This window comes from Ammodytes marinus (genome assembly GCF_949987685.1).
Source record: "Ammodytes marinus genome assembly, chromosome: 20".
Lineage (NCBI taxonomy): Eukaryota > Metazoa > Chordata > Actinopteri > Uranoscopiformes > Ammodytidae > Ammodytes > Ammodytes marinus.
The window spans coordinates 6498687-6642865 of NC_137224.1; the positions used below are offsets into that span (position 1 = coordinate 6498687).

At 41.4% G+C, this 144179-nt stretch overlaps 6 protein-coding genes across 9 annotated transcripts; 2 read left to right on the forward strand and 4 right to left on the reverse strand.

Moving 5' to 3' along the window:
• The first annotated feature begins 3318 nt into the window (after positions 1–3318).
• On the forward strand, positions 3319–17583 carry ldb3b (LIM domain binding 3b). Of its 2 annotated transcripts, XM_080048793.1 has the most exons (10): positions 3319–3365; positions 3623–3968; positions 7395–7546; positions 7809–7881; positions 10622–10644; positions 12195–12392; positions 13273–13296; positions 14918–15087; positions 15177–15213; positions 16926–17583. In XM_080048793.1, the coding sequence occupies exons 2-10, from the start codon at positions 3873–3875 to the stop codon at positions 17020–17022; spliced, it is 870 nt and encodes a 289-aa protein (XP_079904919.1). In that variant the 5' UTR covers positions 3319–3365; positions 3623–3872; the 3' UTR covers positions 17023–17583. The 2 variants fall into 2 exon arrangements, with proteins under 2 accessions (XP_079904919.1, XP_079904920.1); XM_080048794.1 differs by lacking the exon at positions 13273–13296 and having other exon boundaries at positions 3321–3365.
• A 2854-nt stretch (positions 17584–20437) lies between these two features.
• sncgb (synuclein, gamma b (breast cancer-specific protein 1)) lies at positions 20438–31539 on the forward strand (the record flags this gene model as incomplete). Its single annotated transcript, XM_080049711.1, has 8 exons — positions 20438–20562; positions 24956–24981; positions 26071–26177; positions 27467–27484; positions 30566–30607; positions 31022–31032; positions 31273–31344; positions 31389–31539. 8 exons carry the CDS (start codon positions 20438–20440, stop codon positions 31537–31539), a joined length of 552 nt encoding a protein of 183 aa, XP_079905837.1.
• A 5221-nt stretch (positions 31540–36760) lies between these two features.
• Positions 36761–51631, reverse strand: glud1b (glutamate dehydrogenase 1b). Its single transcript, XM_080048721.1, has 13 exons — positions 51022–51631; positions 47331–47411; positions 46959–47014; positions 46208–46271; positions 45067–45161; positions 43662–43841; positions 41541–41678; positions 41159–41296; positions 40952–41032; positions 40201–40324; positions 38656–38747; positions 38413–38475; positions 36761–37857 (listed from the first exon to the last, which is right to left on the reverse strand). The coding sequence occupies exons 1-13, from the start codon at positions 51419–51421 to the stop codon at positions 37738–37740; spliced, it is 1632 nt and encodes a 543-aa protein (XP_079904847.1). The 5' UTR covers positions 51422–51631; the 3' UTR covers positions 36761–37737.
• Positions 51632–68395: 16764 nt separating this feature from the next.
• prkcea (protein kinase C, epsilon a) lies at positions 68396–101205 on the reverse strand. Of its 2 annotated transcripts, none has more exons than XM_080048491.1 (15): positions 100059–101205; positions 85057–85120; positions 80488–80653; positions 80132–80166; positions 78520–78608; positions 78017–78146; positions 77279–77421; positions 76902–77004; positions 75707–75903; positions 74391–74564; positions 73705–73859; positions 73159–73297; positions 72137–72325; positions 71008–71154; positions 68396–70484 (listed from the first exon to the last, which is right to left on the reverse strand). In XM_080048491.1, exons 1-15 carry the CDS (start codon positions 100401–100403, stop codon positions 70335–70337), a joined length of 2226 nt encoding a protein of 741 aa, XP_079904617.1. In that variant the 5' UTR covers positions 100404–101205; the 3' UTR covers positions 68396–70334. The 2 variants fall into 2 exon arrangements, with proteins under 2 accessions (XP_079904617.1, XP_079904616.1); XM_080048490.1 differs by having other exon boundaries at positions 80488–80656.
• A 4400-nt stretch (positions 101206–105605) lies between these two features.
• On the reverse strand, positions 105606–107140 carry six3b (SIX homeobox 3b; the record flags this gene model as incomplete). Its single annotated transcript, XM_080048502.1, has 2 exons — positions 105606–105744; positions 106443–107140. The coding sequence occupies 2 exons, from the start codon at positions 107138–107140 to the stop codon at positions 105606–105608; spliced, it is 837 nt and encodes a 278-aa protein (XP_079904628.1).
• Positions 107141–121333: 14193 nt separating this feature from the next.
• ppm1bb (protein phosphatase, Mg2+/Mn2+ dependent, 1Bb) lies at positions 121334–141119 on the reverse strand. Of its 2 annotated transcripts, none has more exons than XM_080048833.1 (6): positions 140745–141119; positions 131336–132181; positions 128587–128704; positions 128097–128208; positions 127525–127582; positions 121334–122522 (listed from the first exon to the last, which is right to left on the reverse strand). In XM_080048833.1, the coding sequence occupies exons 2-6, from the start codon at positions 132167–132169 to the stop codon at positions 122493–122495; spliced, it is 1152 nt and encodes a 383-aa protein (XP_079904959.1). In that variant the 5' UTR covers positions 132170–132181; positions 140745–141119; the 3' UTR covers positions 121334–122492. The 2 variants fall into 2 exon arrangements, with proteins under 2 accessions (XP_079904959.1, XP_079904958.1); XM_080048832.1 differs by lacking the exon at positions 121334–122522 and adding an exon at positions 123320–125733.
• Positions 141120–144179: the final 3060 nt, after the last annotated feature.

The following is a 144179-nucleotide window of genomic DNA, read 5'->3' on the forward strand; positions in this document are numbered from 1 at the left end:
CATGATCAAGGTTTTTTGATTATTGTGTCTGAACAATTATAGACACGTTTGAAAACATTTGACACATGTTTTAGTGCTTTGGTATGCTACACTTTGAGTCTATATAATTAGCACAATGTCAACCCTAAATTGCTGCATCATGCCTATTATCCAAAATTCTGGGGATGGGGTGATTTGTGCGCAAGGGCCTGGGTGAGTTATAAGTAAGTAAGTAAGTAAAATGTATTTATAAAAGCACATTTATGACAGTTTGCACTGTCCAAAGTGCTGTACATAGTGCATTCAGTAGGTAAACAATGAAGGTAAAATAACAATAACCAAAATAAAAGACGTAAAGCCCATACATCCACATAAACACAGATAGTAGTGCAGAGGTAAGTAAGTAGTGCAGAGGTTAATGGGGAGGAAACACCAGGGTGTACATATGGGTTTTGAGCCTTGATTTAAAGGCAGAAATGTAGGGAGAATCACATTTGTCAGGTGGCAGTTGGTTCCACAAGCACGGAGCAACTAGTGCAAAGTACATTTCTGAGAGTTGTGCCAGTGGCATGGCTGTATACGCTGGTCACCAAAAGAAAGTGATTGTCTACAGTAGCTCAGAAGAGAGTGACATCTCAATTCCACTTAACGACACCACTGATGAGAGTTCAGATGGCCAGAAAGATGATGTGGGGTGATTTGTGCGACAAGACAACTTTTTTTCCGAAAGCTATATTTCTTAAACAGTTTATTCCAGATCCAAAGTTTTTATTGCCAGGGATGCACAACATCCTGAAATATATGTACATATTTGAGTTGGAGACATAACTGTCAAGGCCTCACTTTAAAATCACTTTGAGTAAAAAGTTGCACAAATCACCCCACCTTCCCCTATAGTAAAAATCCCCACCGAAAAAACTGATGTACTGATTCATATAAATAAAGTCGCAAAACTGCAATATAAAAATATGACGTGTGTCAATGTGACAATTTTTGTAAAATGTACTACTAGTATCAAAAGTACTCATACTGCAGACATATTTCCCTTAACTGTGTGTTGTATTATTATTGTTATACAGCATTTTACATATCGTATAGTAACAACAGCTGTCAGATAAATGTAGTCTGGTAAAAAGTACAATATTTCCTAATGCAATGTTTTGTGCAGGAAAGGTATGAAGTAGTATGAAATGGATGGCACATGTACCCTGAATGGAGGAGGCAGGGTTGGTTTAATGCGCTGTTCCACTGGATTCACCTCAAGCTCCGAGATCATTTCAGCTTCCATGACAAATACATTTTTTACAAGTTATTTTTGCTCTTTCTCTTTCCTTCTCCGCCCTCTTCATCTCACAAAGCGTCCAATCTCTTAGAAACCTGTATGAGGTAATACTACATTAACAGGGCTGCAGGATCTTTATTGACCACATTTCAACGTGTGTGTGTGTGTGTGTGTGTGTGTGTGTTGTGTGTGTGTGTGTGTAGGTGTGTCCGTGTGTGCGCACGTGCAGTCGTGCCCTATACACAAGTGTGAAGAGGAGGTGAGCCAAAGGAGCATCAGTGACATGTGTGGTCATGCCTGTAATCTGTCGCCCCATTGCGGGGAAAGTAATTTACACTGTTATCACGAGTGTGCGTTTCATCCTGTGTGTGTGTGTGTGTGTGTGTGTGTGTGTGTGTGTGTGTGTGTGTGTGTGTGTGTGTGTGTGTGTGTGTGTGTGTGTGTGTGTGTGTGTGTGTGTGTGTGCGTGAGCGAGAGAGAGAGAGAGAGAGTAATTGCTGTCTAAATTTTAAGTATTAAATTAAGTATTGGAGGATGATCTTTGATTTTGGTGAGGAATATGAATTTGTCAGCCTGGCACCGCCCGCCTACAGTACTTCCGCTCAATTTTAATTTCCCTTCAGCAGTCAGTCTGGGTCTGCGGTATATTCGAAGAACAATGTAATATAACTTTATTTGAACAGGGACAATGTACAAAAGAAACATTAACCTTGTTTAGAGTGTCACAACCCAGCTCAAGGGAAGGACAAAGAGGAAACCACACAAGAGAATTAGTTTACCCAAATAATAATTTATTTAACCAAGTTTAAAGTAAATACTAATTAATGGTGCGTGAATGTCAGTAATCAGTAATGGGTGCGGTGTCTGTGAGTGAAGAGTGTATGGTATGTGTAAAACAGCACTAACTAAACCTAAACCTAAACCTAAACCTAAACCTAAACCTAAACCTAAACCTAAACCTAAACCTAAACCTAAACCTAAACCAAAGCAAAACAAACCATACATCACGGGAGGGAGGCCCAAGTGGCTGATTACTGCAGCTTTTATAGCTCAGGAGAGCAGCCAGCATGGGTGTTGTTGATAAGCAATCAGCTCCTGGAAGCCTGCCAATCAGGAGGTGCCAGGAGCTGTCACAAGAGCAAGGAGAGATGCTTTGTACCAGGTTTTTAGCAAACTGCTATTTTCCACCTGTAGTCCTTGTAGTCCTGTCAATGACAGTAGTCAGAAACCGGTGCATCACATGTGTCACGACCAAACGTTATGCGATTGGTTATGGCAGATCCAGAGTGACACTGGGCACAAAAAAAAACAATTTAACAGTAGATTTGCATGCAATCACAAGAGATTTCAACGGGAGTGTCTTCAATACACACCTCTCTTTAGGGTGTTGACAGGTGCTGTCAAGAATGATTGGCCATAGATGATAACTTTTTCAATATCTAATATCACACCAGTGCACACACGCCTCTCAATTTAAAGTTGTGCGCGCGTGACTAACACTCACGAAAACATCCGTACGTGGATTTTGAAAAGTCTTTCATCGCCTCACTTAACCCTAGCAGCTGTGACTGGCTGCTAATTTAATTGCTCCCTATCACACAAACACCCAAACACAGGAGTGGCACAGCTCAATCAGCTTGGTGCGGGCGTTTTATAGGGAATCCGCGCTGGGTAATTTGTTGTTTCCTTTTTCTGAATGAAAGAGTGCCAGACTGAGAAAAAAAACGGAACAACATCAGTGCACAGGGCCTGATTACTGATAATGAGGTGCGAGCGGCATGAACTGATAGCAGTAAGAGAGAAAGAACGAGAGAGAGATAGAGAGAGAGGGAGAGAGAGAGAGAGAGAGAGAGAGAGAATGTGTCGCAGTAAGAGGGGTCTATATTGGCGATGTGAATCGGCAGTGAAGCATTCTGGGGGGCTTCGTGTTACAGGCCTTATAAGGGCCAGGGCCCCTGTGTCTCTGCTCACCTCGGCTATTCTTAGGGTTGTCTGTCCCTCGTCCTCAGCAACTCTGGAGGCAAGTAACTCTTCTCCATTTAACCATTAGCTTTAAATCTGATTTGGGATAGTTCTTAAATTTGACAGTTTATCTTTTCCAAGGGTAAGAGGTCAAGGGTTGAATTTGTGACTACAGAAGTTTACGTTATTTTCTCTTCAGTGGCTACAGCTTACTGGTTGTGTTTTTATCTGTGTGTGTGTGTGTGTGTGTGTGTGTGTGTGTGTGTGTGTGTGTGTGTGTGTGTGTGTGTGTGTGTGTGTGTGTGTGTGTGTGTGTGTGTGTGTGTGTGTGTGTGTGTGTGTGTGTGTGTGTGTGTGTGTGTGTGTGTGTGTGTGTGTGTGTGTGTGTGTGTGTCACAGAGGTTCCACAGCACCTGACCCAACCCACCCACCAGCACCACCACCACCCTGGGTGTTTGTCCTGAGAGCTAGGAGCAGACGGGGAGAGACTGTAGTGAAAGCCAGGACTGAAGAGAAGAGAAGAGAAGCGACCCCCGCCAGGCCCATACGGATAGCAGGGCAGGACGCACAACAAGGGCACAGCAACAAGCCAACACAGCCGGCAGGAGTTGTAAGCAGGAGGAGAGAGTCGACGTTTAAATAACCCAAGATGACTTCATACACAGTGAATCTGAATGGCCCTGCTCCATGGGGCTTCAGACTACAGGGAGGAAAGGACTTCAACCTGCCACTCACCATCTCCAGGGTAAGACAACGAGTCCCAAGACCTCACAGGGCCTCGTGACATTTGTGTTGTGGCAAAAGCTGTACTCACCAATACAGTAAAAGTTTAAAGTATAAAGAGCTATGTGACTTTGACGCAAACAATAGCAAAACTGACAATGGGCCAAAAAAAAAACGATATGAAATGTTGATATAATGTGACAGAAATAGCTCAACACAAACACCGAATGACTTGGTACAAATTGATCCACTCAAAGACAATACAAATCAACATACACAATGGACAGTGATAATAATGTAAACACACAACTGGTCGATGGCCAGATCAAAGCGTTAACTTTAGAGTTCCTGCTTGAATCTCTGAGAAAACAACATTTTGGTGAAAAAAATTGGTGATTTAAAAAAAAGTTTGTTTACCCTTTTTATCTGAAAAAAAAATTACCTTTACACCTGGTTTGGTGATAAGTATCTGCATGTCAAGCTTGTTTCGGTGCATGTGCATTCTGTGTGAATGCGTGTGACATGTGTGCGCAGGTGTGATGAGAGAGAGAGAGAGAGAGATAGAGCGAGAGAGTGTGTGTGTGTGTGTGGTGTGTGTGTGTGTGTGTGCGTGCATGCGCGAGCAGTGGCCTGGGCAGCGGTTATGTAATGTTGCTGTACATGATGATGGCAGGGAGGCTCAGATGTAATCTCCAGAGAGATTTCTAGAATAGAGCAGCAGTGGAAAGACTGGAATAGTTTTACTGGAGTAGAGGTGGTGCTGCAATATTCAACTTTTCACATTGAACATTGCTCTTAAAACAAAACAGGTGTAACATGGGCGTGATTTTGAGGACACTGAGAGTGATTTGTCTATAAAAGACATTACATCAATAACAGCACAGCAGAGTTGAAGACACAAAAACAAGATGATTTTATAGCCATAAATACTGCTCCTTCTATATCAACCATCAGTTAAGATAACGTTTATTTGGCCAATACAAGTAAGAATTTAAAAGTTTGGAAAATAGTGTGCCACTCAATAATTTACATCAAATACATTTGCTTTAACCTCTGCAGAAGAGACTGGGTCTCTCTCTCTCTGTCTCTCTCTCTCTAATATATCTATGTCTCTCTCTCTCTCTGTCTGGCAGACTGACGGGTGTATTTACAGCATTTCCTTTATATAGCACTGGACGAGAGGTGGTGGAGATGGATGGAGAGGGCTGGGAATGGGAATGGGAACGGGTAAGAAGTGAACGGATAGCGAGGAAGCTAATGGCAGCTTGTGTTACCCTTTACTAAGCTTAAAATTGTGCGCCTATAGTCAGTTTCGGTTTCACCTTTAGGGGATGAAGCATTGGATGAATGGATGGATGGAGGATTTGATGGGTTCAGGAGATGAAAAAGAGAGAGAGAGAGAGAGAGAGAGAGAGAGAGAGAGAGAGAGAAAGAGAGAGAGAGGAAAGGTAGTGGAATTGGAGATAACTCCTACCTGAGCTGAACAGTGTAGAGACAATGATATTAACTCCCCCCCCCCCCCCCCTCCCACTTTAAGCTCCACATTCTGGTATATTTCTCAGCTCCAGACATCTGTTAGTTTATTGTCTCCTGATCCCCGGGTCTTAGGGGAACCTGCGGGCTGCTTTGATCTTGTTGAGTATATGTGACATGGTATCATTGGATTTGTGTTCATCCTGCTGTCACGTTGGGCTCTGTGACAGGCATATCATAAAACTTTGCAGCTCCGACATGACACCTCGAGGTGCCATTACAGTTTGACGCAACACCGCTATGGTTTGGATTTCGGTCGGCTCTGGCAAAGAACTAGGAAAAGATAGGTGGATTCCTCACGTCTTCTTAGTTGAGTTGAGGAACCTGGTCTTTATATACGTGATACACCAAACAGTTTTTACTGCTATTAAAGGGGCTTTCATATCTTAAAAATATGAATAAAAAAAATATCTTTAATTGCTGAATTGAGGTTAAATGAATGAGAACAGTCTCTGGCGGTTGGCTACTATATACTATATTAAGTATTTGGTCCAATACTGTAGAGACGAGATATTTAAAGGTGCTGCGAGGAACTTTCAGTTTGTGTTAATTCTGCCACCCCCTATGGACAAAGACGGTAGTGATTTTACTACGCCAGCTGTAGTTCCTGGGTGAGCGTACCCATGACAAAGGCAATAAGAAAAATTATATAAAAATAGCATTGTTTGCTGTTACAAAAATGAGACCGTTTTTAGAAATATTAAAAAGTTCCTCGTAGCACCTTTAAAGAAATCCAAGACATAGTTGCTCTTTCATCAATATCCAATTCAAGGAATCAGCCTCCATATCTAAGCCTGAAGTATTTGATGGGAATAAAAAAACACATTACAGAGTGGCCCGGGCCGTGCTATGTGTCTCCGCGTGTGTGCTTACAATGAGGAAGCCATGCAAATACTACTGTAACCTAGCTTTCACACACACACACACACACACACACACACACACACACACACACACACACACAAGCAAAAAGCTGGGAAAGGTTGACAGGAGGAACAAGGACATGAGTCCAAGAAAAAGTGGCAAAAGGTTTTGTACAATGTTGGCATAATGTTTGGATTGCAGATACTTAATCCTAACAACAAACAGACATAATCAATAAAGTCCTGTATGAATGTCAGTGGCAGGTGTGTGTATGTGTGTGTGTGTGTGTCTGTTTTGGGGGATGTGGAGGGTGCTCTGTAGGGTTAATCACTGTGAAGCCAGGCAGGCTCAACAGCATTGCTTATTTTTAACTCTTTAACGAGTTGACTGTAAGCTTAGACCGAGTACTGTAGGCCTATGCCCAGGGGCCTCAGTCTGGACTCACTTAAACCTCATTTCTGTGTAGCTTAAACGCTAAAGTCGGGCTTTGTTGCTGAGCCAACTGAACCATTTACAGTTGAAAATGTAATAAAAAAAAGGAAAATTATGCTTTGCTACTGGTATTTGTTTTATAATTGTAATTTACTTATGTAATTCTGTGTCAGACGGCTTTGTTTGTAGCTGTGGAGACTTAATAGACCCCTTAGTAAAAAATGTGGTTCTGTTCTGTAACGCTGACATATTTATCCTGCTCTTCATCTGCACAGCTGATGTGTTTCTTTATTTTGCATCATCTTTTTCTGGTCTCTACCTTAGAGGCTTATTTACTAAGCTGCTCCACACACAGCATAAGTAACGATAGCCAAGCGCTGTCAATTATGATGCTTTGTTTTGAACCCGGGGTTTAAAGCGGAAAAAGAACAGTCAAAAGAATGAATAAAGTTCTTATTATTTCACAACCACTGGGGAATTAATCCATCACTCTTAAAAATCCCTCCCTAAACTGTAATATGGCTGTGTAACTGTATATGTTTTTTTTCGACTCAGTGTTTCCTAAAGAATGTGTTTAAGTGATCCCAGTGTGACCCCCTATGTGTTGACTCGTCCATAGATAACTCCGGGCAGCAAGGCGGTGGGCAGTCAGCTGGCCCAGGGTGACATCATCTCAGCCATCAACGACTTCAGCACCGACGGCATGACGCACCTGGAGGCCCAAAACAAGATCAAGGCTGCAGCAAACAAACTGTCACTCACCATGCAGAAGTAAACAACCCCACACACTTACGTACAAACACACCCCTTCTCCCCTCAAAACAAATGTAAAGTAAATTATGCAGAAACTTATTTCAAGGTACTGACAAAAAGAACAGAAAAAAAGAGAGATCAGAGGGTGATATTATGGGGGTTTAGGAGAAATTCAAAGTGTTCACTTAAATTAACCTGCAGACTGTTTGTATATTATATCTTGTATTTTCTAATGAAAAGTGACAAATTGTGATGTAACTGTACTGTGCTTAATTCACAGATCAAAACGTCCTGTGCGAGTTGCAGGAATTCAAAGAATGGATTCCCCCATGCCAATCATCCCCCACCAGAAGGTATAAACACAACCACAGCAATAATTAACAAACAGACAAATCAACACAACAAATACCAGATTTACACAATTATATATAAAGACCTGTACACCTGTACATGTTGTTTGTATTTATGTTGTCTGTATGTGCTAGTACGTGCTTTGTATTTTTGTCCCAGTGAGATTAACGTCTTCACGATTCTTTATGGTGCAATCCAGCAGAGTCCTGCTGCCCTCTAGTGTCAGATATTTGCACTTCAACAGCAGGCAGCCCTCTGCACAGGTCAGAGGTTAGCAGACCAAAGGCACCAACCACTCGAAAGGAAAAATTACGACGAAAACAAAACAAGCTCAAAGCTGTCTTTTGTATCTCTCTATCTTCACCTCTTCCAAATCTTTCTAAGGACTTAGAAAAAGTGGGTCAGTACAATTCCCCAATCGGCCTTTACTCTCCTGAAACTCTCCGAGAAATGATGCAGATGCAAGGCAAGTTGGAAGAAGGCTTGGAGGCTTCCCGGAGAGTTTCGTCATTTGGGTAGGTTACCATTCGGACAAATAACTTCCAGTTATGTAGCAGTAACCAAAGGGGACTATTTAAACCCATCACGGATAACCCAAAAACCAACACACCCTCACCAGGCTGACGTAACACACCTTGGCAACAGTTCTGCTTTTCACTCTGGAGGAATGAAGCGAATGCGATCCACAGTTTCCCCCATCTAACCTCAGATTAATAAGACCCTGATCAGAAAATATACTCAGAGCTTTCCATCCCTATCCCAGCATCGGCTGCTCTCACACGTGGCCCTATTTCGGGAGCGTACACACAATCATGCCTGGACGGACTCCAGGTACTAGAGGAGAATTAGATCGGACTACAGGGCAATATGAGGATCTTTATCACTGGCAGGTCTGACCTCAGCGCCCGATCAAATTCCATCCAACAAACAGGTTACTTAAAATGAGACTGAGATTCAAGTGGACAGTGGTTACAACAGGATATGAATAAGATGGTGGTTTCCTAATGCTAAGACTTGTTCACTATGAAATAGAAATGAAAGCGGGGAGTTACAAAAAATACATCATCTTAGAATTTTGAGGCCTATTATTTTTAAGAAATGCATCTCTTTCCATCTTCTTGATGTGCTTGTGAGGCTTCTTTTTGGTCATTTTTTAAGTCCTGGTGAAGTCAACTTTGACTCAACTTCAGGCAAAAGCAAACTGGTGTTGTAGGACCCTTTTTCTCTTTTATTTATTGTGATAACCTAGGGGCTGCAATTAACCATGATTTCCTTGAATAACAGATACATATTTTTATGTCGACTAATGTCAACACATTCTGAAAGCATCGCACACACATTACCGCCAGTGTGTTGGTTTTTCATAGGATTTCATTCAAATAGAAAAACATATCACAAAAACAGTTATTATAATATTTCAGATTATTTTACACATTTGGGTGTGAAAAAGGCTTGTGTTATCTCTGCCGGGAGTATGGTGTTTATCCTTACTATACTGTATGTTGCAATGACTACTACAGTTCAGTTGGAATCATCCACCGATGAGTGACCTCTCCTCAGCGGGATGGAATGGGTTTGGGTAAAGGCTCAGTCATGGAATACTTGAAGTGGTTATTAAGGGCACAATGTACTTGGCCTCTGACATATCACATCCAGATATCAGTCTTCACTAATGTGTTTCCCTTCTGGAGCCGAATAGCTTTACAGCCATGGCAGACGGTAAGTCGTCAGGTGTCGGGGAACGTGCTTTGGGCCAATGGCAGGAGGATGCCGGCAGTATCATGCCAGCGGCCCCACCTCACTCAGTACATGGGGACTCTCATTTTGCTCTGGGACGCACACACAGGAGAGAGCAGCTGTTGTACACGGTGAGGGAATGTTCCGCTCTGGTTACACACCATCATCCTGAATCCCCTCGATGCCTCTTAGTCAAACCTGAGATAGCCACCCACCCATCCAGCCAGCCAGCCACCCCCTCTCTGCTATGGGGAAATGTCTCACATGTGAGGTGCTGCCGAGCCCGTTACACTTAACTTACTGTATCCTGAACACATCCATTTACTCTAAGGACGAATCACTGCAATGGCATTAACAGCTGAGATGTTTGGGTGAATCATGGCTGGCAATACTCCACAGGCCAACAAGCAGAAACGGCAAAATTCATAAGAAAACGTAGGTGCCCACTGCATCGGATGTGCTACAACTGTTTTAAGCAATCTGCCACATGTTATTAAGCCCCAAATGTAACAAAGTGTGATATGCCACGCCCCTCACACTTAACATACATCAGTGTTTTAAGCAAGCTTATGACTGAGGTTCCCTTTGCGGTAATGGTGGCCTGCCTGCTCCGGCCTACAGTTCAGATTGGTGTATGCTGTATGTGTGGCCTAATAGCTGCCGTCCTGACATAAGTGGATCAGGTGGTGGGCCTATGTGTCGTGTTTGTGTCGTGGCGTGTATTTGTGGCTGTTCTGTGCTAAATGTGTCCCCCGTCCTGCGCCATGTGATAGAGACGCTTCTGCTCTTGTCAGTCACTCCCGGTGATGCAGGGGAATAAGGGAAATATCCCAGCCATGACAAACGGCTGCTATTCTGACCTGTGCATGGGATTACGGCATAGCACTGTACCTGGATAGTTTCCTACAAATACATACGGTGCCATTGTTATCACCAAAATACCTTGGGTGATTCAATACATTCTTTCCCCTCTCTCTCTCTCTCTCTTTGTCCATTGTGTTCCAGGTTATCGCAAACACAGCTGGAAAGTCAGTACCAATATATTCCAGTATCTCATGTGCATGAAGTCAGTTATTCTAGAAATCTGTTACTGGTGATCTTGGTGTGAAGTGATGTTGTGTCCGACATGGATTGATTTGAACCGAGGCTTCAACATGACTTTAACTGCATATCCAGTGTGTGATATGTGTTTCTTCAGGCAACTGCAACAATAACCGCACAGGCTGAACATTCAAGATATGTTATTAACAGCATCTCTGGGCCCTAGATATGGAAAGTTAAGAATGATCTACTCAATTACTTTAGGACAGTATAGTTAAGGTAACGCTACTTTACTTGAGTATATTTTGTCGGAATTTTTTTACATTTTCTTCATTGGCCTACTTTGTGAATTATTAATTAAAAAAACTTTGAATTAAATGATTCCAGTATATGAAGTAGTTTGACTGTACCATTTAAAGTATAACTCATATTACCACTCTGTTTAAAATAAACAAAATAAGCACATTTATATTCTTTATAAATCTAAATCTTTTTTTTAATGTTGTTATTCTACCATGATCTCTTTACGTTTTTCATCTCTGCTGGCCCTCTTTGAATTTTAATTTTAATGTTGGTGAATAGGAATAGATTTAAAGTACATTACAGTATTTAAATGCATGAGCGATGGTGTTTTAGGCGTCCTTTATACAACCATGTATTTTTTGCTGCTGCGTGTATCAGTAAAACATCATCCGCTGAGTGTGTGTTTCACTGTGTGCCATTTGAAACCTGCAGGTAATGATCTGTCAGTTTGGCCTGGTGGTTGCTTTCAAAATGATTAGCATGTTTGGTTTATATTTGGACTGGTGTGTCAGGTTGAATTAATGTTTTAGTCTTTTTCCTTACATTTTTATTACATTTTTTGGTTTGAGTGTAGTCATTCAGCTCTCGGCCATACATGATGTACAAAGTCTTAGATTGAGTAGACATGCTGTGTCCCAATACTAGGAAATACTAATGCTATAAATACATCTTGTACTGTTATGCATATGGGTTTAATGGTTAGTTTCACAGGGAGAGAAAAGAGAAGGATTTTGAAGTTAACATACAAATGTACCCGAGAGTCATTTCCTGTTGGCATATAGATTCAGCCCTATTAGCTCTTTTTTTAACAAATATTATTTTTCTTGCATTCAGAAATAAATCTGCCATCTTGTGAATTTGTATTTTGATAAATTTAGTCAGCGGTCTGACTACTTTTGAGTTCCCTAAACATTTTGACACTCCATAGTGAAAACCATACATCCTGAAAAAAAACAGTGTGTATATGGCAGTGTTCTGGGACACAGATACCATAAAGAGTGAGCTGAGTGAAGTGTACATACATGAGGTCTCTCCAAAAAGCTAAAATTGAGCAGCTCAACAGCCCTTCTTGTCTGTCAGTTGCAGTACTGCACATTGACCCGGTTTTTCCTCCCTTACCTTTGGTGCTTATTCTGTCGTTTCTCCCCCGTCTGTTAACCTCTCCTCTTCACCCCTGCACCTGAACCCTCCCCTCCTTCCTCCTCCTCCACCCACTGACCCCTGGCCCTCACAGTGTGGAGTACACTCCCAGCTTCAACCCCATAGCTCTGAAAGACTCTGCCCTGTCCACCCACAAGCCCATCGAGGTGAAGGGTCCGGGCGGAAAGACCGCCATTGTTCATGCCCAGTACAACACACCCATCAGCATGTACTCACAGGACGCCATCATGGACGCCATCGCAGGGCAGTCGCAGGGCAAGGGACATGAAGGGTGAGGTCACACACACCCAACTAATCCCACTTTTTCCCCAGTCTTTAACGCGATCACCGCATTCACACACACACACACACACACACACACACACACGACAACACACTGATCCAACTGGCCTGCGTTGAGTTGACGAATAGAAGGGTCGGTTCACCCAAATTACAAACAAAGAAAAAACTCAGTTTCTAACCATTCAGATAGTAGAAGATAGGCATTGAGAGTTCCCACACGTTTTTTTTTAACAATACATTTTCAAACCTTTTCCATGACATTTGAACAATTTCCATAACCTTATTTAAGCCTGTTTCACAATCAATAACGAGGCTCTTACCTCGTTTCTCCTAACCATGTGTTATATTTGTCCGTCAAAAGCTGAGAATTATCAAATACGAACTTCCCAGGCATTCTTGTGGATAATCAAGCAAGCAGGAGTTTAACAATAAGGACTAAGGATAGCGTCAGACATGTTTTTTGACTTTTATGAAGTGAAAATGAGTGTAAATTCAAAACTTTGCCAAAACATTCAGTTAATTCATTTCCAGGCCTGGAAAACAGTCTTTTCAAAATTCCTTAACTAATATATGCTTTCTTGGTGATTTGGTTGAAACAACTCTTTAGGACACTTCTTCTGAAAAGCCCAAACTCAAATAGCAGCTGTTGAACCTTAACGCTATAGGCTGCTACAACTTGGACGTTTAGATCACAGTTTGCTTGGGCTTTTCCGTGTTGTCTTGTGTCCATGCCACGTACTCCTCTGGGCCGCTCACCCACTCTCCTCTGCTCATTCCATCCACAACCAAAAACAACCAACCAACCAAACCTGTGCCGTCCTCCACCCGTCCCTCCCCATCCTTCCTTCCTTCCTGGTTTGTGACCTCAGTGAAGAGGCGGGCTCCCCCCTGTCGTAAGTACAGCAGCGCTCCTTTCTCCATCCTGCCTCTCCTCACTCACGCGTCTCCGTTATCATAAAGAATTCATAACTGCTTGTGCATTGCTCTACGTTTCATACACTAATATCCCACTGAAAACATTTCTATAAACAAACTATCATGTGTCTGTATATTGTGTTTTGAATATGTGTTGTTGAGGTGGTGGTATGTGTCAAATTATGCCGTTTGATGGACAAGCTCACTAACCACAGACTCAGTTATGTGTTTGAAAGTACTTAGAAGTGCTTTGGCCATAGTCTGATAAGGGTTTCTGTTGAGACCTCCTCTTAAAAAAAGCCAGCGGCATTACAGCCACGGGAACCTGATGGGACTTTGTGGCATGGGAATGTTCTGAGTATCCAATCAAGGTTTTTTAAAACGTATACTACTTCACTCACTTTTCTAACACTTATTAAAAAGGTTGAAAGTTCCCTATCAAGTCATGTTTTTGTGTGAACTCACTCCAGTGTCTACTGTGCACTACGGTACAGGTGCCTTTAAAGTGGGACAACATAGAGAAAACAGCATTTATAAACGATGAACGAACAAGACTGTTTTAAGCAACACAAATCCAGTTACACAACAAAAAAAACATAACAGCATACAAAATGTGAGCGCTTTAAAATAATAGTTTTTTACGACGCCAGCTGTTGTTCTTGGGTGAGTGTACCCGGACAAAGGCATTGAGAGAAACTACAGTACATAAAAATAGCGTTCTTTGCTCGGATGGTCTCATTTGCTGTTACATTTCATTTATGATCATCATCGGAAAAGCGAGACTGTTTCAGAAATAATTAAAGGTTTCTCGTAGTTACTTTCAAGTGCCAAAAGGAAGAACAGTCATGCAGAATGGCTTATTTCAGAATAAATAATATTTGATAATTGGATTTTAATTATTGATGCATTTTTATATGCATCACTCCTGTTGAAGCAGGTAACTGCGGAGCTAATTTTAACTCCTAGCTCAATCTACAATAATACATCATAATTTATTAGCTGATTTATTGTTGTTGAATATCTTTTTTTCTATATCTGAATATATAAGAAGTAACGACAGCTGTCAGGGTAAAAAGTATTTCATTAAATTGAAATACACAACGTAAAAGTAATTAAAAAAAATTGTAAATTAAGTGAAAATTATTATAAACCAGATGAGAGTGAAGCCAATACACACTTAACAATGTCAAATTACCTTACACACCTTAAAGTTAGCTAATTGAAATTTAGAAAGCAGAAAACCCTTTTTACAGCATACATACATTGATGCGGAAATGTTATTCCATTAATGAATGCACTCAAAAATTATTGATAATTTCCCTGTGAACAAGTAAGAGGTAAGGAATATTTTTTGGATTCCCCTGTTAGAAGTAAACCATATTCCAGCTTTCAGGCCTTTTTTGCGTCTACTGCAACATTTTATCTCGCATTTAACAACCAAAATCATACTAAAAGTATTACAGTAATATAATGTAAACGTTACTACATGGTTGAAATTTAGTCTTTTGGGATTACAATATTTTTTTTTTTGGGGGGGGGGCTTTAAATACACTACAGCGCTACACTCTCAGAGCTCTAACAGTACTCTCTACCCTGCAGTGGAGCTCTTCCAGTCAAGGATCCCGTGGTAGACTGCGCGTCTCCCGTTTACCAAGCAGTGATCAGGCCAGGAGAAAACAACCAGGATATGGCTGAGTGGGCTCGTCGTGCTGCCAACCTGCAGTCCAAGAGCTTCAGGATGCTGGCCCACATCACTGGCACTGAATACAGTCAGTACACCCACTCTATTGTCCTTACCTTCTCTCTTTTTCTTCTCCATACTCTTCTCGGATGAACTCGTTAATTTCTCTCCCCGCAGTGCAAGACCCAGATGAGGAAGCCCTGGCGAAGTCAAGGTAAGATGGTGTAAGAAAAGTGAGAAGACTCTGAGGGAGGAGTAATCCATCTCCTCTGCATCAATTCAGCTCAGAGTGTAATTGATATTTATGCCCTTTAAATAAATAGTTGGGAAATATGCTCCCGGAATTACACAAGAACATTGATACAACTCTGGTGTCTGTACGTTAAATATGAAGCTAAAACCAGACTTGGCTTAGACTGGCAGTTAAAGTCAATAGCTAGTCTGTCTGTCCATCCATTCATCCATTTTCTGATTACTTATCCTTCTGGGTCGCGGTGACAAAGAGGCCAACAGAACAGCCTGGACGTCCCTTCCCCTAGCATCCTCTATTAGTTAGTTACAAGTCTTTACGCTAAACTTAAATAACCGCCCTCTGGCTATAGCTTCATTTTATTGTACAAATAAGAGAGTTGTATTAAAGGTCACATATTATGCTAAATGCACTTTTTAAATGTGTTCAAACATATCCATGGGTCCACGGTGTGCCTAGAGACTGCCAAAATATTTAAAAAAATAACAATCTCTCCTTTTCTCACTCTCCCCCTTTCTGAAACCCCCACCCCCCCCCCCCCCCCAATATACTCCAGTCAGAATTCTCCTTGTTTCTGACCTCACAAACTGGAAAGCCAGAAGCTTCCACTGTGCAGCCCACACCCCTATTTCTTATTGGTCCACGGCCCTGACAGACAGAGGGCGAGGCGTATCTGGCTTCGCTTCCGGACAGGGGGCGGGGGGAGCTCAAAGATTGTATATTTACGAGGGGAGCTGCAGCTCTTTTTAAAAAATAGGCCATTGTGAGATTAGCTGAACATCAGCATAGTACAATAAATTATCTGAAAGTTTTTTTCAGCAAACAATTAAAGAAAAACGTATTAGGGACCACTAAGACCATATAATATGGTGTATAATAGTACCGTAAAGTGTATAATATGGGAGCTTTAATTTTCAATCGATCATTGAATCCTCTGTAATTTAGCCAAAATAGCTCTTTTGAAGAAGGTTAAACTTGGAATACGGTGTCTGGGACAGTATTTTCTCGCCCTGTTAAAGTTAATTTTGATCATATTGGTTATTTACTGTACTTATATGTGTCTTACTGTACTTTCAAGGAATGCAAAACAATATACCAACATACATTTTTCTACTCTATACCACTCTCATATTCGTATTTAACTTATGTAGGAGCCGAGGGTTAGCTTCGCTTAGCATTTAGCCTACCCTGGAAAGCGGTGGGAATAGCCAGCCTGGCTTTCTGTAAAATGAACCAAATCGATCTACCAGCATATCTGAAGCTAATTAATACAATAGTAGTTAATAGTTTATTTAAATTAAAGTGTAAAAAAACACACCAGACAGTCAGTGGATACTCCACAAAGTTAGAGGTCATCGCCAAAAAACAACCCACAAGACCAGCAATCAAATTATCGTTTTTGTATTTTGGTTAACAGATTAAACAAATATATAGTTTTAATTGGTGAGCTTTTAAGGTGCCGGAAGGCAGATTTAGTTACATTTAGACAGAGCCCCTAGCTGTTTCCCCCTGTTTCCAGTCTTTGTGCTAAGCTAAGCTAACTGGCTACTGGGAGTAGCTTCATATTTACTGAACGTGATCATCAATCTCCTCATCTAACTTAATGTTCAACTATTCCTATTAAAATGCAAATAAGAGCTCATTTAACAGCCTTGTCTTGCCTTTCACACCACCAGAGAGAAGTTTGAGTCGGAGGTGAAAGGGCCCCGCTTTGCCAAGCTGAAGAACTGGCACCAAGGACTGTCTTCACAGATCCTCAATGTCCAGGAATAAAGGAGAGCTGCGGAGAACACGATAACATATGAGGGAGGACATGGACAAAAGCACAGGCGTTAACATGAAGAGGGGGATAAATAATGGAGGGATAAAAAGGAGCAGGAGGAGAAAGGAACTCCTTCAGGAATGTGAGATAGTGTTATAGCCCTAGATTAGTAGAATGTGAGATACTAACTGTTAGTGTGAGAATGCTATGTGTTCATAAGCTCGATTTTAACTGTCAAAACGTATCCGTCCGCTGCTAAGACCTGATCTCGCATTTGGGTTTTTCTTTCTTTTTTTGTTCCCAGATTGTTCGGGTTCTGTATCTCTTGTAATGAAAGGGGAAAATTGTACAAAAAAAATAATAAGTATTTAAGTGAAGTTTCTTTTATGCCCTAGTACATAAACCACATCCACAAATATATGAATTTTAACATTAAACGCATGCTTGTGAGAAGGCACACAAGAACAAACACACATAGAGATTTACCTACATGCACATTACACAATATGTAAAAAAGAAATGCACTCAAAAATGTACCGATATCAATGTGAATAAATGTTTTCTTAAAACCATACGGCTAAGTGAACTGTTTTAAGCTCACAGATGAAAAGACTTTTGTGGCCACTTGGGGGCACTACAACAAGATTTAAACACAACAGTGACATATTCCTGTGTTCCAATACCCAGACTTCAATACTATTTAGTGTGCCAGAAAAAGATTTAGGATGTCCCTATACATGCATCAAATACAGTATGCCTGAAATACCCAGATGCCCTAATATATCCAAACTCATTGTGTAGTAAACAAACCAGTATGATTTATTAACAAAAAGATACAAAAAAAAAAACGAATGCAGGAATTATTACATAGGCTACTATATTGTTACGGTAGAAATGTTAGCAAGCTAACACATCTAGCAGATAGACACATAGCAACATTAGCATTATTTTAGGGTCCATTTCTGGCCATCCAATACATGTTTCTCTTTAGCTCTGTTTAGGGCTCCACCATCTCTTTAGCCAGGTATTTCTATTTGACTCTAGTCATTAAGTTGGTCTGTCTGTGGTTTGGTGCCGGTGACTTGACATTTTCTGCTACCCGTCAGATTTTGCTCCCTAGTGGTTCTGCGCATGCGCATTCCGAAAATAACAATCCCGCGTGAGCAGCCGTCAGATTCTGCTACCTTTTCTTGCTACCGAGTATTTTCTTCAAAACATGTTTTTAACTGCGTAATTATGCTACACATATGTTTAAATTGTGCCTTTTGACCTGTGAGCATGTAGACACTGGCTTTGCTGCTGAATATAGAAATAAAATGATAGGCTTTTCTATGTGTTAACTTTACCAGACTCGGAGTGGAGAAAGTTTTCGCCGGTGGTGGTGGTGGGAGGGGGGTGTACATAGGTAGTGGTGTAAAATAACGTGATTCTGTAGCGGGAGCATTATTTGATAGAGACAATTGATCTCACATTATACCCTACTAAATCTATAATAACGTTATAAAGTAGCATAAAAATATACAGCTTTCAGTGTAGGCTACATGGGGTGAGTAGTGGTGTTGTAAGTAACGTGATTCTGTAGTGGATGCATCGTTTGATGAGGTACGCTACCATGACGTAGGGTAGCATTTTCTGATAGGTAGCAAAATCTGACGAGGGAGCAGAAAATGTCAGAACACCGGTTGGGTAGCGTGCAGTGAGTATTTTGGCTGCTAATAGAAGACTGTTGTGACGGCCGGGCCAGAAAAATCAAAAAATTAATTAACACTCAAAAAAACTATGTAGAGCTAAGGGAAACTGCACAGTTATAAATCACTCATAAACATAGAGGCCTCAGTCACATTACACATTGTCATTTTGCCGCCGCCAAAAATAAAACATTTTGAGACTAGATAAATTGTTTACTGTTGTGAAATGTTAGACTTGAAACCAAAACCATTTATGTAGCCTACTGAAAGGACTATAAAGGTAAGTGTTAAAATGCTGTTTATTTTATTTTGTTCCTTTTACTATTTGATTGTGAAGACTTCTGTCTACCGCAAGTAAGGATTTTACAGCCTGTAATTTTTCCAATGAATGCTTGAACAGTCTTATAAGATTAGGTTTAAGGAGAGCTATCAATCATCTATAATGCTGCGTCATGATGTCATATATTTTTTAGACCACCAGAGGGCAGTGGGATTCTGCAATCTGCACAGGCCATGGGTACAGGCAGAGTGAAAAGACGACATCCTCTCTGCAACAGCAAAATTGCTCCAAATTGATCACTTTACTCCGCTCGCCTTCCCTTTATCGGGTAAATGGACCCACTGCCGAAAAGAGAGTGTTGCAGCAATTTATTTTCTATCTGTGTAAGCGATTATTCCTCTCTGCTGTCCTCATTTTTGGTTCAAAATTGAAGAATTTTTTTTTACAAAAATTTAGCCGATCTTTATATTAAAACTATCCACAGAATTGTTGTGGTGCTGAGTCGGCATGTCTGGGAGAAATGGGAACAGGGGAAAGAGGACGAGGAGGCTGGGAGGCTAGGAGGGGCAGTGTGTGACTCATTCAGGTGCAGATGACAAAGCATTTTCTCCCCCCCCAACAATAAAAATAGGCATCTTTTTTTGTCTTTTAATGCAATTTAATTCATTTCATTGAGGCTTTACTGTCTTTACCTTTCGGTCAAAAATTTAAATACATAAAGAGAATGATACATAGAATAAATTCATGAATAAGTAATTAATAAATACATACATAGAATAATATATAATGCATTAATATATAATGCATTGAAAAATATAAAAAATCACAAATAGGATGAAGGAATCGTCATGTTGGGGAAAGCTGCCTGTGTAGTGTGATTACAGATTGCATGGCATAATCTAACAAGGCAAATGATGTGAGTGCTAAAGCTCTTCTGGTTATGCAACAGTGCTCACGAGTTAGCATCCAGAAAAGGTGTGTCCACTGTCCAGTGCAACATGCCAATCAAAATGTGCAAAAAAGGGCAACTGCCCGGAGGCTGAGCTGAGCAAGAGTGACAATCATCAGGAGAAAGGTGGATGATGGAGGGAAGGAGGGAGGGGCGGTTGAGGCGCGGAGTTGCAGCATGACTTGAAAATGCTGCAGCATCCGGTCGCATCCCCTCCTCCTCCTCTTCTCTCCATCCCGTGCATACCGGCTGTTTCCTCCCCCCTCTTTCTCTCAGTCTGCGTGCTGTAGCTCTGCTGTGCGGTCCTCTCACTCGTCTGTTGTGTATCACCAAAGGGAGGAGGAGCCACCAGCACACACACACTCACTCACTCACTCACATACGCATATTCACACACACACACACGCTCTGACATCTCACAGCATCTTTTTCTGCACGCTCACTGTAAGCACCAGCCAGGCCCGTTTGGAGCAAGGGGAGTCCAGTCTCGTCTCGTCTCGTCGCCCAAAATGGATGTTTTTATGAAGGGGTTCTCCATGGCCAAGGAGGGGGTGGTGGCCGCCGCAGAGAAGACCAAAGCTGGCATGGAGGAGGCAGCAGCCAAGACCAAGGAAGGGGTGATGTATGTAGGTACGTAACAACGTCTTGTCTGTGGACCTCCACTGAAATTCAGGTGGAGGGGGAAAAGAAGAAACCTTTGGGGATAGATGTGGGGTAGCATCGTGTGCATTTGAGGTGGGGTCCCATGGGTGTCAATATCTGGGACACTTGGCGTGCGGCGTGACAGAACCACAAGGAGGTGGAGGAGGAGGAGAAGGATGAAGAAGAGATAAAAAAGGAGGGGATGGTGAAAGCTTGTAGGATAGGCCTACTGCTGCAGGACTGGTGCAGGGCAGAGGGTGGGGGTCTGACACTAGGAAAGATGGACAGGGTGACGAGTGGGGAGTTAGTTTGAGAATAATGTGGGAAAAGTTGCAATTGGACAGCAGGGCAATAACTGGCGGAGAACTGATGTTCCTTGCGGAAAATAATGAATAAAACAGAAAGAGGAAAGGAGAGGGGGAAAGATGGATTCTGCAGGATCTCGTGATGGCGCCGCCTGGAGCTTTTAACACCTGTCTTGTTTTATTAACACAGTTAATTTCCGCACAGAAACAACGTATAGCAATCAAGCCTGCAGAGACTCCTTTATCTGCCTTTTTTTTTTGCAAATGTACAAAACAGAGTTGACCTACATTTGTTAGGCTACCGTACATTTCTTGAGGTACAACGACAGACATTTGAGGATAAATGTCATTAATTCACAATAAAAATGCACAAAGATCAACCTTTTTGAAACAGCAAACTGAACATGAATTTATATTATTTTCAGGATCCTTTAGATTGCACCCCGCCATACTGTCGCTTCGTGTACTTTTATATTAGCTGGAGTAGCTAATGCGTCACATCTCAAGGTTACCCCCAGTGCTAGGCTTTTTAGGCCGCGGGAGAGGAGAGGGGAGGGGGGAGGGTGTAAAAGTAGGAGGATGGGTGAGGGAGTTAGTGGAGTGGAAGGCTTGGTCGTCGTCATCGTCGTTGACGTCGTCTGCACTCCGACCAGCCGTCACGCAGCAGCTTCAAAAAATCATGAGGATTGAAATGAGTTGTAAAAAAAAAATGCAATGGTACGCAATGCCAGAGACAATGTCACAAGCTGAAAAAAGAAAGGGGGGAGGGAGGGGTGGGGGTGAGGGAGGTGAGGCAGACGGGGCAAGGATCACTTGAGCACTGCAGCAATTTGCTCTCCCATCAAGCCCCCCACCCAAACACACACACACACACACACACACTCAAACACACACACACACAATCCCACTCCGCCCTTCACCCTCTCTTGCAAGAACGTAAGAACGTGTGTGTGTGTGTGTGTGTGTGTGTGTGTGTGTGTGTGTGCCTGCCTGTGTGCATGCATGCATGCATGCATCTGTGGCGTTGCAGCAGCAGGATTTGCCTGTGAGTATATCTGCAGCTCTGATGACTAACCACCTTCCCCCCATCCACCACCACCCATCCCAGGGAAGGAAATATGATGGAGGATGGAGGGATGCGCAGATAGTGAAAGAGAGAAAATAGAAAGAGAGGGAGGGAGAGGGGGTTGGTGTTATGTCAGAAAAAGCTTCTAGTCTCGTGGCTCCCGTATGAACAGATGGAGGAGCGTGAAGAGAGAGAGACACAGAGACAGACACAGAGACAGACAGCTGACATGCTGTGATGTACGATTAAAATGGAGGGATGAGACTAGGGTAAAGGAGTGAGTGGGCCCGGGGGGTAAAAGTGTATGAAAGATGCAGAGAAAGGTAAGATGGATGGGGGGAGGACACGCAGATCCCAGGGAGAGAGAGAAGGGATGTGGTCGCTGAAGTGAATAGGGTCGATGGCTCCCATAAAAGACTGTATCTGCCTGCAGCAGAGTGCATACGTCAGCGTGTGAAATGTGGGAACACAGTATCTAGGTCTGCACAGGCCAAACCTGGACAGACGGTGCAAAGTGCTCTTTAATAAAACACCCAGCCACACCAGTGAGTCGTGACACACAAGCTACTATAAAATAGCTACCTAAAAAAAGGAATTGATTTCCAAATTTTTCTTATCAACGTAGGTGGATTAGGATGGTAGCATTTTAATTCATTAATATTAATTAATAAGAAAATGGTTCCACAGTTTATGCTGCTCTCCTGCATTGGTATTGAATTATGCCTCCAGTCAGTTTTCCAGGGAAGATGTATGCTTTAGCAGTCCAGCTATTTAATGAAAAACTATCTATCAGTAATTTCTTCCCCTTTGGTTCTGTAATTGACTTTCTATTCATTACTTACTGTGATTTATGTGTTTTTTTCCCCTGCAATCTTTGAGTTGATAGGAGAGGTCATTGTACAAGCCCTCAGTGTTACCTCTCCTACATACATGTAGTATTGGTGTATGTGAATTTGACTGTCTCACTGAACATATTCTGTTACGCTGCTGCACACAACACATAAAAAATGATTGGATGGATTTTTCCATTAAGTACAGGATATATCTGAGCCTCCATCTCATCGGCACTATAGCACAAATCCTCCTCTGGATAAACAAAAAAAGACTAAAGCCATATTTATGCACATTTAATTCATTATTCACACGCTCTAATCCAATCCGTGCAATCTTCATTTGTTGAGGCAAGCTTTCAATCAGGATTATCATTTAGTGTCTGGATAAAATCAAAATGTCTTTATTGTTCTTTTTATTGTTCAGCAGTGCCCCGTGTATGACCTGGAACTGCATCTGCCAAAATATTGTTGGATAAATTTCACATACACACACACACACACACACACACACACACACACACACACACACACACACACACACACACACACACATAACTGGTGACAAATACACGCGCACACACACACAATCATATGCTGTAGTCCCTACACCTAACTGGTGACACACACACAAACACACACACACACACACACACACACACACACACACACACACACACACACACACACACACACACACACACATAGATACAGTTAGCTGTGTATGATGGTGATGCACAGATCACCACTGGCTATATTCACAGTGACAATCTGGGTGGGCGGGCTCCTCTGTCAACTGGGAGAAAGAAGCTGTGTCAATGCTGTGTGTGTGTGTGTGTGTGTGTGTGTGTGTGTGTGTGTGTGTGTGTGTGTGTGTGTGTGTGTGTGTCTGTGAGTATTGGGCTGTACTGCAGCACTGCTCAGTACTCGGGCACGTGGCTCGTGTAGCACAGGGAGCGTGCAGAGAGATGGAGGGAGACAGAGAGCGGACTAGTGGATGCTGGTTGGCAGCATATGAAATGCACAAAGACATTCTGTGTGCACAAACGCATTTATACAGATTGATTCTTCTTTTCATTATGAGGTTTCTACCTTGCCTTTCATATAGGTGATATTTGTCTCCTTCTATCCCTCACTCATGGTATAGGTTATAACTACCATTAAATCTGCCTGGGATCATACGGTAATGAGCACAGTGCTGGTGGGCAAAGCGGGGAAGGACAGGGAGGTGCTGCTGTTCACAGGATGACATCCGATAAAAAAATAAATTAAATACAAGCTTATCAAGTCAATGAGCCCTTAAAGAAACACACACTGTAGGAAAAGATAGCATTAAAAAATCCAAACGTACAAAAGAAAATAGGGATCATGTTCCCTTTAAGAAAGCAGGGAACACACATTAGTCAAACTGAAAGGACACGGAGTAGAAATAGCACTTTAAATCTATTTTTAGAAAGAGCAATGGATACTGCTGACCTGCACTCTCAAAGGATGGATATGTCAGGGTCTTAGGGGGCAACGGCAGCAAAAAGAAGGATACATATGTGTTATGACCGGTTATGACTGAAATCTCCATGTTTCTCTTAATTGGCAATTAAAAAGTAAAAAATATATATTTAAAAAAATGTGTTAATCACAGTAAATTGCTCAAAGGACATTGAATTTTTACGTTGGTGTTATAATTGCTATACTTGTAAGGGGTGAAACCCTTTCATCCAATTATGTAATACAGGGTTAATGTCATTATTATTATTATTATTATTATTATTATTATTATTATTATTATTATTATTATTATTATTATTATTATTATTATTATTAACAAAATATATGTATGAATCAATAAATGTATTTTATCACCAGTGAGGTGAAGGGACTACAGTTTGATTTGTTGATTATAGATAATGAAAATGTCTTTCTAATATCCTAAGCTTCCTCACTGATTAAAAGACAGAAAGTAAATGGTCACAAAATAAATAAATCAATAGAATAAAAATAGATTAACCAAAGTAGCCTAATGGGAACATAAAAAAACACTCTATTCAACAAAAGCTATTTAAAAACATGTGTGAAATATGTCATTTTATAATATCAAAGTAGTAAACTAGCCTAGAGTTATAGGCTATACATGTGTGATGTGATGTGTATTAATTTGATTGTAATCTCTCTTTGATCCGCAGGCAGTAAGACAAAGGAGGGAGTTAACACAGGTAAGAAAATCTCTGTGCTAGCCCTTTGTGATATAAGCAAAATATGGAATCATAGGCGGAAAATATGAAAAAGTTACGCGGTTTGCATCACCTGGGCTCATTGCTGCCCCTTGTGGTCAGAGAGGGAGTGCAGTGCATTATATGCTACTCCCTACAACCGTGGTTCTCACAAACCGTCATGTACAAGCCTCAATGGGCAGTAATGAGCACATTTCAGGTCATCGCACTAGGGCAACACTACAGGGGCCCCAAATTGACAACAATACATTTTATTTGCTCTTTTTTCCAATGATAAGTTCATTAGAGTTGAGTTATGGCAACAAGCAAAATAGTTATTATCGCAAGAAAACGTAGGACTACCTTTGTTTTCCCATGATAAAAGGACAATCAACTCCTAATCACGACAAAACAAAACTTGGTTTTACAAAGATAATGGTTTCATTAGGCTGATTTGAGATCACAATCTAGCCTATATGTTTTGTTGATTGATGACCAATAGGCCTATGGGTAAGCGTATTTCTGCTTTCGTTTTGTGCTTTATTACAGAAGGCCTACACTAATGTCATAGACCTATAAGCTATAACTTATAAGATGGTGATCTGCAAATGAATTATTCTGTTATCTCTTGGAAACAAAGGTTCGTTATCTCGGGATCACAAAATAATTAGGCTTGTCTACGCTACCTCATTAGGCAAGAAAAAAATAGGCTCCTTTCAGGGTGGAGACTAAAGTGGTTGGTTGCATATGTAAATAGGCCTATGTGTGACCGAGTTGCGTTAGGCTATAACTTATGAAGCAGAATGTTTTTTTAAAAACTTTTGAAGGGGATTTTTTTTTTGTCACCACTTACGCTAGCTGAGCCTGGTGAACTGGTAGCTGGCCCGCTCGACAAAACGTTTAGGCCTACTTCACTCGCTGAAAAGATTGTCCAGAGTGTAGGCCTACATGCCATTAGGTTTATTTTCAGATGTGGAGAGAAGTCAGATTTTACCTTGAGAGGCCAAATCCAAAATAGCCGGCATTCCACTGGGTATAACATGGACCTATAAAGAAAGGTATAATATAACCGTCCTCCATTTTGCATCTCAGTGACCAACAGGACCGACCAGACCAACATCGTCGGAGAAGGAGGAGTCGCCGGGCCCGCAGTGTCACAGGGAGGCGAAGGGGTGGAGAACGTTGGCGCATCAAACCAGGTCAGTTACTATGGCAACACCAACGGCCTCTAGTCTAACGGTCTGATAGCATCAGTAGCACATCTGAGCTAACATATGGCTAATAGCTGGCTAAATAAAAAAATAAAAAAAATTAATAGATCAAACAAAACTATAGCAGGTGGCTGAAAGTAAGGAGACAAGAATACCTCTAACAGGGCTCCTACAGATCCATAAAAAAAAGTAAAATACATTTTACTCCCTAAGCCTAGCCTATCTAAAAATAGGGTTTGGATTAGCCTAGCGGCCTTAGCTTATTAAAATTTCTTAATTTAATCTTTCAAAAGTTTTAAAAATGGCAATATTATTATATACAGTATGATCTTATCGACCATTTTTCTCTGACATTTCAATTTAAAATAACAAAATAATTGATAGCCTACATGTATCTCCATAATTTTTTTTTTTTTGTAAAATTGGGCTTTTTGGTAAACCCAATTTAAGTGTAATTTCCAAAACTTTAAGTCTCAAATCTAACTTGCCGTCAGGTGGAGGAACCCTGCAAAGTAGGCCTAGCTAGTAAAAGATCTGACAGTTTGACGTTTTGCCTCAACCTGCTCAACGTAAGTTCCATTTTGCCTGAAGTTCTATAACTGAATGATCTGTTGTAGACAGCAGGGCAGCCACTAGATAGAGCTATTTCCCCACAATAAAAACAACTGGAGAGCTGCAGTAGCCTATGTTGTAGAAATGCAATTTCCATACGATCAATCAAAGCAAAAAGTTTGGCATTTCTGTCCTAGAGTTTCGTGTTTCACCTTTTACAGCAATAAGGTAAATCCCCAATAAGCTCCTATATCTAGGCTATAATTTGCACATATATTGCCTTGCTTTACTTAATTGATGATCAAGAGTATATTGCTTTACCTTAGGCTACTAAAATGACCAACATGAACACGTAAACCAATATGTATTTGCTTTGTACTATTTAGCCTACTATGTAGTTTTTTTAAACCAGGTCTCAAAATATTAAATCTGGCAAAATATATTTCCTGAAAGATTTTTTGTTTAATCTGTGGCACCGATGGCCCTCCTCTGGCTTTTATGATTTGGACTTTGTTGTCAGAGCTGTTTGTCAGGTGTTAGATGGCCTCACATCTAACTTTTGTGTCTTTCCTGCATGCAATAGTATTTCTGTTTTGTGTGTTGTTGTTATTTATTTTGTTATAACACTCTGGCTTTGAGTCCGTCTCGTGTGTTTGTCTGTGTTGCTGTTGTTCTCACCCTTTGTTGTTTGTGTCGTTTGTGTTTCATCTGTGTTTCCCTGATAGGAGGAGCCTGTATACGAGGTGCCTATTGGAAAGAGCAGTTTGGGGGGGTCCTAGTTCATCCTGGGGTGGGCTGGGGTTTAGGCAAGACAGACAAGGGATAGGCCTACTCTGCATGCTATTGCACCAAGTCACCAGTTAATTAGGTACACCTGAACTATTGGAATCCAATAAGCCTGCACTAAATCGACCCTTTCCTGCCAAATCATCCCGTTTTGAGGTAGAATTTATTGCAAGACTATTGTACTGTATTGTAAGTGTACCTAACAAACCTGTAACCGTAACAACCTGGCTCTAGGCTAAACAAAGGGAGGGAGATCACATGACTTCTAACTTTATTTTACATAACTACAATCAAAACAAAACCAAGACATAACTAAATGCAACAAAAACCTTCCCAACATAATTTTACAATAAAAAAATGTTTTGCTTAAAGGGTGTACTATGAAGCGAGATTAAAGGGTTAGCGGGGTATGTTGAGTCAAAATACACTGTATTCAATTAGATGAAAAACGCCACCCTTTGATGAAACTACTCCTTTTGAAATCGCTCGGAACTGATAATAATCCCTATATGCAATATAGGCTTAGATTCTCACTGAGGGAACTCAATATGTCTACAAAATTGTTGACCGGTATTTCAATGAACAGAGACAATGTGAAATTACAGTAGCGGGAAATGTGGCTTTTTACCACATGGACAAAATGATGAAGATATAAAACACTATATACAGTGCTATTTGTAAAGTTGGATTTGCTTCCTGTGAAGTTCCCTGGCCATTTAAAACACTGGCTATTACAGAAGTCTTCTATAAAATCACAGGTTGCAACATTAGTTCACTAAAGGCTGTTATAGCTTATATGACATTTACTTGGATATGAAGTGCGGAAGGAATCTTTCAGATGACATTTAAAGGTGCAGTAGGTCACACCCAAATACCATCACAGGAGCCTCAGGGGAACATCAGTGTGTTGTTGTTTTAATATAAATGTTGTCAGCATCAATGTTCAGGTAAAATAGATGGGACTCGTTCTTGTGGGGTTATAGTTGTCATGTAAGGACATTGCTGCAGGTTCACTAAAGCTGCTGCACAGTAGACTTTACATTTGTTGGAAATATTAACAAACAGCATAGATTTGACATTAACTCATCTTTTTATAAAAATATATAAACAATTATATTAGTTTCACTTTGATGTGGCCAAAAACTGAAGTGATTACCACGTATTGTCATAAGGTGATGTGTCAATGATGCGTCTGACGCTCCCTCTTATGGGAAACACACACAGAGCCCGATGAAGAAAGCATGGGTTATTCAAGATCTATATGATCAAGGCTTTAGGTTTTGTCGAGCCAGCTAATGCAAAGTAAGCGGGGCTATGTATGTACGAACGTGCTTCTTAGTAGACCCTTCTGGTAGATTTCATACTCTTAAAAGCCAAAGTGTTGACATAATACAACCAATACAACTACTCTGTGGCAACAAAACCCCACCAAAATACCAAGAACCATTTAGCCTGTCCAGACATCGACATCTGCAACCTTGGTTATGGAAGGAAATGTGATTGATGACTATGGCAATCTAGGATGCATGTCCTTAATGCCTGAGGGTTTTCTGAAAAAATAGTACTAATTGTCAAGTCTACCAAAACCTTAATATCTAAGCCTGTGTAGCACATAGAAACATGAAATAAAATACATTTAAAAGTTAAGGTTCACAGGTTTTATTTAAACATGCTCCCGCGCTTACAAACCAACAAATATTTCTAAAAATCGTCAAAATTAGATGAATTAGAAAATTATTAAATATTGTTAATAAATAGATGCAATGTGTTGTGTGATTTTCGTCAGTAGTCTATAGTAGACCTTGATTCTGCGCACCAAACGCCACTAACTGTTCTGTCGCCGACATAGCTGGCGTATTTTTTTTTATTATTTTGTTTTATTTTTTTATTTTTTATTTTTTTGATTGACATGATTTTCGGCAAACCACACAACTTTTGGGTGGTCACGTGGTCTTAAAAAAATCAACAAAACCCACCTCATGTGTATTTGAACCAATGACAGTGCATTCTATGCTGGGAATGCCATGAAAATTAGATGAAGTAATAATGCTGCACGACGCAGCATCAGGCAGGAGAGCCAATGTGGCATCGCGCATCAGCCGTCATCAATGGGTTAAGGCTAGAAAGTGAGATAACTCGGAGTATAGTGGGCGTAAGCAAAGGTAAAGGCAGAGCAAAAAAAAACGATGTGGGACAATATGTAAGACAACTCAGTATATGTGTCAAGGGTCAACTCTTACTCCACAACACTCCAAACAAAAGACAATGCATCAGGTCAGTGTACAAGGGAGATGCCTCATCAATGAGGGTTGTCCCAGTAACCTAGTGTATTTAAGCTTGTAGAACACAAAGGACTGAGTGAGCATCAAGAGGGGGACAGAAGAAAAAGTAGCTGTTGTGATGCTTCCCAAATTCAAATGGACAACCTTATTTGGGGCTTTGGATAAACACTTCCATCGAATCAAACGCATTAAAAACACATAACGTCTAACACTCTATTTCCTATTCTGAATATGGCATATATTTTCCTCTGATCTCTCAAGACGCTCACTCATTTGTGTAGCTTAGGCAACCTTGATACTAAAAACTCTCCATTTCTAACCACGTATAGCTCTTTAAGTGACATACGAGCTTTCGGCCTCATCTACAGCACGTCAGATAAGCCAGTACATTTATATACTAAGGCATGAATCAAAATAGCTGAATGGGACCTGTGCACCCGGAGACTGTCAGGTGAAGGATTAACTGCACTCGTACTTGCTGTCTAATCAACTAACTGACAATCAACCCCACCCCCCCCCCCCCCCCCCCCAATCCCCGGAAATGTCTCAAGCATGACAATAAGAGTTAAATCGACACCACAGCATGGTGTTTTGTAGTTTGAACTGCTTTGTTATATCAGAGAGCTGTAGAAAACCTGGATGGCCATTGGTGCTTGAGGCCCTCCGCCCTGCCATCACCTCATCATTTCACCCTATCAACTCCACAGATTCTGGTTCTATCTAAATTGTTCTAACTCGTTTTGCCTCCTCCTACAGGGAGAATATGGAGGAATGGAGCAGGGTGGGGAAGGAGGAGAGGTAAGAAAACACGTCATAGTGCCGCTGGTATGAAAGCTGAGTCGACGATTTATAAGAAGTAGCTCTCAACCTTTTCTAAGAAGTGGAAAGTGAAAGTACCGGTAGCTGAGTAAATTTTTTGAAGTATTGTACTGTTGAGTGAGGCAACAGTTGATGTGACACAATCCATCTTTTCTCTGGTGGATTGTGTCACATCAACTTGGTGTATAGTTTAATTTTTCAAATTTAGACAAATTCATATCAGATCAATAAAGTAAGTAGTAAGTAATACTTTTTTAACCATTGTTTGAAGGAGTGCTTTTGCTTTTGATATTAAAGTACATTTAGATGCCAACTTTCTTTTTTAGTTTTTCTCATGCTCCTACATTAGCATTCATACCACTCCCAAGCACATCTCTTTCCAACCGTGTTAAGGTCAAGGAAGTGTACCGTGCTTGAGTGTGGTACAGAGCACTCACACTGTTCAAATGAACTAGACTTTAGCTCTAAATTGTGCTTGGGCACGGTACAAATACCTAGTATGAGTTGCGCCCTAAAACACAGCACTTCAGTAAATGTACATGATTACTTTCAAACACTGCTCATGATGACCAGTAGGTAAACTGATCTTGATGTAAACTTGATGTGGATCTTAATACATATTTTTCTGTGTCCTTTCCTTCCAGGGGTATTAGTCGTCTACAGGACCACCTCCCCTCCTGTGTTCTCCGGCGGCCCCACGCTCCCCTCGCCTCGCTGTACCAGACTCCAGATGTTCAACATATTTTTTGTGACTTTACAGAAACCAAAATCAACTCAAACAGACTCTTCCGGACGCCGCACCTCAGCCCCCTGTCTCGTCCTCTGCCTCGTCACCCTCCCCTCCTCCCCCCAGCAGCCACCTGCCCCCCTCACCCCCATTCTCCTGCCCCCCGACTGTGTGCAGCCTGTAGCTTGTCCTCCACTGCCCTTCTCACCCCCCCCCCGTCTCTCTCCAGTGTGTGTGTTTTAGTGTCGTCCTGATATGAACCCCGGTGTTGTTACTGTCCCCATGCCAACCAACCTATAGGGAAACTTCACACACAAACACACACGTACACACAAGAACAAAAAAAAACAAAAGAGAGACACACCTCCATTCCACACATGCATGAAACGCACACGTACAGTACATACAGTCACTGCCGGCACAGACGCACACACTGGGCAAACGCGTGTTAACTGTAGGCAGTTTGGAGTGTGTAAATACTGTCAAGCCTCTGCGGTTAATACAACAATAATAAAATAACTCACTGCGTGACTGAGGCAGGGTATGAGAGGGCGTGTGATCTGCTGTTTGTGTGCCTGTGTGTCCATGATAGCTTATATATACATCTTTATATATATATAAATAGATAAATATATGTGTGAGTGTGCATGTGTAGCTGCTGGCGTATACAATGACATCTCCACCAGAGGCTAGTGCAGGGAATCGTGCATTGAGGGCAGAAATCAGTCTGTTGTGTGTGCAGTAGTTAGTGGTTAGCTACAGTAGACTGCATGAACAGATGTGTAGAATGACTTGTCTCGTGTTGTAACTGTAGAGTATAGCGGCTGTTCTGTGTTGCTTTGTACAGCTTAGCGTGTGTTTTTTCGCCTCGACGTTTAGCAACAGGGTCATTAACCAGGAAGCAAATACACAATGCTCAATTTTTTTTTCTCAGATGTTGAATTGTGTTTGATGTGTGTTTGATAACGAGAGCAGTTATTTTTCGTGGGAAACCCTGACATCCCTCTCTCTTCTCCCCCCCCGCCCCCCCCCCATATAACCCGGCCCACTTCAAACTAGCACCACTAGCACAGACAAAAACATGATTCGTCTATGTAGATCTTCTCTTACAGTACCGAAGAAGATGATTGATATCGCCAACCCAAATGAAGACGTCTGTTAAACAAAGTCATGCAACTGAATTTGACAATCTTAGTGGGCAACTAAATATTTCTGATATGTCTGAATGAAATATGCTGAATTGAAGGGGGAATTAAAAAGGACAAAGGAGGAAAAAGCGGATAATGATCCCCTTTGTGTTATCGTCCAGTTGCTTTTTAGTCTTTGTCAAACTGGTTTGCATGCCATCGCAAGAATCAAGCAACTTATTCAGATTTTTGTGAGGAAAATCTTTGATTCGGTGATGTAATCAGTTAGCTAAGTGAGCAGAATGAAGGTTCTTGGGTTTTTATTGATCAGCTTTATGTGTAGTTGTGTGTACAGCTTGAATTCTGGGATATGTAGTTGTTTTTAGGGTAGTTTTTAATTCAATCTTAACTAGTCTGTAACCTGGCTGTTCTGATGCTCCCGCCCATCAACTGTCTCAGCCAATCAGAGGATTTCCTTCTCCTCTCAGTCAGTGTGATGCCTCCTTTCAATGCTTGTCTGCCCGGCATCGATGTGTGTGTGTCTGTATGCACTGTATGTGTGTGTGTTTGTATATATTATATAATGTGTGTTAACATAGAACCGGTTCAGCCAGCAAACTGTGTATGTGTGTGTTTGTGTCTGGAGCAGGTTTGTGTGTTTTTACTTTGAGGCCAATGGAAACTGATGACTGCATGTTGCCTTATCAAGCAATCTGACATTCACACACGCATAAGACAACACACCACACCACACATGTACTATCACACACACACACACACACACACAACACTCTAAACGGCACACTATCACAAATCACACCTCACACACACAAACACAAATCGCACACCATGTTTAAGTTGGCATCAAAGCAGACTCGCTGATTTTATAAACAGTACCAGTGAAATTAAAAAGGTTTTGTTGAAATCCAGCAACTGTGTCAAGAGTGTTAATTTATTTTATTATAATATTTTTTTAAAAGTCACATATTATGCTAAATGCACTTTTTAAATGTGTTCTAACATATCCATGGGTCCATGGTGTGCCTAGAGACTGCCAAAATATTAAAAAAAAATAACAATCTCTCCTTTTCTCACTCTCCCCCTTTCTGAAACCCCCACCTCTCCCCCCCAATATACTCCAGTCAGAATTCTCCTCGTTTCCGACCGCACAAACAGGAAAGCCAGAAGCTTCCACTGTGCAGCCCACACCCCTATTTCTTATCACGGTCCTGACAGACAGAGGGCGAGGCGTATCTGGCTTCGCTTCCGGACAGGGGGCGGGGGGAGCTCAAAGATTGTATAGCCTATTTACGAGGGGAGCTGCAGCTCTTTTTTAAAAATAGGCCATTGTGAGATTAGCTGAATATCAGCATAGTACAATAAATTATCTGAAAGTTTTTTTCAGCAAACAATTAAAGAAAAACGTATTAGGGACCACTAAGACCAGTGGCGCAAAACGTGGGTATGCACTATATGCGGCGCATAGGGGCTCCGCACGAGAGGGGCGCCAAAGCGATCGGGGGAAAATTATTGTGAGTCGGCATTTTTTCTGTATTTAAAGGCCTACTTCACCGGTGGGAATATGAAGGTGTATTGAATTCTGAGATCCTATGTAGTATAAATGTGCATTTTTTTTTTTAATTGGTTCAACCTAGCCTGAGAAAAGGCAGAAAGAGTGTTTTTTTTAACCCTATATTTCTCTTTCTCGTGACATCACAGAAAGAGAAATATAGGGTTAAAAAAAACTTACTTTGTAAATATTACTGTGATGTCACAGTAAAAGACATCACAGTAATATTTACAAAGTAATTGTTTTTGCACATTTATACTACATAGGATCTCAGAATTCAATACACCTTCATATTCCCACTGGTGAAGTAGCCTAGGCCTTTAACAGCGTCTGATATGATATGATCAATAAGAGAGGCATTGATAAGGCGCCCCCCGCTCCTTTGACAGTAGATAAGATTCCCAGGTAGTGTAAACTAGTACAGCAGGTTTTTCTTTGGAGCTATGAGTGTAACAACAAAAAAATGTTTCTGAGGAAAGGTTTTATGCGGGTGAGCTGCAGGGCTTATGTACATGTATAGTGTTTGAAGTATGTTGTACAATGCTAAGTATGATGTACAAGGCTAAGGAAGGGTGTGGGGGGAGGGGGGGGGGTGGGGTGGGGGCTCACCACAAAGCATCACAATTCAGAATCCCCAAAAGCATTACAATTCAGGATCGGTTTGAATAGTGTGTAAGTTACACATACAGTATTACAGGAAGCATGAGGTACAATACCTTTAAAGAAGCTTTTCTTTGTCAGGAAAGAGTGATTTTAAAAACCTGTGTGGAAAATGGAGTGTAACATCTCACACTAGAGGAAACAAGCAAAGATAAAGCAATGGCACATTTCTGCCTACTCCATTACTGTCATGAAAAGCATCCCGGGCACTCACTGGATCAACCTGCAAAGCAGCATCCGGGTGCAGCATTCCAGACATACATACAAGGGGGCTGGAATCTTTTACATGCAGAGGGTGGATGGGGGCTCCGCTTGAAAGCATCTATAGATACTATGCCTGCCTGCCTGACTGAGAGAGAGAGAGAGAGAGAGCGAGAGAGAGAGAGAGAGAGAGAGAGAGAGAGAGAATATAATAGTTTATTGTAAGGGAATTTGGTGCAATAGATTGGTGGCTCTAAGTTTTTTTGTCTTATTTAATGCCTTTTCTCTCTCTTTCACTTGAAAAAAAAGTTTTATCAACAAGCTGGTTTTTCCAATTTAACCGTTTTTCTGAGCTGTTTTTTAAAGTTTTTCTTAGTAAATACCTAGAGAGAGAGAGAGAGAGAGAGAGAGAGAGAGAGAGAGAGAGAGAGAGAGAGAGAGAGAGAGAGAGAGGGACAACGCTTTTGACCAATGAACGAATGAACTGAGTTTGGGGCGTACAATTCTGACCAATGGAATGAGTTTGGGGCGTGGCCCCATCTTGCTTCCGGTGTAGTGGAGGTCCGTTTTCTCCATGCGTCTCCAAATAGGTACTCTTGGAGATGCCTTACAGAGGCAATGTGCAGACTCACAATCTCAGTTGATTAAAATGTATAAATCACTTAATATGAAAAGACTGAGGTTAAGTTTGTCTTAGTTTCTGTTTCCAATTCACTGAACAAGATGATGGATTGGCTTGGATGCATCTCAGTCTAAAGAGAGATGTTAAGGTCCTGATAAGACAGTAGATAAGATTCCCAGGTAGTGTAAACTAGAACAGCAGGTTTTTCTTTGGAGCTATGAGTGTAACGACAAAAAAATGTTTCTGAGGAAAGTTTTTCTGCAGATCAGCTGAAAACATGAGTTAGTCAGCCAACCTTCTCTGCCTACGTAAGGTCTCCTTACAGAGGCAGAGAAGGTTGGCTGACTAACTTGTTTGTCTCCTTTTACTATTCATTTGAACTGAAATAAAAGTTTTCTTTGTCTTTAATTCTCTTCACCAGAGTTCACCAAATTGCCCATTTTACATGTTCAAATCACAAAAAATTCTGGGGGGTTTTTGGACATGTTACCTTTTTCATGGCTTATGAGTTTGCATGCCAGACACTAGTGAGGCCACAACAACATAAATGCCCAGTATGGTTTTAATTTTTGCTGACCAACTGTGTCCTTTACTTTTGGGGAAATCAGTGCAGGCAGACATGACATGGTTGAGCCGATCACCTGCTCTAATATGCAACTTAAAATGGAGGTCTGGGGGGGGGCGCCTTAAGTGTCTGCATACCCCCCAGAAAGTGGGTAGTTGCGCCCCTGACTAAGACCATATACTATGGTGTATAATAGAACCGAAAAGTGTATAATATGGGAGCTTTAAGAGGTGGAACACTGGGTGTTGAGTGAACAGACACCGATTGAAAAAGCAAAGTTTGCTAAAAGTCAGATTAACCCACTATGGGACCACGCGATTAAAATGAGCTATCTATGGGACCCTGTTTTATAAAGAATAAGAAAACAGAATTAATAGATTTTTGAACTTTCTTGTCTGCATACTTCATACTACAGTTGTCTGATAGCTTAAACACAGTGACCCAGCGGCATTTAGGCTTCCTGAGTCTTTGCCCCATTTGAAAAGGCACATCAGTGGATCCAATACATTTGGCCTTTGTTTAACATCAGTTTTGTTTTAACAGAGCACGTGTTGCAGGATATTTTCTGCATCTCTCAATCACACACAGCTTAAATCTTCTTCGCAGTCCGCACAGTATAGTATCAAATCAAGCTGATGCCACACAATCTTGTATCTTTTTCTGAACATTTTATTGGGTCCAAAAAAGAAAAAAAAAGAGAACAGAACAGAATAAAAATAAAAATAAAAAGTAATTTCATCCAAAAAAAAAAAAATTCAATGTTGAGGAACTGGACGATTAAAACTGAGGAGAATTCAACCAGGGGGACGGGGCGGTCACAGTGACACAGAGCCCCCCCTCTCTCTCCTCCCCTTTTCTTGGCCAGCGGAGGAGTCGGGGATGAGCTGCTTTCGATATGAGATGAGGCAAAGCGGAGAGAAAGGAGGAAAGCAAAGAAGGAGGGGACGAGGAGTTTGGAGAGCATGTATCGATTCGTAAAAACAGTTAAAACATGAACCATGGAGAAAAAAAATTTGTCGTTGGGAATCTCAAAACCTCGGCAACTTCCATACTAAACGTTAAGAGTAAGAATACAGACTCAATAGTGATAAAATGACTATTTTCTATTATTCACATGAATTTGAAACCTAAATCCCTTTTCATTAAAGTTAAACTCAAGTGGCCTTCTCTCCTTTAAAGGGCACACCTCTTTCTGAAATAAGGCATCTGTAGTGCTGTCAACCGAAATGACCGCAACAGGGTGGGGTCATCACAAAAAAATAAAATGGCTGCCATAAGACAATATCATGAACCTTGATATGGAGGGTTGAGGGAGGGACAGGGTCTTTCACGCCCTCGGGATGTTACTCTGTATCTGCTTTTTCTTAACACGACCTCAGGCAAAAAAATATGAACAGGGCACTATTTAAACATAGCTGCAGCACAAAGATCGCAGGATAAATACCAGGCTAGCCGATGTTCGCTGTGTGTTCATTCCGTGTGTGTGTATGCGTGTGTGTGTGTGTGTGTATACACAAGAGCGGTAAACAGTGATATGTTCTGAAGGCTGTTTAAAGGTAGAAGAAGGCAGGAGAGCGTGATCAATAGCAGGAGCGTCGGGCAGGGGAGGGAGGGGTAGAGGATGACGTGATGGCCGTTTATGTGAGGGTAAGCCCGGCCTCGTTGTAGACCTTGAAGACTTTCTCGATGGCGTTGACGTAGGCGGCCGTCCGGAGGTCCAGGCCCAGGTTGTACTTGGTCGCTGTGCGCATGATTTGCTAGAAAGACAGAAGAAGAAGAAGAACACGTTACACACACACACACACACACACACACACTAGCCATAGTTCCAGCTAATCATATGGTTTCCTCTTTCATGGGATCATGCCCACCAGACTGCAGCAGGATTAAGACCCAGCATTACTGGGGTGTCAAGAATTAGAAAAAGACCCCTTTGCAGATCAACATAAGTAACTACAATTTCAAAAAGAAAGTATAATTATGGCACTGCAGTGCTCTTCAAATTAGACTTTAAAAGGACGTATAATGAAATTAAATACTTATTTCATGGTCATACAGCGACCATTACGCCTAACATTTACTGAATATCACACACAAAGTTCCAAGAGCTTAATAGTCGTTACTTATTTTACACCTTCTAAGGTTTTTTTGAGGCAAGTTAATTCACTGATGTTTTTTAACTTTTCAAGACCTGCAGTAACCCTGTTAGTATAATCTGGAGACCAAAACCTATTTATTTATCATTTGTTTGTATACTTTGCCTGTTGACTAAAAACAGGTCGGACTGCGTTATGTCCTGTACGATCACTTACCCGGGCAGATCTCTCCATGGTGTAGGCCAAGCCAGAGTGAACAATATCCTTCTCAGAGGCACCCTGCAAAAGGAAGATACAGGGTTAACCACAGTCAATCTCATTACACTGTTAACCGTTGTAATGGTGTGTGTGTGTGTGTGTGTGTGTGTGTGTGTGTGTGTGTGTGTGTGTGTGTGTGTGTGTGTGTGTGTGTGTGTGTGTGTGTGTGTGTGTGTGTGTGTGTGTCTGTGTGTGACTCACAGCAACTCTAGCCTGGAAGTCAGCAGTTGGCACAACGGGGATGGGTCCTCCCTGCTTGCCAAACTTCCTCTCTAAACTTTCCTGTACAGACACTAGAAGGGGAAAACAGAGGAAAACAGAATACATCTTAAACACTGGCTTGTTGTTTATGCATAGATATAAAAAAAAAAAATGGTTACAAACGCAGTTCACAACCCGACTGTCTTTATTCCACATTAAAACCTGACCGTCTTCATTTCTTTTTATGAACACACATGGTGAACAATGATTCCGCAATGTGAGCCATTTGATTAGCTTTATGTGAACAGGACAGATGGTATAAATAAAAAGGCAAAGGAGAGCTCATAATCCTGCATGCATACATTCCAATGGTTACAAACCCGTTTCGCAACCGGAATTCTTAATTTATGACCATAGATAGATGTGAACAATGCCTTGCTGTGTGAGCCATTTGATTGGCTATATGTGAACAGGACAGAGGGTATAAATAAAAAGGCAAAGTAGTTGTCCGGGAAAGCTCATTTTTCCTTCGACAGAGACTTTGCATTAGCCGACACCCTTTTACGCCGAATTTACAGGAACATCACACCATTGAACTGCTACTGATAAAGTAAGACAACTTATTAAAATTTTTCCTTGAGAATATATATATATATATTTTTTTTTTCACTTCTTACAGTTTAAGTTACTAGTAACGTGTTACTACCTGGTAGCAAGTTTGCATACAAAAATGACTGTTCTTTTTTGTTCTAATATAGATGGCCAGACCAATAAATTACCCTGAAGGATTAAGTCTAAGAAAAAAGAAAGCCTTTAAAGAAAAAACACTAGTGGACTCTCCAGAAACGCTCTTTTATGATACTCGACGTGATGGGACAAAAAGCAACCTAATTTTCTACAGCCGAAATGCAGCAAATTGGGGGGCTTTATCACGTGTCCAAAATGATGGCCCTTGGATAATAGACATGCAGACATCCATACTGAAGAATATAAAGGGCACCTTGTCTATATACTCTGGTGACCAGAAAATAAATAGAGTAGCAGAGTGTGCTGCTGGTGGAAAGGTTGTTGTGCAAGGCAAAAGACTAATGAAGGAGTATGAGAGGGATTTTGAGGAAATCAAAGTAAGAGTGGGCATTCAAGCAATGGGCATTCTAGCAATGCCCATACAGCCCAATGCCCAAAAACAAGCAATGGCCATACAGGCGCCTGAGGAGTGAGGACACCCCCAACAGCCCACCTGAACCCACCAACCCCTCCACCGGATAAGAAATTAAGAAAATTAAGAAAACCAAGACAAAAAAGTAAAGTTCACTATGAATAACTTGCTTTTTTCTACTATTCTATTTCGTTAATGTGTGACTGGGTTGTAAAATCAATTACATTGAGGTCCCCCCCACCCCCCTTTATTTCTGGTGTTTATATATTGTCTTAAATGTATAACAAGATATAACATTTTTACCAATGTTAATGGCAATATAATGAAAATGTTTCCTTGATTGCACCTTTTGAGCCTATCTTAACAGAGAGCAGTGTTGCACTCACTGAGCAGGTGGTAGTTTGAGTCCCTCTCATATTTGAAGGTCAGTCTTCCGTAGCTGACGTGGTTGAGATTCTTCAGCCACTCGAAATAAGACACTGTCACACCGCCAGCATTCAGGTACATGTCCTGCAGGGTGAAACATGGGTCACATACTCATGAGACGTCTGCTCTTTTGAAACAACCCTTACTCCTCTGTGCGTTTATTAAGTTTGATAACATGTTTTCTGTACTGCAAAAAAAAATGTGAAATATGATTTTTTTTTATACTTGCTGTCAAATTAAGACACTGGAATAAACTGTAATTTAAATTTGTGTGTGAAATAATTATTTTGACGAGTCCACATCTGAAAAAAAACATTAAAAAACATACAATTGGGAGATTTTGAGTTGTTAACTGTTTGGGTTAAATATCCATAAACTCACATATCAAATATTTACAAATGTGTGATTTCACTTTTAGGCATGTCCTGTTAGAACTTGGAGGACGATGTGTTCTTGACTAAAAAAAGCAACACCGCCTCCAAATTCCTTTCTGTCTCTTCTATAGATGTTGTACCTCTGGATTCTTAAAGCCCTATCTTCATATTTGGATTCAAAATGTGTCTCCAATACTACCAATATTTGTTTATTATCATCATAGAGAATTTCAGTCATTTCTTGTAGCTTATTCCTGGGGCTATTTATGTTTATGCGTGTAATGTCTAGACCCTTTTTCAGTTAAAAAAAAAAGTGGTAGTTTGTATTTCTGCTTACAGGAATGACCATGACGTTGTTTGCCAGGAAGACCTTGTCGGCCTCTGGGGTGGTGGGACCATTGGCACCCTCAGCAATAATCTGGAGGAGACAAAAAAAAAAAAAACACACACTTCATATGACTGCAGCCAAGTTGTCCTGTCCTTTATTATTTATATGAATGGAAAAGTCAAAAAAATTAAAAATTAAATAAAAAAAACACAGTACCTTGGCCTTGATTCTGGGGGCGTTGTTACGTGTGAGCTGCTTCTCTCCGGCAGCAGGGATCAGGATGTGGCAGTCGGCCTCCAGAATGCTCCCCTCGTAGGCTTTGGCTCCTGGGAAGCCCACAATGGTGCCGTGTTGCTGCAGACAGTGCACAGGAGTAAAAAAATTATTAGAATATTTTGGACGGGTTGAAGAAAATATAGACACATTTGTATTTTCAGTAGCAGAAAATTCTCCTCCTCACAACAAAAGAGTTAGACATGAGGGAATCGGTAAAATAAAAAAACAAGAATTTGTGTATTTTTTGAAGGGAAAAACTAAAATCTATTTCAAAAAAAGGATAAAAGAAAGGAGACAGAAATTAGTTGAATTGTGTTGTTACCAGCTTGTAGTCCTCCAGCTGTTTGGGGTCGATGCCCTCTGGGTTGTAGATGGATCCATCGATCTCACCGATGCCCACACACTTGGCTCCGAACCTGTGCAGGTACCTCATGGAGTGCAGACCCACATTACCGAAGCCCTGTGAGAAGTCACGGCAAGGTAATGATCAAAATCACTACGACATTGACTTGGAAATCATTAAATAGTATAGTAGATAGATAGTATGTATTTTTGTGTAGGTTTATTTTTTGACAATTAAAGTACTTTGAACATTTGAACTTGGAATAGTTTAAAAAATGTTATTGTTGTGCCCTGTTTTTCTCAACCATAAACAGTGGTTCACCTCCATGCAACTACATACTCTGGTGACACCATGTGGCCAGTTAATGTTGTTACACCATCAACATATACTGTATGAGAGTTTAGACTGGTGCAATATGTTTGGTTCAAATACTCAGTGTCAATGTGGTTCAGAAATGGAGATGGATAGAAGAGTGGACATCTGGGGCAACTCATCTTATGATCTAAAATGTATTAAAAACACACAGAATTTGTGATGACGAGCTCCTACAAATACAGTACTGCTATAAAACTGATATGCAACCTTACCCATAATGCTAGAATAAAACCAAAGATTAAAAAATATAAAAACCTGTGTATGAATGGTATAAAAAAATCTCTAACATGCCCTCGTTTTGATAATGGTACAATGCTAGAGATCCGTCTCTCCTCACTCACTGATAAATCTCTAAGAAAATCCAATCTCAGCACAACATAATCCTCTAATACACACACACGTAGAGGGATAAGCTTTTTGAACATCAACAATTCCACGCCATGATTCAGCTAATGTCACTCCCTCCTCAATGACCATCCTTTCAAATTTTTTTTTTGCATGAAAAAAAATCTGCTTCATTGCAAATCAAGTAAGGGGAAGTATATTTACAAGAGTGTAAGGAAATGAGTAAGAGCAGATCCTCATCTATGAGTGTGAACGCAACTCAGCCAAACCTGACAGAGATGTTGTTGAGGTTTCTTGGTTCAGTGAAAGGCATCTAAACATAGAGGGTTTGTTTATCCAGAATTCCAGATAAGATTGTTGTCATGAAGGAGTGGTAATTATAGAAAGGATACTAGGAAAGCAGGAGATGCCAGTGCCTAGAGGATTCCTTACCCATGTGTCAGTGAGTGTGTGTGCGTGCGTGTGTGTGTGTGTTTTCATGACATGTGAGGAGCTGTCATGTGACAAATGGAAGTGAAACTGCTCTTGGACTATTCCCTCCACACACAGACCCCAAGAATATATTTTTCATTATTATAATGTTACTCAGTACTGTACTCTTGGCTCTGCTCCTTTCTATTGCATCTTGGTTCAAGAAAACTAAAAAAAAATTTTAATCATCTTTCCCCAGACACAAATTCCATTGAATCCATTTAATCCTTGATGTTAAGAAAAAATAAACAGCAATTTTTTTTCACAAAGTTCCACAAAGCTAGACATGCAGGACTTAAGAGGAGCGGATTGATGAGACTGGTCAATTGGTCCCACTCTCTTACTGAATCATGGTATTACATGAGCAAAAGAGGGGATCTCCTTCAGATCACTGCTTTGTGCTTGGTGGGAGGAGATCAGTGCCAGGCCAGGACAGATGGCACTGCTCTGATTGAGGCGAGGCTCTAAAACCCCTCATCATGCATTCAAATGAAAAACTTTAAATCCAGCGAGTATCTGTGAGCACATCCCTGCAGTGCGTCAACATGGACGATCTCAAGTCAGACATATTACAGAGGAATCCAAAATAGGTTCCCCTCCCCCCCGACACACGGTGCAACAAGTACAAGGATACAGCCAAACGTGATAGAAGGCTATATAAATTGAAAATGTGCAATATAAATGACATAATGTACAATATGTGTAATATACTGTACATGAAACTAAAGAATTTGAAAATATAAGGGCATAACAATTTACAGACCCAGTATCATAGAATAATTGAAAAAAGCATCGATTTAAGTGGAAAAGTGTCCCTGAGCATGTGTGTGTGTGTGTGTGTGTGTGTGTGTGTGTGTGTGTGTGTGTGTGTGTGTGTGTGTGTGTGTGTGTGTGTGTGTGCATGCGTACCTGGATGACAAAGGTCTTGTCCTGGAAGCCTGGTGTCAGGCCCAGCATGCTCATGTAGGACGCCTCGTTGATGAAGTTCTCGATTCCGTGGAAAACTCCGCGACCGGTGGCAGAGATACGCCCGTGGATTCCTCCCTGGCTGATGGGCTTTCCTGTCACACACGCGTGGGCATTGATGTCCTACACACACACACACACACACACACACACACACACACACACACACACACACACACACACACACACACACACACACACACACACACACACACACACACACACACACACACACACACACACACACACACACACACACACACACACACACACACACACACACACACACACACACACACACACACACACACACACACACACACACACACACACACACATATATTCAGAGAAGATTAGACCACATAGAGGGAAGATGATTACATACACAGCATTGGTGACGGTTCCCACAAGTTAGCAAAAGGAGATCTGTGATGCCTTCAAATCTTAGCAACGTATTGAGAGAGCATGCTTTTATGAAACCCTTTAGAAGTTGTGAATCCTTGGAAACGAAAACTCCTAGCATTGGAAAAAAAGTTATATTTTAATAGAAAATCTGCTACTTTTCAAAAGAAATTCAATATCTTCTCTTCTTTGATATTTTGGGGGAAATTTGCATCTCGTGGCCATTAGTGGTACTGCGTATTCCCTTTCTGCATTACCTTCAGCTTAATTTAGCCAATGCCATTAACTCCTTAGCATACACACAGTAAGGGGTTGTTTAGTGCCACTGTACCAGGCAGTGCAACAGCTGGCCTCCCCGTTACTACACACTACTACCCATGATGCTTTGCCCTAAGATTCTCTGAGCAGGAATGTGTCACCTACTCCAGAGCCCTGACAGGGGTATCTGGAACAGAGGGCACATGACTACTGAAGGTAAAGTAAGGTAAGGTGAGAGCAGGGCAGAAAGGGTTAATGAGTATAATGGAGCCAGAACGTAATTTTGCTTAAAAAATATATATATATATAAAATATATATTTTCCATCTTTGGTCAAATATGCCCTGTTTGACAGGTGCAGATACGAGAATGATTAACTGAAAAAAAAGCAACTCCACAGAGCAAGGCCTGTGTGTGTGTGTGTGTGTGTGTGTGTGTGTGTGTGTGTGTGTGTGTGTGTGTGTGTGTGTGTGTGTGTGTGTGTGTGTGTGTGTGTGTGTGTGTGTTTGCTTTCAGAGAGGAGGAATGTCTTCAGTGGTCAGCCGAGTAGGGAGCGGCAGGAAACCATTGCTCATGGTTTACATGTGACTCATTCCTCCCCTTTTCATTAGGCTCCACTATGAAGAAAAAAAAAGTGTTTTGGTGCCGTACAGTTTGGTCTTGAATGTGTCTGGTAGAACTCAACTCACAGTGTGTGCAATGGTGTTAGCATATGTGTCGGCGATCCAGGACATCTCCCTCTCTCCTGTGCTCATGTCGGGGGCTGGGACGTCGATGCCAGGCCCTGGGGAAGAGAAGGCAGTTAATAAAGAATGCTGGTTTATAGTATCTATAGTCTTCTTAGCACCTCATGTTACATTTTGACACTGGGGAAGAGAGCCAGGCTTTGTGTCCTTGTGTCATATATATACGTGGCCTCAAGGCCCCCCCCCCCATCCAAAAACAGAAGCAGGCATGCAGAGAGGTGGAGAGGGGGTGAGACTACCGAGAGAGGAAAGCACGACTTTCATAGTGTGAGCGAGTTACACTCACGCTGACAGGACAGAGCAGAGCAGTGATGTGTGCAGTCAGTGGGTGCAATGCTTTGCCTCCAGGGTTAATACATATTCACTAGTCATCTTTCTTTAAAAACATCATAGACACAATGACTTGAGATCTACAGGGACATCATAGCATACAGTGTTGCGTCGCTGTGTTTGACCTAAATACATTATAAACATTAAGAGGCATCCATGCAGGGGGCATACACACTGGCAGTTAACCTGCTAGACCAGTGTGAGAGTTTACATGTTGCCGTGCTCAACAAATGAAAATTAATATTGCAATGTATCTAACAAACTAATAGTTAATAATTGGTAACCATTTTGATTCCTGTAATACATTTATTTTCCCCTGTCCAAAGACTTCACAATGGGATGTGAGTTGACTTGAGCACAACAGCTGCAAGATGTATCTTTCAGTTATGGCTCAAATGAAACCTTTATGACATTGGTTAAGAGTTCTGTTCTATCCACTTGTAAATATCAGTTTAAAAGTAGAACTTCTATCTCAATCCCCCCGCTCCTTTTACCAACATGGTTTATTTGTCGCCCACTTCAGGCCCTCCCTGGGTAACCCCAACCTGAACAAACAGCGCCACATGACAGGAAATGTTTACTCCTCTGGGTGGAAACGGTAATCTCTCATTCAAAATGACAAGAATACTGCCCTGCACCAAATAGCAAAGCAGTGCAACAAACAGACACTCCCACGTGTTGTAAAAATGCCTTTTGAAAATGTTGAGTAATACCTTTTAAGCAAACATTGACATTAACACACACAGAAACTCACCGATGAAGCCCTTCTTGGCCAGCTCAATTGTGAATCTCCTGGTGATCTTCTCCAGCTCATTATCCTGCCACAGACAGACACAGGGTTGAGTATAGGAAAGCATTCAAGGGATAGAAAAAATTAATAAAATAGACAGTGCATTACTACCATCAATCCAAAACAACGTCATGTATAGTTCCCACTTCCCATGCTTACTATTATATTTATTTATTTATTATTATATTTAACATTTTTAATAAGGGTGATGTTTGTGTTTCGGCCAATAACCTTCATGTGTGTCTATTTCACAGTAGCGTTCAATAGACGGACCCACATCCCTATTCATAATCTAATAAAAAGGAAGCGCACTAGGGCAGGCGCCATTAGTTAATGAAAAGGCATGAGAACACTTCACTTAGAGCACAAAATATGCATCGACCGACATAGCAGCTCCTTCAGCTCTTAAGCTAACATTTAACCCAAAAGAAAGAAATGCGATTATATGCTTCAACAGTTGAATATAAAGTACTTCTCTTGCTTTTCCACATCTCTCTTTATATACGCTGTACTATAATTGATTCAGAAACATGTGATTGAAGCATTCTCTGTGTTTGTTCGGATGGGACAAAGAAACACACACACAGGCAAACTGATTCCGTTCCAATGGCGGCCATGTCTTCTAAGCCTTTATAGGACGGTTGCATTTGTCTGTGCGTCTCTGTGTGTGCATGTTAGCGTGGGGCAAGAAGAGGATTGACATCAGAAGGCTTACCGAATAATTCTTGGGGTTGATCTTGACTCCAGCTTTGGCTCCTCCAAATGGCACATCTGGAAGAGAATAATACAGCTTTAAAAAAAAAACACACACACACACCCACACATACATACTCATGGCAAATAAATATACAGTATGCATGCGGGTTCACATTTCTTAATGCGTAATAATAAGTGGGAAAAGCTAAACTAAAAGATGGATAAGTATTATGACTATTGCATGAACAATAACCTAAAATCTGGGCGAACATAGTCAAAAGCAGAGTGCCATGGTGGCTTTTGAAAATGCATGGTGGATAGATGACAAGAATTATAATATCACAAATAATTATAACAGGTGAAATGCTTTGTGGAAGACTTGAAGACTTACCGACGACGGCACACTTGTAGGTCATCAGAGAAGCCAGGGCTTTGACCTCATCCACAGACACATCCATACTGTAACGGATACCTGAGAGGACACATACAGGGAGCAGTTTACAACATGGTCATACAAATATACAATACACCCCGCCAAGTATTCTTTTATTCTTTTTTTTTTAAATGTAATGGATAATTATGTAAGATGTTTTTCATTAATGTGTACTGCATTTTGACATTTTTATTGGCTGGATTATTGGCAGGAGTATTAAGTGTCCAGACTGCAACATGAGGAAGACATTAGCCTACAGACAGTGAGGCTCTCTCCACTGCTTGTGTGGAGCTCAACAACACAAAGGGGAGGAGATTAAAAGCAGATTTAGATCAACGTCAAAAGACTGCACTGGACCTATAACCGCAGGAAGAGTTCATAGATCACTGATTGCGTCTTGCAGTCACGCTAGCAGCGACAATGAGTTGGCGGGCTGAGGGCGAATGAACCAATCGCAGCGCTCCACTCTGACCCCCAAGCCTCCAAAGCCGCATTGGTTTCTTTTCCTGTTGTGTGGGGTTTACTACTGTCACCACGGTAACATGTGTGGGGCCATCCTCCTGTGTGCAGCGTTACATGAGATCACACAGCCGTGCTGCACAAGTCACACTGACTGAACCCCATCTCTCTGGCACATTGACACTGTCCGGCAGAACCAAATATAGCTCACCAAGAGCTAGCTTACAAAGAGAAACCCAAGGGCAAATGGCAGATTGCTTTATGGGGGACAAAAGCCCTTCATGTGTGTGTGCGTGCGTGCTTGTGTGTGTTATTTTCATGTCTGCAAGGCTGCAAGCTAATAAGACAGGAATCAGAAGTAAAAGCTATGATGTCATCTCTCAGTGCCACCTAATGACAAGCCTAGGCCCTACTGCCACTTCTTGCGTCATTGCAGTCAGAGGAAAAGGCTAACCTCCTTAAAGTAAGCTCCATCTATCAGATTTATGCTGTTATTTCCTTTCATCCAAAGCTGGGGGGGAGTTATCTTGCACACACAGACAAAGAGGACAATCCCTCGAGCTCACGGGAATCAAATTGAAGAGAGGAAAACATTTTCTATGAAGCCGGCGTTTGCCTGCTCCTCCCCCACCCGACCAACCATTCATCCATTTTTCCACCCAACCGACAGGGCGCCACGGCAACCAGAACCAAAACATGTGTGTAAACACATTCTTCTGAAATGGAGGGCAGATTTGTGGGAAATAAACTGAACCCACATGGTTTAGTTTATACAGTGAGTCAGTGAGTCTGTGAGTCAGGGCCTCTCGGTTCTAAAGCAACCTGCCAAATAGCTAGACTGACTCCTTTCAATACACGTCAAGAAAAATACTGATGTACATTACATAGTCATAAACAAAATCTTGTTTGGATGTAATAATCTTCATAATTTTGATTAAGGACACATCTATCTTTCTATCATAACCGTCCCTTCATATCTATGCAGCTATATGACATGTAACAAAAGTGATAGGAAATATCCTGCTGATTTATTACACTTCTGCGCAGAAAGGAGAAGGATGTTGACAATTTTGCAGTCTAAACAAGACTTAGGGGGCAGGCTGCCCACGTTCTGAGTTAAGATAATCACTCAGTAGAGAGCAGTGTGGTCCGGCCCAGCAGCTGTTGCTCTGTGTGCCTCTGGAAAGTGGCTGTGTTTTCACCACCTCCTGCACATACAAAAACAGCCTTTGCACTTTGATCTAAACTCAGCAAAGGGTCTATGCACTACATCAATCAATAATTAAACCCACTGGAAAATACCTGCTCTCACTCCGTCCGTCCCCAACCCTTTTTATTAAGGAGATGGCCATAAAGGACCAATAAGACTTGTTATCTTGGCCGCTACAATAAATGAGTGGTAAACTTGTTTTGTGCCAGTAAATCTAAAATGAATCACAAGTTAGCACTTGCTTTGATTTGCGTGGCCTAGTGTAGTGACCACTGGCTAGCTGTTCCTTGGATCTGGGTCAGGCAACATGATAGGGGAAGATATTTAGGGGAAGATATTTAGTAAAACAACCGCTGCAGAGGGCTGGTGCTGCCAAGCTTGGTTTTGATTAAGCTTCGTATGGAGGTGGCACTCAGCTCTTCTCAGGCTTTTATGAGATGGACAGAGGGAATGACGCTCTTTAAATACTATTGATTTTACCCTAAATGACTTCTCAGAGTGATTTCTCCCTGATAACAGACTTGGCAGCCTGGATATTCATATAAAGGCCTACTCTAGAGATGCACTGATCCATCTGTCTTAAGTGGTTTACGGGAGAAATGGACATTTTAACTGGATAACATAAATGATATCATGTGACTGAGCTTGCCATATCATTATACAAATCTATTCTTTTAAGTACAATGCATTCAGAACAGCTGCCAAAAGCTCCATGTGCATGTCTTGTCTTCAGCAAAAAATATGCCTCCCCAGAATAGGTCTGCAATGGGCTACATCAAGCAGATAGAGTGGACGGGTTCCTTGGTGTTAATAGCTGCAGTCCAATGTCCGCTCCACACCATTCAAACATGCCCTTTTGACTGACTGGCACGTCTCTTTCTACTGAGAGGGGCCTCCGACCCGCAGCACCCTCCCCCACCTGTCACGCTGCTGACGAATAGGAGGGCCTGGGGGAGCCACCACCCTCTCCCCAGCTCTCATACCTCCCCATCTTACCATACATCACATCCTTCTATTCCACAAACTACCCAGAAACCACTGCAGCAGTAACCCATAATGCCTCTGCTTTGAACCTTGAACTCTGAACCACCTTGAATTCTGAACCAAAGACCATGTGCATATATATATCATATCACACTGTACCTAAGGCAGATATTTGTTGTTTTTATTCTTCTATAAAAATGAATGAGGGTCACTTTGTGTGTATTTCCCCTGCTCTAGGTCACTTTCCCTTAGTTTGCCTGTTGGTATGAATCACGTCAGAACAGTGCACCAGCAATGTGTCTTCAATGGTAAACCATTTGTTCTTTGCAGCTGAGGCCTAAAGACTCAATGACGCAACACCTGATTCTGTCACATCAGACATCTAACACTCAAATCAAAATAATAACAGTAGATCAGATCAGTGATAACACAAAAAATAAACCGGTGCAATGTGAATCCATTGAGTTTTGAACCAGGTCAACCACTGGATTGTGAGAAACTACAGTATATTATGACCTGGCAAAACTATTGTACATGAAAGACATTTAGACGATTTAAGAGTGATGGCCAGAGCTCAACTCTCTATAAAGTATTGAGACAGCTGCAGTTTATAACCTGCAAGCTGACAAACTACAGTAACATTACCACCACCACCACAGGTGAGCAGGAAGGTCAGGGTAAACTGCACTTAGAAGTCCCATGTGAGCAATGCGCAGCAGTGAGATACAGGAAACAGACAAAACAAATAAGCAGCTACTGAAAATCAAGGGTGTGGTGAATTAGCTTTTATAGACAGGCCATGAGTGAACTTCAGGATAAAACAGTGGAGCTGTGTGTAACGGTAAACCACAGTAGCGTTGGCAGCTGTTGACAGCAGCTGCTTTGACTTTTGTGCTTTTACCAAGCTAATGTTACTGCTGCTAACTCATGCTAAAGTAGCAGGCTAAAGCTAGCTGGCACAGGGGCCAGTTTGGGGAGGTTTGGCTCGAATCTTACCCCCTTTGCAGGGCGTCCTGTGCTGGCTGTGCTGGGCTCTGTACGCCTCAATCACCTCCCACTCGCCGTTGTCCCTCCTGATGGGGAAATTCACGGCCAGGACGTGATTACAGGGCTTGATGATGCGCAGGATGCCCCGCACACGTTTCCTCTTCTGCTCGGGGGTCTCCCGGCTCTTCACCAGGTCCTCCACCAGCTTGTCCTCCACGATGGCGGCGCCGCGGTCGAAGAAGCCCTCCACCATCCGGAAGAAGTTAGGGTCGTCGGGCTGGTCCGCAGCGTCGGCATAGCGACGAACCCGCATCAGAGACGAGGTCGCCGGGAGAGCGGAGTCCACGCACCCGGAGGCCAGGGCGCTCCCCGCAGAGCGGCTCAGCATCTCCCCGAAATACCGATACATGACTGGAACTGGGTAACCGTTAAACTAATAACACAAAAAACTAAACAACAAGGACGATGGGGGTGACGACAGGAGAGGGGGCAGAATGAGCGACGTAGCAGCTCCTCACCGTTTCCCTTCCTCTGGCCGAGTGGGGAATGGCATGTCGTGTCAGCTTGCTTTAAAAGGGCAGCGCGAGCCAAGGAGAGCAGAGAGAGGGGCTCCCGAGGATGCACGCGGAAGGGGAAGAGGAGGACCAAGGGAGGCGCGCGCCCGTTTGGAAGTTGATGACAGCGCGCGCCACCGAGTCGTCTATGGTCGTCGCACCATTGTTTTGGACAGAAGAGGAAAAAAAATATATATATATTTGAATTCATTTATTACGGTGTAGTAGTAGTCCTAGGCACCGATGTTTGGGATGCAAATTCCAAACGAATTATTTATTAATAATGATAATAATAATAATAATAATAATAATAATAATAATAATAATAATAATAATAATAATAATAATAATAATAATAATAATAATAATAATAATAATAATAATAATAATACATGAATAAAAAGCTTTTTTGCATTCCCACGGGGGATAAATGAGATGATAAAAACCACTCACATCTGTATGGAAATGTAGGCCTATGAAGCTACTACTACAGCTGTTTCCCCCTGCATCAAGTCGTCATACCAAGCTAGGCTAACCAGCTTTAGGCTTCATATTTATGTAGACATGAGAATGGTATCAATCTGCAAAAAGCTAATTAGTGCATTCACCAAAATGTCAAACTATTTCAATAACACATGCAGCCATCGCGTACAATTTTTAACATTTAACAAAAAATTTAAATAGGTTTTTAAAGAGTATTACTTTTTTCGACCAACATCCATTAATAGAAAAACGTTTTGGTTCAAACTAATAATTTCCCAAGAGAACATGAAGTTACTATCAGACATCCACCTGAAGGTCACATTCAAATACATGATTAATATTTAATCCCATAGCATCAGAGATGTGTTGAGGTGAATGAGAAGCACCTAAAAACATGTCGGTCTTAAAAAATAAATGATATATTAAATATTGCAATATTTCATTAACTTTGTAGGAGCATAAGTTGGCAGATATGACGTGCGTCGGCTTGGTCATTCATTAGCTTTTGTACAGTGTCCACAGTGCACAGTGCACTTTGTGGTGTGTTGAAAGGACCAGTGCGAGGCCTGCTGTCATCAGCACTTCCCTGATCTGTAGAGAGAGAGAGAGACACAACCACGAGGGAAGAGAGAGAGAGCCAGCTGGGAGATGTTGAAAAGACCCATTGTGTTTGCATCAGCCATTAACCACCCTCATGCGCAGCGACAATTAATGATGTTGTTGATCTGGTGGTATACAGTTCTTGACTATGGCTGAACAAATAATGGACTATTGACCACATCCATTTGAAAACATTTCCATACTGGCCTCAATACAATAAAATAAAAACATTATCTACAACCGTGCTAGTGACTTTGAACAGTCCCACCTGAATGCTAACATCAGCATGCATCACAGCAACGATGCTAACATACTGATGCTTTGCAGGTGCAATGTTTCCCATGTACATTATATTGGTTAAGTGTGTTAGTTAACTGAAACTGTTTCTCTTTACAATAAGACATATAGTCAGCTGCCTTCAATGTAGTATCTACTTTGCGTGCAGTATGTATGCATACATTTGGAACATACTCTTTCATCATAACAATGAACTTTGACCCTCTTGTTTATCCATCTCAGTCCATAGCACTGGTTCTTCTCTGACGGCGGCTCAGTCGACGTGACGTGAGTTCCTCGGTGCAAAGCATTATGGGTCAGAATATAAGCATGCGGCCTGGCACACTGCAAAATGCAACCGCATGTAGTTGGACGTATTTTTGCATACTGCATTTGATGTCATGTATTGGGACATCAAATATATAATACATTTATAATACATAATACTTAATTGCATGAAGTATGGGTAATGGGACACACCCCAAGTTTCATTGCAATCCATAATAGTTGTTGTTCCATAAAACCACAATTGTCAGCCTCATGTCTGATCTCTAAACAGAGACTCCAAACATCTGTGTAACAATCTATGATTGGTTGGATTTGAGTTGTACACACAGTAGCGGTATCAGTCTTGCTTTTCAATAATTTTTTTTTTGAAAAACATTGGTTTTAAAAGCTATAGGGAACCAAGTCTTAATAGTATCAAGTGTTCTTGATACACTATATAACATATGCTACAAATGTCATTGTGCTGTTGTCCTAATGCATGTTCTGTCTAGATGTGAGTGTTCAATTGAGCATAAAAGTGAGTGCATACAAGCATTTTATTTTGCATGTGTCCAAGTTAGATGGCATAATTCAGGGCAGGAGGTCACAATGGCATGCATTTTTGCGTGCCTGTGTGTGTGTGTGCGTGTCCTGTTTAAGGCAGCTGGAACAAGGTGAACGGTGTGTGCTCGCATGTGTTTGTGTGCTTGCATGTGTGTGTGTGTGTGTGTGTGTGTGTGTGTGTGTGTGTGAGTATCTGGGATGGCACCACCAGGTTGCTCAAGATTATTTTTATCAAACACCTCTTGACTCAGCAAAGGGGCAAGGTATAATGGGTACAACCTGGGGATCAGCCAATCAGCAGAGCTTTTTCTTTGAGTGGCAATTTCAGTGAGTCAACAGCTTTGATCCAGACCTAAATGCACTAATTAGTGTTGGAGTTGCAAGAATTTGCGGAAGCACTATTTAGCACATAGCACACTAGAACTCTGAACTAAGATGGTGACCATTATACCTCAGTATGTTATTGCAGCATTGCCATCGACATAAAGTCAATTAAAACCTCAGCTGTGTTTTTTGTTTATTGCTAATTCGAGCATTCAAGTATTCTAGTTCGAATATGGCTTAAACTCTTTGAGGTTGAGCATGCACAACACTCTCATGAAAGAGGGATCCTTTTTGTTCTGGTTATGCAGTTAATGCAGTGCATCTGCTCCCATTGTTTGAGAACATCACAAAGACAGCGTGGCACTATAAGCGCCTCTTATCTAACTTTTGCATGCATTGCCTGTTAACATTATTTGAAACATACATACGAACATGTGTGTGAACACTGTCCATCAGTCTACACATCACAGAGAGAGAAGAGCAGTGCTGGGCTCGTCTGAACAGAGGCCCTGACCTGGGCTTACACCTGTGGACTCTGCACAGAAGATAAGATTAGATCATGTCCTGCGGCGAAAACACATGATTACACAATATGAAAAGCAAATTCAATAATGGTTCTTTTAGGTGTATAATACATTTATACATAGGCATCTTCACTTTGATGTCAGCTGGACAAAAGTAATTAATTATAATAACCATCTAGCCTCTTGCAACTAACAGAAAGTTAATGCCCCGTTTCACTATATCTAATAACAATAATGGCAGTGCTTATCTCCTCATGGTTCCATCTGTTTGCTGAAGGGGCCATAAGGCTTTATCGATATTCTGATTAAAAGTTTTTATCCTGATTGCGCGCTGAGATAAAGCTGCACAACATTTTACCTTCTCAGAGCAGACAGAAAGAAAGAGAAAGGTTCTGGATATTCAAATACCCTTTCTTTTCTTTTTTTAACTTTGCAAAATCATACAAAAATCCTTTATGAGGTGCTTGAACTGGATCTCGAGCTTAAACACGTGAGGTCCAGTCGAAGAACTTGGAACTGTGAACTGTGCACCACAGGGTCAGTTCCATTCAACTCTTTCCAAGGTTTTATTTATCTAGAAATCGTCCATAAATAAATGCCTCAATAAAACCAGAGCCAATAAAAAGATAAAGCACGATTATATTCAAATAGCTGCAGGAACAAACTAGTACTACAATGCCTTTGAGTATCAGCACACAATCTCTCCTTCGCTCTCCTAACTTCAAACATATCACCCCCTTGCCCCCCCTCCCCCCCTGCCTCTTCATGTGATTTCCTGCCTGCACTGACACACACTGATTTATCACGGCTGTGTTTCAAAAGGGTGAGCGCTGTCTTGTCATTGGCCGACTGCCTGACAACACCCACCCGGCCTTAGGGGTGTGTGACTGGGGGAGGAGAAGAGGGCTGAGAAGAGGGAATAGAGGGGAGTGGGGGGGGGGGGATTGACGTAAACCAGGGCCTGTTGAGGCAGGTCACATGGAGCTATCGCTGGACATGCACCAGAGTTTGAAGGGGTAAGGGACGGTCTCGCTGTCTGTGTCTGCTCCTTTAAAAACCACAGCTCCTGGTAGTGCTAGTTTTAAATTAAACCCTGGACGCACCATCATGACCTCTTCTCTCCGCCCTCTGTGCCTCAGACTTGGTCATACTGGAGTGATCAGGCTTCTCAAACAACATGCAAGGACACATATTTTCCCCTTGCAACAACCACCAAGGTCACCTTGACAATGTGCAAGATCACACAACCAACCACAACATGTTGGCCGAGCAAAATAATAGTTCAACATGTTGGGAAAAAAAAGATGAGTTAATGAAGAAGATCTTTGAACAGGTTTTTGAAGAAAAAATAAATGTTTAATTAAATTTTAAATTGTGAAGACCTTGTGTCGCTTTCTTTGAAAAGAGGGGATATGCGAAAGGACAAACTTCCAAGTAGCCTTGTGCTTATTGACAAATAAAGCAACTTGACTTAACTTAACTTAACTTAACTTAAAGATCTCCGATTATACTACTTTTCTGGCCTTAATTTCTTGTTAAAAACTGCTATAGAGCAACCTGACAAGAATCACGTCACAAAAAACCATGTACATTTTCGTGACACTCTTCCTCTCACCCTAGCGAGCACAGCAGTCTGCTCTACACACGGCTTTGTGCTTCTCCGCCCCTCCCCCCCCCCCCCCCCCTCCTGCAAACCCCACTCCGTTGTGATTGGTTACCTTCCTTCCGGAACATTTTCAGCAGCGCACGGGGAGATTTTCAGAGCAGGAAGGTGGGGGCATGCCTGAGCAGCATTACCATACATGGAAACATCCGCTTGTGTGACGAAAAGAATGTCCGTGTGACGAAATGAATGTCCGGAAATTCTGAACCGCTTTGAACACGTGACTTCTCGACCGGCTGCCCTAGTGTTTAGTGCTCTGCACAGACACCCCAGACGGTCAGCAGGGAATACGTCTTAATGCATGTACGTAATTATTTGATACGCTAGTATGGTTAAACATGAATATAAATCATTATAACAACGTTTATAGGTCATAAAAGTCAAAAAGTATAATAGGTCCACTTTAACTTAACTTAACTTCCAGCAGAGACAGACAGAGCGGGGAGTTGACGGTTAAGAATGGACTTTTAGTTTTTGTGAATGATTAGAAGAGATTGAGGGCCAGACTAAAGAGTCATTCAAGGACAAAGAATACGACCCAAGTAGTGAACAGATAACACCTTAATAAACCAAATGATACTAGTTATTTGGGCTATTAGATTAACTATTAACTTTTAACAAGAAATGTTCGTACACAAACTTGCAACTTTATGTTAAGGCTGAGTTCCTCTTTGATTTATACTTTTATCAGCCAGTATGGCACATTTAGTAATCTTAAAGGTGCTGCGAGGAACTTTTAAATATTTCTAAAAAAGTTTGGTTTTTCCATCTGATGATCATAAATTACATGTAACAGCAAACAAGACCATCAATGCAAAGAATGCTGTTTTTATATAGTTTTTCTTTATGCCATTGTCATGGGTACGCTCACCCAGGAACTACAGTGTAGTAAGAGCAATACCGCTTTTGTCCAAAGGGGGTGCAAGAATTAACGCAAAGTGTCTCGGAACACCTTTAACTAGGACAATATCTCAAATATGGTCCAGCATTTAGAAAAATACTTCCAATTTACAAAAAAGGAAGAAAAAAAATACAGATTAGAATTAAGGTTATGCTCAACTCAGACAGCGACGGTACTAGTAGTGTATAAAAGTTCCGCTTTAATTCCTTCACAGCACGACAAGACACAACACAGCGAGTTCAGGAGTATATCACAAAGAGTACACACACATTCCATGTATATTAAGGCCCGGACTACAACCTGAAAAACATGTCTTCTTCTATGGTATCTTGCAGTCTCTTGAAAAAACAATTAACTACTAATGTAGCCACCTACTGGCAAGGTATGGGAATGCATCACTTATGATACAACTACCGGTATATCTTTCTTTTAAGTCTATAGCAACATTTTTCGGTTTTACTGAGAGTCTTTGCTCAGCAGGATGTAAAAAGTCTGACTGATAGGCTCTGAAATGTCCACATTCCTCTATGATTTAAAGCAGCTGGTGGATGAACTTTTCTGTCGGAAGAAACGTTTTACAGTATATCAGGTTGTTGCTGAGTAAAACACAAATTGTTTGTTAATACTGGAACATTTTATTCGATTTGATCCATTATCTGTTGTATACAGCATGTCAGTAAATGTAGTATACTTCTGCATACATGGAATTGTTATTGCAATTTTGTTTCGCAATTGACCCCAGAGAGAGTAGCTGTTTCACTGATTACAGCTATTGGGGGATCCAAATAAATATATAAAAATAAAAAAATTATAATAAAGTAGATCTACGTTAAAAGTAGTGTGATTTGATTATCTTTTCTAATGGGCCCATATCTGGTAGAAGACATTTTGTAACTGCATTTGTTTCTAAGGTTTAATTTGCACTCTTAAATAGGCTACATGTTAAAAATGAGTGAACGGAAATATCCTTAAAGTAACAGAGAAGCTTTTGGAATTATCTCTTTGCTTGTGGGACATGCAAGTATACAGTATGACACTTTACTCTTGCTGAAGACGCTGATGTTTCACTGACTCCTGTTCAGCACTAGATGGAGCAAGAGTCTTCTGCCTACATGCTGCAGTTTGACTGCATCAGCGTGAGGGAGCGAATACAAATACAGGCCGTGTCTGAACTGCCATACTAGCGTCCTACATCCTACATACTCACCATCTATATACTGCATACTCTCTACTCAAAGATCGATTGTGTATGCGAGCTGCGTCTAAAACGTTCTCAGTTGAAGTATACTCAAGCAATGAAGAATTTCTTCTTCTTCTTATAAGATTCAGGCAGTTTAGACACTGTTAAGCTTATAACCGCCCTCTACAGGTTAGATATTGAACTAGATTTTTACAGTCCTGTGTTCATCATCTGTGTTTTAGACCTCTTGTTTTATAATAATGATGTTTTGAGGCGGAGGATCCCTCCGACGCTCTCTGTCCGGCTCATCAGCACTCAGCTGTCTGTGAGTTGAGCTGGACGAGCCGCGGTGTGTGGAACAGCGATCTGTTCTGATCTTGTTTGTTTGTAACCTTTATTTAACCTCGAAAGATCAATTGAGGGGTGACCCTCTTTTACAATGACGTCGAGTAAAACTCTCCACTATCAGACTCACAACACTCATTTCACTTAGTGACTCTAATGTTGTTAGGTATTTATCTTCATCTCTTATCTATTGTAAGAGTGTATGAATGACTGCACGTACAGTTGTCAGATCGCGGAACCCCAAACAATGTTGTTGCCTAGCAACTTGCTCGAAAATATTTCATTTTCCTGGGCGGGTAGAATTAACCCAGTGCATTGTGGGGCGGTTGAGTAGGAAAAGTATACGATCGATTCATACCCAAAATCTTCCCGGAAGTTAGTACTCATCCGGGAATTTCTCACATACCCAAACTCGCATACCCAACCGTCACATACTCAAATTGAAGTCAAAATGAGTATGAGTAGGACGTTAGTATGGCAGTTCAGACATGGCCACAGAGCATACAAACCAAACTGAGCTGAAGGGGGGGGGAAAATCCTTCTCTTCAAAATATAATCAAAATAAACGGTTGCGATGTGAGATTCTGAGGTGACATTAATCATGTATAATAGTACTGAATGGTCTGGGACTTAAAGAAAAATATTCAAGCAAAGCAAGTGCAAATAAAAGGGTGAGTTCAGAATTACGAAAATATGTATATTTTTTTACCTCTGCCATGCGGATTAGCCATGGGGCAATGTAAAAAAAATTAATGTGGTGATTATCACGGCCAAAATAATTGCGATTTACTCACGATGATCATCAAAATATACTCCTACAAACATACTGGAATCACTCACTGTACCTTACATCTGATAGAGAGTATGTTAATTGCATCACAATATTGTGAAAATATTTGTGCCGATAATGGATATTAACCCCCATCATCATATTGTGATTGTTATTTATTGCGATTCATAATTAAATTGAGTATACGCCACCAAAAACATAGAACTCTAACTCTTGTCTATTGTATGTGAGTGTTGGCAAAAAAATCTGATCTTTCCAAATCTCTGGCAACAGACCAGTGACAGAGGATGTTTACTGTAGCTTTGGCCCTTTAATAAAACAGGTAATAGTTTTCCATAGATGTATATATTACATTTAAAAATATAAATAACATTTATTGGAAAAGGACACAAACATCCACTGTAATAAAGACATGTCATGCAGCTTTAGACAGCTTTGGGGGCTATGTTTCATATAAGTGTGTGTGTGCGTGCGTGTGTGTGTGTGTGTGTGTGTGTGTGTGTGTGTGTGTGTGTGTGTGTGTGTGTGTTGTTTATAACAAATGCCAAGTGTGCTCTATGTGATCTATCGGTCCAAGCAATGCCTGAATACATCAAATGTATAAAAAACTACTGTAAATCATCAGTATGCCTTAAAATTACACAGCAGAAAAGCAAAGAAGTTATTCATGTCGTAATACCTACCTTATAGTGCAGGAGCTAAGAATTGCATTAGTATTAAGGGGCCTGATTGTTGCACAGACCCCCCCCCCCCCCCAACTCCCCTCTCTACCTCCCAAAACTAGGCTTATCCCAACGTGTGCTATGAGCTTAATATACTATTATTTCTTAACTTTCTTATAGTTCCGATCATTGTCATCCTGCATTTTATTCCGATTGGTTTTATTTCAGTTGACAATTAAACTTATTTTCATAACAGTAAAGCCAGTTGAACCGAAAGTTGAAATTGTCTGGTGTGTGTGTGTGTGTGTGTGTGTGTGTGTGTGTGTGTGTGTGTGTGTGTGTCTGTGTGTGTGTGTGTGTGTGTCTGTGTGTGTCTGTGTCTGTGTGAGCGTGTGAACGTGTGTATTCAAAACTGCGAGAGGTAAAAAGTTGAAACAGTTCCCACGAGAACTTTCCTATCGAGTGTCTCTATTCAGGAAGCTGTGGTTTTGACTTGTGTCTGCTCACATCTCCTCATCAGCACAATGCATATATCTCTCAATACATATACTGTGTGTGTGTGTGTGTGTGTGTGTGTGTGTGTGTGTGTGTGTGTGTGTGTGTGTGTGTGTGTGTGTGTGTGTGTGTGTGTGTGTGTGTGTGTGTGTGTGTGTGTATTGTACACTGTTGTCTATGCGCGACAGTCAGATGTCACCCCACGTGTCAGGTGGCCCCAAAAGGAAACCCCAGAGGAAGTAGGGTCAGGCCCTGAGAGGTCAGAAAAGAGTCAAACTGCCTGTTTTTATCAACAGAGATCAACTCTCACTACGCCCCATGTCAACTGTCTGTCAACCACAGTCTGCACATCTTCCAGTTTACTTCAGACAGAAATGGCGCTTCCGGAATGATTATGCAAAACAGCGCGACAAAACTGCAAAGTAAAAAAAAAAATGCTTTTGTGTCTGAACTATCACAACGTAAAATAATCAACTTTTTACCAAGGTTTGGTTTAATTGTCTGGTGGTAACAAAAGGGATACTTTCAGAAACACACAGCAAATGTTATTTTTTAATTTGAAATGTTTATGTTTAATAAGAGTTAGTGATGAATGAAAATAACTGATTCACGGACGGAGGTAGAGAAGATTTTTGCTTTGGTGGACTGTTCTTCAGACTCCAGCGTCAGATCAAACGTCTGTGGACGGTTTGGTCCAAAGACAGCTGTAGGGACGGCTCCTCCACTCCACTGTGAGACACACACGCAAACAGCATTAAAAACTATGAGAAATTATACTACTCTGAAATGTACTACTATAACAGCTGAAACAGGTTATAAGCTCCACTTAAAAGGACCCAACTGGATGTTTTAAAGGTTTTAGGACTTTTCAATTTTTTTTCCATTTTTTACTTTCAACCATTTACCAAACTAGTGCCAATAAGTCACTCAACACAAAACTAATTGCAAACTATTTTGGAAATCATTTATTTTTATTTTTTTGTGATTTGATGAAAAAATACTCTCAGGTTCAAGTCAAATGTGAGAAGTTGCATTTGAAAAGGTAAGGGACAACACAGTGTTAGCCTAATTAGTATAAGTTAAAGCCTGGGTTAAAATAACTCATTCATTAACATAAGGGTATTTTTCTTTTTAAATCGCGGTTTCACAAGTCTCCCAAAAACGGAGCATAGATGTGGCACCTGTCGCCTGTTAGGCACATTGTTGTTTGGCAGCTGGTTCTCAAATCTCCTATGTCAGTGCAACTTTAAAAACACTAAACACTACAGCCATGCTAGCAGCTCTGTGAGGCTGTACTAATGCTACACAGTGGTGCACTGAGCTGAACGCGAACGTCAGCATGCTTTATGCTAAAGATGCAAAATGCTAGCATGCTGATGTCCACAATCTGAGTTAAGCTGCTCTTATTTGCTTTATAGCACTAAAGTACAGCTACAGCTGAATGGGATGTCATTCGTTTTGCAGGGTTTTGATCATGAAACAACGTTTTTTTTTTTACCTGTTGATGGCTAAATGAAAGGTCAAGAGGTCACACAATTGATTACAATACATTTCCAAAATTTCACTGAAAACCAAAATGTGAATAACACACACACACACACACACACACACACACACACACACACACACACACACACACTCACCTAAGGACATAGGTAACACATAGGATGCAGAGTGGCTGGTGGGCACCAGGCCTGGACTTGGCGGGTCTGACACTGGGGATGACGGCACTGTGAGTCTCTACCCAGACGTAACCTCCACCTCTCACCAGCATCCTGTACTGACCGCTGACTGACTGGCTCTTCAAACACACTGTCAGAGAGGATAGGGGATTTACAGGTATGAAATGTGTGTGTGTGTGTGTGTGTGTGTGTGTGTGTGTGTGTGTGTTTGTACGTGCGTGCATGCGTGCGTGTGTGTGTGTGTGTGTGTGTGTGTGTGTGTGTGCGTGCGTGCGTGTGTGTATGTGTTAAGATAAGACTAGATAAGAATCCTTAATTGTCATTGTATGCAAAATACAACAAAAATTCGAGAGACGTTTCATGTGTGTGTGTACTCACAGTTGAGATGATTTTTGGTCAAACAGTTTGTGTCCAGTGTGTGACAGAGGTCATAGATGGAGCGACCCAGCATCTCCTCAGGACTGAATCCTAACAGCGCAGTCACTCTGAAAAAAAACATAATCATTTGAACATAATAGGGGAAGGTGGGGTGATTTGTGCATTTTGGAAGATGCAAAACCCCTTGTTTCTAGAAAACCGTGGAAGAAATTGGAAATGTGACCACATATTTAAGAAGAGCCATCCATTTGACTCATCCTGTAAAGAAGGGAGACACAAGGAATAAGATATAAGCACATTTAAGCTCAAAAAACTGTGTTTTGCCTTTCAAAGTAAAATTTCCATGATCAAGGTTTTTTGATTATTGTGTCTGAACAATTATAGACACGTTTGAAAACATTTGACACATGTTTAGTGCTTTGGTATGCTACACTTTGAGTCTATATAGTTAGCACAATGTCAACCCTAAATTGCTGCATCATGCCTATTATCCAAAATTCTGGGGATGGGGTGATTTGTGCGCAAGGGCCTGGGTGAGTTATAAGTAAGTAAGTAAGTAAAATGTATTTATAAAAGCACATTTATGACAGTTTGCACTGTCCAAAGTGCTGTACATAGTGCATTCAGTAGGTAAACAATGAAGGTACAATAACAATAACCAAAATAAAAGACGTAAAGCCCATACATCCACATAAACACAGATAGTAGTGCAGAGGTAAGATAGTTAATGGGGAGGAAACACCAGGGTGTACATATGGGTTTTGAGCCTTGATTTAAAGGCAGAAATGTAGGGGGAATCACATTTGTCAGGTGGCAGTTGGTTCCACAAGCACGGAGCAACTAGTGCAAAGTACATTTCTGAGAGTTGTGCCAGTGGCATGGCTGTATACGCTGGTCACCAAAAGAAAGTGATTGTCTACAGTAGCTCAGAAGAGAGTGACATCTCAATTCCACTTAACGACACCACTGATGAGAGTTCAGATGGCCAGAAAGATGATGATGGTGACTTTGTCATTGTGACACAATGACGCACAAATCACCCCACTACGTGGGGTGATTTGTGCGTCAAGACAACTTTTTTTCCGAAAGCTATATTTCTTAAACAGTTTATTCCAGATCCAAAGTTTTTATTGCCAGGGATGCACAACATCCTGAAATATATGTACATATTTGAGTTGGAGACATAACTGTCAAGGCCTCACTTTAAAATCACTTTGAGTAAAAAGTTGCACAAATCACCCCACCTTCCCCTATACTTGCTTAATGGAATATTTTTCAAATCACCAACTAAGTGCATGTTAATGAGCTAGTTACTGTTTTGGTCACACGTGTGTTGATTACTAACTCCTCACATAGACCAGAGGAAGTTTCACTTATTCAGCAGCAGAAACAACCAAGCTTAAGGTTCACTGATATTATGCAGTAAAACGGTCTAAAATGTTTTTTTTTAAAAGGGGGAAGATAAAGAGGGAACTAAGATAACTGATTTTGTCATCGTTGTCATGCAGTTTCCTTACTCTGTTTCCCATTAAGTAGCTCAAAAGACGTTCAAACCACCTTATTACACACACTCGCAGCATCATATAGTACCTCAAAACGTCATGTGTTTAATTGCTCAGTCCATAAAATGGAATTATAATTTTATTATTTTGCTAAATAATTATCCAGAAATGTTTTCAAATCTTTGGAAACTCTAAAACTCTATAAAAAAAAATGCTTGACAATATATCATTTTGAAAAAATGGCATCACAACTCCAACTACATGACATGACTACATGACATTGAAATGACTCTAAATGCTTTTTCAAATGCAATTCCATCACGATGTTGAAGTAATTTTTCAATTGATTTAATATGAAATTTCAGACGATTCATGAGAATAAATAAAGCATACATTGTAACTGCACATAGGCTGGACATTTTACCTAAAAGTCAATGTGGAAGTATGTGTGTGTGTGTGTGTGTGTGTGTGTGTGTGTGTGTGTGTGTGTGTGTGTGTGTGTGTGTGTGTGTGTGTGTGCGTGCGTGCGTGCGTGCGAGCACGATTGCATAAATCACCTCTGGTCACAGTATGTGAACCTCATGTCCATGCTGTGCTGGCTGTTGAAGGTGTGTGTGCTGAGGAGTGTGTGTGTTAGGGGCAGAGGCTGGCAGGTCAGCAGCAGGAAGGGAACCCGAGACAGAGCGACACACACCTTTGCTCGGCCCTGACAGTGGAGAACCTGAAAACAGCGCAGATAAATACATGTATTTTTAAATACTTTATTATGTTTTTGTTTTGTTTTAGAGATCATACACACACACACACATGAAAAAAGGAACACAAAAACAAAAAATTAATTTAACAACTAACATGGTGTACTCTACTTTACAGGTTTCTAAGGACTTCCAATTATATTGTTTTTTTTCTGCTTCAGGCAAATTCTTGTTTTGAATTTCTGTTTCGAGCGGTGTCGTTTCCCACCAACCTTCCACGTTGCCGACTTGAGGTTGGCGCTTCTTCCTCTGTGGGTCAGAGCACTTTTTATCCTGATGACAAAGTCCCTCTTTGCACCGCACCAAACTTCCTCTGAAAAAACAAGTGATTTAATCAACTACATGGATCAACACGTTCAAGCGTGGATAAAAGACCTCATAACCAATACCACAGGATACACAACATAGACTTTTGCTCCCGTCAGTGTTTTTACTTCTCACACACATAAAACACACACACACACAAACACACCTGCTGTAAGACGTAGGTTATTTCTGATTTCTTCGTGGTCACACGGGTGAGTGAACTCGAAAATATTGTGTCCCATCAGCTCAGTCTGTCATAAAACAAAAACAAAAGTACAAATCCTGAATATTAAAACATGTATGTACAAATGTGTGTGTGTGTGTGTGTGTGTGTGTGTGTGTGTGTGTGTGTGTGTGTGTGTGTGTGTGTGTGTGTGTGTGTGTGTGTGTGTGTGTACCTGTGACAGGCCCATGTACTTGCTGACGTTATCAGACAGATAGACCATGTCTCCGTCAGTAGACAGGACCATCAGAAAGCCTTCCAGGACCCTCAGGAACATGTTGGTCTCGTGACAGGCCTGGACTGCCTCTGTTTCTTTCTCCTCCTCATCACGCGCTCTCTCACTCTCACGCAGCTCCCCTACACCTTTCAAACCTGCACATTTTACTGTGTGACTGGCAGCCACTGCTTTTGACCAAGTGTTCTCTGAAACAGAATAAGAAAGGCCTTGGTTGTATTGCTTGTGCTACTGTTTGATTTTGATTTTTACAAACTCGCTGTGTTAAAATAGGTATTTTCATGAGACACAATTCTATTCTAGTCTGTATTTCAGTGGGTTCAGTTTTAATGGGAACTGAGATGAAAGGATATGTGTGTGTGTGTGTGTGTGTGTGTGTGTGTGTGTGTGTGTGTGTGTGTGTGTGTGTGTGTGTGTGTGTGTGTGTGTGTGTGTGTGTGTATTTCAGGCCTCTGTCTTGCACCTGTTGCAACAGTTGACCACAACAAACAGATCTGTGTTTTCCTAAAGCAGAATTATATTTCGCAGAACTTTGAGTATCTGTCTTTATCAGTGTACAGTCAAATTGAAATATGCAGTTTTTTTAACACTGTTGCATAAAAACACATTAAAGCTTTATTTATTGCACAGCTCTAAACAATGAAATTGCAGAAAATTGTCATATTTTAACTGCTGCAAAACAAATTAATTGTTTTAAAGTATTGATAATGGTATTGATTGAGCAAATTATTAAAGAATTCCCTCTTAAGCAAATATGATATTTTGTTTATAGATGTGGTGCAACATTTTCTTTATGTAGCTATAAGCCCCCTTTAAACGTGTGTGTGTGTGTGTGTGTGTGTGTGTGTGTGTGTGTGTGTGTGTGTGTGTGTGTGTGTGTGCGTGTGTGTGTACTGTTGGTACCTTTGAGTAGCGCGTGCATGCGTATGTAGCTGAGGGTGAGGCGAATGACAGACGGCTTGTCCAGGTGTAATCTGGCGGCGGGCTGGAGCGGCAGCAGACCAGATAAGTCTCCAAACACATCGGACTCAACCCGCCTTCTCCTCCTAGCCGCCTCCCGGCTGATCGCCCTGCAGGGGTCGGAAAGTAATCATCTATAGCCTCAAGTCATTTTAGTAAAATGCACATGGAATTACCGGTAATGTAACTAAAATGACAATGGAGTGGAATAAAGTCACTATAACACAGAGCAATTCCAACAGACATAATATGTAGCTGTGTGAACATGGAATGGAAACACTTCACACTGTAACTCTGTAATGGCTGATTCAACTAAACCACAGTGAGATGTGCAGATGTGCAAGTGAGCAACGCATCTTTGAAGTACTTAACTTACTGTATAGGCCTATAGTAATGCTGTGCTTTTCTCACATTTTCCTGTATGTTTTGCTCACTACAGCTGTAACTTTGTGGATTTAGAATCAGACGTCCAAAAAGACCTAAAACTGATAAAACAACACTTTTGTCTGTTAAATAAAATATTATTATAATTACATATATTATATCCAGATATCTGTAATGTGTCCAAAACCTTGCAGGAACTCTGAAACACATGTTCCATCTTGACATTATATCAATTAGTAGATATTTCTACACGTGTTAGGAAAGCATGTAATACCTCAGCTATAATGACTTTAGTGAGTTAGGAAATCTCAAATTTCAGCAAATTGTCATGTATTTTACTTTTGAAAAGAGCACAGTTTGCCACTAATACTTTTTACTTTCACTTGTGATATTGATTGCGCAAATTATCTTGTATTCTTCCATCAGAGTGTTGTCAGTTTCACTCTTTTTTAACTGGTTGTAGTAGTTTTTACACCACTGAGGGACAGATGGGGAAGGACAGCAGTGCATTGTGGTCCAGACTTGGGTGGTGTAGATGCCCACAGCGTGGCCAGAATGACACCATCTGTGGGCCCACCACATCAACCTCAGTGCCTGACCAGAGTGGCACAGGAACAACTTTACTCGGCCATATTGTAAATGAGGTTCCTACTGTATACCACAATATATAACAGTTAAAAAAAAGTTTATGAAAAAAAAATTAAACAAATAAAATTAAAAGTTTTTTGTTTTGTGCAAAAATAGAACAGAATATATCTTCAAGACCACATCAGATACAGTTGTGAAGGTGACGGCTTTACCTTCTCTTCTCCTTGTCGGCTGTCATCGCGTCCAACATGTGTCCCTATCCTGTGTCATGGTGAATGAAAAAAAAGAAAAAGAAAAAAAAAAGACAGTGGCAGGCAGGAGTTCATAGCACAGCAGGGAATCTCTCCACTGTAATTTACACCATCACAGGTAGTCCTAATTACTCAGAGAGGCAATTAGCGCTGCCAAATGTCACAGACGACTTGCACAGACTGTCACTGCAGTGTGTGTCACCTACAGGCCCCTCCAAATGACTGAGCGCGATAATAGGTCAGCTGGCCAGGAAAAGCATCATCCATCCCCTCCCCTTCCTCCCGCCTTACACTCTATCCTCTTTTCTTCTTCTCTCATACAAACTTTGTAGCATCCCACAGAGCAGCAGCAGGCAAAAATATCTACAAAAAATAAAAGTTAAGTCAAAGAGGAAGTAAAATATGACAAAGAAAGAGTCTTGGGAGTGATGTAGACAGCTCAGTGTTTTATTGGAATCAGACCAGACAGGACTAGCCCGGCTGTTGCACTACATTTTTGGCACAGAGTAAGATAGTGTGACCGGGAACAGCCATAAACCCCTGGGTGCACAAAGCTTCACTAAACACACCGACTTCTACTGCACACAGAGCAAACCAGCTCGCCTTCAGAATCACTGTACAGTACACGCGACAACAGTCCTTCTGTGTGAGTGTGTGTGAGTGTGTGTGTGTGTGTGTGTGTGTGCGTGTGTGTTAGTGCAGATGTGTGTGTGAGAAAGAGAGTGAGAAGAGAAGAGGGAGGAGGCAAAGGAGAGAGTCTGTATGTGGTGTTTTGTGTGTGTGTGTGTGTGTGTGTGTGTGTGTGTGTGTGTGTGTGTGTGTGTGTGTGTGTGCGCATGCGTGTGTATGTGTGTGTGTGCATGCGTGTGTTTGAAATGGGAGGTAATTTAGCTGCTGGTTTCCACATTTCTTTTCGCTCGGCTGTAACAGACCTATGATAGTATAGTTTATAGTATTGTACACAAAAGGTTTTTTTTCCTCCAAATACACTTTACAATAATAATTATAATAATAATAATAATAAAAAAAGGAAGAGAGCAATAAGAAAAAGAAAAGCCATTCTTGAAAGAAAAAAATAACAAAAAACGCAAAAAAGTCAGAAAAGCAAGTGGTTTTTTGGCGTGAGTGAGACGGCTGCTGGAGGCAAAGGGGAGTTGGTGCTTTGGAAAGGGGGAGCTGAAAACACTGATGGTAACTATAGAATCGGAAATGCTGAAGACTAAAAGGAGAAGACAAATAAATCAAGCATTCACACATATGAAAATGTACATTCACGACAAAAAAAACAACAACAAAAATAATTACTGTCCATGGGGCCTTCACATTCACACTTTGTCAGGACCAGACTTCTGAAAAACTTAGCAGATGGATTAAATAGGTGGAAATCGGGCTTCTTTTTTTTAAAAACTGCTACCACAGGCTGCCCGTAACACTCCACGTAATTAGTTCAATAGCCTGTAACTTGTCAAGCATCGACATTCACTTTTATGCACAAGAGGACAGGGGTCTGATTGTGTAAGAAAGATGAGAGCACAAATACCTCAATCATACCACACACACAAATTATAACACATGAACGAACAAAACAAAAAAACGTAAAATATATATAGATAGTCAGGGTATTGCACAAAAAAGGGCATTTTGGCCCTAACTGGTCCACGATAAAGGACAGTAATAACACAGGTAGGGTGCTTGTCCATGCGCCACGACTGTAACTAGCAGACGATACCAACACAATACAGCCACTCAACACAGGCTATATACAGGGCTCTGCACCCAGCACCTTTACTGTACAGTCCACATTGTGTGCTGGGGAGAGAGAAGCAGTGTCAGAGTGTGTGTGTGTGTGTGTGTGTGTGTGTGTGTGTGTGTGTGTGTGTGTGTGTGTGTGTGTGTGTGTGTGTGTGTGAGTGTCTGTGTGTGTCTGCGTTTGGTTGTCTGAGCATGTGCAGTGAGCTTGTAGGAGTGTAAGAGTTTTTTTGGATTGTAGTGTGTAGTGTGTAAATCTGCATTAAAAGTGTGTACATGAGAAAATGTGTGTGAGAGAGCATGTGCAGGTGTGTGTGTGTGTATATTCATATTCATATTCATAGTCATAGTGATAGTCATATTAATATTCATAATAAACCCAGGCAACAAGAACAAGAACACAATGCAAGTAAAGAATATTCCAAAAAGTAAAGACAACCAATAGCTTCAAAGTAAAGGATTGACCACGTGTGTGTGTGTGTGTGTGTGTGTGTGTGTGTGTGTGTGTGTGTGTGTGTGTGTGTGTGTGTGTGTGTGTGTGTGTGTGTCCGCCTGTGTGTGTTATTTGTAAAGGGATTTTAGGATTCTTCACATGTATGAGTGTCAGAGTGCGTGTGTACGTGTGTGCCAGGTGTAGTGTTGTTGGATCAGTGTGTGTGTGTGTGTGTGTGTGTGTGTGTGTTAGGTCTGAGCCTCCTCGGGGGCGCAGTAGGAGAAGTCTTTGAACTCCTCCTGGTTGATCTGTCGGATGATGGCCTCGTCTGTAGGCGTCAACACCGGGTCCTCCTTGGTGAAATCTTGGTCAAAGTTATTCACATCTCGCTTGGTTTTCTGTAGGGGTGCACACACACACACAGAGGGGAGAGACGTCAGAGAATGAAACTTGACAACAATGCGGTGCTTAAAAAGTGACATTAGAGCGCCACCTTCTGATCATTGAGACTAACTGTCATGTACATACTGTATTTTCACCCACATTGGTTAACAAGTTGACTAACAGGAAAGCTGGATGTATTTCATTGATAACAAATAAACATTGCTGTATAACGCAAAGTCAGTTTGCTGTGTTTATGCGCCTCTTTCACTTATGCTATTGTTACAGTTGCGTAGCATTTTTGTTGAATAAAAGCTATTTTATTAAAAAAGTAGATGAGTATTTAGCATATTTTTACAACTGTCTCTTTAGTAGCTGTAGTGGCTGATGCTATGCTAAAGTGATATTGTCTAGCTTGAAATCAGGATTTTTTTTTAAATAGTCACAGAAACAGTACTATTTCATTTATAGTTGTGTAAGGCTGAAAAGGAAAGTGTGTGTGTGTGTGTTTGTGTTTGTGTTTGTGTGTGTGTCTCTTACAATACGGGGTTTAAAGGGGGGTTTGACTTTTCTCTGCTCCAGCAGCACCCAGTCGATCTCTCTGAAGAAGGCATGGGTCTTGATGGCCTCTTCACAGCCCTGGCTCACCACGCAGCCCAGACGCTTGGCCGGGTTCTTGGTCATGAACTGCACACACGCGCACGCACGTACGCACGCACACACATGCACACACACACACACACAGGCACACACACACACACACACACACATGCAGATACACATAAACGCAGACAAACACACACAAAAACAAGACATTTATTATTTAGCCTCTAACCACCCCATTTACGCTGCGGTTTCATCCATAAAACGACGAGGACAGAAGCATTTCAGAGCTATTAATAGAGCGGAGGCATTAATGGCTGTGTGGACGTTACTAACAAAGAGGCGTAGCGATGAATCAGGTCAGCAGATTGCTGGTGTTATTTACTGTGACTGAGAGCTGTGTCTCTTTTGTTCTGCTGGCCGTTCAGCACTGTAAGAGCACTTTGCAATCTACTGCGGTTTTATGATCCCATTGTTATCACTTTGAACTCTTTGACGGATGTATTCTTCTGAGTGTCACATTGGAGTAAATAAAAAAGACCTCTGTGTTAAGTGCAGTCAAGTTCAGTTCTGAGGATAGAAGCATGAATGATCATGCCACAACAATGGCCACTAAAAACACAATAACAAGTCTTCTCAAAGTGTTTTAGTAGAAAGACAAAATGCAATATCGAAAGGTGATTTTGAGAGTGAAGTTCAAACCTGGCCACAGTCATTTACTAAGGTTGTGTTAGAATTTATTTTTCACTATCTGATATTGCACAAAATTGTCCTCATTTTTTATTTTTTTGTTATTCACAAACTGTCCTCCTCATTGATTTGTTGCCAAAAGCGTCAAATTTACATGGATATGAAAAACAGGCCATTCTTATAGGGCACATTTTTCTGATTAGGATCTGAGAATATGAAGAATTGAATTACGGCACAATGAAACTATTCGGCCAAATACGCCTTCAGCACGTGTCACTTCTGAAGGGGATAAAATACAATCTTGAAGACAATAGAATATCTCTTTGTTTTGTCTTAATCAAACAGAACATGCACACAGAGGGGAAACAACACATACCGCCCTCAGGATGGACACGGCTTCTTTGCTGAGCCACACGGGGTAGAGCACGTCGTCGTGGAGGATGGACTCAAACAAATCGTCTTCGTTATCGGCCTCAAAGGGCGGCTGTCCGGCCATCATCTCATACATCAGCACCCCCAGAGCCCACCAGTCCACTGAGGCTCCGTACTCTAGCTCCTGCAGGATCTGAATACAACAACATGACACGGGTTTAACATGGCAGGACGGAAGAGAGCGTAACACCTTCACACATCTTCACCTGGGAAAAATACTGCAATACAGATCCACTGGTATACACAAGACAAGGCAAATAATATGTCCCTTCTTTTAATAAATGCCTGTTTTCCTAGATCTTAAAAGTAGACAAAACTGTCTCAGCGGTCATTTTAACCGAATAACTTCAAGTGTTTACCACCGTTTGCTAGTGGGTGAAGGTCTTCAAACTAAAAAAGGTCATTCCTTTACAGATGGAATAGCAGAAATTATAAAGGATGGTGAAACATCCTAATGTCCTTTATATTCCTTATCAAGGAAATGGCTGCATCAAATTTAAATTGACTAAAATGAAGGAAAAGCTTAGTAGTAAAACGAGCTACAGCATCAAAATCTAAAAGAACATTTCTACGGTCGGATAAAAATGGTTTGAATATTCAATTTAATAGAAAGAGAAAACCTCAACACTGAAGCGATTTAGAAAATACTGTGTACTGTAAATGTCATTGTGCCATCAAGCGGAAACAGAGGCTGTTGTTCAGACTGAAGGAAGAGTTGACATTTTGGAGATGAAAGATTTTTTACAAGACAACAACCACATCTAAGTTAGTAAAAAGTCACTAGCGCGGAAACAATTAGTCCTATTGACAGCAAATGAAAAGGAAAATGTTTAAATTCTGGGAATATTCATTATATGACCCTCTGGTAATTGTCTATTTTTGTCCTACCAGTTACAGTACAATAAAAACTAAAATACAATAGAAATGCACAATAGATGTAGGTCGTACAACCAACGTTGAGCTCACCTCAGGGGCGATGTAGTCAGGCGTGCCGCAGAAGGTGGTGGTGGTCACTCCGTTCATGATGCCTTCTTTGCACATGCCGAAGTCTGCTAGCTTACAGTGTCCCTCTGCGTCCAAAAGGATGTTATCCAACTTCAGATCCCTGAGAGAAAGACAGAGAGAGAGAGAGAGAGAGAGAGAAAGAGAGACACAGACAGACAGAGAGAGAGAGAGAGAGAGAGAGAGAGAGACACACACACACACACACAGATAGACAGAGAGAGAGAGAGAGAGAGAGTTAGTGCCATCTGGTTTTTCTCTAGCAGTTGGGCACACTGCGTGAAGTGAGCAAGCAATGTAGAAATAACTTGAGAACCACCACATGATGCCATTAAAGTGTGAAATGTGTTGCTATACACCTCCTGCAACCGTGCAGTACTCTAACAGCCCTCGAGTTCCTCAAATAATTGATCAAATTCTCTTGACTTTCCACTAAGGATTCACCTCTTAAAACAGTTAAGGGTGTCCTTGACAGAGACGTATAAATATAAACATAAGGGGGGCGTTCACCTGTATATGACGCCGTTGCGGTGCAGGAACATGAGGGCCGATGTGACCTCGGCGGCGTAGAAACGAGAGCGAGACTCGTCAAACTTCCTGGATCGCTGAATCTGGAACATCAGGTCTCCTCCGTTCACGTACTCCATTACAAAAAACAATCGGTCCTGCAGACAGACAGAAGAGAGAGGGAGAGAGTTTGGTGTGTGAATGATAGAGAGATTTTTATTTTATTTTCTACAAAACACTTTACTTAAATATTTTTTGGTTTTTACTGTACAATTCAACAGTTCAGCAAAGTGCTAATGCATTGAAATCTCTTTTTTATCAAATGATCTAGTCAAAACTTCTGCAAAATGCACACAATTCTTCATCGATGAAAGAACAGATGGATGGATGGATGGATTGACGGATAGACAGACAGACAGACAGACAGACAGACAGATAGACAGATAGATAGATAGATAGATAGATAGATAGATAGATAGATAGATAGATAGATAGATAGATAGATAGATAGATAGATAGATAGATAGATAGATAGATAGATAGATAGATAGATAGATAGATAGATAGATAGATAGATAGATAGATAGATAGATAGATAGATAGATAGATAGATAGATAGATAGATAGATAGATAGATAGATAGATAGATAGATAGAGGTGAAATATATATACATATAATCTGTGTATACCCGTGTCTGGAAGCAGCAGTAGAGCTGGGTGAGGTAGGGGTGTCTGCGGGCCAGGGCCAGGATTCTCTTCTCCGTCATGGTGCAGTCCACATCGTCGTCCTGAAGGATCACGTCCTTCTTCAACACTTTGACAGCGTAGACCTCCTCCGTCCCCTTCAGCTCTGCCAGCATGACCTGGGAAAGACAGGAAGGAGGGAAAGATATTCAATTAGGTTCAATTCTAATCACTTTATTTGTCCCCGGAGGGCAATTAGAATGCACACCGAGTGTCATAAACAAACACATAGATAAGGGGGCGCTTGTGTTGTAGTGGTTAGAGCGCTCCTCCCATAGGGCTCAGTCCTAGTCGCAGCAGACCCGGGTTCAAATCCAGCTTGGGTCGTTCTCTGCATGTCATTCCCCTGTCTACCCCATTTCATCTCTTTCTCCAAAAAATGACAATGATAATGATAAAGCAAAAGTGCCCAAAAAAACACAAAAAAAAAACACATAGGCATAACTCAAATAAATAAACATAAGACAATGTAGAAAAAAAGAGGCATACTTATGCTGTGCATTATAAACTGCTAAAATAGTCCAAGTCCATGTTAAAGTCTGTGTAAGAAACATCAGAGAAAAGTGCTGTGTTGCTTAAAGGGCAGCAGGGGGTAGCAGGAGATAACAGAAGTTAAAGTAGCAACATATTCATCACAGATGCTGCTCTGGTGATCAGGGTGCAGGAGAAAACATTATGTGTAAAATTGCACCTTCACACTCTGATCATTCTAATATCTCACTGTTTCCCTGTTGAATAAATGTTTAATGAGTGACTTTCTTATACATATATGAATGCATAATTGGATTGCTTTTTCTCTTACCGAGTCAACATTGTGTTACTTTCTCAGTTCAATCTGCACAGATGGTTTGTCGAACTAAACGTTGATAAAGAGCCATCGCATGTGTGAATGTTTAAATAAAGCTACTGCCGACCATGGTGTAGAAGATTTTAATGTTTTCCAACTCAAACTGTAAAGTTTTTAATGGAGAGAAAAGTCTGGTTGTGGAAAAGTGAAAGTGCCTCCGTCTGAATAAAATTCAAATGAGACCTGGATTATTCTGGTACTGGCTACTTCATGATACCTGATAAACTCCCCTGATAATTCAGCAGTTATGACTAATGGGAACCCAGGTCAATGCAGTGTATATATATATACTGTATATATAATGAATGATAATGATAAATTATTCAAAAAAAAAATACTGTTTTGTCTATGTCCATAATGATCAGTAAACAAACAAACATCCCCCTCATACGCCCCCCCTCTGTGTCAGCGTACCTTGCCGAAGCTGCCTTTGCCGAGGACCTTGATAAAGTTGAAGTCCTTGAGTGTCCGCCTCTGGAGCGCTCCGTTCTCCGTCCTGCCCGCTGAGGATGAAGAGGTGGAGGAAGAGGAGGAGGAGGAGGTGGTGGAGTGCTGCGGGCCCTGCTGCTCCAGCGACAGCGCGTCCTGCAGCCGAGCTAACTGCGCCAGGTCTGTGGGTGGCATCGCAAATAAAGCAGGTCAGGCATCAGCGGAAAACAGGCTGACTGTCTTTTTTGCTAAAAAGCTTGTTATGCTAAAAAGATGTTTTTTTTAACTGTGAAAGGCTGTTTATTTTGTCATTAATATCTTATCTGATTTGTTTAGATATTTATAATTTTTTATTTCGTTTTCTATTAATCTTCTACTTTGTTTCTTTAGCTGAGTTTACTTTAATGGTTTATTTGCAACCAGACTATGTACCCATGGCATTTTACTGTCTTATTTTGAAAAATATTTAATATGTTTTATTTAATCTACTTCCATTATCCTTCAATGCAGAGACCAATGGTCATTGTTCTGTTATGTTGAGAAAGAGGGAAACTTTTGTAATTTTGTGCTGTGCACATCTATTTGTCCCTAGTAAAAAATGTAATAAAAAAAATATGACATTTTGCACATTATTTGTCACTGAATATATTTCAATACATTTCAAATATAGCAGCAGTGACTTGTTGACATCGTCCTTTTGCTCGATAAAACAAAACAAATCAAAAATTGGAATCCCTCCACAAATAGAAAGTTAACTTTTGATTTCTCAGCTTGCAACGTGTGAGAGAGGACGGTGACTAACTGTGACGACCAAATGGTGGTGGTGGGCGGTAGGGGGATAATACTTGGATAATTCAAGCTTAGGACAATAACACATGTAACTACTTTATTTTTCAAAAGGAGCAACACTATTATCAATGAAATGGAAATACTACCTCTTACTGTTAAAATGAACACATTAAAAACCCATGCTGCTAAGAACGCATCGCAAAAGGGCTTTGAAATCGTCTGCCTGTTTTCGTCAAATCTGTGTGTTTTCTGATGGTGTGTGTGGGTCTGTGTGTGTGTGTATGTGTGTGTGTGTGTGTGTGCGTGCGTGCGTGCGTGCGTGCGTGTGTGTGTGTGTGTGTGTGTGTGCGTGCGTGCGTGCGTGCGGTGTGCGTGTTGTGCTGAGTGTTACCCTGCTGTGAGGGGGAGGTGGGGACAGCTGGCTGGCTGAAGCTGTTGTCCTCAGTCTGAGAGAGCTCAGGAGGAGACTGGGGAGGGTCCTGCCCTGGAGTCAACTGCAGAGGGAGAGAGACAACATGACCGTTCCATTCGGGGCTGCCCTCTTCACAAGTCCCTCACATCAGGGAGTAACAGTAACCCTTCGGTGGCTCAGCTGAAGCGTGGGACTTTTTTAATGTGTTGCTCCACATTGACAGAAACACACCAAGCTGGTTTGAAATGCATAATCAAAACTTGACAGGCAAGGCCATGTGTGTTTGAAATTATTAAAACAAAAAACCCCTAAGAATGTGAATGTCTTTATTTGAGGGCGACTAACTGACTGCTGACCTTCCTCCTGCGCTGTGCGGTGTTGGAGATCTTGTCGGGTGTGACTCCCAGGTCAGCCAGGACCTTAGCGATACCCCGCGCGTCCACCCCACAGTTAGGAGCTACGTTGCTCTCACACCGCCTGTGGGTATTCATCTTACACACTGCACAACAACAACACACACACACACACACACACACACACACACACACACACACACACACACACACACACACACACACACACACACACACACACACACAGGTTAAACCAAGCAAAGATTTATGTCTCAAATATGTAAAAACAATATTTCTAATGTTACTGAGTAGCTTAAGAGATCAATCTGAACTGAAAGGTCACAGGTGCCCATCTGCTTGCTCATGGTATTTTACTTTGAAAAGCTCCAATTTAGACAGAAAAGATATAAATGTTTTTAATTTAAATTCTTTGGAATAAAGTTAAGTCAGCTCTCAATTTAATTTTTTAAATATAGAAAATGTTTGTAGTGACAGATGTGCATGCAGGAGGGGATACATGAGGTAGAGTTTGTGAAGAAAACTAGAAACATTTTCTTTAAAAATTGTATAAAAAATCTTTCAAAATAAAGTCCTGCATCTTCTCCAAAAAGTGATCACAGTTTGAGCTTTCATAAAATCAACATTTTTGGAAACATTTGTCTTTTTGTTCACAGCCTTTCACTGTGTGCACATCATGTTGAAGGAAGCAAACGGTGAATTCCCCACTGTCCCTGAACTCACCTTTGCACTGCAGGCCCTGCCTCATAAGGCCCCACAGCAGGGAGCCACAGTGGTCACAGAAGGTGGGCACCTTGTAGTTGTGCATACTGAACTTGTGGGGCATGTTAACACTGAACCGCTGTGAACCCACCTACAGAGGGAGACAAACACACACACACACACACACACACACACACACACACACACACACACACACACACACACACACACACACACACACACACACACACACACACACAGCGTTATAAAGAGGTCACTGTGGTATTATCAGAGGAATAATGCATGTGGCTCAAGTGTCGGTACACAGTGTTCACGTGCTATCTTAAGTAAAGGGTTTTGAATGGTGAGTGTCTGTTTCATATTCAGTTATTCCTACATGATTCAGTGTTCATATGATGAGGACGTATCCAACTTTAAAAAACAGGTGTCCTTGGCTGTTTGCATGTAGTGTGTGTTTGTGTGTTTGTGTGTGTGTGTGTGTGTGTGTGTGTGTGTGTGTGTACCTCCTCAGGCGTGTCCTCCTGCTTCTTCATCCCGGCACACTTGGTGATGATGAGCTCATGGCAGCGCTTGTGTACGACACACGTACACACTGAAAACAAAACGTTGGCATCAGACACTCACACATTCAGTTAAACGAAGCCAAATGCAGTCTAAATGACAATTAGTTTGGATTGTAGCATTTTGGATTAACAGGGAAGTGATGTTGCTGTTACCATTGTTACTCCCAGTTTGTATAAAGACAGGGAGAAATAAACGTGATCATATTCCACAAAGTTCATGATGCATCGATTTCGATTGCGCTGACTTATCATCAGTTATCACCAATACTGACCTTATAAAAGGGGTCGGACATCAGGCAGATGTGATCGACCCACAGTTAAAGTCGATATAAAAATGCAACAATGAAAAATTAACCTCTTGAATAATTAATGCAAAAATCTACAAAAGCAACAGGGCGGTTGTGCAGTCGCAGACTCTCATAAACATAGATGAACGAGCCCAATAAGTGCAAAACAGTGCAGTGTATAAAGGTTAGACTGAGACAGGAAAATAGTGCTGCTATCAGATAGCTGATCTGTTATCAGTCATTACATAAGTATCATTACATATGTTATAGCCACGACCCACTCGCAAGCCCAAACATTAACACCAGACCTATTCTGCAAAATCTTGGAATTATTTTCACTACCAATGTGTGCAAATGCATAATTTCTACAATATCTCCAAAGGACAGCCGTAATGTGGTTTAAGTGTGTCAGCATGAGCAGCAGCAGCAGCTTCCGTTCTAGTTTATGTGTCTGCACGTGATGCGTTCAGGCACAGTATGGAGTGTAGGTCACTTGTGTTTTGGCAGTGCTCAGAGCCACAGTCACACGCAGTAGCAAAAATATTTCAAAATTAAGAAAATGCTTTAGCTAGCAGCTCTACAAACCCAAAATGTAAGCAAGCCGTTGTGCATCCTGTGTGGAAAGCTGTATAAGGTAGACAAGCCTCTAGGCAAATGATGGTATTCTGTGGGTTTTGTTTTCGGTAATATCCTCGTCACGGTTAAATATTCAAAACAGCAAATGTTATTTGTAAGTGTGCATTCCCACTGCATTGGAAGGTTTAACAGACACCAAAGCACTGTGCACAACAGTGTGTAACTTTAACAACAACTCTCGAAAGTTGTCACAGCGGCATTTATTTAAGCTTTCGGCTGTACTGCGGGAGTGGCCTCATTCAAATGAGCAGGCTGCGTTTCTCTACGGTGTTAGTGTGAGACGGCTCATGGAAATATTACAGAGCCGACCACAATATCTTTACTGCACCTCTCGCCATATTACATAAACGGCACAACCCACTGTATGTTCAGTGTGCATGAACATCATGTTCCGCAGAATCATTGTTTTAAATCTGGGCTGAAGCACCTCAATAGGCCAGTATGTAACACTTTGATTCCCAGCTGATTTTTTAGGAAGTTTTTTGACGGTGTTTACTTGTGACCAAATCACAGCTGTCATTCAGATGTCCAACGTAATCCCCCTCTTGTGTTCTCATGTTTAAATAATACATGATGTGCAGTGTTACTTGAGAAATTGTAATCCACCAGAGAAAAGAAAAACTACTCACCCTGACACTGGTATCCCTGCTTGCCCAGCACGCCCCTATCGGATCACACACACAGAGTGGAGTCAGCATTTCAACTTTAGTGAAACATAAATGCAGGTATGTCACATTGTGTGTGTGTGTGTGTGTGTGTGTGTGTGTGTGTCCTTGTACAAATATGTTTGTGAGAACCAACTAGGGGCTAGGGAATGCATTAAGTCAACGAATGTCCTCACAAGAATAGCCGTACAACCGTACAAACGTGTGTGTGTGTGTGTGTGTGTGTGTGTGTGTGTGTGTGTGTGTGTGTGTGTGTGTGTGCGCGCGCACGCGTGTGTATGTGTGTGTGCTTTGCGTGCGTGTGTGTGCACGCTTCCTACCAGATAAAATCTCTGCAGTGTGAGCAGTAGGTTGGCTGTCTCAGGTAGGTGGCCATGAACTTGTGTCCGTTGACTTGATGGACGCGTCTTCGGACGGCGCCCTGTCTCCGGCGCGGACCGATGCGCTCACGAAAAACCCGCTCCTCATTCTCGTTGGTTCCCGAGGCTGCTGGGAGGAAACAAACACAAATTTTACTCCCAAATGTTAATCTAGCAGGAGAGAAATGTTTTGTATGTTTTTTGAGTCACGTGACAGATGTTTTCTTAATCGATTCAACTTCCTGAGACACTTTTGTACAAATAAGGATCATCTGCATCAAGTTGCTGCTCGAGATGTTTAATCATTCAACAGCATCTCGTCTTCCTTTTCCTCCCACCTCCCTCCCTCCCTCCTTCCCTCTTCCTCACAAACACACCTACCAGAGGCCTATATGTATGTGTGTGTGCGTGTGTGTGTGTGTGTGCGTGTGTGTGCGTGTATGTGTGTGTATGTGTGTACGTGTGCTACGCTATTTATACTTCCATGTGTGGGCACTATAAACGAAGGACAGCATATTAGAATACTCCTCCTCAGCGGGCGCCTTTTTCCCTTCCTCTCCGCATCTCCCCGGAAACATAGGGTAACCTCAAGACAAGAGAACCACCTCCACTCTCACTCCCACACACCACACACACACATTCTCTCTCTCTCTCTCTTTCTCTCCTTCTCTCTGAGCTGCTGTCCTAGATTGCCTTCCATTGGCTCTCCCTCCGTTCCTCTCCTGGGTGCGTTATAAATGTGGTTACTGCTGGGGCTCCTCGATTACAGACAGGCTGTCTAGGGACTCAGAGTGTGTGTGTGTGTGTGTGTGTGTGTGTGTGTGTGTGTGTGTGTGTGTGTGTGTGTGAGAGAGAGAGTAGGAGTGCGTGAGAGAGGAAGTGTGTGTTTTCTGTGTGCGATGGTGGTGTCGGTGAGAGTGGGGAGACAGCTTAACAGGCCATTATTGTGATCACTTTGTTTTACATAATACATTAACCATCTGTCCAGGATGCGCGCACGCACACACACACACACACACACACACACACACACACACAAGCATGCTGACAAGGAAGGGTGGGGGGGGGGACAACGACAGCGACATAACAACAGTTTAGACTGATCGTCGTGGAGACGGACAGGCGTACTGGGAGACGGCCGTCCAATAAACACACACACATACGGACCAGCAGACAGTAAGGAAAGGTGGAACTACAGATGGTATATGGTAATATAAATAACAATACAGCGGTGGCAGTTATCCATCTGCTTCTCAGTTAATGAATATGATTTTAGATATGTGTACAAAAAATATATATTTATTCTTTGTTTGTTTTATGTGTACTGTCTCCCCAAAAATGTTCCTTCAAAACTAGAAAAAACAACAGGGGGGATAAAAACTGTCTATAGTGTATACATAGAAAGCATATTCTGCTGTCCAAAAAAATTAATTTATTTATTAATTAATTAGTTCAAGTGGATCCTGAGATGCTGAATAAGACTGAATATAAGAGTTACAGATTGTCCTATTTTACCACATGGGATTAAAGGACAGAAAATGTACGTGGTAATAATTATTAGTAGGAATTGCACAACCTTTAAGTACATTGCAGGATATAGCTAAATCAAAAAAGCTTGTGGGAGAGAGAGTGCGTTCATCTCTCACTCAGTGAAATGTAATGATATTTTTAAACCTGAAACAGAAGGAGCCTTTATCCCTGGTAGAGGTAGGCGGTTGGAGGAGGGCGAAACAAATTTGTTAATGCTTCAGAAATAAACTGTAGAGCAACTCAACTATTGATCGCTAATGAAGTCCAAACTTTTTTTCGCCATACTTTTCTTGCACTATCGGTGTGTCAGAGAGACGAACATTTTCTAAGGTATATTGTCATAACTGAATAAACAAACTTTCCTCACATGAAAATGGGATCCCTTGAACACTTTTTGAAGTTAGAAAGCTTCCTGAAAAGTTACTGTCGCACTGTTGTTGTTTACAGCAGCAGGGCCCAGAGTTTGGTTGACAAACATATTCTAGTCTTACTTTTGGTTCCAGGTTCCTCAAAATAAATAGGTTTTGATTTATAATGTTAGAATTATTCAATATACTAAGAATTACATGTAGAGAAAATATGTTTTGTAAACAAACTGCAGGCTCTGCTAACAAATACCCCTCCTCTGAAATGGCATAGTGCACCTTTAAGGCCCCTTTGGATAAAAGTAAAGATGTTGCATTTTAAAATGAGGAAAAAGAAAATGTAACTGTAAAATGTAAATCCTGTCGGTTATCCTTTAAGCTTTGAGGGGAAATATTCTAAAGAGGCAGAAAATAATCAAGAAAGCTATAGAGCAGGCAATACAGAAACAGAGGTGCAGATGGTCAGATTAGGTGAGATTATTGTTATTCGCTCTTCTTTTCTTGAGAACAACAGATGCATAAGGAGGACGGCGAGGAAAGGAGAGGAGAAAAAAAGAGGTGAAGAAGGAGTCCTTCCAGCATGCTCTGAAGCTGCAGAGAACAGATTGCACCAGGGAAAAAAACAAAACAAATCTGCTAAAAATACCACCTCTCTTCCTCTAGTTCTCACTCTCCATCTCCCTTGCTATCAGCACACACGCACACACACACACACACACACACACACGCGCGCGCACACACACACACACACACATGCACATCATTGGTTTTTAACAGCATACATTAACATGATGAGCGCTGGAGTCGAAGTGAACTTGGGGAGGAAGTTCAGGAGTGGGCGGAGAGTGGGTCGTGAGGTCACAAGCTGAGCGTCCAATCATCAATGAGGAAGGGCAAGACATGGGACGCCTGGGTCTGCATATGTGTGTGTGTAATCCGTGGCTCAATCTCACCTACTATTTTAAGAACATACTCCCTCTCTCTCCTCACTCTCCACTGCAATCTTTACATAGAGAAACTATACTCTGTGTTATAATGCTACTGCCCCCCTGTCCTCCCCCCCCACACACACACACACACACACATAAAAATATACATACGCATGCAAACTTTGTCTGGGAGGCAGGCTGCCGAGAACTGTTTCTATTTATAACCAGGTGGGAAGGTACACAGGTGCAGGTGAAAATCACTCTTATCAGGCAGTGTGAGTGTGTGTGTGTGTGTGTGTGTGTGTGTGTGTGCGTGCGTGCGTGCGTGTGTGTGTGTGGAAAAGGATAATTGAGAGAGAGCAAGAGAGAGATTGTCTGGAAGTTTCCATGTTCAATCATAACAATCACAGAGAGGAGAAAGGCAACGGAGAGGGAGAAAGTTTTGTTTGGACACTTTCTAGGAAAACAGGAAAAAACCTAAAGCTTCATGTTTGGCCTTGTTTTTTTAAATGTTTTTACAGAAATCTCTGGCCTCTTGTTGCAGTAAACTGGCTGTCATAAACAAGTCTGTACGAGTGTATGTTGTAATAAGACTTGACATAACTGATGTTTTGAACACAAAATCGACATCACCTTTTAAGTTGACATGGCAAAGTCCTCCAGCAGTTACAGAGTGACACTAGCATACATACGATGAATGTAATGTCAATATTAACTCTCTTCTTAGCTCTACTTTGGTCTCCACCACGTCCTGAGGTAAATGTCTGGCCCTTTGGCTTCTAAATGCTCCACTTATATTCACTAACAAGTCGCTACTGTGTCTGTCAGCTGCTTGGAGTTGAGCAGGTTGTGCACAGTGGTAAATAGCTGTAGGTAAATAGGATTGTGTTTGTCTTTAAGATTGTGAATCTCAGTGATGAACTACGATCTCCAACAGAGTTACTTTAAAACTGTGAGGGAGTTCATGATATCAGATAGCGGTTATGCTGGGTAGACAGACGACCCACAAAGATTATTACCTTTAAATAGTCCCACCTTTCCAGACTCATTACCGCCGGCTTTGTACATGTCGTTCCTGTACTTACTGTCAGCATCGCGCCACGCAGTCCTTAAACTACTACCATCTGTGTGTGTGTGTGTGTGTGTGTGTGTGTGTGTGTGTGTGTGTGTGTGTGTGTGTGTGTGTGTGTGTGTATGTATGTGTCCTTTTCAGGAATCTTTGTGAGTACCAGGTTTTATCATGAAACCAAAGGAGTGAGGACATCTTTGGAAAGTGAAGACACCCTTGCCTCTTAAAAAGGTCTGTTCTCAAAGGGTTAATACTAGGTTTTGAGTTTCACGTTAGACTTAGGTCTATGATAGGGTTAGTGTAAGGCAATTAGTTATGTTGGTTAAGATTAGGGTAAGGGGCTAGGGAATGCATTGTGTCAATGAGTGAGTGAGTGTCCTCACCAAGACGGGAGGACAAGAATGTGTGTGTGTGTGTGTGTGTGTGTGTGTGTGTGTGTGTGTGTGTGTGTGAGTGAGTGAGTGAGTGAGTGAGTGAGTGAGTGAGTGAGTGAGTGAGTGAGTGAGTGAGTGAGTGAGTGAGTGAGTGAGTGAGTGAGTGAGTGAGTGAGTGAGTGAGTTCTTGTGTGCGTGCGTGCGTGCATATGTGTGTGTGCATGCACATGTGTCGTAAAATAGTGTGTTGTGGTGGTGTTTACCTTCAGTGGAGGATCCGGACAGATCGATAACAACATACACCTTCCCCTCCGGCTCCAGGTCAATCTGCACAGACAAAGAAAGAGAGAGAGAGAGAGAGAGAGAGAGAGAGAGAGAGAGAGAGAGAGAGAGAGAGAGAGAGAGAGACAGAGACAGAGAGAGACAGAGAGTAAATAACATAGCGGTGACTGCATAGGGGGTTTGTGTGTCCTACAGCACAGACAAACACACCAGTTCCATATCACATGGAAGTGGCCATTATCCCACTACCATATCATCATTATCAGCATTAACATCCTCACATTTGTCATTTATTTTCATTTCAACCCTCAACATAATTACAGTAGTAGACTCCATTTACTCCTGGTATTACTGGTACATACTTCCTGAGATCTGATACGGTGTTTCTAAGCATTCCCCGTTGTCTCAAGTATGCCCTTGTGATCTGATCTCAATGTGCAAATGAGGGAGGCGGAGCTGGCAGACTCCTCAACAAATATGACACGTCTCTCAAGGGAGGCAATGCTGCTGAATTGGTTCATTATTATTCTCCGTTTAGTGCGGAAGGGCTTGTTTCTAGCTTTTTATAGGGGTTACTTGAGAAAGCAGAAAGAGGCAAAGTGAGAAGACCATTGAACGTGTTGGGTGAATCTGTTTTGTGAGACTGCGGTCTGGCTGATCAGATTGTTCAGGTATTTCCTGATCATGGTAAGGTACACAAATCACAAATACACAGTGTATATTGGATGGTTTTCAAATTTGAAGAAATGGCTGCTTTTCCTTTTTACTTGATTGTAAATCGACTCTCTTTGGATTTCAGACTGTTGGTCGGACACAACAAGACATTTGATGGTGTTGACTTGACAAGGCATGATGGGACACAATTAAAGTTCCATGTCATGATTACCTTGGCCCAAGTAATTATGATTAACGATATTATCCCGATAATCATTCAATTATTTTCTTTAATTTTCTTAAAATGACCTAAGGAACATTTTTCATTGGGAAGAACAGGCCAATACGTCCTAACTGTTTTCTAATGTCTATGTCAGCAGATGTTAAATAATTGTAAGTTGCAGCCCTTATACTAAATGTTGGCCACAGGTTGTGCAATAGTGTATTTATGCACCTATATCTAGTGTATGTTGAATCATCAAGCAGGTAAATTGACCAAATGGCCCATTTATCCTGAGTCGTTTCCTGCTTCATGGGAAGATAACATTGACCACCCTGTGTGTGCCAGAGAAAGTCATTTACATAAAGAGATTAATAAGGCATAACATTAACTTTCTACATATCAGCATGGTGGACTTTTTGTTATTATGAACCATAACAGCAATAAAGAAGGTTCCAGGGCGCTTATTAAAAATACCAAATATATAGATATTGTACTGGCACTCAAATCAGCTTCCTTGAAAAACAATTTTTTTTTCTTGTGCTGTGATGAATTTGCAGCCAGCAAAATTCGCAGCATTGCATGTTGGACAAATTGATGCTCTTCCAAGAGACTCGTCCAAAAGACTCTTATTTTTAGATGGCCAACGAGCCCAGTACTCTGTGTGTCAGCAGACTTCACAAAGGAAAGGATTGATATCTTTCGTTGTACTTTCAGGGGCGTTAAGGGTTGCAAAAAACACAGGAAAGTTGCTGAAACAACGGATGATGTAACTACTAAGAAATACAGCACCTGTGTATATAATCCATTAATCCTCTATTTACATGGAAAAATGACAGCCAATAGAAATAAATTAATGTATAAAAACTACAGCTGATTAAATCTCTGTATACCTTATTTGTATTAATAATTAAATTGTATTTTTTTTTAGTAAATAGTTTGAACTACGTGTCATAAGGAGTTCTGTGTGTGTGTGTGTGTGTGTGTGTGTGTGTGTGTGTGTGTGTGTGTGTGTGTGTGTGTGTGTGTGTGTGTGTGTGTGTGTGTATGTGTACAGTATATGCGTGTGTGCGACCAGGTGTCGTCAAAATGGAGGGATAATTTATTCCGGGAACTGCATGTGCACACCAGAACAGACAAGAGAAAACAAAACGCTCCTGCTCCTCAAACATGACTAGATAAGCAAGCAGGCATACGATCTGCATATACGCAAGGAGGACTTATTCAACCAATAATGACATCATCCCCGCCCCACCGCACACACACACACACACTATGCAGTGACAGAGATTAGAGGGAGTGCGACAGAGAGCGCTAGAGAGACAGACGACACAGGAAGGGAGAGTGCAAGAGAGAGTGAGAAAGAGAGGTTTAAATCCTTCGTTAAGCTCTGGGACAGGGGCAGATCCTCTTATGCAACAGACACACACTGACACACACACACACACACACACACGTCCATGCGTTGCTGGACAGGAGACACAATATGATCGCGTTGATGCAGATGCAAAGAGCCACAATCACATTACAGTATTGAGATCTGCAGTGGGGGACTTAAAGACTAATATGTCAGATCATAGTGCACTCATAAGCACTATAATTACTGCCATTATAAGTATAATATGAATACATAACTGGATATAATCCAAACATCTGCATGTGACTGAAGATTAAATACTTGTTATGTCGTTTAAAAGCATGAAAGACTGATAAAAAAAAACACTGCACAGCAACAGTGATTTAAATACATATTGTTGGGAGAGGAAACAATGCGTAACCATAAAAATGATACTAACTGTGCACTTTATGGTCCACAGAAATTGCCATGAATTGCAGAAACACTGTGAAACTTGTTCTTGGAGTAATACTTACATCATATTTGCATGATTTTCATGGCTAACTGTTTTTAGAATACAATATATGTTTAAGTCGGGTTCAAGGCATGTGAACTCGGCATCTTTCTGTTTTGGAATTTTTTTGTCAAACTAAAACATGACATTGAAAGATGTTCCCATGGCCAAGAAGTTGTGTTTTCAATTTATTGACAAATCAAACACACAAAAAAAACTGCAGGTTAATTGATCATAAAGGAAAATGATCATTGGTTGCAATGTGAGAGTCAAGGAATCCATCTGAAGCAGAGAACAGAGGACACAAGAGTCAATGTGCAGTGTCATCCTTTTGTTGCATGTTAAATACATAACAACTGCTTCCTGGGATTTGTGACCTATAAACGCTATTGGATTCTTGATGTCTACCCCTGAAAATGATGTGCTAGCCTAATCCCCAAACAGAACCTCTTGCATAACGGCGCATCTCGACTAAAGGATTTCCTCTGAAAGATGGACTTGATGATTGGGTGCAAATGGACGCCATTGATTTTAGTGCTGGACCTCTAAAGGTCACGAGGGGTCAGCCACCCATGTCACCAATTACATGTAATACGTTATTACTAGTTTGGTCTGGCTGTGCGAGACTACCAGTTACTGGACACTCTTTCATCTAAACCAACTACTACACAGATATGTTTTTTTTTAGATACGACCATGCCAAAAAATATATTAATAATATTAATAAACATAAGCTTTAAATGTTCCTCCTAGGAGGGTAGCTTGTGTTGTAGTGGTTGGAGCGCCCCCCATAGAGGCTCAGTCTTCGTTGCAGCAGACCATGGGTTCGAATCCAGCCCGGGTCGTTCTCTGTACTGTATGTCATTCCCCTCACCCCATTTCATCTCTGCCTCTCCATACTATCAATTTTTTTTAAAAAAAGGTTGAAAATGCTTGCTTTGAAAAAAGGAAAATGTTCCGTTTCTAATGCATTTGCACCATCATTTAATAATAAAGAAAATCTGCTTAAACCCAGGATAGTTTTAGACAAGACAGGAGAAAAAAGACAATCTAGAGATAAACCCGAATAATATTTATGTTACAACTACTGAAGCTGTTTACTGCAAAGAAGGATTTGTATGCTTTGTCAATTTGTTCAGAGTCTAAGACTAAAATGGCACTCTGTTAATAACGGCATCTTAATAATTCCCCATAGCCAACATATACTTTAACATCAAGTCTGATGTAAAAACGTTGAGATCATAAAGTGTAAGTCTGTTCTGATGGAAAACTCATAAAACAAAGAGATGATTAAAATGTCTGGCACTGATGTTGTCTGTGCAGATATCTCTATGGTTACCGCTCTACTACAGTGTAACCGTGTATCCTAGCAACAGACGTTTCCATGGTTGCAGCGCTGCTTGGTGGTGGTGGGAGCTCGTATGAAACACTGTAACAGGATCACTTACAATGACTGTATGTATGTGGTGTGTAAGCGTTCAGAAAAACTGAAAATGTACAACAGGCTAGTCCCTTTTTCCAATGTATTTGAAGAATTTATTTTAAACAGCTCAAAACCACAGGCCTAACTTTGGACAGATACAGAATTTAAAAATAACTAAATAATAGCACATATAAAGAATAGGCAAAAAGTGACGTTGGGGTGGATTAGACAATTGGAAGGTGGAAGCTCCTTATAAGAGGATATATTTAACGCACAAATTTATATGGACCAAATAAAGAAAATAAATGTACTGAGTGGCGTGTGTAAAAGGAGCAGAGCCGGATATGTCCTCGGGAAACGTCTTGATTATCAGTCGATATTTGCCGTTGGAAAATGTAAACATGGAAATCCATATGCTCCTTCTATGGAGGGAATCATGGACTTTGAAGAATTGATGTCAGTTATTTTCTTTGATTCGAAACTGATCTTCTGTGCACCTGATTCCCCTCTCCTCCAGTATATCCGGAATGACTCCATAAACGTCATTCTTTTTCTGGACTTTATTCAGCACTGCTCTCCCACTCATGTCACAGCTGGCCGTTGACCTGTGTACATCTCAGCAGATGCCCGTGAAGGCAGCCCATGATCAGCTGTGTTTTGGTTCACTTCCTGCAATTGGGTCAGCTCATGTTCTCACTCCAATTGAACCACACTTGGGTTCTCTTATAAATGTCATGGTTTTGGACAGCAACAGTGTACGATTGCTGCCTTCACGACCGCCCAACAGAAAGATCGTTCTTAAAGACTTGAACACTCAACTGCTGCACTTGTCCTCAATGGCCTGATAAAAACAAATCACCAGCAAAAGGACTGTTTTCTTTTTTAATCAATATTTTCCTAAATTTATAGATTGAATTAACAGAAAATGTGTCAAATCATATACTATATTCTGGTAATTTACGGTAGATCGTCAAATTGTAATTTAACGTGACATAAAAAATGACATGCTAGCTCAGAGAAGCTCTTAAATAACTTAAACTTAACCTTAAATAATTGATGAGACATTTATCAAATTGGTTGTAGATTTATTTTCTCTCAACCCAGTCATGGATTGATTAATTTGTTGACTTATTGTTTCAGCAGAGATAAAATATCCCATATACCGGGATAGATTTGAATGACATGACCGCCCTCTGCTATACGGATTGTAACTTGACTTGGGTTAAAACCTGCTGTGTACAGACAGACACATTCACTGAAACTCCCCGCCCTGACAACAGAACATGGGAGGAGAGAGAGAGAGCTGCAGAATGTAGTTTGTCTCATTAATCTTGTTAGTCCAATTAGGACACTGATACAGGCAGGCAGACGGATAACTTGACAAACCCCTTTACACCCCCTCTCACACACACACACACACACACACACACACACACACACACACACACACACACACACACACTCACAGGAAAGCTGAGTGAGTGTGAGTGATGTAGGTGTCTGGGGGCTTTTACAATGATGGGAGGTTAGCATTAAATACACGTACAAGCTTAACTCTCTCACGTTTGTCCCATCACAGCACATGCAAACGGGTTACAAACACACACTGCTGATGCTGCACACACACACACACACACATACACACACACACACACACACCATATGCAGAAGCACAGAGCGGCACTCAACCAAGCAGACAGGGCACTCAAGGCTTGCATTATATCAATACTGTGGAGCTAACCCCCTCCCACTCTCCGTCCATCACGCTCGCTATCTCCGTCCAACCAGACAGCCCGCTCTGCCTCTCTCAGGAGTGTTTAGTCTCAGTGACAGCCTCCCACACCCATCTGTCAAACAACACATTTTGGCTTTGGGAGAACTCTGCAACCGCATTCGCACAATAACATGTATGTGTGTGTGTGTGTGTGAGTGTGAGTGTGTGTGTGTGTGTGTGTGTGTGTGTGTGTGTGTGTGTGTGTGTGTGTGTGTGTGTGTGTGTGTGTGTGTGTTCTTTCTGTCACTCAGCGAGTAAACCGTGTCCATACACTCGCGCACACACACACACACACACACACACACACACACACACACACACACAGGGGCGGCCCATGTTGAGTGAGACAGCATGAGAGTCATGCATCTTTAATGTAACATCACAGAGGGCTAATAATGTAAGAGGAGCTGGGCAGTGGTGGGGGGGGGAGGATGCGGGAGATTCGACAAAAGCCCGCCCCGCACACGAGTCCCGGGTTCCACCGTCCAGTAGCATCAACTACACAAGAGAATTAGATTTAGGAAGACGTGGACATTCCAGATTTCAACTCCTCTCCTGTCTTGCTCGGTCAACTGGGAGCTTGCTAACATTCACGTCCTGTGTGCTGTGATATCCAGATGGACTGGCAGACGGCCTGATGAGCGGCCACTGTAGTGCAGACACACGTCCCTTGTTGGATCCATCTAAGTAATGAACACACACTTCATTGACGTTGCAGAGGGAAGCCCTGTCTCATAGGGCTGAACAATCTGAGAATAAGTGGACATTTTCTATGCATGGACAAATTTTTTTTTTTTAGATTATTTTTGGTGTTTTTCAACTTTTATTTGATAGAAGATCAGAGAGATAGCGTGGAAAAGGGGAGAGAGAGGGGGGGAGACATTAAAGGTATGGAAGGCAGTAAAGGTTGATTCTAGATATAGTATAGGAATTTAATTATTGTAATAATGAGAAACTGTTGGTTATCCAAGTCTGATGTTGTAACAGTTTTGATATCTTACTCCCAAGCCCCTGATATTACAGTAAAGAGGTCTTATTGCTTCAGCTAACATTGGATTCACAGAATGACAGGACGAGGTAAAGCCCCGGATCAGAAAATGTGCTTATTCCCTTTCCCGCATAGAATTAGATGACAAGATTATACCACTTTATAATCTGTCTGTTAAATAGTGAGCTTAATTTGTAGAAAAACCAAAGTATAAAAACTTGGCAAACGTTCACGGCACCTGACTATATTTGCCGTGTATTGTTTTGATATTTCTCAATACTTGGGTCAATATAATACAATATAGTTTTTGCTAACTGACAAATCTCTCAAGAGCTCAGATGCCAGGTTTGTTATACAGATACAGGTCTGTTGGTATGTAAAAAAAATTAGCTGCAATTAAATGATGTCATAGCGAGCTAATCCTTTTGCTAATCCTATTAATATTATAATCAAAATTGTGGCTCATGTGATTTGAAAAACTGCACTTTTCCGTACTATGTCCACAGCTAAAATAAAAGACAGAAGACCTCTTTCTTTGTGGCTATGCAAAAATAGACACAGTCCTGGGGTCAAAGCAAAAATAGGGAGAGGGGACGAGCAGCGTGCATTTCACCTGCTGCTGCCTCGGGGATGTCAAATATCGTCCCATTTATTCCCTTTTCACTGAGAACATGCCTTTAATACACCCGCCGGCATACGCTCACACACCAAAGATTGACCTGATTTGGCATGAGTGGGGCAGAGCACCCTCCTTTCTTTGTGTGTACGAGTGTGTGTATTGTCACGGGGGCAAGAGCGCATCTTAAATCCAGTCTGCCCTACTTATCCGGCAGGTCAGCAGGGGGGTGGAGCCGCCAACGTCATGTAACATGCCATGGTGAGGGAATGGAGTCTGGGGCTCAACAAAGCGGGGTTATAGGGTTAGATGTGCCAATGACAATATGGTTGAGACCTCAATGGTGATCAGTCAAGTCCAGACCCTTAATACGGTGATCGTATAATGGTTATTGTTAAAGGTGCTCTATGTAACTGTGGGTGTGTCAGATAAGGGTCATTTAGTCTGGTATGGGGTTAGTATACCTGCATATTGTCATAAGTGAATAAACAAACTTTCCTCACAGGAAAATTGGATCAATGGAACGCTGTTTGAGAGTTAGAAAGCAGTGACTGTTTTACTGTTGTGGTTCACTGCAGCAGGGCTAACAGTTTTGTTTTACAAACATATTCTAGTATAACATTTGGTTCCAGGTGTCTCAAAATTATTGTGTTTTGATTGATGATGATATCATTTTTCAATACTAACAATATCACGTGAAGAAAATATGTTTTGTGACTGCAGCCTCTGCAAACGTAAACAAATCCCCTTCCCCTGAAACAGGCATAGTGTACCTTCAATATTTTTTACTTGGGTTATTTTTCAAGGGTAAAAAAAACTGAAAAGGCCCACAACACATAAGAAAGTGGGAAAGCTAAGTTCATCCACACCTCTTTGTAAAATAGTTTGTGGTAAAAGCTTGGTGACGTAGACACTACTTTCATGGCTGGTTGGTAAACTACTTTAGCTTGTGGGTGACTTTTTTCTTTCTTCAATAAAGAGTTATTACAGATGGAGAAACTCTAACTATCGGAGCCAACGGAACAATAAGTTCACGAGGTTCGTTCAAAAAGGCATTTGTAGCCTACCAATCGCCTGCTGTGCCCCAGCAGTTTGTACTCTCACATGTGAGGGTCCAATAAAAGTAGATGACAGCTAATAAGATATACTAGATTTCTCCATTTTGGAAATGTTTGGACTTAAACTAATAATGGTCTACACTAACAGCACAAATGTGCGTGTCGCCAAAGTCCATTTTCTTTTACTTGGCCCGCACAAGCAAATCCACTGGTCACAGTGAACTCATGGAAATGATTTAAATGCAAGAAGCATCTATGCCTTGACGTTCCATTAAATGATCATAATACTGGTCATGGTCGGCCTATTTCATTGCATATCATATCATACACAAAACTCATTCAAACTATTACTACTACTTTCTTCTCCTTTAAAAAGGGACTGGTCTCTAATTGTAGTCCTTCAATCCTTAATCCTGGCTGATGTAAGTATGAGCATGTGAGTGTGTGTAATTGTGTGTGAGTGTGTGTGTGTGTGTGTGTGTGTTGATGCCAAGTGTCAAACAGTGTCTGGTTGACATCTGACGTGGTCCGTGTCCCTGTGAAGAAACGCTACACTGTGTGGTCATCGTGTCTCAACCTCCAGTCCTAAAATATTTACATATACACAGAGCTTATTTCTGCACCTCATCTCCTGCTCCTGCACCGCACCCATTCATCACTATTCCTTCTGTCCACAGTAGTCCACTCTTTCCTGTCAAAAGTTAATTCACTTCCATTTCAACTCCCACAATTTTCCTTTTTCTAAAACATTTCTACCTCTTCTGCTTTCGAATCCCTGTCTGTCTCCAAAGGTATTTTGAAAAACCTTGATTAAAGACTCGTTTATAGCCTTTTAACGGCCTTGAAATGTTTAGACTAATATTAGCATCCAAAGTAGATGAAACCAGACTATTTCCAGACTGAATGATGTGACAGAGTAAACTGCCCCGTCTTTAAAACTCAATCTCTCTCTCTCTCTTCCAAGATAATCAAACTTATGTTATTATTTCAATGGGCATATCAATTTTAATATCAAGATAACAAAAACTCAAACCAGATAGCGTAGCAAGCTAGTACAAGCAAACAAACTGGTTTCAAAATGATAAATGACACAACACAGCAAATAAGATAACCAAAACTAACATTATCTTGTGAGCTTTTTCTAGCAAACTGAGACACCACAGTTAACTTGCTAATTAGTTATCAAGGTACCTAGCTGATTGTACCTTGCTAGTTTACAGTAAATAAAACTGTTACAGCAGTAACAAGAGAAAGCCTATGATATGACAGATCCATCCCATTGATGTCATATTGTTTTAATGCTGTAAAAAGTATAATGTAACTTTAGAAAAGCACATGCCTGATATAGGCTACTTATGAAAATATTACAATATTTTATATCCATGTTGCTTTGGTTTGGTCACAACCACAAATTCACAACACATTTTACTCATTGGCTGCTTTGTGGACATGTGGGATTTAACATACAGCTTTACAACGTCAGGAACAGAAGCCAAATACAACCCATTTATCTAAACAGCTTATTTAGAAGTTTAAAAAAAAGCTTTATATTATATCACCTATTGTAATCATCTTTGCTCAGCCACTGACATACCATAGTTACCACAGGAATGCACAGACACGGTTTTGTTTACAGTGGTACGTTGCTCACCTCAAATCGAAAGGCTGTGCAATTTAGCACATTTCGCTAAGTCCACTCAATGTGCCATATATGCCTACGTTAGAATGCATACAAAAGGTGACATGTACAGAAATTGTACATAAACTACAGGAAACGTAGTAAAACGTAAATGTTGACCAAAGAGCTTTCAACCAAGAATTTTAACTCTCACTTTTTACCTCCAAATATGTGGCATAAATAACTTGTTTGAACCTGTCTTGGGCTTGGGTATGGTTGAACCAGTAAACGTTGTTGTACTGTTTGGTTAGCTCGAGTATCTGCATAAAAAATCTCTACGGTTGCGCTGGTGAGTAACATTGGAATTTCCCTTAAAGAATGGACAAAACACCCTTTTAAGTTTCTCGACCTTTGAAGGCCTTGAATGTAAATTATTCTGAAATGTCAAAGAACCATTAAGGCACTGTTCCCCCCAACTCTCACCTACCCATCTTTTCTCTCTCTCTCTCTCTCTCTCTCTCTCTCTCTCTCTCTCTCTCTCTCTCTCTCTCTCTCTCTCTCTCTCTCTCTCTCTCTTTCTCTCTCTGGTGTTTCTGTGGGTGAGAGGCTGTCACCAAGGGGACGGGGCTGTCATTGTCGCCATGGGGATGGGCTCCACAGAACATCTGAATTACTGAGCGGGACAATTAATAAGCATCAAAGCCCTGGTTAATATTTCACCGGAGGCACAGAGCAGCAAACCCCTGGCCCACAGCTCTCATCACGGGGTTCAAGGGAGACGGATCATGGAGAGCCAGTGGAAGAGACAAAGGGGAATAACAGCAGTGTTGAGACATATATATGAGAGAGAGAGAGAGAGAGAGAGAGAGAGAGAGAGAGAGGGGGGGGGGGGGGGAGAGAGAGAGAGGGAGAGGGAGGGAGAGAGATATGATGAGATGAGTGAGGCAACAGACGGCTGGAGGAAGTGAGAAAGAGACAGAGCATGAGGTACACAAGCCGAGGCGTTAATCTGAACGGCAGTGATTGGGAGTGTACCATTTAGTACAAGTATATGGCAAAACTTGCTATTCGCAATACTGATCAATCTTTTAATCTTTATCTTTTTTTACTGTACGTTTTTCGGGCTTAGCATGTGTGCTTGTATTTAACAAATTTCTTCCTAAAATTACAAATGTTAAACAAAGCCTATTGGTGTTCACAGTGAAGATCTTTCAACAATAAAGTTTATTAAATATTGTGTCTTGTACGAGTGCTCCTTCGGCAGGATTTCTCTGTCTCTCTCTCAACGATGACTGAGCATTTCAGGCCCCACATACTTTACACACACAAGTGACGATTAGCTGATTAGACCTCCATCCATTAATGAGTCTCTCACTAATACTGCAGCCAGCTACCACTACTACGGCTATTACAGCTATTACTATTCTGCTAGTGCTACTAATTCTACCACAACTATAGTAGAAGCAGTGGCTCTTCTTTGAACTTTTCAACCGCAATTTGTTTCACATTCCTGCATTTTCAACAATACTTTTATTCATTCCAGCTTTTTTTCGTTTTTTTGTACACTCTTTGGTGCATAACTTGTTTCGAAGCTTTGATGGCACATATACAAAATACATCAACTGCCTGGCTGAATTGGGAATGGTGTGCTCTGTCTTCTCAAAAAGAAATATGCTCGTGTTCTCGCTAAAACACAAAAAAATTAAAATAAGAAATAATTCTAAAAATTCCTGATAGAAAATGAATGAAGATTGTAAATTCCAAACTAGAGTGGTTGACATCATTGAGTGGGGGGAGCCATAGATAATAAATCATAGAATAACCAACGTCATCTAGATTCATCATCTGGAGATAATACTCGAAAAAGAGTCTCCGGTCTCAATGGGATTTACCTATATAAATAAAAGGTTAAAAAATGTATTAAATAAATAAAAATACATATCTTACTTTTCAAGGCAATCCATCCAATAGTGGAAATATTTAGTATTTTACAGACAAATGATGCTACCATGGCTGTAAAATGTAATTACAATTAACAGTGATGAAAAAAAGTAGATACAGCAAGTTATGACTAATAAATATGTTTAAAAATTTTCATTTATTAATATCTATTTTAACAAAGATACCTATAAAATACTGCTTTTCGCTGTTTTATGAACACTGAAATTCAATATCTTTGGTCTTTGGACTGTTGTTACCAACAAACAAAAAAACGCGATTGATCGGACTACAGACAACCTTCTTTTCCTTGCTGAGTTTGAAATCCACATCCTTTCTTTCCCCACTGGAGACTGACTGAGTAAATGTGGGAGCATCAGGCGGGAAACATGCAGAAGAAGTAAGGTAAAGTAAGAGGTAAGTTTCACAAGGGAGGCAGGAAGAAGTAAGGTAACGGGCTAAACGACACGGGAGGCAGCAGTGGTGAGTGATGATGGGAGGATGACGGATGTGAAGTGGGAAGGACTGTGTCATTGTGAGGCAGATGTATCGACGAGCCTGGTCTGGCCTGATCAATGGGATGTGGTCAATCAACAGAGTGATCCATAAGCTCTGACCTTACTCCGGGTTGTCTGAGGGACGATGTGTTTGCATGGGAGTCGGGACTATTTGAAAAACGCCAATGTATGCCGACAAAATGATTACATGACTATACATCATCAATTCAACTCCTTCTGACAAACCATTATGTTTGCTTTTGCCTTCTTTAGTCTGTTAACTTCTAATCATACAGTGTATACTTTGAAATGATATACACAATGAACAAAGCTTTCAATAATCTATTAACAGTATCGTATGAATAAAAGCTCCCTAAGACAAATTTGAGATTCACCACAATGAAGGTGTTTGTTGTGGCCTCTCTCTTTTTACATTACGTCACGGTCATATGTTAATCCAGCTGAGAGCAGGCAGCGGCTGTATTAAAAAACTCAGGCATTGAAGAAGAGTCTTCAAAACAGTATCACCAAACTAACAAAAATGCCATTTTGACATAAGTCACAGCCACTCAACATTTCTTGTATTAACACAAATTGATGGCCGTCTATTGTAACTACTCATAATATGTCTGGAAAAGGCTCTGCAGTAATGTAAAGAATGTGTAATGTGTAGGTGATGTGCTGAAAGAGTTAACGACAGACGTTGGATACTAAAAATTGCACGTCCACATCTCCCAGAATGCCATGGGCTGAGGAGGTCACCGCCGTCAGCTTTTTCACCAAACGTAGAGGAGAGGGACAAGATGAAAACAAAAGGCGTCCCAAGTGAAACAAGTAGATAACATGTTAAAACTTGGGACGAAATGTGCAAGGGGCCCTGAAACAAATAGCTCTTTATCCGGTCCGACATACAGATCTAAACATGTGGCGACGGAGTCCCACATCATTCACAATGCAAATGAGACTAGGAGATGATGAAACCCTAACGAATTAAAGGAACTTTTTCGAATGTCAAAATACAGCGTGAAGAAAGCGAGACACTAAAACCAGGTCGTATGAAGTCACACAACATACTACATTATTGTGCCTGCTTTGTAAATGTTCACTCACTCTCCAAGGGGAAGAAAAAAAACGACATGGGCAACTCCTCCTTTTTTTTTCCAGTCCAAAGGGGCATGACAGAGGAATGTGAGGAATTGAGGGGGGAAAAAAAAGGAATGACTACACTACAGGCCGGACCTTAGATGAACCAAGCCAGATCGAATGCAAGTCCAAACAGCTCCAGTGTCACAGATAGAGAGAGGGGGGAAAGCTGCAGAATAAATGTACGTAAGAAAAAAAATCTAACGAAATAGGCTCTTCCATAGCACTACATACAGTAACATGGATTTGTTAGAGACACCGATGCCAATCTAGACACACACAACTTCTCAGCACGGAGACAATGCATACAGTACAGTTTGATACCAGACGTGTGCCACTGAACTCACAGATAACTAACACACTGTTGATATGCCAGAGAAAGTGAAAGAAGATGGTGAGGGTGATAATGATGATGGTGATGGCAGTAAGAGATGTCTTCCTAATGCAATGCAGCATAATGCTAACGTTACTTCTAGATTCATTCGTCAGGGAACAACAGGCGTCCGACAATCGAAAATGTCACACAGTGTATTACAGTATGTTTTACGGATTTCTGCTATAAAGAATCTGAGTAAGATTGTCTTATTCATCGCTATTGAGCTGTTATAGAGATGTTGAGTTAGAGGAAGAGAAAGCTGTCTTACTGAGTATTAGAAGGTGCCATGATAGATGATTGAATAGAAAAATAAATTCCAATCAGTGCATCCTTACTAATGAGAAAGGCACTGAAGCTGAGCTCTCCAATGGTGCAAAATGTCCATGTATGTATTGTGAACGTATGTCTTTTGAAAAGCAACAAATGAAAAGGCGAGAAAAAAAAAGCACTTGGTTTTGGTTGAACACTCACCAAAATGAATGCATATTATGGTTGAGGGACACACTATGGGCCCATGCATTCCACTCTACACTTTTGTACCACAGGCACCATATGCACCACATCGCATATGCCATGCATGCAGACACATCAGATTCCATTCCACCTGTGCAGCACGCATGTTGCTAATCTATCTGGATGCAAACCTGTGGCTTTCCTCTGCCCTGAGGTGGACTTCTGCCCATACTCTGTAGGTAACTGGAACTCACCGAAAACAGTCTCACACACACACACACACACACACACACACACACACACACACACACACACACACACACACACACACACACACACACACACACACACACACACACAGGTGGAAACACGTACCCAGTCCTCGTAGTGCCTGGTCCCGTTCTGCAGCAGGTCTTCCAGCTGGATGGTGCAGTTGGCCACGAAGTCATCGTATCCGATTGGCGCGTCGTGGAACACCGACAGCTCCAAGCTCCTCCCCTCGTGGACCTCCGTGCAGAACTCCTGGTGCCATGCGGGGCTGTTGGTCTTGGTCCGGGTGGCGGTCTGGCCCAGCCGGGTGTGGTCCAGGTTCAGGGCCAGGTACGGGTCCAGCAGGAAGGAGCCGCTCTTCCCCACGGCGTGACGCAGGGCCCACGGCGTAGGCTTCAAGTCCACCGCCTCACATACTCGCACCTTCAACAGGCCACTGAACACAGGCATGGCTGCAGGCGTATGTGTGTGTCTATGTGTGTGTACGGATGAGAGTGTGTGTGCGCGATTGTGTGTCTGTGTGTTTAGGCTGTTCCTGCTCCTGTACACAGTGCGTTTCCTTCCAATGAGCGGGGTCACTCACTGCACAGTCCTGTACATCCCATAATGCCGCTGGCTCCTTGGACTCTCAGTCTTGGACAGAGATATCTTAATACTATAATATCCACACACACACACTCTCTCTCACACACACACACACACACACACACACACACACACACACAGGCAGGCAGACAGACACAGTAGGCTACAGCTGATGGGTCCCTTAATAGGCAGAAAAACGCAGTAACAACTGCACACACCCTTCAGGCGTCGCTTGCAGAAACACTCTCTACTCGAGCGGCTGGCTGCCTTGTTTGTTTACGGTCGGTCCCGTGCCTCACACAAGATTCCAGTTTTGGCGGAAACAAGCCGAGACATCAGACGGCAGTGAGGAGGGGGCTGCGGGTTAAACAGGCTCCGGTTGGGTTGACGTGAACCCCGGAGCTTCCCCACGGTCTGTGTGTGTGTGTCTCTCCCGGGTCAGGGTGGGAGAGAGCGCGAGCAGCCGCGCCTAGCCATCCGGGATTGGTGCTCCGTTTCCAGCCCCCTCGGTTCGCACTTCTCTGGGATTAATCTCCTTGCTTCGACCTCACGGTACCGCGATAACTGCCCGTAGTCTCGCCAAAGCAATGCCTTTTTGCCCCCCTCCAATGCAGTCTTTACGGGCTCACGGGCACCCCTAATACATCACGGTGCTCCGCTCCTCTTGTTTTTTTTTCTTCCTTTCGGTCCTTTTGCGCGCCCCCCGTTTCCCGTCCCCACTCTCCTGAATCCGTGAGTGAGCGCGAGCTGCAGGAAATGCGCAAAACGCGTCACCCGCGCTGCCGGGCTGTTGCGCCGGATGAGAGAGAGAGAGAGAGAGAGGGAGAGAGAGAGCGACTGTGTGATTCTGTGTGTGCGCGCCCGCGTGTGGTGTGTGCAAATGGGAGAAGTGGGAAGAGGGGGATGGAATTCACCCGCAGGCATGGAGTGAGTGAGTGAGTGAGTGCCCGCGTGTGTGTGTGTGTGTGTGTGTGTGTGTGTGTGTGTGTGTGTGTGTGTGTGTGTGTGTGTGTGTGTGTGTGTGTGTGTGTGTGTGTGTGTGTGTGTGTGTGTGTGTGTGTGTGTGTGTGTGTGTGTGTTTTGACCAGACCCAAAAGAGCCCGTCAATCAGCCAGTCCTTATGCATGGTCACAGCCTTCAGACACAAATACAGAGAGAGTCTGTTATAAAGACTCTATTACAAGTCTCTGGAACAAATATCTCCATACACCTTCCTCACCTCACGGAGTGCTGCAGTCACGCCAGAAGGACACAACAGGGGTGTGATGGTTGTTTTGGTCAGCAGCAGTGAGAGCTGCTGTAACAGGAACATGCCAAAACTGTGGGAGTGTGACATGAAGACAGTAGAACCAAATAGCTCAATAACCCGTGTTGATATAACTATATTCTCTATGTTCTATATCTATTGACTATATGTCAATCTCTGTAGTCTCTGTTGTACAAAACTGTTTTCAAATTGGGCTAAATTAAAAAAATGTTTTATAGCCTATTATTCTGTGAACTTAATTCTAACATCCTGTACCAGACAATTTCAATACATGACAACTGTAACTGTAACCTAACTATAACTGTTAGGCTATAATAACAGTAACAACAGTTGTTTCGTTATTTATTGTGGAGCAGCTGTTGCACTACCTACATGGGGTATACTAAAAATAGATACTAAAATTGCACAATACCATCTTTAAGGTACTCATCTTACTACCATTGTTGTTGTTGTTTTTAGAGGCCTACAGTTTCTGCATTTTTTTATTTTAATTTTTTATTCTATGATTGAAGGAAACAACAAAATGTTGAGTATAAAAAGGTATTTTTTTTCTTCATTTATACATTAAAATGTGCTGTTTACTTTTACTTTCTTACATATTTAAATTTCGTATATGTTGCTAAAAGCACACTGCAAATACATATTATTGTTATTGTTGCTGTTTATTATGAATATTATTATTGTACATGACCTGTGACACATCCATCAAAGTAATCTGACCCCTGCTTGTTTTGTTGCTTTGGCTCATTGGTTCCACTGACAGTGACTGATCGTAGACTGTGATGTGAGGAGGTAGGCTATATTATGGGAGTGTGTTATTGTAATGACAAAACATTCCTGAGTCATAAACACGGGAACAGGTTTTGTGAGCATTCAAATAATCATATTTTTTTCCCCTACCGCTGTTAATGTAGACTAATTGGCAGGTAGGAGTTGTAACTCACTGGATTTATGCTTTTACGGAAACTGTCTAGAATTGACGAACAGAAAAAATAAATAAAATAAAAAAATCTACAGCTTCATGATTTAGCCCTACCTGTCTGCAAAACCTGGCCAGCTGCGCCACCTGCTGGCTCGCGGAACGTGATTTTAATGCTATCTTCCGGGACATGACGTCACGGTGTGTTGTGTTCAGGTGCTCCTCGTAGATTAAGTTATCGACGATGATCGGGCCGAGTTCTGCGGAGGAGAAGTGAAGAAGTAAGTCAGAGCTTTTACTTTTGTTTAAAAAAAAATTAAATACCTTAGGGTAGGATTCCACCACTCGAAGTAAAGTCCCGCAGTTTAAGTCTTAATAAAAAAAAGTATTTGCATTAAAAAAATATATATATTATGAATGTAAAAACGTGATCTTACTAAGTGATCCTAACTAAAATTAATGTAGTAGGCCAAAAATTACAATATTTTGGGGTCCGGTTACATTTAATATTTGGGAGCAATAATAGTGATTGACGGACAACCTTAGGTGTCACAAATTATTTTTGATAGTTTATTTAGTTTCACATTTAGTAATGCTCTTTGCTGTGTTTGTTCCAGAGCATAGTTGAGGAAACATGTGGGGGACGCAAAGGCCATCCTGCTTGTGAAAAAAGAAACCAAAATCAGTAATAGTCATGTTTCACGGCATAATATTGTGTCTTTCTACTCTTTTACATCTATAGTGTTCAAACTAACTTAATCAGCTGATGGTAACGATGGCAGTACTCACCTCTTCCTGGTTACAAACAATGTTGATTGATGTTATTATTTTGATTATATGTGTTATTCATTTAATAAGTCAACTGCAGCAGGCTGGGCATAGGCCTAAAACTATTTTTTAAAACCTGATCATATATTTTGAATATAGAAAAAAATAACACTTATAAAATTCACTTTGAAGAGTAAAACATTATCATACTGCCTAGTGGATTTGAGGTTTTGAGTGGCATAACTCAAGTCAAATGCAAAGTAAAGTACAAAACCTCAGAATTATACTTTTGGCTGGCTTCACGTTGACCACCAGGTGGCGCCACGCTGCCTTCACACTGTGGATAGGGTTTCCAGAGTTGAAAGTTATCGCTCCACAAAACTCTGTCACTAGCAGCTGCAGGTCAGCAGATGAAAAGAGAGAGAATATCAGTTTTGTCCAGTGTCAGATTATTTCTCCCTATGTGGCACATGAAGGCCACTATGAAAAATTATGCATCTTGGTATTTTTTTTTCTTTTAAGCTTTTTTCAGCATGGAGAGAAGTATTGGAGGTGTATGGATATACAGTTTACATATTATATTATTGGATTATAGTTGATGCATTCATGTACAAGGCACTTTAACTATGCACCTCATAAAGCAGGGGTCAATTATAATCATTTTATTTACTGCCGGGCAGCTTGTGACTGTCCCCTTGGGACTGTCCCCTTAAAGTCCTCTCTTAACCTAGAATAATGTAGTGATGACTTGTGTGGTGCTAATGTACTTACATCATTCTTGCCGAGCTGAGTTTGTGCCCTCGTCGCTTTGGATAAAAGTGTCAGCTACATCAAATGTAACAAAATGTAATAATTAATTTTTTGGTCTTACTTTATAACATGACCGTAATCTGCAAAGTAACTTAATTTATTAAATGCATGTAGTGAAGTAAAAAAAAAATAAGAATCAATATTTCCTCATATTACCTATTGTGGATTAGAAGTATATGAACGCAGCAGAATTTTTTTTAAGTACCAGTACCTCAATATTGTACTGTGATTAGAGCTATACCATTTTTTAATCAATGATAAATCTCTTTATAAACAGGTAACTTCACCAGTTTCATTGTAGAAGTTACACTTGTTGACGAATACATTTACACTATGTGCTTATACATAAAGTGTGTTATAGAAAATAAATGAATTAAATATAATGAATTATAGTGCGCTGCAATCGGACAGATATAGGCTCCCATAATGCTGAATCCACAATAAGCTCACACAGGCACACTGCCTCTGTTAATAATCACAGGCATGGTGTAATTTGAATAAGAGTGGGCACAATAAAAGTCATTTAATAAATTATTTTATTTTTTACAAAATACCATAACATTTATTCAGTATCAAAAATTGTACATAAAGAAGGGCACGGCATCACACAGACTTCACAGTGGACTCTATGGACTTTAAATAAAGTAGAAGTGAAGGAAAAGAAACCAAAACAAAAAAAGGTTTTAAAAAAGACACAAACATCCACAGAGGCAGGGAGGCAGATAGGCTTTAGTGCGAGTTGATTGTCTACAGCAGTGGACATCCAGGGGTCCTTCTAAAGAAACAACTAGTTTCATTTAAAACAGAAATAATGACACATAATTAGAGAAAATAGGGATGATTGTCTCACTGACAGCTTTCAGTCAGTAAAGGTCTTTCCCGTGTGGGGGTCCACGGGTCAAAGTCCAACAGGGCTCCACACGGCTTGATGTCTGTTTAATGAGGTTGGTCATCAGATGTGCATCGCCACCAGCCACTGATGCAGAGAAAAAGCAAAACGGTGGGTCTGATCTGCAGATGGTGACCAGTGAACCGGCAGCAAATAGGGGGAAAAGATCGTTGCAGTCACCCATTTACTAAATGGTTTTATTCTCAGGACACAGAAGAAAAAATCTTCATGTAACCTGCGTTCACATCATCTGTTTGGTGCGGGCGTTGGGTAAATACTCACATTTGTATTTGTTTATGCCCTGATTGAACACTTATTGCGACCCCAACCCTGACCAGCACACCTACTTTAACCAATAATCCACCAATGGACCATCACAGAAGGTCCAGTTCATAATCATATATATAAAAAGTCTCAGACATCCAAGTCAGAGTCACTGTCCGTTACTGAGAGTAGAGTTTCTCCATCCACGCGCTCTCCTCTTTCATCTGGACTGCACTCTCCCCCGCTGAGTGAACGCACGCCGCCAGGACACATCCTGTGGTGCTGCAACCTGAAAATGAAGTCAAAAAGAAGATGAGTTAAACGTGTGGAAGTCCTCCTAACTCCTAAAAGTTTAGAAATCCAATATAACAAGTTAAAATTGAAAAACTTTTTTTTGAATTGTTTTGTGGTTTTGAAAAAGAAAAAAAAAGATTTCTGATTCTTGAAAAAAAAAGAACAAAAATCAAATTCTTAACTAAGCCTAAAATGAATGGTTCAAAGTGATCACAATCCAAACAACAACTGATCTCCAGTGCATGCCTGGTGAGCAATTTGTACCCATTCATGCACGTTTTGCCTTCATCAACGGGATGATTGACCCGCACACTGACCCTGAAGCAAATTATAGTCCGAGGGAGACATGGGGGGGAAGAAAGAGCGACCAGGTCAGACTGACGAGAATGAAAACAAAAAACCTACATGCTGAATAGCCGTGCGCTTTTACGCATGAATGGCCCTTTTACGCACGACCTTGGGCTGCCTGTGGAGAGGGAACTGCCCTCAATGAGTGAGTGAAAGGTAAGTGGATGATCAATAAAGAGAATAATTCAGCTGTGGACACAGTGATTTTCCTTGATTTTAATAGAATGTTGATACTTAACTAAGAAACATTTAAAGGCACTGACTAAATCACCAGTTAATTCAGGCTATACTCTTTCCAACTGTTGTACTCAATAGAAAAGCTTGTTTCAAGTAAAAGCCACTGACCTGTTTTTGGCTGCTGCTGCCCGGTCTCTCTGTCTCCGGTTTTTAAACCAATTTCCAACCTGAGTCGGTGTGAGTCCGGTTGCGTGGGCCAGTTCCCGCTTCTTCCCCGGGTTCGGGTAGGGGTCCTGCAGGTACCACTCTCTCAGCAGCCCTCGCGTGCGCTCTTTAAAGCAGTGCGTTTTCTGCTCGCCGTCCCAGATGGTCCTGGGCAGCGGGAACTTCTTCCTTACGCGGTACTTGTCCACGGGTCCGAGCGGCCGCCCCCGGAGCTTCTCTGCCTCGCGGTAGTGAGCCTCCAGCCACATGGCCTGCAGTTTGCCATGCGAGGCGCGCGTGAAGCGATGCGTCTCCAGGATGTGATAGAGCTCGCGGAAACTCCCCGTGTGGTAGGCTACCACGGCGCGAGCCCGCTGCACCGACTCGTGCTCCGAAATGGAGTCGCGGCCGTCCGAGGTCACCGGGAGCGACCAGAGGAACCGGGCCAGCCGCTCGATGTCCCCGGTCTCCTCCAGAGTCTCGCACACGCTTGCGATCTGCGAAGCTGAGAAGCACAGTCCCGGGAGAGCCAGAGCAGGACAGGCCGTGGGAGAGGAGTCCTCTGGGGACCGGGACCGGGACAGAGCGGGGGGCCCATCCACGAAATGTGGCAGCAGGATCCGGGAGGCTGAGAACAGGTCAAGCGGCGATCTGAACACCATCTCTGGATGATGGAGTGGAGGCGACAAAAGAGGCAATGAATCAAATGTGTTTCAGAAACAGTGTGACAGAAATGTGCTGAAGTCTGACTCTTTAGCTCACCTGGGAGTCAGGGAGGGACCCCGAGGCTGACTCCTGATTGGATAACCCGGGGCTGATGCGGGGTTGTCATGGCAGCGCTGTCAATCAAATGCAGGGGATTTATCTCCCTGCTTTTAAGCACACACTGGACACATAAGTCCCCACTGAACTGCCCTTTTTCTTTGTGAACCATTTCTTAGAACAGGAAACAGAATGTTTGACAACAAAAAACTCAAGCTTTAACAGATTAACACCATCGAGTGGAACTGATGAAGTCATGATCAGGTAGTGAATTCCAACCAGTGCAAGCTGGAAAAAAAATACACAATGAACATTATATCTGGCATCACAATCTATATCAGTAAAGTTGTTTTGTTTGAAAAAGACACAATACTTACACTGTGAATCATGAAGAAAAAACGTTTTATAACTTGCTGTATAATGTTTATCATTGTTTTTGTAATAGGTCTACACTTCCGCTATTTAAAAAAATCAATATCAGAATAAATCCTGTTTCATTTTCTGAAAACAGCAAAGTGATGGTGCGTGGAGACAAATTCAGAAAGCACAAGGTTCTAATGCCCTTTGCATTATGAAAACTGAGAGGGAATCTATTACAGTAAATTACATGAAGACAACAAAGCTTTGGTGCAAAAAACGCATGATTTTGGTCATGATGTGTAGCCTACCTTTTTTTTTTAAAGGGAGGACTGAACTGAACACACTTCAATGTCAGCCATAAACCAAACTTCATAACCTCTCTGGTCCACACCGCTATAAGCTGCTTGCATCATTAATAGCAGTAATGTGGACTGTGTGATTGGAAATCTCACCCAGACCTGAAAGCATATGTTTCTCTGTAAGTGGTCTCCCATCGCTCTAATCACTTTCTAATCACTTTTCTATTCTCTAATATCCATAAGTTCAGAGATAAACTGAGCTTCAGCTCCATCCATTCACCTTGGATTAGCACCGGGCCCACGCAGACGTAAAACATTAGTCTAATAGAGCAGCATATTCAATCAGCATTAACACATTTCGGATGAGCCATATGCTTTGGCGTGTGGCACCCTCTGTGTGTGTGTGTGTGTGTGTGTGTGTGTGTGTGTGTGTGTGTGTGTGTGTGTGTGTGTGTGTGGGTGTGTGTGTGTGTGTGTGGGAAATATTATTCCAAAGTAGTTTTTGTAGGTGCAAAACAAACAAAGCACACACTTTTATACCTCCCTTGTGCACAGTCTCAATCTACTTCCTTTTCTTCCAAAATCTGAGACTCGGTGCAGATGTGTTTGGCGTGCAAAAGGGGGTCGACCAGCTTAAAAGGGTTAATGCCAATTACCAAAACAGACAGATGTCCCTGCATGGTGGGGAGTTGTGTGCCAGTTTCTTTCACCCTATAATACATACAGTAGGTAATCACCCCCTTCTCCATTTAAGCAAATAGAACAGGCTACATAATAGTGATAACATTACTTTATCATAACTTCGCTTCATATATCAATTGCAGACATACAAAAAAAATTAAGTTTGCACTGAAAAATATTACTCAAATGCCTATGTACGATAATATAACAGTCCATGGAATTAGGATCTTAAACAAACACTACTTCAAAAAACTGGCAGCCAGTGTAAGTACATTGAAGGAGTACACCAAAGATTTAGCATTCCACTTCTGTAACATTCAGTCAGACCTATAATGTTTAATCTACATGTTTTTATCAAAATTGATGCAGCAGAACCAGAGATATTGTACATTTAATTCTCAAAACCTTGCATTACCCACAATGCAACCTGAGAATTCTTTAGAGATTCTAGTGTGTTTTGCCGCAAAGAAAGCTGTTTGCAGTGTTGTTCTTCCTGCACTTACATTTAGAAATCGAGTAGCTCATCCTGCTCCACTTGAGATGAGTCGCTCTAAGGATCTCAGCATGTTTCTGTGTGTGTGTGTGTGTGTGTGTGTGTGTGTGTGTGTGTGTGTGTGTGTGTGTGTGTGTGTGTGTGTGTGTGTGTGTGTATGTGGGTTTCTGAGTGACAGTCATGGCCAGGGATCCATTCTTTACACCCAAAGCAGGAAGGACACACCAAACACACTCAGGGTGTGTGTGTGTGTGTGTGTGTGTCTGCGTGTGTGTGCGTGGTGGCGATGATGAGTGGGAGAGCGTATTGTAATGGTCACAATTAAGTTAATTCAGCTATATCTCCTTTCAGCGAACAGGACAATTAGCAGTGAGGAGGAAAGAGCAGAGTGGATGGAACTTCCAGGGTGGCTGCGGAGACACAGTGCGGATGCCCGAGTGAATCGCCCTATGTGCCTCCTTATCCCCCCTAAACAAAAGCCCAAGTCCTAATTAACCTCTCCACTGACCCCCCAATGCCAACTTAACAGTGACCTCTTAAGCCCTGAAACTTTAACCCCTTCACCGGTCTCATGCAAGAGGCCGTACAGCCCTCTCCCCCCGTATGGTATCCCCACCCGGCAAAGCCTCCTACTCGTTAAGCCACTAATCACTTCCTGAGTCTTTGTTGTGCTTTTGTGCTCTCGCCGGGCTCCAGGAGAGTTTGGTACACAATGCTAGCCCAAAAAAACAAAAAACAGGAAGAATAGGGGGAGTAAAAATGTTGCCGTACTGAGAGAGGGATGAAAATTAAGATGTAGAGAGAGAGAGAGAGCGGAGTGGATAGCGAGCCTTTTTTTTTAAAGAATGTAACCCGATGGTGAACTTTCAGAACGAGGGTCAATTGGGTGTCAACTCGTCTGCTAATAAGCCTATGTTGTTAACTTTTTTTTAAGAATAAATTGACATTTTGGCTATTATGCGCATTCAAATTCTTGTTAAAAGTTGGAGAAGATTGATTTGTCTCTTATATCTGTATGTTAAATATAACAGCTACTGCCAAGAGACGGTTAGCTTGGATTAGCTTAGCATAAAGACTGGAAACAGGGGGAAACATCTAGCATGGCAACCTCCAAAGTTGACAAAATCTTCCTACAGCACCTATTAAGCTATCTTATTAACATAACATTTATGGCGGGAAAGAGATAGGCTTGCCTTTACCTTCTACTTTCAGTCTTTTGCTAAGCTAAGCTAATCGTCTACTGGTCGTAGCTTCATTTAGTATTTTGTTCAGTACAATTTTTTCCACTTATTATCAATATCAGAATTAGCACTATTTTCAGACCTAGTTCAGACCCCTATCAGTGATTTAATAAATAAAAATTATTATGCTAAATAAGTCACAAATTCCTCATTATCTTAGAAATTCTGGTCCAAAGAAGAAAAGCATGTAGTAGGTTGACATGGCATTGCATTACGTGGCCTGTGTGTGTGTGTGTGTGTGTGTGTGTGTGTGTGTGTGTGTGTGTGTGTGTGTGTGTGTGTGTGTGTGTGTGTGTGTGTGTGTGTGTGTGTGTTGTTTGTGTGTGTGTGTGTGTGTGGTCACCATTTGACCCCATCTTGCCCTTTGTCACAGAAAGCTGAGGAGAACAGGTAAACTCAAGTAGCATGTACCTGAGCAGCTAATCCTGCTCCCTGATTGGTTTGTAACTTAATAGCTCGAAGCTTATCCTGCTGCTTCTATTGATGAGGCGTGGAGTCCAGCTGTGTGAGTGAGTGAGTACATTATTTAATTGTTTTAATTTTTAATTTCCCTTGCACAAACATGAATACACATGTAAACACCTAACCAGGTTTGCAACACACAAACACACACAGATGTTAAAGTGCCAGATGGGTTACGTTATAGAGCAATAACACCTTACAGACGAATAAACAAAATAATCTGATAATTTGACTAATAATTCCTCTCGTGCGCCGCTGCTTTCCAGGCCAGATGTGAGAGCAGTAATTACATCATTATCCTGTGTTTTGTTAGTGTCACCTCACCACTCAGAGTGTTTTTAATTAATAATAGATCCAACGACACAAACACAGCAGTTGGCCGACAAACAAACTGCAGTGGCCAAAAAAATACAAACAGCTGGAGCCTGAACAAACGTCTGGCAGCCAGACAGGCACTCAGTCATACAGATGTAAGCACACACACACACACACACACACACACACACTGCAAACAGTTTATACATTAAAGGTGGAGTCAGCGATTCTAGAAAATGCTTTTTTTTGTCAAAATCAGTGAATATCAATATCAAATGTTTGACTCCATCTTTAATTAAATAATCAAAACGACAAAAATACTCACGGTTTATTTATGGGGAAAAAAACATACATGTACAGTATTGTCACATCACTGTAATAAACGTCAAAGGGCTACAACATAAATAAAACACAATTAAACCCACACAGGATCAATGGGTCATAAGAGTCTGAGACCACATTGAAAATCTCTAATATTTTCATGTTTGAGGATAAATAAACATGTATAGACATTGTGAATTGTAAAGCGAAGACTATTTCTTACTCCGGTGAAATTTTAGCAAATCTCTGGCAAAAAAACGCTTCTCAGGAGGGACACAAGGCCAAACATTAAGAAATAGCATCATTTCATTAACTAGAAAAAAAGTCATTTTTACCGTTAAATCCAAGTAACAGATTTTGATTTTGAGAGTGATTTTTGAATTTTATTATGACAATGACAATTAATAATTGTAGGCCTTATTGCTTATTAGTATAATAAATGTATGGGCCTACCATTACATTTAAATGTTTACCTGTACATCTGGCTCATCTGACTGTGTGGGCTATATAACTGTTATGAAAACAAGATTTATTTGAATATCTTTACTTTATGTTTTCACTCTGTTTGCTATTCAATGTATTTGATAGTCTATTTAGTTACATTTAGTCTGTGTGTCCACAAAACATTTTATATTGGATTTAACCTGTACATACGTATGTGGAATAAGAGTGTTGTGTGAGTATGTTTTTTATAGTATACATTTTTTTTTATTAATTCATATACAAACATTATTCCTCAGTCCCATGACTCCAATCTGTGCAAATGGCTGCAGAATATGAAAGGATATATTTTATCTCATAAAACCGCACCTATGGCATGTGTTATACTCTGAAAAAAGCAAATGATTTAGAGGATGGGAAGAATAAAAAGCCAAGAGCGGACAAAGTTTGAGTCAAAGTGAATTGGGAGAAGAGAAAGGCAAAAATATGGAGGGAGGGAGGAAGGGAGGGATGGAGGGATGGTGGAAGGGGGACTTTAGTCCCCTGTCCTGTCTGGTGTAGTTTGGGGTAATCTGGTCTAATCTGCTGGATGTTAACCTATTTGAGCAGCAAGAGCCAGATTATCCCTCTAACAATGGCCACACGCTCATCTGCTAAATTGCTTCACTCAAAACCATATGCTGAGACACACAAATATGCAGAGACGCACACACACACAGACACACACACAGACACACACACATACACACACACACACACACACACACAAACATACACAGTTTTCTAGCCTCCCATCAGCATATTATATTTTGCCGTGTATGGACATAGCACCTCTTTGAGCATCTTATTTGTAGCCTCTAAAATCCCATTTCAGAATGAAAAGGGCATCTCGTATGAAATGTGATGCCTGTGCAGAGTAATCCCCCAGTCACCATAGCTCTCCCCTCGCCCCCCAAGGTCACAGCACCAAGTGTAAAAAGAAAAAAATAATCATTCACCGTGAAAAGACAAGAGGCAGGTTGAATGAAAGCACGGGAGGAGAAAGAGAAAACATCTTTTTCTTGGTGCTAAAAAAATTCATTCATGCTATTGGTTTCTTTTCTGCGTGTCAACGGGGTCAGCTGACCTTGAGTTGAGGAGAGCACAACAACCACTGCCACGGAACACCTCCAGCAGCCCTTTCAGGAGAGAAAGGTATACGAACACAATGTTAACACAGCCACAATAAGCACATTATAGAAATGATGTAACACAGCAAGGTTCAGTCAGTGTCACCGTTTATGTGCCTCATGAAAAGAGCTTTACTTTTTAATTCATTACCTGTATTCTAAGCTATGGTTTTTAAGAGAAAAAAAGCCTGTGTTTGTGAATGGTAATATTTTATACACAAAAGATGCAATCAGATTTTTTATCGTGACACACTATCAACAGGAGACCCCCTTAGCCTTGAAAAAGTCATTATATATGGCGCTATATTTGCACAACCTTTTCACTCATGCAAAGAAAACCACCATCTGAAATATAACATTAATGTAACAAAAGGGGCCATGCTGCATAATGAGTTGTATTATGTACTTTTACAGGTGTATCATTTGACGGCAGCACTTTTACTTGTAAGCATTTATGATACCCTTTCAGAGATATTTTAAAGGATGAATTCAACTTTGACCAGATGGTGGCACTTGAATGAATGAATGAATGAAAACCTTTATTTAAACAAACTCGAAAGGCATTGAGGTTCCCCTCATTTACAACGCCGACGAGCGCACAACAAACACAACAACAACAATAACAACAGAGTGACAGAATAAAACAGAGAAACACAAAATCCTAGCAAGATAAAAAAGATCAAAATAAATAAAGAATTACAATAAAAGAGCTTAAAAAATTAATTCAGTTAAAACAAATGCAGTGGTGATGGTGAAAATCAGAAATCATAGATTTAAAAGAAGAAAAAGTGGGGAGAATGGTCATATTGAAGTTGCTCTGAAGGGCATTCCAAGAGGTGGGGGCACTATAGCTAAAAGCAGTTGTTCCCAGCTTTGAATGAGCTCTAGGAACCTTTAAAAGCAGCAGCTCACTGGATCGGGTATTAAAAGACTGAGAGTTCCAGTCGAGCATAGCTGATAAATAGGGTGGCTGTTTACCAATTAAGGATTTAAAAATAAATAAAAACCAATGTAACTCACGTCTCAATGACAGGGATGTCCAGCCGACTTTTTCATACAGGGAACAGTGATGAGTTTTAAAGGAATCACCTGTAATGAATCTAAGGGCTGAATGGTACACCGAGTCAAGGGGTTTTAGGGCAGTAGCAGAGGCATGTCTATAAACTATATCTCCATAATCCAACACTGATAAAAACACTGCTTCGATTACCCTTTTCCTACAAATTTTTGGGAAACTTGATCTGTTCCGATATAAAAAACCAATTTTTTGACGAGATTTGAGAACAAGTTTGTCAATATGGGGTTTAAAAGTGAGCTTCTCATCTAGCCAGATACCAAGGTACTTATATTCAGAGACTTTTTTGATCAAAGAACCGTTTACAGCATAGATGCATGCACTGTTGTCCAATTCTCTAGCCCTAGAGAACAACATGAATTTAGTTTTAGTCTGGTTAAGGACAAGTTTAAGTGAAATAAGAGCATTCTGAAGAGCATTAAAGGACAGTTGCAGATTCTCAATAGCTGACTTTGCAGAGTCAGCAACACAGTACAAAATGGTGTCATCAGCATATAAATGGATTTGACAACCACTGACAAGAGACACAATATCATTGATGTAGATGGTGAATAGCACCGGACCTAAAATTGAACCTTGTGGAACACCTTTGGTTATGGGTAAGAAACCAGATTGGATATTACCTAGCTTCACACATTGAGATCGGTCAGAAAGGTAATTACTGAACCAGCTACACGCATTTTCACTAAGACCAATGTTAGCCAATTTATCTAATAGTAAAGAATGGTCTACTGTATCAAAGGCTTTACTGAGATCAATAAAGAGGGCAGCACAGTGTTTACTATTATCTAAGGCAGAGACAATATTGGCCGCGTTTCCCAGAACCGATCGTTCTTTGGGGCCAAAGAAGGGTCGAAAGAAGGGTTCGCCAAAGAACGAGCGTTAAGATACGGGTGTTTCCCAGATGGCTTCTTTGGTGCCTTCTTTGGAGAACGTGTAAGTTGAAGCGAAAGAGGCTCTTTGGTGGGAGCTGTCCACCGCGGTCGTGCTGAAACTGAATAAATCGATGCCAGGCGAATCGATCACCCACCTCTTTATCAGCGCATAAGTCACACACAGCGCCCCGTGGTCTCCCCCACACAGGTGGAGTTAGGCTACGCATGTATCGTGTGTGTGTGGGGGTGTGTGGGTGCGGGGGGGGGGGGCGGGGGGGTGTGGCAACACGTGTATCCAAGTAGTAATCAAGCCCATTAGCGCATATATACCCCGTGGATAGGCACACACATGTGAGAGTGGAAGAAAGCGGCAGAAAAAGAAACAAGCGGGCACCGCGGAGGAGATGGGCGTTAGTGGACGAGGTCTGGCAGCACCGGGCAGTTTTATTCGGGGGAACAAGGGGCAAAAAGAACATCACGGTGAAGAACCGTGTTAGGCAGGCCATAGCCGAAAATATGTCCCCCTCCATCCCATGTGGCCTGCGTGACTGGCGTGCTGTGAGGAAGAAGTGGCAGGAGTTCCAGAACCAAACAAAAAGGAAGAGTGCGAAGGTTTCACTAATCAATCTCCCTTCGTTGCAGGTGATGCAGACGCCCAGTAAAGACAGCGCGGAGTAACCCCTCCCCCATATGGTTTCAATAAACTACTTTGGTTTCCTTTTCAACCATGTATTGTGTGTATCATTTTGCATTGAAATGAGAGTGTCAAACCTATAGCAACAAAAAGTCCCAGGCAATTTGTAATTTATCTAAGCGTAGGTTAATGACGTGTGCGTATAGTGTGCCCTTTCAACAGCATTCCAGTGCCAGACTTTCAGGTAAAGCACTCGGACACTGCAGCAATACTCATAGTGTGCAGGACGTTACATGTAGCCTACATCTGCTGGTTCTGTTTATTTATTTCAGCCTTCAGGCCTGAGAGTATATGGGTGATGTGGTGGTTGTGGGTTTATGGTTTAGTGATCAGTGCTTGGTGACTGGTGGTAAAGGGGTAGGGGCTGGGGGTTGTTGGACCTCAGAAGAGGTTGATATGTTCTTAAAAACGCAGCGCAGTCAGAAGCTGCATCTCCGGGGGGCTGAAGGAAAAATTGCATGTGTGTGGAGACACCAGAGTGATCAGCCGTTGGATCTCCGCACGGCCGGGGCAGTCGGTACTTTGCCTGGACGGCCCGGTCTGATAGCACGTCCAGTGGGGAGAAGTGCCGACGCACGTATGCATTTATGTAAACCGTCTGGCTTCGCGCACGGCGAGGCTGTTGTAATGCAGCCATGGTTTCTCACACGCGCGGACTTTGGCAACGCCTTTATAGCAGGTGGAGCCGCTCTGGATGAGGTTCAGCTGAGTTCAATTAAATCTGTTTCCTTGATATCTGTCAAATGCCACAGGGTTGTGGATGTTTTTTTATGTGTAGTACTATAAACTCACATGTGTGTGGAAAACGTAAACGTGTAATTCATTAAAACATTTTTTTTCTCTACTATTAGTTTATGTTTATTGCGCCAGGTCCGCATTGAACATTGTTTTATTATTTCGAAAAGTGGAGGAAATAAATTTCCCTGACGCAGCATGATCACTGACGATTTGGTCGCTAAGAAGGTTGAAAGAGTGGGTCAGCGCCGTCGTACAGTTCCATCTTAGTGAAAGTACTACTTTCGCTAAGAACGAATCTGGGAAACGCATTCTTCTTTCACAGCGTTCTTAAGAGCGCTCCAAAGTAGTACTTTGCCCAAAGAGGCTCTTAACGATTCTGGGAAACGCGGCCATTGTTAGTAACCAGAGTGATGGCAGAGATAGTGCTATGGTTAGTTCTAAAACCAGATTGGTGAACAGATAAAATAGTGTGACTTGAGAGAAATGTTTTCAATTGGTTATTAATAAGGGATTCCAGCGTTTTTGACAGACATGACAGTCTGGATATTGGCCTATAGTTATTAGGGTCAGTTTTTTCTCCCGCTTTATACAAAGGAAGGACACAAGCTGATTTCCAGATCCTTGGAATAACGCAGGAAGATATAGAAAGATTAAAAATGTGGGTAATACACTCTGCAATTACAGGGGCTGAAAGCTGGAGAAAGAATTGGTCTAGGTTGTCTTCTCCAGTGGATTTCTTGGGGTCAATGCTTAAGAGAGCATCAAGAACCATACTGGAGGACACAGGAACAAAAGAAAACTGAGGAACAGCTTTGGTGGTAGGCATATGAACCTGTTCAAGGGGTAGCTGGTTGTCTGCTAGAGAAGATCTAGAGTTGTCCTCTTTGAAGATATGGCCAGCAACATTAAAATGTCTATTAAAACCAGCGCAGATCTCGGTTTGATCAGTAATAAAACTATCATCAAATTTAACCTGAATTGGAATAGAAGCAGATGTAGCAGAGCTATTTTTGTTGGTTTTAACCAACTTAAGGAAGACTTGAAAAATTACCAAATAATTCCTCCTCTCTAAATATCTGTAGAAAAATATTTGGCAATCAACCCAATAGTTGTTGAGATATTTCAGTCTGGACAAAGTGTTGAATCGACCAACCAGCAACCAAGCACTGATACAGCAGACCTACGCTGCCCTAAGAAATGTGACGGTTCAACAGAAACCAAAGAGGCTGTAGATCTGCATCTCTTTGACTAATAGTCTAGTTTTAATTCAAGAACTTCATCAAAAATTGAAGTGAAAGAGATTAAATATGAACTGGGGAAAGGGTGCACAAACCCGGTTTAACAGGTCAGTTTCTATTGTTTTGTAATATCAGGCTTAAAGTGGATTCAGTGGGCAAATCAGTGAGAGGGCACACGCCATACCTCACTATCATTAAATTAAATTCACCCGTTTAACACCCCCCCCCCCCCACACACATACACACACACACACACACACACCATAAACACCACCAGTGTTAATATATTTGGATTGCGCATTCACACTCCAACACACATGCTCTGCAATCCCATAATCCCACTCCAGATTGAGAACACCTTTAAGATACGATGTTATTATGATTAGGGATTATGATCAAATTATGACAGAGTGACAGATTAGACAGGGTGTGTGTGTGTGTGTGTGTGTGTGTGTGTGTGTGTGTGTGTGTGTGTGTGTGTGTGTGTGTGTGTGTGTGTGTGTGTGTGTGTGTGTGTGTGTGTGTGTGTGTGTGTGTGTGGGTGGGTGTGTGTGTGTGTGTGTGTGTGTGTGTGTGTGCGAGCGTGCATGCATGTGTGTGTGAATGCCGCACATCAATCATCAATCATCTATCAAAATGTAAATTTTTTTGGGACACTAGTAGAAATCTTTGAGGAAATAAAAAAACAAAAAAGCATGGACATGTGGAAGGATGGATACAATTTTTGTTCAAAAGAATGTATTCTAATCTTAGCGATTGCAGACCTGGATTACTAACAACATATTATACATATTTCCTTACCAAACCTCATCAAAAGTGTTCATACATTTTAGTTGTGTTCATAATTTCATCCATAGATGGCAACGTTGGCCAATCTGTCCAAAGTTTTTCTTGTAGAGTGAAATATCTCAACGACACCTGGATGGGTTACCATACATTTCTGTGTGCAGATACTCCTGGTCCCAAGAATGTTTGTTGATCCCTCGACTTTCCCATAGTGCCACCTTGAGGCTGACATTTTTGTTTTTATTTTATAGTATTTGGAAGGCCTATATTATGTTCCCCTCCGGATGCATTTTGATGACTTTGGAAAATCCTTAACTTTAAATAGAGCCATATAATCAGGACAGAATGTTAATTTACCCAAAACGTTGGTCATCGATCAAATACATTATGTATTTATTCACCATGCGTTTTATTTTTTGATGTTGTCCTATGTGACTATTTGTCCGCAATGAGGTACCATCTAGTCCACAGCAAATTAAGGAAAATAATCCATTGATAAAAAAAAGTTCCCGAACCCTCAGTTCCACCTGACACAAGGGCCACAATCCTTGCGGGTGCAGGGAAGAGAGCATTTTAGAGAGTGAGTTCTCTTTGTAAGGGGTAGGTCAAATAATTTTTTAAGATAGAATGGGTGTCTGCTGACCGAATGCGGTTTGGTAACCCATTCCAACACGGATGGTATGATTTTGGATAGTATGTAAGCACTACAGAAACATAATTTAAAACATACAATTTGACAATATACTGTAAATACTTGTAATATATCTGTTCTGTGAGCAAGAGGGTTTCATACACCTGAATATGGGAATTCAGGTAGTGCCACTGCAATATAAAGTGGAGTGAGTTGAACTCATTTACAAAGGACCTTATCTTCTTGACGTTATGAAGCACAAAGAAGTTGCTAGTCGGTCGTCAATCACAATACATTTGGAGCAGACCTTGTTGGCGAGAGTGAACACAGAGAACTAACTGTTGTGTGCTGACTAGGAACTCTTTGCTCTCAGGCGTACGGTGAAGGTGTCAGTCAAACGTGGTCTGTACTCTGTACACACCCACTCTGTCCTGAGCTCACCTGTGTGGGTGGCAACTTGAATGTGGGGCCTTCAAGTCAACTGCCTGCAGACCGAGACATGTTGAGAGATTGATCGTGTGAATGTTATTTGTATACAGAACAGCTCATAACAGGAATGTCTGTCAACGTGTGACACGTTGCTGAAGGGGCCCCGGAATGACTTGCAGTAATCACAGTAAATACTTAACGACAGCCTTCTGAACATGTTGAACAAATTCTCGGTCTGGTAATCTGACTGAGATACCATCTAAATTTACTTTATTTCTACTTGAGGCAGAGAACTAATCTGGAGATGTGTGCAGGTTTATCATGTGTATATACAGTATATGCTGTGTTTACATGGTGTAGTCCAAGGGTCACCAACCTTTTTGAACCTGAGGGCTACTTCATGGGTACTACGTCATACGAAGGGCACCCAGTTTGATACACTCTTCTGAAATAACAAATTTGCTCAGTTTGCCTTTAGTTATATATTATTATTAATGATTAATGATATTCATCTATGTGAAGACACTGATCATGTTAATGATTTCTCACAATAATGATCAACAATGACTTAAAAAAGGTGGGAAACAGATATTATGCTATTTTTAGAACAGGCCTGCAGGCGCCTCATATGGTCCTCGCGGGCTACCTGGTGCCCGCGGGCACTGTGTTGGTGACCCCTGGTGTAGTCTATTCTTAACACTGTATTTTTAGCAATGGACCTTGTTTAAATTGATCAATGCCAAACAATTGATTACATTTGAATACAGACCTTGAAATAGGGCAAACTATTCAATACTTAATTTTAACATAATCTGAATTTTGTATCTCTTGATCTTCACACTTATTACAGATTATTTTAAGGTTAAATATGAAAATATTAGAAATGTTCTATGAAGTCTTAGACTTTTGGACCCTACTGTATGTTAAATATGTTAACGGTGTGTTTGGGAGGTATTTTTTCCTTATCTGAAAATAGGGTCAAATAAACAGAAGTTATATGCTCTACAGATGTGAAACTGTCCCTCGGGGCAAATTTGTATTTATAATTATGGGATTAATAAATAGAGTTGACTTGACAAAGTCGCCTGCAATGCTGGAAAAAAGGCATTTACGCTGTCAGGAATCCAGCTTTATGTGGAGCTATAGTATAATACAATGCATTCATAGCCCTGTTTTCCCCCCAAACTTGGAAAGCCTGGAACAATAGAGTGATTAAACCATCCTAAAATAATTTACTTTTAATAATTTAATTTAAATAAAGTACTTATAACTTCAAAGCCAACTGTTGTCCATGTAGGGATCATGTAGGAACTATAAGTAAATATTTCAAATGATCTGATGTGGTCAGTGTAATGACTATCCCGGGACAACACTGGTACACACAGACATCACACAACCTCTCTCATTAAAATACGCAGCCACCACCCGGATCCTTGGCAGGTATTTTATTTCATATATAGACGCTTTCTGTAATCAAATGTGAGTGCAATCAAACAACAGCAATACAAACATTACCAATGCAGTCTGAGAACCAGGAACAGGGTTAAAACAGGGGAGTTCACTCACTCTACACAGCGAGCAGCTAGTAACCTCATGGACAACATTAAAAAAAAAAATAGAGAAAAAAAAAAAAAAACTTTTCCTCCGTCAGGACAGTCCGCCGTCATGTGTACATCCGACCATGATGGTGGGGAGGGAGATGGGAGGGGTGGTAAGCTTGTTTGACCCCAGCACCCTCTCCTGCTGCCCTAACCCTCCGCCTATACAGGAAGTCCAACCAGTGATACAACAGCCCCTAAACCCACCCCACCCAAAACCCCTCCATGAGTCCAACTTGCACTCGGCTCTTCAGTGAACTAGATAACCTCCCTCCCACTCTCTCCCCCCCATCATGATTATCATCGTCATCATCCTAATAGAACAAAAAACTAAAAGAAAGAAAGAAAGAAAGAAAGAAAGAAAAAAAGAGAAAAAAAAAATCCAAATCATTTCCACTTCTCACACAGGCAGAGGAGGAGCCAATCGGAGTGCATCGGGTTCAGTCGGTCTCAACCAATGATGGCTGTCCATTCGGGGACGTGGTTGGACTAGAAAACCACCACGTTAGCTGTACATGTCGAACCAAAAGTCCCTTATGCGGTGCCCTGCGCATGTGGCACATCACATAGGTGCACAGGTGGAAAGTGTGTGTGTGGGGGGTGGGGTGGGGGGGATCTGGGATAATGTGGACAGGGAAGGGAGTATGGGTGTTTATGGTACGTTTGTGTGTGTTAGAGAGAGAGAGAGTGTGTGTGTCTTTTTTAAAGAGGGGGAGAAGCAAAAGTTGTTAGGCAATTATCAGACCCAGGAGCAAAAAAGAAAAAAAAAACAGTCCAGGCGAAGAAGAAGAATTACATACAAAGTCTTTATCCACCGTATTGTCTTTTCTTGGCCCTCTCCAAAAAGCACACACACACACAAACACTCTCTAGCACACACAAATACACACACACGCTCACACACACACACACACACACACATTGTAGGTCCTCATGTCATTGTGAAGTCAGGTGTTCAACGTCAACATTCAAGAAAAGTAAAAGAAAGAAAAGAAGAAAAAAAACACCTCAATGGTAAAAATCATCTCTACCATCACAATGCTTCAGTTCATAAAATCTTGACATTTCTGAAGTGATTTTTTTGTGTTTCCTCCAGGTTTTTTTAAAGCAGTATGCACGTGTATGTATGTGTGTGTGTGTGTGTGTGTGTGTGTGTGTGTGTGTATGTTTGTTTGTTTGTGTTATCTTCGTAATTTTTGTCTTAGTCCCACTGCTGCACTCTCGCACACACACACGCACAACCAACATACGCACACTCTCGCACTCCAACACACACCACATGTCCTCTTTTATTTTAGTGGAGAAAGACACGGCGCAATGAAGACACTCCTCCTTTTTGGGCGGATGCAACGATCACCAGGAGGAGACAGGGGGAGGGGGGGAGAGAGGGGGAGTCGTTGCCACGGCTACCAGGGGTCTTCCAGCTCACCGGCACTCTGGGTAAAGGAGTAAAAAAAAAGGGAGATGGAAAGGGGTGTGGTTAGGTTTTTTTTGTCACTGCTATTTTGGACTTCACAATTTGGTTCAAATGGCAATAATGATGATTTTTTGAACCTCTCTGCCCTATTGCATCTACTCGTACTAAATGGATAATGGTACATTTTTTTTTTTTAAACAGTGAGATTTCCCCCTGCAGAAACGCAGACCTCGGATGACTCACCTTGCGGAGAATCACGAGGCCAACTGTCAAAGACTGAAAAAACAGGGGAATGGGTGTGGGAGAAACGGAGAGAGAATGGAAGTCCCTATATGCCTACACAGCTCGCCCTCTCCGCTGGTCGCTGCCACGGCCGCCAAGCTCATGCAAACGCAGCTGCGAGGTCTTTATTTCGAGCTGCTATTGTTTTACAGGAGACGACAGATTAATTTAAAGAAGCTGAGGTGACATTAGGATGGCAAGGAAGGTGAGGGCTATTATGCTCCGCTCCCCCCGAAAACTTCACAAAACTAATTGACACTGAAAGATGTTACTAGAAATTTAAGGGAATGGCCCTTTAATTTCAAATGCCACTATCTTACCTTTGGGCTCCTACATGGATATTTAATGATTATTTTTTTCTTCGTACAACTAAATTCAAAAATAGAAGATGTGTTTTTTTCTGCTTTCGTATGTCCCTAATCACAACCCTAAACTGCGAACATTGCAAGGTCACAAGAAGACAAGAAAAAAACTAAAACTAACAGCTGTACAGTCAGAAAAACACAAAGATACACCATACACCAGTCGTAGCATTATACCTCAAATCATTTTTTATTTGTTCATTTTGTCAGTTTAAATGGTGTGGGACTGATTTGGCCCACGTCATCATCGCATACAAATACAACTCATACATACAAACACGCATACGTACACACAGTGTTTAGCGAAAACCTCCCCTCCGATAGTTAAGTTCCTTATGCTAAAAATAAAAAGATGAGTGCAGCGCATGCATTACCATGGTCCTGGGTACTGGGCGTTATAAAGACTCAACATAATCTCCCTGCACCTGCTTTCAAAGAAGAAGAATGAAAGTTTGGGCCATTGGAATTAAACTTTCAGAATAAAGTCAGAGTCATTTTTGAATAGATGTTGTAATGACCCGTGAGGAATGAAAAATACTCTGTGTGTGGGGGGGGGGAGTGTGGGGGGCTTTTTATTCAGCTAAAAAACACATCCTGGCGCAAATGAACACCATATTTAACACCTCAGAGTTGAATATTTTGTGGATGGTTTGATATAATATGGAAAAGACCATTTGTGCTCACAGGCCTCCATCTAGCGGCATCCTCAGCTACCGCCACTTTTGCACCGCTTCTGTAACACCTCATAGCATAATACCTCTGAAGCTAATTATAGCATGTAGCTCACCCTATCAGCCACAGCTGCATTACACATGAATGATAACAAAGCATGCTAGCATGTTAATAAATGTTCCTATATTAGCACGCTAGCATGAGAAACACACTGAGCGTTTGCAGTCAAGCAAGCCAAACTTTTGGGTTAGCGTGTGCTAGCATGCTAACTCTTGGCATGTTAAGCGGATTGGCATTAAATGTATTGCCGATAGAAATATTCTTATGTCAAACAAGATAGCTGATTGTTTTGTTTTTTCTTTGTCTTAAACTTCTACAGAAAAGCTGCACTATGTTTTGAGACAAATCCGAAGTTGCTCCAATCAGCATTTCGTCTGGCACCACCATTTTCTAGTGATGTGCATACAAGCCTTACAGGGTCGCTGGTTTATGGTCTTATTTTCATTTAAACAAGCGTTCTTATGGCCCCTTTGGTCACCTCATTCCAGTATATCTTTGCTCTCTTTCCTAACACTGATATGTTTACATCAACCTGAGTAACAAGATGGTGAGCGGTACTAAAATGCGATGAAGTGGAATTAAATGTAAATGTGGCGAGGGAATGATTTTAAGGTAATCGAGCTCGGACAACAAGTGTAGGCCCACGAGACCACGTGACAAAGAACAACTCAACATCGCTGAAACGGGCTAACACTCGAGCCCCACCCACTAATAATAAAACACATTTCGGCAGTAATGATTGGTCTCTTGCTCGGTCAGTCAAACTCATGCGGACACCCACACACATACAAACATACAGATACGCAAAAGAGTGAGTTCTGAGTCTATAAATGGGGTTTGGCCCCGGAGACACTGCAATGTGTTGAACACAGGTTCTCTCCATTGCTTTGTCAGTTTGTCCACTGTAAGCAGGTGTAGGGGCAAGGTTGGGGGGTAAGGAAGGGGGGTTAAAGTAGGAAATCAGCCAGAAGCGAATACTGGTTAATGTAGGCCATGGGAGTGTAAGTGTTAATTGTTTTACTTCACCAGCCACTTTCTGAATGTCATAGTAATTTGTTATTGATTATTTTCTTTTGTAAACATCAGACTGTGAGATGGAGTGGTAAAAGTGGCTGGCAAGTTCGGGACAAACCAAGCCGAGGTGGGCAGAGGACAGGGGGGAAGTACACACACACAAAAAGAAAATAAAAGAGTCCTTATTAGAGTTGAAGGTGTACAGTATTATGCAGCTCGGAGACAGAACTTGAATAGACAGAGGGGCCATTTTTGATTCTATCGAATTGTTAAAAATATTGAATGGAAATGGCTACAATGACTATTGATAGGGCTGGATAGTGGCCGATGTGTCCATTCGAGTTTTGCGTTGGAAGAAAAAAAGAGAAGGAGAGGTCATAGCACGTCTTGTCTAGCGCTCTGGGGGTTTCTGTAGGTCGTTGGTTGGGTTGAGGGGGAGGGGGGGGGCAGGGATTGGTAGTAGTATGCGGGGGGGGGGGCTGGGTTTGCTCAGTCAGAGGAGGGGTCGGACTGGGGTGCGGGCGCGTCTCGGCTGGGCTCCGGCTCTGCAGTGGCGGGTGAGGGCGGGGGCGAGGGGGGAGTAGGGGGGGAGGCGGATAGCTGCTGCTCCGGGCCGTCGCCATCTCCATCGTCGTTGCCATGGCTCCTCCTGTCCGGCCCCGGGCCCTCGGCAGCGCTCTGGTCCCCGCGCAGGCTGTAGGCGGCCAGCGACTCCTCCAGCACCGTGCGGTACTGGCCCCGGTGGTGCAGGCGGAACTGCCGCAGAGCCTCCAGCAAGTGAGCCGCCGTGCTGCCACCTCCCTCCTCACTCTCCTCCTCCTCCTCTCCCCCCGCACGGGCCTGAGGTGACACGCCAGGGGGGGGTCAGACACTCTGCAGGCACGCCCCACGGCCACACACACACACACACACACACACACACACATACACACAGCAGTACAGTACTCGCCGTCGCCGTCACGTCACACAAATATCTAGCACACACCAGCGTGACGACGACGTCAGAGAACATTCTTTCAACCAGTCGGAACGGGGCCCATGCAAACGCTACTACCGCTGACCCTGTGACCAACAACCCTTTGTGATATTCGCTGTGTGGTGTAACAGAAAGGGGGAGGGGGGGAGTGGGGCAGCACACACACACACACACACAGCCCAGAGAAAAGAGTCTGCAAGTCAAGACTCCACTGACATTAATATGACAAATACAATCATGTGCCCGTAAACATACATACATGAACACACACACACACACACACACACACACACACACACACACACACACACACACACACACACACACACACACACACACCTTTAGAAGAAGACTGACACATATAAAGTTCCTGGGGCCTTTGACAGCCGTGTCTTTAAGATGCTGGATTTGGAATAGACTACGGAGGGATTTTATATAAACTGATTCTCGTGCGGGAATTTATTGCCAGCTGTAAGCACCTGGAGTGTTTTTATATTGTCACTAGCTGTACTTAACTTCTAGTTATGAAAAACTTTTTCAATAGCGGGGTCATGTAAAGAATCAGAAGGTTGATGTTGAAGTATTTATGAGATCAATTCATAGAGGAAAAACTTTGAGCAACAGGTTTTATGAATACACTAAGATACATTTTCTTAGTATGTTTTGCAAGAAAATTGAATCTGAGAGCCACACGACTCTAAAGAATGGAAAATAGAATTCTCGTCCATCTTTCAGCGCCGCCTTAAACTCAACAATATATTTGAGTTATTGTCACTTCACTTGGCCTTCACTGAGCAGAATGATGTGTGCACAGAGTTTGACACTAGGAGGCTGATTTCACATTCAACTGCCGAAGCGGGGGATGTTTCTATGTCCATAGAACCTGGGTTTCACAATGACGGAGATGGAGGTTAAAGGTGCTACAAGGAACTTTGAAATATTTCTGAAATCGCCTCATTTTTACTCTGATGATCATAAATAACATGTAACAGCAAACGAAAGCATCAGTGCAAAGAATACTATTTTTATATAGTTTTTATTAATGCCTTTGTCATGGGTATGCTCACCCAGGAACAACAGCTGGTGTGTAAAAATACTACCGCTTTCGTCCAAAGTGGGTGCAAGAATTAACACAAACTGAAAGTTCCTCGGAGCAGCTTTAAGCACTTTCAGGAATGATATGATGTTTCATTTAAAAAGCCATATCAGATGCAAATTATCATTCCAAGCAGTATTTGAAAATGATGGTTAATATGGTTTGTATATTCACCCTAGTTAAGTGTAGATTCAGGCTATTTGAGTCACCCATAGGCCTTGCTGGTTTAAAAAAGGACCTGCATTCACTACTGAGCAGTTACATTTCAATTTAAAAACAGACTGAACTTGGCTACAATGCTTTTCAACATGGAACACAGTACAATTTGTTACTGAGCTCACCAACATTATTCTGTCAAGTTCTGTCAAACTCTGCTTTGATATTTACTGTAAATCACATCAATTCTACCTCATTCTCTTACTCTCTATCTCACACACACACACACACACACACACACAAAGAGTGTCCTTGTCTGGGCTGGTGTGTGTTAACGAGGTCTTGTGGGTGGGGAGGGTGAAAGGTTGTAGAGGTGAGGGGGTTTAGAGGGTGATCAACTCACCCCTTCCTCTTCTCTGTGTGGGTTCAGCTTGTTATAAACAGCCTCGATCACACTGCGCCTGCAAACACACAAACACATCGCTGCTCAGAGAGGACAACAACTCCCGACTTAATACACAAACAGTCTCATGTTGTTCATTCACTGCAAATGTGTATTGATTCATATTTTAATGGAGCCAAGAGTCGATACGCAAGCATCCGCTGTTGTTGCATAAAAAAGGACGACAGAATCTCCTAATGAATGTGCACGTTAAAGTGTTTTGAGGAGAGTTTTTCTCCACGTTTGTGTTTTTTGCAGTGCTTTTGGAGTGCTTGTGTGCAGCCCAAATGATTAACTAATGCGTATTTCCTTGTGTATTGTTATTGATGACTTGCGATGTTAGGGATCAAGCTTGCAGTTCAAAACACATTCAAATGATGACTCCTGTCTAAATTAGAAAATGCAATTTCCTGTTGTTAATCCATGAATTTGACCATTTGACCCCAAATAATGTTATGTGGATAATCAAGTATAACCAGTGTGTTGTGTGTGTGTGTACAATGCAGCTAAAAGATTGTTCCGGGTTTATTTACTTGCTGGCCAGGCCTCCGCCAGGTGGAAGGTTGGGGATGTTTTCTGAGGCGATGCTCCTCAGGACAGACACCAGGTCAGGGACACCCGCATCCCCACAGTTCCCCAGTAGCTCTGCACACAGGCACAGGACAGAGTGGCCTTTAAGAGGTTATATTGTACATGGAGGCAAGGTTATAACACATCACAAACACCAAGGTTAAATCCGCCACCTTTCTCTGAAGAGGGGGTCAGAAATCACCCACAACAGTGGAAAAATCACATGCACCATTACTCACCATGTGTAGCACCACCTGTGTATAGCAGACTTATTTCAAATATTTGTACTACCTAAAGAATGTTTATTTTGTCCTGGTTATGTACACAGAAACTGAGCACAGTATTTGGCCACATGTTACACTTAAACAATCGCCATGACAAATGCATAGTGTCGGTCCACTGTGTTTGTACGTGTGCAAGTGTGTGTGTGTGTGTGTGTGTGTGTGTGCTGACCCTCGACACGGGTCTCCAGGTATTTATCCAACTCCTCTTCTTTCTTCACGGCCTCCTCTGAGATCTTGGGCACTCCGGGTAAACACACCAACACCACGCTCATGTTGTCCCTGCTCCCCTGTAGCAACGAGGACAGGCAGAGAGAGAACAGATAGAGTTTAAAATAAATCCATGCAATTAAATATGGGATATTTATTTTTTAGTTGTTAATTGACTGTCCCTAAAAAATAAATAAATCCTAAATTCTTGTTTGAAGTCAATTCAAAGCATTCCCCATCCATACAAACCAGCCAGCAGTCAACTTTTGACCCTTGTTTCAAAAACAGGAAAAAAGACATAGTGGAAGGGTAGACTTGATACAAAAAGATTAAAGGTGCACTATGTAACTTTGGGTGTGTCAGAGAAATGAAACATTTCTAAGGTATATTCTTATTACTGAATAAACAAACTTTCCTCAAAGGAAAATTGGATCCCTGGAACACTGAAGTTAGAAAGCTAAGTGAAAAGGAACTGTTAACGGTTGTTGTTTACATCAGCACGGCCCAGTTTAAAAAATAAAATAAAATAAAAATGTAATGTAATGTGGAGCAGTATTTTATTTAATGTGTGGGTTTTCTGTTTTGTTTGCACACATGGCTGATGCAAGGGATTCACTTCACCTGATCTACCAATGGGGCAGTACAGAAGAGTGCTAGCAGGTAAACATGGACGGACCGATCTCAAAATAATGCCATAGAAAAAGGTTTCCTGAAGAATGAAATGTATTGAAATGAATTGAACACGATTGTTAGGATCTACACAACGAGTTTGGGCAAGAAAGACTAAATGTGAACATACCATTTGGTGGTTTATAAGAAAAAAAACACCACACCGCATCTTGACAGTAAACAAAACTTTTCTTAGGAATTATACTAGGAGAATGTGTTAACTTGTGACTCAGAGAAAGCAGTAGACAAGACTAACAGCTTTTCTCCTATACAAAAAAATAAACTGACTATAATAAGCTGTTTTTGACATTGTTGCTGAAACTGCTATGTTTTATACAGAACATTTCTGGAAGAAAACTCCAACTTTCTTATCTATAAGTGTCATTTTCTTTTTAGGGCTTTTAAACTAATGATCACTTTGACTGTCGATTCATTTGCCAATTATTTCCTCAACTTATAATTATCATATGGTCTGATAAACTTAAGAAAATAGTGAACAATTTCGCGCCCCATTTCCCAGACTTCTTTAACACATCCTGTTTTGTGAGACGAAGAGTCAACAATCTTTCATTTACAATCCTATAAAGATAAAGAAATAAGCAGCCAATACTTAAAAAAAAACTATAATATTCAGGTTAAAAAATATATTATAATATGTGGCTATACAACTCATTTTCTATTGATCGCTTCAGCTCTGAAATCTTTAATTAGAAACCACTTAAACTTTCATGCCGTTTATTCTGTTGCTGCTGGATCATAAAAAGCAGAACCTCTGGCTGGAGGCCACTGCCTGACACTGGACGTCACATTAACTGGACTTTAATGGACAGTAACGGACAACATAGAGCTCCGGCCTTGAACCTATAGACAGTCACCGTGTCACTGCCTTGTAAAAGTCAATACGGCCGGACGGAGTAACTTTGTGAAAATGTACAGTGTCACATACATCACAAAAGGCAGTGGCAGAAGAGTAGTAGATGTATGGCTGTTAATTGATAGAACCCATCCAGTAAGGTAAAAATAACTTGACTGGCGTGCACTCGCTGGTTCTTGGAGTGCTCCACACACACACACACACACACACACACACACACACACACACACACACACACACACACACACACACACACACACACACACACACACACACACACACACACACACACACACACACACACACACACACACACACACACACACACACACACACACACACACACACACTACATTGAAGGCAGAAGTCAAAGATGTGGACTGGTGTGGGTTCAGCTGAGGCAGAGACAAGAGTGATTCATGCTTTTGTCTTGGATCAATAGCTGAGAAAATCCGATAAGCCGGGGCCGAGTAGAAAGCAACAATGCATTCATTATTCATAATAATGGGATTTATCTGATCTCTTACGGTGAGATGTTAAGTTTTATCAAACAAGCATGACATCATTTTTCCAACGTTGTACTGTAGCAGAATTTATTTCAGTATATTAGATTCTTGAAAGGGCTGTCAGCGTTAACGCTTTAATCGTGATTCATGCTGATTGGAGCATTACGCGTTGTTTATTTTAACTGTGTTGCCATTTTGTCCCTTCAACGCACCCCTTTACTTGTTGTCAAGCCCCCGCAGCAGTTTCCAGCTTCCTACTGCCGCAGCCATGGAAACCACCGACAACAATAGAATTCTGAATGGCTGGTTTTACTTTTACATGCACCTTGTGTAAAACGGAATCAAATAATCACAGAAGTACTTTGAGTTGGAGGTACCACGTAAGCTACGAGCTCAGCATACAAGTGCAGCTAATCAGACAAATGCCAACAAGCACAGGCAAAGCACTATTTTGGAGTGTGTAGGTCGACGTCATAAGGGGAGGGGAATCTGACTGGGGTTTGTGAACACAGGTTTTCAGAAAGGTTTAAGTGCAGTAAAACAGAGAGGGTTGTTTTTTTCTCATCATTTGGGAGTCTGCAGAAACACCAGTGCCCAGATTAATGGTGAAAAGACATGAAAAAGTGCATTTTGCTTTAATCAGAAAAATACAGGCAGCTTACCTTATGCAGACAGGTGTCCACCACTGCGTTACACACCTTCTCCAGCTCGTCACACACCAGGAGTCGTGAGCGCACAAACTCACACAGCTCCTCGTTGGACATCACGTCCCAGATGCCGTCACACGCCAGCACCACAAACTCGTCTCCGTCGGGGGCGCGCTCCAACACGCACACCTCGGGCTCGGGGCTGACCAGCTGCTCCGTGGGGCCTTTACCGTCCACACATTTGTAGTCGTAGTCCCCCAGGGCCCGGGACACGGCCAGGGAGCCGTTTACCCTCTGGATCATGACCGAGCCGCCGGCGTTCTGGATGCGCTCCTTCTCGCGCGGGTTGCAGGGCTTGTGGTCCTGAGTGGAGAAGCCCACCTTGGTGTCTCGACTCAGGACGGCCCGCGAGTCGCCGCAGTTAATGAAGTAGAGGTGGGTGGGGCTGAGCAACACGCCCACAGCAGTGGAGCCGCTGCGGTCCAGGCCCTGCCGCAGGTCGGAGAAGCTGCGCATGTACTCGTCAATGTTCAGGAAGCCCGAGCGGATGCCGTCCTTCACGCCCTCCACCGAGCCGCTGGTGCCCGCAGCGAAGTCTCCCCCTCCGGACAGGATGTGTTCCAGCAGGTGGCCGGAGCAGTAGTTGGCCACCCGGGAGCCGGCGTGGCCGTCGTACACGGCGAAGAAGGACCAGTCGGTGAGGCCGTGGGGCAGGCCCACCACGGCGGTGTGAGCGTCCTCCATCTCCACCCGCCAGCCCTGCATGGAGCTCAGGCCGTAGCGCAGTCCGTTACCGTCGCCATGGGAGCTGTGCTTCTCCGTCTTGGGCTTGTCCAGGAATGCACCCATTGCTGCCTACAGCTGGAGAGGGAAGAGAAATACAGGAATGAAACCGTTAAAACCATCACCAGCAAGGACAAAGATGATAATGTATCTATGTATCATAACTTGATTTCAAATGTTTTCATTATTGACAACAAAACGATCAATAAAAATAATCCACGTTATTTCGTCTACGGACAATCACACCTTTTAATAAGCTTTTGTTGCCCATCGTAACTCAGTGCACAGGTCATTTTTCAATCCAATGTTCAAAACATTACAAAAGTAAGGGAAGAAAACGAAGACTATTAGATTACTGTAAGATCCACAAAGGACCCCATAACATCCTACAGTTTACAGTCACAATAACATGGTTGGTGCTATGTTAGTAGTTCAGTAGGCCTCTTCGTACTGTGTGATTAGAGTGCTTTTAATTACTGAATGGACGGTGAGAGCCAGAGATCTAAACAACAAGACAAAGATAGCAGAGGAGGGACCAGAGTGGAGGATTACACCGCCAAGAGAAAGCTTCTTATAGCACACAGAGCCTGATTAGCTGTAACAAGGTGACTAACATTATTGGTTAACTTACTGGTAAAATAGCACAGAGGAGGGTGACATAACTCAGCAGCGTTTTATAAATAGCCTCCTTCCTTGAACTGAATGGGGACTCATTCATTCAAACCGGATTTGATCTCGATAGATCATTGAATAGCAAGCTCTGATTTACAATGACGTGGAGAGTGTACAACACATAATACAGGATTAATAAACAAAATCAACCAGTCAAGTTCTGACAGCCATTCACTCAAACATAAATCAACCAATCAAAAGAAATAATATGAATGCCGATGCAGTCAGGCAGACAAAATATATATATATATATATATATATATATATATATATATATATATATATATATATATATATATATTCTAAGTTAAGACAGACGCCAAAACAAAACAGTTCATATTATCATTTCGAGGGATGTTACTGCTGTGGAAAAAGTTCATCATTGCAGTAATCATTTTCGTCATCTGTAATCTTGGGATTCTTTGATAGCATGCTACAAGTGAACACAGCTAGTGGCGGTGGTAGTTAAAACTTATGTCACCTTTCTGGAAGACAAACAACAACAACAACAACAACCCAGAAATAGCTCATCAAATAGTTTCATCGTACAATCATTCTAGCTGCTCTGTGATCACTCAGAGAGGAATAAAGGATAGAGACATGTTTACACATGTTGAAGGTACAATGGATTTGGTTGCTGAGTGAAAAGAAAATTGTAATAAATGAAATTGTTCTGAAATTAATATTTCCTAGCTAGTATTAAAAATGCATGAAAATAACACGTGACACTACTACAACATGAGGCAAAGTTCTGCAAGATCTTAGTGTGGAAATGAAGTTATTTGAATGAGAACTTCAATTATAATACGATTTTGCCCTTAGATATGCTCAACCCCATTACGTCATTTCTCTGGCATTCTTGACCACCAGCACTATACTGTATTTCTCCATTACACCAGATCAATTCTGAAACTAAATGTCAGCAACTGCTGCAGTATGGAGCAAAAGTTCCCCTGAGCATTTTTTTTCTCTCTCTCTCCAACATATTGATTTCTCGCTGTGCATTAGCTTCCACATGAGCACACACATGGCATGACAGGCATGTGCCCAAAAAAGGCTGGTACATGCGAGGAGTGACTACGGTTGGTTTTGAATGTGTGTGTGTATGTGTGTGCTTGTGTCAGCTCTGCGCATGTGTGCAGTGTCATGTCGATGTGCGAGAAAAAGAAGCTCTATAAATACGCCAGGCTGGTTTGGATTTCATGCCCAGGGTGGGGCAGTGGGCCACGCCATTCACATTTCTATCGCTTCGCTGCTGCACTATTGTATCAACAGAATTCCCTGTATCGAGCTCTCACCACTGCCAGCAGCTACTGACGCTCACAAACAGCCAATATGCTCATGTATGGCGAGGTAGCGCGTGTGTGTCAGTATGTATGTATGTGTGTGTGTGTCAGTATGTGTGTATGTGTGTCTGTGTGTGCGTATGTGTGTGTGTGTGAGAGAGAGAGAGAGAGAGAAAGAGAAATCTGCTATGTTCACCAGCAGTGATTCTCTCTAAAAATAAAACAAACACACTGCCATTGCCTAGCAACCACCCACCCTGCAGGGCAAACATCCAGGCTAAGCTTCATTCAGAGACATCCCCCTCTCCATGTCCCTTTCTCACTCGCTCTAACATGTCCCTTTCTCACTCGCTCTAACACACACACACACACACACACACACACACACACACACACACACACACTGAGTCGCCTGGTAGAGAGAGAAAAGGGGAGTTGCATCATCCATCCATTAAAGCAGTTGCAGCGGCCAGACCCTGAAAGGAGAGGTGCAGGCTGCAAGACCACGTGCAGATACTATGAGATTTTTTTTTTTTCTGGCTGACAATGGCACAATAAACTGCTGGCAAAAATAAAACACAAACACACACACACAAACACACAAGTGCAGACACACAGGAAACCCCAGGAAATATCTCCATTGAGACATGGACTGAAACGAGGAACTCTGAACCACTTAACCCCCTCAAAACTGCTGTCATCCCGTGCTGTAACCGCAGGTCGAAACCAACGCCCCCTCATGCGAAGACGCACACGTCTGCCAAAAACCAACTGGCTACGAAGAGGGAAGTGGAAGGACGGAGATTACATAATGCTGCAGAGAGTCTGAGTGCTGCTGCGAGAGCGGGAACACTCACACCAAACAGTTAATGTGCTCCTGGAAGCACGGTGGTTAACACACCTTACGTTCAGATAATGTAATTTAAGGACAATAATTCAAAGGAACATGCAGACCTCAGGAGTTGACACCAACACCTTACATTTTGTTGAGTATGACATTTCGGGCTCAGTGTTGCTTTCGTGAACCACTGGAAAAACAACTGAGCCACTGAGAGCCTTTACAGGGGGCACTAAAGTGGGAAACAATACCAATCTGACAGCAATCTTAAACATTTACGGACACCTGTTAATCAGTCAGTAAATAAAGGACACACTGTCCAAACATCACAGGCTACATGTAAGCTAGCCCCTCTATTCTCCAACACGTTATCATAACAAAGATTTTGTTTCCAGCTGCGTTGTTCTTTAAAAAGGTGCAGTCAGTGATCCTAATCCAAAACACTTTGTCAAAATCAGCACATCTCAACTTCCACTACCTATCCTTAGTGTGCAATTCTAAATAGGAGTCCGATGTTTATACACAGCCCAGGCTCCGTTAACAGGTATGTAAACAAAGGGAGTCCGACCCAGCCCGTCAACACTTCTCCAACCAATCAGCTAGAGGTTTGTGACGTTTGTAACAATAATCCTATCAGACAGGTAGTTAGTGATGAGGCGTGTCTGGGGGCGGAGCCTCTGAACGAGCAGGAAGGGATGGTGGATTTGTTTTGGTGGTCAGTATGAAGAAGGTAATATCAGACTAAATAATGGAGCAGCGATGAAATATAAATTCGGTGTAAATACCAAGATAGCAGAAATTGTAACTTAAAGAGGGAGTCAGCGAACACTTGTTGTCAAAGTCAAGTTGTCAAAATCAGTAAATATTTTATCAGGATCCGCTACCTGGCGTTGCTGTGTGATCCCTGAAAAAATAATCTGGTGTTAACAGCCTAGGCTCTGTAAACTGGTATGTAAACAAAGGGCATGTAAACATAAGGGGCCCAACTTAACTAGCAAAATGCCCGTTTACAGAGCCTAGGCTGTGTATTAACACCAGATTTTCTTTTTTTCAGCGCGGACAGGTTGTAGATAGTGAAGAGATTTTCACAGATTTTGACAAAAAGTGATTTTGACAACAAGCATTCTCCAGAATCGCGGACTCATGGATTGGCCACAATGATCTCCCAAACCCCAACATTGGGAAACATTTAAGAATCCAAGGAGCACGTAGAACATAACTGATCTCACAACAAGAAATCTCTCGAGACTACCAATTTGCCCGATAATATCATGTGATATTTCCCCATATTTACGAGGTGAGGACGACCACCTGAACGCACCAAGCAACCCACAACCCTGATTGTGGGACAGAGTGTGAGGACTGCGGGTCACGTTTCACAGCCGCATTTGGAGAAGCCTCTGGTATGGGACGGCCTCGTCCAACTGTTATGACGTGTTCAGTCTTGAAATACGGACTTTGAAACAGTTAACCTCAAACAGGCCATGTTGTGCAATTGTTCCCCCGGTGCTAAAAGTAATGACTCCTAAAAGCCACACCTTCCAAATATAGATATTCACACACTTGTAATTTATTAGTGTTAGATACTTACATCTGTCTTTTTATCTTAACTTCATGAACTATTTTAACCTTTGCTGTTTTCCTGAGACTGACCTTGCGTCCAGTTTTACGTTTCTTTTATTACACACAGAACAAAAAGGTTCACGGATCCAACGTTCAGCACTGTATTGACCCTCTATTTCTTAATCTCCCTTTGTGCACTAATCTGCTCACAAGGTCGGCTATACAACTCCGGAAACATACCAACCAGTCAATGCAATTTGCTTTCAAGCTTCTTCTTCTTTTTTTTCACCCATCAATAAGATTCTTGCTACATGAGTTTGAGATGACAGAAAAAACACAAAGCTGGTGGATAAAAAGTGACACTTGACAGGTGAGACGGTGACAGTGGTTAATCTCTGCAATCCTTAGTGACGAAAGTATCAACGTACACAGGGTGGATAACAAACAACATGCGGTTCAACCACAACTTACAAGTTAGGGAGACTTTCAAAGTCTGGCAAGAAGGGAGAGGGAATTAGGGGTTGCAAATAATGATCATTTTCATTATGAATGAATCGGCTGGTTGTTTTTGACTATACATTTTTGACTATACATTTTTTTAAATGCCAATCACAAGATTTGAGAGTCCAAGTTGACGCTTTTTTTCCTTTCAAAAACTTAAATACCCCGAGATATTCTATCTAAATTCGTATTAAAAACTAGCCTGGCTATCACTCAATCTTAGTGAATATTGAACATGTGTCTGGAATCAGCGTGGTCATTTCTGACTTTGAAGAGGTGTGATCAACGGACGTAAATCAAAATGCCTCTTTACGCGATTGGATGGACCTTCAACCAATCAGGCCAATGATCCACCGTCGCTACACTGTCGTCATCGTGTTAAGCCCGCCTCTAGCGCGCCTTGGTAGAAAGCACGTTTGTGATTGGTTCCAAAAGCTTTGGAAGTAAACTGGGCAGAAACAGTGGTTGGTTCACCCAGGCTAATTAAAAACTGAAAATGAGCAAATTTTCATATTTGAGAATCTGGAGCCAGGAGATATTTTTCATATTTGTCTTTAATCAATTGACTAAACAATTGTTTCAGCTTTAGAGGAAAACATTTTGTCACAGAGGTTCTGCATTGCCTGAATCTGGAAATAAAACAAAAAATCACAAATTTTCAGGTACTAGGATTCTAGCTAGACACCCAGGTCAAGGGTCTATAAAATGTCAGCAAATTGTGAAATACACTGAGTCCCAGACTCTATGGAGACCTCTCCAAAATGATGTCGAACCAACGGTCCAAAACACAGAGATAATCAGTTTACCATCACAGAAGATTAGGAAAAGCATAAGATATTCACATTTGAGAAACTGGAACTTGTGAATGTCTGCTGTTTTTGCTTATATAAAAATACTTCAACAATTAAATCGACATTAGAAGCAAACCTGTTGACTCCATGATCTATAGCATACATAGAATATTTCAAAGATAAAGCACAAAATCAGCAACAAAGAAAATAACATAGCTAAAAGGTCAATAATACCCAGCTGCCTTCACGTGATGAGTACTTCAGATGAATCATCTACTTGAGAATGTGATAGAAAATTAATTTACTCCCCCACACAATGAGTATTCTTCCCTTTTATGGGAGGGCCAATGTGGGATCCTAAGCTCATTTTCAGTTTTTAAAAGCACCTAGTTGCAACTACAGTTCAATCAGAGCTCGTCAAACTCTAAAATAAGCTTGTTCATCTGCGTCTCAGTCTTTACACAGTGACTGCTGACTCAGATAAGATTATCGACTATTGAACTTCTCCCGTATCTGGCTAGCAGTGCACCGGCCCAACTCCAAGTGATGTCATATGCTGGTGACCTGCACTGCACACCTTATCGCAATCTGATATACTGGAGAAGGTGAGTATAGGGCGGCAGCCGGGTTTAATTTCCACTCTGTCTGCACAATACAACATTGATGATGAAACTTGAATTTACCACAGGCTTTAGCTTAGATGGCAAATCCTTGCAATATAGTGGGGCAATTCAGACTGGCTTAATCATCAACGCTCCTAGAACATTCCCATACTGTTAGGGTTATAAAAAGAGATAGGGAAGTTGGGCTTCATTTTCAACTTAAAACTTATTTTCTTTGCATTGGAAATCCAGAGACATGGACCAGACGTTCAGGTTGAACAGTACTGTATTTCTGCGCGAGTTGCCTTCTCATTTATAGTGAAAGTCAAGAGTAGAACTCGCATTTGACGGCTATGGGAGACGTGTGTTTCAATTGAGTCAAAATGAGACTATGATTGCATGAAAAACTTCCAGAAAAAATTCTTGTTGCAATACTGGCAAAAAAGAAAATAACTACAACTACAGATGATCACAAAAAGTTTCTGAAATATCTATGAAAAAAAGTTATGCAAGGTTCAAGAAGTTAGTAGCAGTACAAGAAAACAAAGATGCCAACAACAATTGTTGGTAGAAGCCCACATTCAAACACCATTATCATTATTGTATCTGAATCAGGAATTTTCAGTGTTCGGAGTTATGGCTGTGTCTACTTAAGGTACCAACACACTGCACTCCGCGGCGCAGCGGTTGGTCGCAAGGAAAGTTAGGAGTTAGCAACCAAGCCCACGTTTATGGTCAGGACAAACCCTGTACATTTTGAACAGCTGCCATGTGCCTATGGTCCTGCCCCTCCCCCTAATAAAGACTGGAATATATTCAACTGAACATTATATAAAATACCACATAATAAATAAACATACTTAACAGATGACTTTGCTGTACAATCATGTGACTCATGAAGCGTGAACTTGTATAACAGCCATAATGTTAACTGCAGTCAACAACTAAAACAATGAATGCAGATAATTAATTGTAGCTAATTATGTTTATATGCATTTAGTTTAAGTTTGAATATTTTTTTAATAGTTCATGTCACAGTTTTTCAGCTCCACAATAGCTACTGAGCGTTGCAAAAGAAAAGGCTGTCATATATTTCCATTCGTCGAAGAATACCATCTTATTTGACATATCTAGGTAAATTATAAGCAGTAGATAATATGAGGAAGTTTTGGGAGGAGCAGCACTGTTGCCACGGTGAAGCATGACTTGTTATCAACACCTTACAGACCTGTGGCTAACATTAAGTCGTATACCTGCTTAGATTACATTGTATGTGTACTGACTAATTTAACAGGCCCCTATAAAGATATAATGTGTAAAAAAAAAACAGTCGATTCGTCGTTATAATTCCCCTCTATGGTCACTGCACACACAACAGAGCATACAAAACCGAAGTGGCAATGCTTGTATTTTTGTGTGACATATATTAAGGTTTAACCTATGGATTAACCCTGGACATTCATATCACCACTTAGCTACTAACTGAAAATAGTAGGACATGTGGCAGTGTTTGTGGCTGTGTGGTTGTTTAAATATAATGTTAGAAACCACATAAGTCTGCCATGATAACATCACATAACCATTGACAACTGACAAGCATATGACAAAGTCCGCTGAGCTGTCAATAGCTGGTTATGTTCTAGAGTTTCAAGTTTTATTTTTCAAATGTAGGTTGACACAGGGTCATCAATACAATGAATGAAATATACTAGTCACAAGTTCAGCAAACTAAAATAAATAATGGTAAAAATATAAGGACAAATATTCTTACTCAAAGATAACAAACATAATATCAAATAGACCCTTTACACATAAAAGCAGCAATATACACAAAAGTGATCATGTACATAAGAATGGCAGTGTAACAAAAATGCATTAAAAAAGGGACGTGTATACGGTTATAAGTGTAACTGCAGTGTTTCAATGTCCATGATGGTGCAAATTTAGTTGTCTGTTGAAAAAACGGATTGCGTGGTGATAGCGATTAGATTAGCTAGATTGGGACCAGACTATGCACTGGAGGCGAACTAATCTATTAGTTTATATTTGACGGGGTTTTTGATCGTAGCTTTTTAACGTTGACTGTGCACACTTTGAAACTTAACATGATAGGTCAGGTTTTATTTGGCAACGGTCCGTTTGAACGATGACGTGATTGCACAACACAATTCACTTTGCACGTATTGTTTTTTTGGAAATGCGTTTGTGTGTTAAATACCGATCCACTGACCACATGCTGAACTCCACTCCTCTTAACACTGCTCCCTCTACGGAAAGGCCTAGTGTAGACATGAGCTAACGTTAGCTCGCCATGCTAATGTTAGCTGCCGTTGGAGATTGTCAAACTCAAGCTAATGACGTTAGCTCAAACATTAGCATGCTACTTACGTTTTCCTGCCGCTGCGAGTGTAGATCCAATCTTGATTTGTCTGCTGGACTCTGCTTTTGTGTGAAGTTGTGTCGGTCACCTAGCTATCTACGGAGCTAACGTTAGCTAGCTGGCTATGTTATGTTTCCTTATTTGACAAAAAAAAAATCGAGATTGGCCTCAGAAGAGCGGCGATAATTCCTCTCTCGGTGGTTCCCTGCTTGGACAGCGTTGATTTTTACGCATGTTTGACGCCAAGTTCTGCCTCTCACATTGAATAAAGACAACTCCGATCGCTCCAAAACAAATATGGACCCTAAGAATGGGTTATTTTGTCCAAACACTGACAAATCGAGCACTTTCTTCAATTGAAAGGCCACAGCTTTCCTTCGACTTTGGGTGCTGAACAAGAGGAGGTGTTATTTTTGGCATATGCGCGTCGATTGGTTACAACGGCCAGGCGAAGCGTCTGTTAATTGGTTGTTTCTGCTGTCAGTTAGCTCTGCCCCTGTCCCAAACGGCTTTTTCATTGGTCATTTACCGAAGTTCTGTGACGCTGTGTGCTGTACACACACTCTTTATCTTTGCGTAAAAAAAAGAAGGCGTCATAATAATAACATGGCAAATCTTTGCGTACTTCATACTAAGTTAAACTTCACTAAAGAAAATAAAAATATTTATTTTTAATAAAAATAAAAATAAAAAAATATTAAATGAATATGGCAATAACGTATGTTCACGTTTTAAATATAAAATAAATAAACTAAATAAATACATTCATCAAATCACAAAACTTTTCTCCGGAAACTAAACCTTTCCTGAGATATTATTTTAACCTTTTGTTGATGTTATTAACCTTAATTTAATCAGAAATATTCCCATTGAGATTTTAAATCTCTTTTTCGAGGGGAACTGGCCAAGATACTGTATATATGTTATATGTGTGTAACCCAGGAGTCACCAACCTTTTTGAACCTGAGGGCTACTTCATGGGTACTGAGTCATACGAAGGGCACCCAGTTTGATACACTCTTCTGAAATAACAAATTTGCTCAGTTTGCCTTTAGTTATATATTATTATTAATGATAAATTATATTTCTCACAATAGCCCTGAAGATGTCTGTGTGTAAATGTTGTTGTTGTTGCTTTTGTTGTTGTTGTTGTTGTGTTGTCCTGCTTGTTGTTTTTTGTATGAGACCGAAGACGAATCTCCACACCGTGGACAATAAAGATTTAACTAACTAACTAACTAACTAACATAATTATCAACAATGACTTAAAAAAGGTGGGAAAAAAATTATTATGCTATTTTTAGAACAGGCCTGCGGGCGCCTCATATGGTCCTTGCGGTCTACCTGGTGCCCGCAGGCACTGTGTTGGTGACCCCTGGTGTAACCCATGTTATATTTGTGTAACCCTGTATTTAATTCAAAACATTTGTTTTTAAATATTTATCCTGCCTTATTAATTTTCTTTGGCATATGCTTAATACATATTTGTTTAATTTGAATGTTATCTACGAGTGCTGTTATTCCTTACCTGAATGTTTGTACATTACATTTTGTCAATAATAAATAATAACAAATTAAGTTCAAATTGTGTACATTTCAAAACTAAATGATAGGCGAAGAAATCTACTTATAAAGAAACTGTAATGAAGAGGATGCTGAGAAACAGAAAAAGATGACCAAGTTTGCGGTCAAGACCTAACACATTCACTCATCAATTTACTACATGTTACCACATTCAGGGAGTTATTCTCAAGCAAATTGGAATTACCCTTTGATATTTTAACTGTTGAATATGGGGCTTTCCTTTACTCCTATTGTTATGTTATGGTGCCTTGTTCAGGTGTAGCAGCTCATTTGATTGTTTAATTTTTTCAGTTGAAGTCATGAGTTTGATCCTCTTAGGCCTTGCTCCTTGTACTTTACCAAAATGTCCTCTTTATTGTATGATTTATTTGCACCTCCTGGTCTTCCACTCACAGCAACGCCTTGTCTGGGACAGTTGAACATTTACACCTGCGTTATCGTGAGACAAATGGCCCCATTCTTTATGCCTTATCTCTGCACTGATTGTACTTCTGTGTCACAGGGGGTTGTAAATATACACTTTCTATACTAACCGCCGAGGGATTCAGACATGAGGCACTCGGCTCTTACACTTCTTTTCAAAGAAGAAGTCCAGTTCCATGACCAAATCTGGCTAGGAATATAGGTGGCACAGCGTAAACCACAGTGGAAAGCCGATAAAGGAAGGACACACTTCAATCCAAACTACAACACACAACTGCAATGAATACAAACTGTCTGACACTGTAAGGCTTGATTGCCAACAAGCAGTTAAAAACGTACTTCCCTACAGAAGTATCAACAGGTATTTCAGCATAGAAAAACTGACCAGAGAATAGGAGGCTCATTTTTCCCAAGGGGTTCATTTATTACCTGGAAGACTCATTCATATTATATGAATGAGTCTTCCAGTCTTATATGAATCATATACCAAACACAGTTGATCTTATACAGCAAACTGCCTGTTTTGGAAGAGAAACAGGAACCATAAGGAAGGTTTTTTATGGAAATGAAAGGTGTAAAATTCCATTATGGATCAAGCCAGTGTCATATTGTACTCAAGATCAGACTTGGTCTTGAGATCTGTCTGGAGACCTTTCTTGTGTTGGTCTCAGACACAGAGGACTTGGATTTTCTTGTACTCGTATAGAAATACTCTTCTTTTCAATTTGACAAAACATCTGCTTTGCAATTAAATTTTTTGACCATGGACAGCTTCTACAAACTCAGATGTGCTTCGTTCTTTTTTTATTCGTTTGCATTCTTTGTCCGTTCCATTTACTGAAAACAACAATAAAGATATTTATAAAAAAGAATTTTTTTTAAGAGGATCTTATTTCAAGACCGGTCGAGACCTCAACAGCTGGGGATGTCACTAAATTGCCTGTGCATTTGTTGCATTGTATTTTTGCATAATAGTCTCACTTGTAACACTGTTAATGTAAAAACCAAATGTGTATTATCTTATATAAACTAAGCAGCTGGGGACGGTTTAAATGTTTTGGGGGCATTTTATGTCGTTATTAGTGATTCAACAGTAGAGAGATGACACAAAATGAATGGAGAGAGAGATGTGAAGAAAGTTATGCAACAAAATATGTCCCCATCTCGACTCAAACCAGGAAGATTTGACATTTTTCCATATAAATGTGCTGGCTTGTAGTTCATGGCCAGGGCAAAAAAGCTCCAAGCCGCTGAATCTTAAGTACTCAGAATGAATCAAACAAGCTCGTCAGATCATCTTACAGCGTCTGGAAGACCACGTCAAATGTAAAGTGTTACCAACTTTTGTTTCATTGTCTCTATAGGCAAAGGCCCCCACAGTTACATGAATCACAGCATATCCATGGCTGGTATGGGCATGACAATCTACCAGTTTA

Excerpts from the sequence above, each read along its gene's own strand:
- ldb3b (XM_080048793.1), top strand. The coding sequence starts at position 3,873 with ATGACTTCATACACAGTGAATCTGAATGGCCCTGCTCCATGGGGCTTC. Across the intron at positions 13,297-14,917 it reads GAGGCGGGCTCCCCCCTGTC|TGGAGCTCTTCCAGTCAAGG; the intron begins GTAAGTACAGCA and ends TCTACCCTGCAG. Across the intron at positions 15,214-16,925 it reads GAAGCCCTGGCGAAGTCAAG|AGAGAAGTTTGAGTCGGAGG; the intron begins GTAAGATGGTGT and ends TCACACCACCAG.
- glud1b (XM_080048721.1), bottom strand. The coding sequence starts at position 51,421 with ATGTATCGGTATTTCGGGGAGATGCTGAGCCGCTCTGCGGGGAGCGCC. Across the intron at positions 47,412-51,021 it reads CAGGACGCCCTGCAAAGGGG|GTATCCGTTACAGTATGGAT; the intron begins GTAAGATTCGAG and ends GTGTCCTCTCAG. Across the intron at positions 40,325-40,951 it reads ACAACGTCATGGTCATTCCT|GACATGTACCTGAATGCTGG; the intron begins GTAAGCAGAAAT and ends TTCACCCTGCAG.
- prkcea (XM_080048490.1), bottom strand. The coding sequence starts at position 100,403 with ATGCCTGTGTTCAGTGGCCTGTTGAAGGTGCGAGTATGTGAGGCGGTG. Across the intron at positions 80,167-80,487 it reads CACTGCAGAGATTTTATCTG|GGGCGTGCTGGGCAAGCAGG; the intron begins GTAGGAAGCGTG and ends GTGATCCGATAG. Across the intron at positions 78,609-80,131 it reads GCAGGGATACCAGTGTCAGG|TGTGTACGTGTGTCGTACAC; the intron begins GTGAGTAGTTTT and ends TTTTGTTTTCAG.
- ppm1bb (XM_080048832.1), bottom strand. The coding sequence starts at position 132,169 with ATGGGTGCATTCCTGGACAAGCCCAAGACGGAGAAGCACAGCTCCCAT. Across the intron at positions 128,705-131,335 it reads TGGACACCTGTCTGCATAAG|GGGAGCAGGGACAACATGAG; the intron begins GTAAGCTGCCTG and ends TCGTTGCTACAG. Across the intron at positions 125,734-127,524 it reads CACACAGAGAAGAGGAAGGG|GCCCGTGCGGGGGGAGAGGA; the intron begins GTGAGTTGATCA and ends GTGTCACCTCAG.